We start from the raw sequence: 144,179 nt of genomic DNA on the forward strand, positions 1-144,179 counted from the left end.
ATTCAGCTATCTGTTGTGCCTAGAATTGCAAGTGTTTAATAGTAACAGTATGAATAAATGTAATTTAAAATGACAAGCATCCACCATGCACATAATGCATGTAGAATTATTTCAACAAACTTGAAGGATTACACACAACAAACAACTTCAAAGATAAAAGCAAACATCTGTATTAAAGCTGCACAGATTGCTCCTTGAGCTCTTTAGTTCCTTATAGCTTACACAAGACTTGCTTATTTGTGCTGTAGTGGTTAACATGATTCGCAGTAAGGTTCTGATTGAGTGTTAAATACATCAAATTTAAAACATAACTGCAATCTAACATAATGCTGCTAAAGTGACAGTCTTGCAAAATACAGCTCAAGCATCTGGTGAAACCTTTTCATGCTGCAACTTCTAGTCAAATAAATTAATGCATATGAATGGAATTACCGATGATTTATTATTATTTTAGGGAGTTTTCTGCATACACAGTAATAAAAACTCTATGGAATTCTCAAAGATATGCAGACAAGGTCGTAAGATAATATTCAACTTGGGTGTAATATTTCTAGTTAACATTGGTTCATGCAGATTAGACTGTGTCATCTCACCATGATTACCTTCTGTATATCACATAACAATCTGCTAACACAGGAAAATGTCGCAAATTTATATAAATCAGTGACCAGGACACAAAATCAACCTAAACCCCTGGAGCTGCCAGATAGCAGCACTAACCACTGCACATGTGTGCTGCACAAGAGAAGATTGTGCTGAACCAATGTTAACATTTTTCAAAATTTCCTTTGGTCAGTTTTGGTATATCACATTTCTAGCATACTTTCTAAAATAGAAATTAAAATGGTTAGTCATAAAGCATATTTTATTCTATTAAACTGAGAGTGAAACAGAATAGTAATCTCAGTCCTATCCATGAAGCACAGGGTGCAAGGCAGAAAAGGCACACTCAGACACATACAAAAACATAATTTGGAATTTCCATTTAACTTAACTTGCACATTGTTGGGAAGGTTGAAGAAAAAGTAAAGTACCCAGAGGACAACACACGCAGACCAAAATGTTTCAAGGGATTCAAACCAAAAATGCTGGATCTGTGAAGCAGGAACATGTACATACTGCCCTTAGTATAACAAGTTTGCATCTCACGTCAAGATCAGTCCTCCTGCTTTCTGAGCAGCACTTCCATAAGATTTTGGAACCATGCAGCCTTCTACCTCAATCTGGTGGGCCCATATCAAGTCACTTTGCCACAAATCACATTTTGTAAGTCATAACCATGCTGACCAGATGTGGTTTGTGGTGCAAAACCTGTTTGTATGATGCAAAATCTTTTCATGCTCATACTCTTTCCTTATCTTCATGGTGTTATTCTCCAGATACTCTGATGTTCCTCTCATTTCTTGAAGATGTATGTATTTAATTAATTGCCAATTATTAATTGCAAGAATAAGTTACGTTTGTGCATGAGTGTAATCCAGGGATTGGTTTAGGCTTCAGTGATCCTGAACTGGAATAAAAAGGTTATAACACAGATGGATTTTTTCCTTGTACCTTTGCAGCCACATCATAAAAAATGCCATCTATAAATGAATTCACAACCTTATGTGTACAAGTATCCTACCCTGCCCTGTACATTATACTCATAAATATTGTGCTGAAGTTATCTGTGTTTATTGGCTGCTTCCCTGGCTGCACTGTGTATAATTCTATTTTTGTATTTATACAATCAGTTTGTGTCAATATAATACACACGGTTAGATTTTACTAAGGAAGTGATTTTTACCTTTCTCATGTAATTATATTTCCTTAAAGGGTAACAGTCACATTTTGCTGTCTTTTAAGATAAAAAAGTACTATTTCATGTAAAAGCTCTGAAAAAACTGTAGGTTGACATGATGCCATCATTTTTGTAAAAATCATAAGAAAAGATTAGAACAGTGAAGTCACTGGTCTAGTATTCAGCTGGTGGAAGATCTCACATCCAAAGAATTACCACAGTGGTTTAAGATGATGTGGGTGGCTAGTTTATGTTCTAAACCACCCTTTCAAACTGCCATTCATGCAACTGGCTTTTATTCAATTATTGTTTCTGGAAAACATCTCTGAGTCTAGCAACACATTTATTTACCTTTATAGAGCTATTAGAAGATGAAGGAGACTTGTTTAATTTTAATAATAGCATGATATTCTTGTGAAATCATATGGTAGCATGATCATCAAGGCAATTACTGTAGTATGTGTCAGTATAAAATGCAACTTTCAAGCTAATAAAGTACTAATCCACTGGTTTTGTATTATTATTAAATACATGTGTTAACAAACTGAACAGAAGGAGTGGAAAATTAAATTAAATTAACTTGTGTGAGATCTAATTTTCACCATTTACTTCTCTGGATTAATTTTTTTGTGTCCCTAAACCCATTAAATACATAGGCCCTTGATCATTTCTTACTTGTGATGAGTCCAAAGGGATTTGTGGATTATTTGCATTTTCTGATTGATAAATTTAAATAATTTGTATATTGGTGAATTACTTCTTTTTCACATGCAACAAGATGCAGATTCTCTCATTGAGATTTAATATCAGCAAATTGTTTCCCACACATGGCAATTCGGTAAAATGGGGGGGGAGTCTTCATAAAGATTTTAGAACAAAATACCTGTATCTAGTAATGACTGGGGGGTGAAAATTTTGAAAACAACCGAAATGCACAGATTAAAATATTTTGACTACAGCCTTACCACTTGCATAAAAGTACAGACTGAAAATAACCCGTGGCCATGATACCACTATGGCCTCTTTAAATGTGAACACTCATACTAAAGGAGAAACCACTGAGCACAGACATTTTGTGAGTTGTTCCAGGAACCCTCATAATAAAAGGCAGTTCAAGTAAAACAGGAACAGGCTTACCTTTATTCCACCTGGTTTGCGGTTGTAGTAGAAACCAGAATTCCAAGTGTTTTGAAATTTTGAAGAAATAAGAACATCTATATCAACAAAGAAAATGTGCATGTTGTACTAAGATATGCCATTTTAATGCCACACTTTTTTCTTCTTTGTTTTCTAGTCTACATTCTTCTAATTTGCCCTTTTCTGGCTCTCGTACACGGTTTAACCTAAACATAATTTTCATATCTTTTAAGATTGAAAATAATCACATTGGTGTATTGTTCATTTGCCATCATTTAGTATTGTTTTCATTTTTGGATTTTTTCCTGGACTAATTTAACCACAAGTATGTCATTCATATTTTGATTTTCAGTTCCGGGAACTCAGACAGCAAAGGAAATAATGTATGTTCTAGTAATTCCATTGTTTGTGAAAGAATTGCACTTTTAGTGTTCAAAATGTTCCAGGACATCTCTGCCCTTATAATTCAAAAGTACACAGTGAAAACCCTTAATAAAGACCGCCCCAGATGTATATTAGAATATCCACTGAGGCGCCTCACTATTTTGATCAACTCTAAACTTTGTACTAATTTGCCACAGGTCTCCACAGTCATGTTTCACTCTCTAACTCTAACAAAATGCTCTAGCCACACTACTTGCCATTTGGTAATTTGCCCCAACTTGTTACTATAGACTCTATGTGCTAAAGTCATGGCATGGTCTTCAGATCTGAGGCAGGAGTTACTTCCAAGTAATTTCTGGAACTACTTTTGAGATCCAAAATGCCAGTAAAAATTCACAGGGCCTCTAGTTCCTGACATTCTAGAAAGTTCTGGGTCATCCCTGAGTACCTTGCATTCCTTCCAAATTCAGTAAAATGGCTGCTCCTGGACCTCCCATTCTTCAACATAGATAGCCAGATCCCTATAGTTTCTTCTATATTAGCTATTGAGGGACTTTCGGAGGGATGAAAGTAACTGTTTTTGTTTTGCTCATCCTCCGCATCACTTTTCTTACTAGTGTTCCATTGATCAGTATGAGAATGTTACCTATACTCTTGAAGGAACTTTTCAGTCAACAATATGGAACATTTTCTTTCCAAAACATTCCCTACTGAGCCCATTCACTGGTTTATTAATTACAATTCTGTTCCTGTCTTTCCTGAACAACACATTGAAATTTTCAAATAACATACTTATAGGTTCAGTCAAGTCTTGACTAGCACCTGAAATTATGTTTCTCAGCAGTTAGTGAGGAGGTCAGAATATGGGAGGCACTAAAGAGTAAAATTGGTGCTTCTGATCAAGTTAGCTGTGGCAACTTAGGTCAAGTAGTTAGGATGCTCTCAAGGAATCTTCTATGAAGGATGTACAAAGTTCATCCCACAGGGAGAAGAGAACCACAGTTAGACAAAGGAAATGCTGCAAGGAATTATTTTATCTGAGCTGGGAGCATCTGGAAATTCTTCGGGATGAGCTGAAAGAAGTTGCTGAGCGGCCAGAACCCTCACCAGGATAAGTGGAGTGTCAGTAAAGAAAAGTGAAGTTCATTTTAAAATATGGATACAATTTTAAAGCAACATATTCACCCTTTTAAGCACCTTGTGATGATTAATGGCGTTACTAAAAAAAAAAAAAGAAAATAGATTAAATAAAAGGTTACATATTTGTAGAGAAACTAAATGTTGTTTGTTTGATCTAGTTCACAATTTCTGGTACATAATGCATACCTAACTTCCATATGGCTTTTAACCCGTTTGTGATGAAGGTCAACCATCAGCCTTCTTTTTACAGGAAGCCATAATGGATTTAAAAGAATGTTGCAAAGGGAATAAAATGCATAAACCACCAAACAGCTCCAAATGGTTGTTCTCGTCAGATGAGACAGCCCTGTGGCAGTGACAGATGCTTGAAATGTAGAAATCAAGGTGTCACATAACTCCATATGTGCTGAGAGGGCTCCTAAATCTGGAAGCATATGGCTAACTAAGGTCACTGAGAGTTACAGCCTGACATTTTACCCTCTCGAGAATACCCTTAAGGCACAGGATCTCATTTTTCTGTTCATTGCAATATAACAGTTTTTCCAAGTGGCTGCTTTGTTAGACCAAAGCATGATAGTTTTTATATATATTTTTTTAACAGATAAGCTATTAGAAAGATTAGATTCTTTTTTAGTGATTTTCTTTCCATGTTGTAACTGTTCACACCTTTTCACAAGCTAGCATGTAAACATGCCTTTTGCAATTATCTAGAGAGTGTCAAGTTAACTAAATGCCGAGAACAAGTGATCAAAACCACGCAACAAGACTTAAAGCTGATAATAAGGCTAAGAAGTAAAAAGGAAATGATATGCAAAAATTAACTAGCAGCAATTGATTTGTCAGCTCTGTTCTCTAAATGGATTTTGCAAGTGGCAAGCAGCATCTGTACTGCTGGTCAACTCTGTTACATGACAGAGTGCTTGTCTTGACTGCAGGCTTTTTTATGCCATCCTTTGATTAATAGTTTGAATATTTAGCTCTGTCAGATGCATCCGGCAAGGCTTATGTTACATGCTAAGGACATTTATCTTTAAGCAACTCTGCGTGCTTCCACAACTTAATTTGCACTTTACAATTTCTCTCTGTTTTAATACGCCTTTTCAAAGTATCATTGTCGCATGCTTTATGTAGAGTGGATATTGATTGTGTAAAAAATGCATCTACAGCTTTGCTGGTGCTGTGCAGTAGCTCATTATTTTCCTGATTAAAATATTTCACTTTAAAAAAGTTTCTTATCTGAAAAATTTATACTGTAAACAATATGACTTACTGCTTCATAATTAAACAAAACTCAGTAGCAAGCTTGATTACATTGTATCTTGTGGAACTGTGGTAAATCTATGGTAAATCTGTTCCATAATATAATTAACATACCCATAATTCATCTATTCACTAAACTATATTTCAAATTCAGTTATCCTTTGTAAGAATGTTAGGATACACAATCTAGTCAAGGTAATTGCAAGAAACTCTCTCTCTTGCCCAAATCATAAAGCCTATATTTGGATTTTTAAAAGAAACTTGAGTCTCAAGTGGAAATTCACAGGTGGGAATTAAACAGCAGCTCAAGCGTTTTGAGGTGGCAGCAACACCTGCAGCGGCACTTTGTATCCCTTCAATCAAACGGTTGACCCAGGGACCTGAGTTCATTTCCCAAAAGAAAACTTGGGTTTTCTATAAACTCAGAGTTCAACTCACATTTAAACGACACCTTAGATTGATAGATATTTCTGAATTGGTCCAGCAGGAGTTAGTGTGAGTGTGCGTATGAGTGCTTTTGGCAAAGGACTGGCTTCTGGGAAAGACATTAGTTTGCCTTCAAATGAAAATTCTGAGAAAGAAACAGATTAAATAAATTAAATGAAAAATGCAAGATAGTTAATTTGCATTAAATGACTAATATTTATGTTTTGATAATACACTGCATAGCAAAATTTCTGTTTTCTTTCCAGCAAGATATATTGAAGATCTACTAGACCTTGTGGACAAGATATCCACTATCAGATGCATTGTACTCTACAGCCTCTATATAGAGACTATACCTCAGAATAGCCCCTTTCAACTACATAATGTGTGAAATTATTAGTGTCAATCATCATAGCAATTTAGTGAAATAGGAAAAATTACAAATGATGTGATAATTCCTGAATTTGGAGAATTCATTCATGATAGAATCAGGTAAGGGGAGGTGGGACCTAAATGTGCTTAATAAAACCATAACATTGCAAAAGTTGCTTTAACTTTTGATTGTACCTTATACCTAAATGAAAACAGGCAAACATAAAGCTCTTTGTTTTATTATCAGTGTCTTCCAGACCGCCAGGGCATACATTGATATGAGAGAGCTACACACCACATCATTCCATAAAATAACATAAAATTATTTATACAAATCCTGCGGTGGGTTGGCACCCTGCCCGGGATTGGTTCCTGCCTTGTGCCCTGTGTTGGCTGGGATTGGCTCCAGCAGACCCCCGTGACCCTGTAGTTAGGAATTTAGCGGGTTGGAAAATGGATGGATGAATGGATTTATACAAATCAAGATGAGCCACAGAATGAGCATGCAAGTCAGTATTAAAAGAAAGTAAAATTAAACAAGTTGAGAATCTAAAACCAAATCCACATAAAGTCTTTAACAAAAAGCAAAAACTACAGTGGCAAATTAAAAAAAGAAAACAGTAGTGAAAAATCTATAAACTCTAAGAAAAGGACCATTAAATCAGAAAACAGGTGAACACTAGAAAACACTAAACAAGGGCAGATCTGGTTAGGCTGTTACACAAGTGAGAAACACCATGTTCAAGCAAAGGCATACTACACCTTCCATTAATTTACATCTCCTGCACCACCACATGATTGGTACAGTATGTAATAAGTATCTGTGAAGATGCAACTCCCTTCACAATAGTATAGTTTGCCCTCACCAACTTTTTGCAGGACAGTACAGTGATCCCTCGTTATGTCACGCTTCAACTTTCGTGGCTTCACTCCATTGCGGATTTTAAATGTAAGCATATCTAAATATATATCATGGATTTTATGCTGGTTCGCGGATTTCTGCGGACAATGGGTCTTTTAATTTATGGTACATGCTTCCTCAGTTGGTTTGCCCAGTTGATTTCATACAAGGGACGCTATTGACAGATGGCTGAGAAGCTACCCAACCAGAGCACGTATTACATATTAAATAAAACTCCTCAATGAAATATGATATGCTTCCCACACTGTGCATACTCGAAAGCCCGAACAGCACGTATTGATTTTTGATTGTTTGCTTTTCTCTCTCACTCTCTCTGACATTCTCTGCTCCTGACGCGCACTCCTTTGAAAAGGAAGATATGTTTGCATTCTTTTAATTGTGAGACGGAACTGTCATCTCTGTCTTGTCATGGAGCACAGTTTAAACTTTTGACTAAAGGGTGTTATTTCATGTCTAGAGGGCTCTAATAATGTTAAAAAATGTATTTAGAAGGTTGTAAACAGGTTTTCTATGCTCTAACTGTGAAAATATTCGATTTATAAATAAAGAATCCTACTTCACGGAAATTCATTTATCGCGGTAGAGTCTGGAACGGATTAACCGTGATAAATGAGGGTTTACTATATATAGTTCCTCCTGGAGGTGTCCTTCTGACCATAATTAACTGTGCCCTGTTAGTCCTCAATATTATAAATAAAGATAAGAGAAATGTCATGTACCTACAACCTTTCAGGTGCACGTGAAGGGGTGTAGAATGATGTCAGCAGCAACAGGGTGGCTCATCTTAGGCTGGGGATATACAGTACTTAATGCTACACAACGTGTGAACATGAGGATACTGTTGCTACACAAGCAGTGTACTGACTATACCTGCGTGTGTACTTTAAGTAAATCTGGAAGATTCCACCAGGTAGCAGTGCAAAAAATCATCACATTGAGAAAACAACACCCGGATTCGTTATGTTGTAAATTGAGGGAAGAAAGATGTTAAAAATAAAAATTCTTTGCATTCTGCGTTGGTGCAAAGAAAAAAAAAGATGGCAACAGTGACACAGAAGATGTGAGACCTTTAAATGTTTCGCGTCATTAAGATGGGGAAAATTTGATGCTTGTATTACTTATACGAGAAATGGATGAAGAAAAGCACCATAAAGACATTTGCATGTCATCATTTATGTTTGATGATTTGTTTCACCACATCGACTTATTCTTCAGAAATTAAAGCATGTAGATTGATCCAGTTGGAGCTGCAAGCCTGACGTCACATGTAGATAGTGTGGTGGACAGCCAGCTGCTCAACCCGGCCAGGACACCCATAGAGGAGAAAGATGGGAGAAAGCAGCTACTGAGGGACACTACTTCCCCCTGGGCGACAGATAGAGACGTCCCTGCAGCATAGCGGTACTTCAAATTCTCGCAGGGCACACTGGGATATGGAGTTCGGCTTCATAGCCCTGCTGGGTACCATGGGTACTGCCTGGAGACGCTGTAGGGATACAGGAGGATTTTTCTTCCCGTATAGCCTGGAAGTACTCCCAAGTAATGGGGCTGGAAGCCCTGAAGTACTTCCGGGCTGAAAAAAACTCGAGCTCTCCATTTGACCCGGAAGTGCTGGCAAGTCACGTGAGAGGAAAAATGGAAGCACTTCCAGGTCAAGGACTATATAAAGGACTGTTGGGAACCCAGCAAGCAAGGCGGAGTTGGGAGGGAGTTGACATAGCTTGCTGGGAGGTGTGGAGGAGAGAATAATTATTGTATTTATTATATTACTTGCCTGTGTATTGTGGCTGTGTTGCTTTAAAGGTACTATATACGAAAGAACTAATTAAAAGAATAACTTTTGGTGCTTTTACCTGGTGTCCTGGATGGTTGTCTGTCGGGTTAGAGATGTGTCAGTGCCCTCTAGTGCCACAATAGTAAACAACGATGCTGACGTAACGTACCAAAACTTGAACACAGCACGCATCATGTTAATTTCTGACGATGTGCTGGCAGTCATGATGCGTGTATGTACGCTTTCTGAGTGTGATATATAAACTGGCCCTTAGGAGGATTTGGGATAGCATTGTAGGCACCTCTCCTCAAACAGCCCTCATGGAGTTGTATTGGCCACCACTCGTCCATTTCTTCTGGAGGTGCTTACTTGTTGCCTTGGGTTTGGATGCCGCAAGATTGGAAACTGTGATAAGGTTTTAAGAAGTGCTTTTTTTTTGTGCAACTTTTTTTTCCAGCTAAGGAGACATGTTTGATTGGCAGTGGGCACTTTTTGGAACTAGTTTTAAATATTTATTGAAATAATTTGAACCTTCTTTTCAAATTGCATCTCTGTGTCCACTAGGGATGTGCAAAATGATTATTTTTAGTGATTTGATTAATTTCGTTCAGTTCACCAAAATGTTTTAAATCTTTGAGACACTAATTCAATCACTTCAAAATCAACAACAAGTTATATTCTAATTTAAAGTCTACAAATCTATAACTACTTTCTCCACCAAACAATATATAAATAATATAAAAATCAAACAACAAAATAAATAATTCACATATAATAATAATCAAATAAGTAAACATTTTTATAGCCTATATGTCAAAAGAAACACAACATGTGAGTGCTTACATTTTTTATGGCTAAGTAAAATTTAGGATATAGTGGATTGGATAATGACTGACTAAATAAAAATTATTTCAATTTTGGACTAATCTCTCACAATTTCCTCCTTTTATCTCCCGTCCTTTCTGATGCAATCTCCCATGTACTCCCAATGTACTGTGAGTCTCCTGTCTGCAGTTTGTTCTTCCGTCTAGTACGCAGACTAATTCTTTCGATGAACTAGTTCAGTGTACTGTACTGCTAGTCTCTTGCAATGGTTCTCCAGATCAGTAGAGTCGCACTGGTTCATACAATCAGTCAGTGTACTGAGATGGTCATAATCACTCAGTCAGAGTGAACCAACCAATGGGAGGTGCTTGGTGTCATCTACCAAATCAGTCTTTGGCCAGTTGTCGTGATGACCGTTTTACTGAAACACTTTACAGTTTATAGGCAATTTCCCAAGGACACCAGCTTATTTAAGTGAAGTTAAGTTGATAGCTCCAGACTGTTGCGGAATACAATATAAAATGTAGCATGTTCTGTGCATGCACCAGTATGTTTGTTTAGAGACCAAGACAAGTACAAAAGATCTAGTTCGTTCTTTCATTGCACGTCACTAGTGTCTGCCTCTCTAACTGTTCCACTGGCCTGCCAGATGTATCTGTTTAGGACCCAAGGGCCTGAAAGTATTAAATAGCAGTTGATGGGGGGCCATGGGAAAATAAAATACAGAGGAAAGAGCTAAGGGTGGAACCCTGGTCCATTTTTAACTGAAACATTTTTTTTTTCTTTATCTCCAATAATAAATAATCATTGAAATCATAAACAGTTCCATGAATAGAAAACTAAAAAGTAGCAGAACTTCAGACTATCATGATTTACTGTATAGTATAATGAGCTCCTCACTATGACCACAGATTATGTGTTTGATTCAAAAAGTCTAAGCTAAAGTGATAGGTACTACAGGTGGAATCCCGTTATAGGGAAACTCACGGAATCATAAAAATATTTCATTTTAACGGAAATTTTGTTATAACATATATGGGGAAAATATGTATAGTATTTTGAACGGGGCTGCCGGATATTCGCCATGTCTAACAGCAGTGACACAAGGACAGCTCTGTAGCTGCACTGCTGGTAAACAGTAAACCAAGGGCAAAGCAATTGATTATACTCTGAAGGATCAGGGTTACAACATACTGTGCTTGTCGCACAATGTTTAACATTTAACACCGGGCTTTAATCTGCTCTCCTCACACTCTCCTGATCTGTCTTCTCCAGACTGCGTTTGCCACAGTGGTGATGCTGAGCCATTGGTGTTTTTCTAATCTGAAGATGGGAGCTAAAGCAGGATGATCGCCTGTGCTGTGGCTCCAAACAGCTTCTCTGTACAGCAATAAAATACCTGTATTTTTCTTGAGAACCTGAACTCATCTTCATGTCTCTCATGCAACTCTGTGACCCAAGCTTGACAATATCTGTATAAAAAATAGCATTTCTTAAACAGCAAAAAATATATTATTTGAAAATGAGATGTTAGACGTAACTTTTTTTTATACTGAAGAAATACATGTATGAACACAGAATGAAAACGAGACATTAGTTGTCATTTATTAAAATAGAAGTACAGGTATGAACACAGAAAACAACGTTAGATGTAAATTTTTAAAAACTGAAATACAGGTATGAATAAAGAATGAAAATGAGACGTTAGATTTTTTTTAATAGAAATACAGATAAGAATGAAAACAAGATGTCAGATGAAGATGAAGATGAAGGTGTAATTCCAAAATGTTTTCGCTACATCATTTTTCTTCATTCTGGAATCATCCTTTTCCAGGATTGTTAATTTTTCTTTCAGCATAAATAAAAGTTTGAGAAGCGCTATAAAACTCAAATAGTACAGTATCCGCACACAACACAAATACCCATGTAGATGCTTGATGGAGTACTTACTCAGTGTTCGGCTATGTGTATGATGTCATGTCTACACTCTCACTGAGAATGCCCGAGACTGGAAATTTTGCAACAGAATGTCTCTTTTTTTGAGAAAATCTGATGGAGGGCTCCTAAGACTTGGTGCAGAAAGTTTAGGAGAGGTATTAAGCATTTGTTTGCATAGCATTATTATATTTGGTGGCCATTTTTGGTCGAAAAAATGCTTGTATACTGAGATTTCAATTTTGTTAAAACAAAATGAACATTTGTCCGGGGCCCACAAAAAGTATTCGTTATTCTGAAAATTTTATATCTTCGGTAATCGCTATAACAGGATTTATCCTGTATAATAGTGAAACACAATATGGATATAAAATATTATTTGTAAAACCCCTCATTACAGCATACCCTCCCAAACACACTCCCTCACCTGCACAACAATATATAACACAACTAAAACATAAGACAATCAGTACAGAATTAAAAATGTATATATAAAAGCAAATCTCAATGAAAGTTTAAACTGTCACAAGTCAATTATTCAATGCAGGAAATAGCAGAGGAGGACAGCTAATTACTGAGTAAACCTACTAATGTTTTTAATTCCATTACTCAGTTTTCTTCAGCCTCACCAAGCTCCCTTTTGTTTTATTGAAAAAATAATGAATTGTAAGACAAGGATGAATCTGTTACAAACATGGAAAATAACAGGAACACGAAACAGGAGAATCTTATGGTGAACTGCTACTGATTTACCTCCTTCCTTCAGAAAATCTGGGTTTAAGGCTTACTTCTTGGATTGAATAGGAAGTCCCTTCTCTGCTGATGCCCAGATAGTTCAGATACCTTGTCCAAAAATCCCTTAAAATAGTTTTTGTAAAACATAAACAAATAACACAGGGTGCAGATAAACTATCAGATATTTATAAAGATTTTGGTTCTTTCAGATTCTGCTTTGTAAATTTTTTGTATTTTTATTACTAATTTTCCTTGTACATTTTTATTTTTATAATTATGACAATTCCATTGCAATTTTTTGTGGTTATTTATTGTGGCCATGTCATCATGTGGTTTCTTTAAAAAAGGGCAGTATGGTAACATGTTCGTCCATATATTGATTCTCTCTAAATAAAATGGAACATCTTTGTATTTCATTTAGTGAACATTCTGTCTAGATGAGGAAATGACATTTTTGTTTGCTCTGTTTTAACTTTAACTGTGTATTGAGTTTTAGATGATTGGTACTTTTTACTACTCTTTGGTGTACAGACCCTTGTTTCTGTCCGTGGCCTCATCCTTGCCTTGTCCTGCCATTTGGCATTTACTTTACCATTAGAGAGAACTAAAAGGTGCTTCCAAGATGACCTTAATGATAGGACCCTGTCTTCATTTTTAGCACAACAGTTTTGGTTTGTGTTTCCAAATAGTCATTTATTGTTCTACTATTTCCCAGTATAAGACTGCTGCCTGCCCCTTTTGTTGTGCTAAAGAATAGCTGAAAAGATCTGAAACAAAGACCAGATGGTCAAACGCAAGTCAGTAAACATGCTAAGGTCAAAACCAGAAAAAAATCACACTGTTTCATCAAGTCAAAACTAAACCCTAAATCAAAGTCAAAGAGTGGTAGAAAAATGATCCAGTACCCTAAAAACAATAACTAAATTAACTCCAGATTCTTTCTGGAACTATCCGTAAAACTTGTATAATAAGGAACTGTGCAGAGGGAACTTTATGTTGTTGATCTGTTGATGTCATTCATAGCATTTTGTCTACATTGTTTCCATAGTAATGGTGAAGAAACACTGCTACATAACTGTGACAAATGAAATAAAACAGAGTTATGAAAAGATGTGAAAAATGATCAACTATATCGAAAATCTAAGTAATCAACTTAGACCTCAGCATTAACACTTGCAGTGCACCATCCAATTCATATGTCTCTGTTATGTGCCATTTGGCATGGGACAATGTTAGTGTTTTTGATACACCATCTATTGGAATGACAAATACAATGCATTTTAATACTAGAAATGTTTATGATGCCCAATTAATTGGAATGACAGAGGCATAGCGACCAGACAGATAGACACACAGAAGCCTATCCTTTTATTAGGGTGGATAAATGAATAAAACATTGGAAAAGCTAAATAAATATTAGGGTAAATCATAAACATGATTATGGAAGGTTATGGTCATAGTCTGTAACGTGCAACCAAAAGGGGGTGCCAGAGAGCCCCATACCACAGACACAGTAAAGCACCACATGTTTGTAGAATAAAATAAAGGGTTTTTATTCTCCTCACAAGCACCTTTCCAAATTTCCTCTTTATCCTGTTGCACAAGCACAATGAAAATCCACAATAAGCACACAATTCTTCCTCCTTCCCCACCTACACTGAGTTTTGCCTGCTGCCTCCCGATTCTCTCTCTTCCATGTGTGGCAACGGGCTTCTTTTTATGCCAGACCCTGGAATGCTTCCGGGACCACACCACATTTTTCGGGAAGCCCTTCCAGGCCATAATGAAAGTAGGAATGTCTTTCCCCAACAGTGCCCTCTATTGATCCCAAGGGACTCTCCCAGGGCTGCACTTCCGGACCATTTTCCTAGCACCCATGCTAGGAACCTGACTGGGTTATCATACGAGGACCACTGTCACCTAGCGCATAGGGGATGGAACCCTTCCCAAGTTCCGGCTTCCACTGGTCCATCCATTATTTAATACCAGCTGGGCACAGAATTATCTTTCTGCCCAGCTGGCCAATTCATCCAATGTTCCTCTCGGGCCTCCCATCCAGGTATTAAACCAAGCTACTCCCTGGTTGGGATGACCATTCTTATCCTACACCTGCTAGATTGTTTTGACTTTATTTTATTTTATTACTAGAAATATTTATGAATTTAGGAATGACAGAGACAGATGAACATACAGATACAGACAGAGATACAGAATTTTATTCTATTATTAAGGTGGATTTTTTTATGTACTTTTATTTTTAATGCATGTTTGAATAGGGAATGTGAATTAGGGAGTTGTCCGGCGAGGAGTCTCCCAGAACAGAAGGCCCTGTGTGGCTGTCTGGTTCTCTGTCTTCTTTAAAATGGCTCTTTTTAGCCAGCATGTGTAAAAGAGCTAATTAGTTCATCACCTATGAATGTTGTATTTAGAGAATATTATGTGTGAAAAAAATAAAAATAATTCTTGATTTGAGTGGGCACAACATACATCATAAGGCTAGGATAAAAAAGAACAATAAAAACTACATTAATTATTTCTAAAACTAAAAAATAATTTTTCAGTCTCTGCAAAACACTGTGACTGTTTGACTTGCATTACAGCTGGGATGAAATATAAAATGAAGTACAAAAAATAAATTATAAATGAAAACTTAAATTTGCATTTTAGAGTACTCTTCATATTCTCTAGGTCAGCTCTTTTGAAAATATTACCACAGGCAATGAAAATGTATGTTTTTCTCCCGACTGTATGCTAATATTTGCTAGAATTTAGTACCTTGATAGATTTCAAGTCCTTTAAAGGTTAATGAGAAATGTAATCATTTCAGCTAGCTGAGTTCCACCTGTGGGTTTTACTAAAATAACAGCGCCTGATACCAATACACCCAATACAATGGCAGGTTACCTAGCATTGATTTTAACTTTTCAAAACAATTCTCTGTTAACAAAATACCGGACTCTCCAGCATTTGCCTCAATGCACAAGCTTCATTCAGGCTGAATGAATTAAACAGTTTTCAATTGAAAGTTAATGAAAATCTTCAGTAAAGAGAAATGAGCCGATTGTTTGTTTATTGTTCTTTATCCCTGAAGTGCAATCCTTGTGTCTTGAAATAGTGAGGTCAGCTTCTCTGGAATGTATGAGAAGCATTCGGTAGAAACCACCTCTAAATAACAATAACTGTGGATTTCCTGTTCTTTGAATCTCCTTTCAAGTTCTGGTTCTATGCATGGTGAGCGGGGACCAAGGACAATAAGCTTTTCTGTTTTTTTTTTTTTTTTTTTTTTTTAGCAACTAAAAGAAATTTAATTATTTCAGCCATGAGTACACATCCAGTAGTCCTATTGGAGATTACAGTCCACTTGCAGTTCTCAGGACCCCATCTCTATCTGTTTAAGGACTCGGTTAATCATTCTTTCAGCCATGACAGAAAGTGGGTGGACCCCATTACATGCTGGGCCAATTTGTATTGACGATGTGCCAGCACTGAAGGCCTAAGCAGGACTATATGTCATATCGTCTTTTTTTTAAATAAAAATCCAAAAAAGACTGAATAGCACATTAAAATCTAATAATGTAAGAACATTGAAGCCATAAAGCAGAGTGTTATTTTTCAGTTTTGCTCAAAGCTTTACAATAGCAGGACAGAAAAAACAGCCTGCGATCCTTTAATAGAATACTGATACACTTGCGAGATTTGGCATAATCAGCCATTTAAAGTTTGTTTAGGTGCATTTAAATAAATGTCCATCTACCATTTATCAAAGTCAGGAGGCACAGTGGTTAACACTAATTCAAAACTGCAGAGAACAGGCTTCAACTCTTGTAGTTGTTTATGGCAACATCCACTACAGTTTCCTCCCATATCACAGAGATGCAAATCTTAAGTTAATTAATAACGTGAATGGATGTGTGAATGTGCCCTGCAATAGATATCTCTGCAGTCACCTCTTGCTATTTACCCAGTGCTTACTGAATCCCTGTAATTCTGCAATGCAAAATACAAATTAAGGCAATGGATCAATGGATGGATGGTTGATAAAGAAGTGCATATGTTAAAGTAGTTTACTTATTTCAGTTTATTTAGTGTGCTTGCAATATCTCACATGCACATCACAATATTTATTTGCATTTTCTGTATCATTTAGTTAATTAATAAAAAGATGTCAAAAAATGCAACCACAAAATACAGCATACATGATATATAAAACATAAAAATATACAGTAGCATAAAAGCCAATAGCAAATGCATAACAATGAACTATTAGACGACCGATTTTAATAACTAATCAATTGCCTCACACTTTGGTCTGAATGTCATGAGTATGCCTAGATAGATTTTATTTCCAACTCAAGTCAAGCAAAGTAACCAGTTTTCATCCATCCATCCATTATCCAACCCGCTATATCCTAACTACAGGATCACAGGGGTCTGCTAGAGCCAATCCCAGCCAACACAGGGCACAAGGCAGGAAACAAACCCAGGGTAGAGTGCCAGCCCACCGCAGGGCGCGCCCACACACACACACACACCCACACACCAAGCACACACTAGGGGCAATTTAGGATCGCCAATGCACCTAACCTGCATGTCTTTGGACTGTGTGAGGAAACTGGAACACCCATAGGAAACCCACGCAGACATGGGGAGAACATGCAAACTCCACGCAGGGAGGACCCAGGAAGCAAACTCAAGTCTCCTTGCTGTGAGGCAGCAGCGCTACCACTGCGCCACCGTGCCGCCCATAACCAGTTTTCACCAATAAGCAATTCCCATAGGCGACATGCCTCTTATTTGCATGATCTCACTTGGAGCAGTTGGGCATGAACTCTAGTTATGGGATTCAGATTGGAGAGTACAGAACCTACTAGTCAGTTGAGCTAAACAAGAAGTCTCCCTCGTTTGTTGCCAATCAGGATTCTGACTGTAAGGGTGTCTTCCTTTTACTTCAAGATCTCTCCATTCCAGCCTTGCCACAGGCATCCCTCACTGCCTATGCAAAGGACAAATGAGCCCCCAAATTGTTACTGGCAAGAAGTTTGCTCAGGTATTGCCCTTCTTGGTGCCATGTCCTCACTTGTAGCTCCTGGACTTAAGAGTTGAAAGTGCAGCTCTCTTATTCAGTTTATAGTAGTGCTATGTGATTTAAGAACTTCAACTCCCTACCTAATTGGACATCTGAGGAGAGTGCAGGGGTTGCTAGAGACAAGACCAGCCAATGGAAGCTTTGAAATTGGAAGCTGGCTTGTTGTTTGTGTCTGAGTTCACCCATCTGTCTTGTCAGCATACCGTCACCTGTGTTTTATCGCCTTTACCATTAATCATCATACGTGTATAAATGTATGGACTGTCTTGTGCCTGCCTGTGGTGTCAGTAGTCAGTCGGAAGGCGCACTCCCAAATCTCACCACCCCTTGCTGCATCAGGAACACTCCAGATACATTACTTACAGCAAGCTGCTCCCTGAATCATTTTTTCCTCCTTCATTACACATCATCTGTTGCTGATGTGTTTGGACTGAGTTATGGACTGTGTCTTTAGTGTTTATTGATAAATGTTTATCATGTTTCTTGTTGTTGTCGTTTTTTTTATTTTGAGGTCACTGATTGGTTGCCAGGGATTGATTGTGTTTTTATTTATTGATTAGTTATATGTTACCTTCTATTTTTTGTTTAATATATTGAGTTTGAATGCCAGTTAAGCCTTTTTGTTTCCGTGTCCCAGTGTGTGAGTGGTGCAAGTTAGGCCAAGGCTAGGTGCATTCCTGGGGTTTCCACCGAAAAAATAAATAAATTATCACCCTTGCAGTGGTGTGAATCTTAGCAGTACTCTGCCCACTAAAAGTTGAGCTAAAGGAGAACTCCCTTCTCTTGTTAGCAGTCCCTGTTATTACCTCATCCTGGTTGGGATAAATCAACCAAGAGGAGGCTGTATCTCTTAGGCATGTACTATTCTTTCAATATTTTGAATTAACTTTATTAAAATGTCTCAGGTCAGGAGCTTTTTTTTTTCTTTGGCAAAAACTACACCTGGGAACAACTATGATGCTGGATCAATGAGACTGATTCTGGCTAACACTTGTGCTCCATTGCTGTCCAAAATGTTAGGCATGAAACAAAATAAAAATAACGAAAAAAATCAAACTGCCTTAGAGCAAGCTTACATTTGTTTTCTTTTTGTGATTGGTAAAATAGCAACAGCTTTAGCCCATGGAAGCTTTAGTAATATATCCATCCATTTATTTTTAAAAATGCTTAATTCAGCTCTTGAATTCAACAGAAAACAATCCCAGATGTGGTGCCATTTCTGCACAAGATACACATATTTACACACACACCCACTTATACAGCTGCAGTTTAAAGTTGCTATTTACAGTACCTAATATGAACATGTGGGAGGAAAATCAGAATACCTAGAGGAAAACACAGATATGAGGATTTGATCCTAAGATTCTGCAATTCTGAGATATCATTGCTAACCACAGCAAACCTTACTAATATATCCATCCATCCATCCATCCATCCATTTTCCAACCCGCTGAATCCAAACACAGGGTCACGGTGGTCTGCTGGAGCCAATCCCAGCCAACACAGGGCACAAGGCAGGAACCAATCCCGGGCAGGGTGCCAACCCACCGCAGGACACACACAAACACACCCACACACCAAGCTACACTACGGCCAATTTAGTATCGCCAATCCACCTAACCTGCATATCTTTGGACTGTGGGAGGAAACCGGAGTGCCCGGAGGAAACTCACGCAGACACGGGGAGAACATGCAAACTCCACGCAGGCCACCGTGCCACCCTTACTAATATATCACATCTATTAATTACATTAGCATTGAAATGTTTAATTTCCTGACAAAAAATTATTGTAATGCCAAAGCCTGGACAATGAAGAAGAGTTTGGCCGTAGTTGAACAGATCTGTAATACATAGTGTGATAAATATACTCTCGGATGCAAACTTTAATCTGTTCATGTTTTTTTAGGTTTTCATGATTTAGCTCTGCAAAAAAGAATATCCATTTTGTGAACCTACTTTTTCCCTATAAGGGTTTGAAAGGAACATAGAAGACTTAATTCCCAATGGTAACAACAAAATATTCAGTAGTTGTTTTCCCTCATACTTTTGTTTTCCAGATCCAATATTTACTAGCCAGCAACTAAAAACAATGTCCTTCCTCACATAAAGATGTTATCAAAGCAAAGAAGGTGAAGGTTAAAAATACAAACTAAATTAACATTATATCCTTTGTGAATCCTTGGCTACCTTTTGTTTATTTTTGTGTTGAATGAGCGATTGCTCTCGGAGTCCCGAATGAGGCACATTACCTGTATTGTGAGGTAGCGTCAGTTATGGCACTACAGTCATGTGGCAGGATCCCACAGAGGGTGATCTGGTTCGCAGGATCCCCATTGTTGAGGATTAGCGGCTAGTCCAGGCCAAGGGGACGCCTATGTAACACCTGGCTGCAGCAAATAGAGGGTCATTTCCTGAGGGTGGGACTGGACCACGTGTCTACTTTGGGGGTTGCCAACCAGGATCCAAGCTGTTTTGTTGTGTGGTGGGTGTGGCAACGCACTGTACCAGTGCATGCTCCCCAACCTGACCTGACTTGACCTTTGTTAAGACAGAGAATGATACAATATGTTGTTTGAATTAATCAACTATGATAATTAATATACTTGATAGCTATTATTATTAGATGCTGAGTATATTGGGAGAAGGATGCTAAGGATAGAGCTGCCAGGGAAGAGGAAAAGAGGAAGGCCTAAGAGAAGGTTTATGGATGTGGTGAGAGAGGACATGCAAGTGATGGGTGTAACAGAACAAAATGCAGAAGACAGGAAGATATGGAAGAAGATAATCCGCTGTGGCAACCCGTAACGGGAGCAGCCGAAAGAAGAAGAAGAAGAAGATAGCTATTACCCACTGTGAAGCATTTTGAAATGTTTACCAAGTGCTGCAGCCATGGAGTTTCTAAAGACTAAGTTCAAATGCCATCACAGTGTTTGCCTGCATAATTTTTTGGGGGTAACTTGTTGCATGTTGTTTTAATTGATTACTCTAAATTTGTAATCTTTTTTTTTTTGTATCATTGTTATGTGTTATTGTTTTGTTTGTGACTTCATCATGGTTCCATTGTTTTCCTGTCTTCCTCCCTGTTTATTTTGTTGTTGGCAATGATACTATTACTGGTCTTGTGGCTGACATTGATGTTTGAAACATCATTAGTATAAGGGGCTCCCAAAGTATCACTAGAGTCCAAGATCCTGGATTATAATGACAAATGAAACAAAAAACGTATGATGCTTATTTGTTATTTAGAGATAGTAAGACTGAAATGAAACCTCGAGCAGCTTTTTTTTTTTACTTCAGTTTTGTTTTGTGTCTTGAGCTATGATGACCGGCACTCTATCCTACCGGTTTTGACCTCTGCCTGATTTTTCATCTTTCTCAATATGTGGTTTATTTCGCTGTCCTTTCTCTCTTTCAACTTTTTAAGTTGTTCAGGATAAGCATCTTTAATGCTCACAGCTAAATTGTCCTTACGATTGAATCACAGGCAAATTAACTGACTCCCTAAGGACCACACTATATGTCTTTGGCAAAAACTGAATTGCTGACCTTGGGCTTTAAAGTTTGGTGTTTTAACCCATAGGTCATGCTCTCTGCCAAAGAGTTCAGAAGTCATTCTGGGCAAAAGACAGTTGCCCGAGGGACAGTAGTCCAAATATGAATGGGTGGATGCTGTTTATAGGGGATCCTCTATTAAGGGAAATTCATACAAGGCTCACCATGACCAAGGCTAGATGACAATGACAATGTAGTTATTGTTGCTGCTTCACTGCTCCACATCCTACTGATTGACCATCTCATTCAAGGCTGCTTTATGGTTCATTCTGAATGCTACTAACATAGGCTGCAGCTCCTTGTAGCCATATAAAGGATTAAAACAGATTTACAACATTAAAATCTCTCCTAACTCACCTTTTGTTTAATATTCAAGAAGACATGGACATATTTGCTGGTACCTTTACAGCTCATTGAAAAATTGCTGTAGGCCTCCTGAAAAGTGATTAAATGAAAAGCAGTTGTCCCATGTACAGTATACCTCCATGCCTTTGATAGAAGCAAGTGTGAAAAGAGATAAGGTATTACTTATTCTTCAAAGATATTCTAAAATGGTACTCCGAGAAAAGATCAAAATAATTGGATTAGTTAGTTTTTCAAAATAGTTGTTTCCTTTAATTAATATCACATATGTTCCCAATTGTGCAATTAGTCATTCAGCCTGTTGAAATGGAGAAAAATAGTCATTCTGGTGTTTGGTGTTCTACACTGAACATGGACCAGAGAAAGCAAAGGAGAGAGTTGTCTGAGGAAATCAGAAAGAAATTTATAGGCAAGCATAGTATAGGCAAAGGCTATAAGATCATCTCCAAACAGCTCGGTCAGGAACAGTTTGCTCAGCACCAGTGGGACAAATTACTTGTTGACAGGTGCAGAAGTCTCATTGAGAGCAACAGGAATCATTTGTTTGGACCGATTGCCTCTAAAGGTGTGCAACAAAATATTAGGTTAAGGATCCTACCACTTTTGTCCATACCGTTTTCATCTGTATTATTATTTGAAATATTCTATAAAAGCAAAACTCTAAAGCAAAGTTTGACTTTTGTTAAATACGGAATAAACAATGATGGGTGCCATATACTTTTATCAGTTCCAAGTTATTTCAGAGGCAAGTGTGGGTCCTTCTTTTTTCATGGAGGGATACCAATAAATTTGTCCACATCTGAAGGACAAATCTGAAAAAGAGGAACAGAGCATATAAGGTAAGTTACTGTTTTACAAATCATTTATGTGAAAATTCAGAGTGTGTTGAAATATTTAACAGTGGTCACTGTGTGGCAGTACCAGTTAGTGGGCTCAAAGACAATATACTCTCTGCCTTAAGCAGTGAAAATAAAGGGTCAAATCAGGTTACTTCAATAATCCCTGATCTTAAAAATGAATTGAATGAAATCTCTTTAATAGGATAACATTTGAAGAAACAGAAGGCTGGTAATGGCACGGGTCAAGAGAAGTTCCTGGGAAAACACTGTTTTCACAGAGACAGACATACCTAGATGTATTCAAACTTGCTTTCTGCTGGTGAGATTTTCACTAGAGGAGGTGTCTTCAGAGAACAGATGACTGGGTTTATTGATATTATGCTGCTACCCTGTTACATTCATTGTGTATGTAAAGTGAGCCACACAATTAACAAAACAAGTGTGAAGGATGACTGAAGCTAAATATGTAAAACATAAAGTGACTAGTAGAAAACATACTGTGTGTTTAAAAGAAAAATAAAAGGACAGCAGTTGCAGTATACCTGTGAAACAAGTGAAAATGAACCATTTAACAATGTGTGATTTTAAACAAGACCCCAAACTTACAACAACATAACTGGCAAAAAGAATCAGATGTTTGATGTCTGAATGAAATCTCAAGGGGAGTGAAAACAGGTTGCTTTTGATTGAAGAGTTGTTTTTATCTTAGTTTTTTTTAGATTTGTTCCTGTACTAATATGGTTACAGCAGATCTGTTTTTCTTCTGCTTTTGTGCATCCCCTTTCTATTTTCATTAAGAATCCTAGGGTATTACTTCTTTAAACTTGGCCAGTTTAATTAGTAAATAATTTTGCAATTCAGTTTGGCTTGTTTGTTTCACTGAATATAATTGGTTTAATTGTTTTCTGCCTAGGCCTGAAAGTCACCTCATGCCTGCTAAAGGTAAAGAGAAATTATGAGACATAACTAGAGGCGCTTGATTACTTATTCATCTTAAGGGAATGACAGACACAGATGGAGCCTTATTTTCTAGCATGCAGGTTTAAAAAGCTGCAATGTTTAAAGATGTGAAAGGTTTTCACTCTAAACTGTAAACCTGTGCAAGTGTCAACAATTAATAATTATTTTTATATTTTAAAACATGTAATGCTCATAATATTATATTCTGTGCAACTTGATGCATTATTTTAAGACCTTTGACACTAGGCCACCCTGATTTGCTAAGGACATCAGTTGCAGTCGACTAGGCTGTTTTGGTTGTAAATTCAAGTCAAAGAGAATAAATAGATAAAAAATAAATAAATATCAAAACTGTTTTAAATGCTCCACAAGTAATAGGAATTGCAAAATTATATTTAAGGCAGCAGAAAATTATACAGTATATGCAATGCCAACCTCTGGATTTGACATGTGAAAGGAGATGATTTAGATCTTTGATAAGGATCATGTATCAAACTGTAGACATTAAGGTAATGACATTTCATAAAGCAGTTTCTGATAAATTTGCAATAAACAACAGTAAAGATTATTATTTTTCAGAGGGCACCTGTGTGCAGCTAGCATAAGAATAGGAACTTCTGGAAGTTGATTTTCAACAATCACACAAATCACTTACAAACAATTGCTGCATAAAATAAAGATTAACTGATTAATTGTTGACATACATGGGCAGAATAATAGAGAGAAGCTTCTTGATGAGAAATTCATTTGGCACTGCAGGAGACGCCATAAGTGAGTGCACACAGATTGCTGAATAATGCAAGTGATTAATTGAAATGTCAGCTGGATGTACAGTACAGGAATGCTGCATTTACATCTTTAGGCCTGCTATCTTCCAAGTGGGTTTATTTACTATTATTCCTCTCATAAGTTATCCACGGATTTCATGAGATGTTTCGTCTGTAATGATTTGCACCTACATTCTGCCAGAAAGCTATGCCAACCTGGCAATGAGATAAACTTTTAAGCCTCAAGGTGCACTACACCTTGAAATATTATTTAAAGAGCTCATTCTACTACATGTGCAAGAGAACTTTTTCCCAGTTCTTCATACCATATTTCACTATATAATAGAAAATGTAGTTTTTAGAAAAAAAAAAAAAATGAGTACACTCAAGAATTGATAATCATTTCTACTGGCTAAAAAACTGTAGTCATTTGCTCTAATAAAATTGGAGCCAATGCCTCATTCCACTAACTTAATAAACCATTGAGCACACACAGGGCAAAAAGGAATGACAATACTGATTCCTATCCCATCAGTGCAGGATTATTTGCCTTACATAAAACTGATATGAAGCTGCACCTCTTAGGTACAACCTCTCTTTCATACCTTAGATTCAGGATTTTCTGTCCATAACTTGAGGCCACTCTGCAGTTGTCCCTGTTGTCCTTTCCCATTTTGGCACATCATATGTCTTCTCAGGGCTTTGTCCTAAGAAGAATCACTATATGACATCTTATGGAATATACACTAAGCCTGTGGTGACTACAACAACACTGTTATGATCATAGTTAATATGGATACAGTAGTATAAATGAGGATGTTACGTCTTCCATCACATTGCCTAATCTCAATCAAGTATAAGGTTTTCAAGGGAAAGTACACTGCCAAGTTGGAAGAGGGCCATGGTAAGTCTCACAGGGTTGAGAGAGAACAACACTGTTGACTGAAGATCTAGGGATAGAAACAAAAAGTGCAATAGGTTTTAGAACAGGCACAAGTGAGTGGGATTTTCAGCCTGTGCAGGTAAAACAACAATTTATCCAGGAGCAATAGAGAACAGATAATACAGCAAGTATCAGAGGTACCTGGCCTGTTTAAAGAGAGCTAGAGATGTCAATCCAGAGGCCACAAAACCTTTTAATCTATAGGTGTCAGGATATGACCTTCAGCAGGAGAAGACAACACAAGACTAATCAAGGGTAAGTCCAGGGAGAGCTAGCAAGTTGTTTTTTCTAACCTGTCCATCCACTAACACATGAATGCTTCCAAGTAAAGCGCAAGTGAGTCTGTTGTCCCTCTATAGGAAACAGCAGCTGAGAATTTGCTTTTTAAGCACAATAGAAGCCTCAAGGTTTAGGTACACTGGAAACCCAGTTTAGCCAGAAATCCACCTCAGAATAATGGGCAGACTGAGGGAAATGTAAACTGGACAAATGTAGAGATATGTTCAGGTTAAAAAGCAGCAAGAATGAGAGAGAAACAGAAAGAAGGAATGTGCTGCAGCATTTATGGAGTGGGCAAATAGGCACCAAAACCTGTATAGATAAGCTAATAAAGGCAGCAAGTTGTTGTTTTGCTCTCTGTTAATTGAAAATTGTGTGTTCTTTTGTTAATATACAGTCTGTATATTAATTGCCTCATGGATATCAATCTGGAAACAGAAGAATACCAAGGGGGTCCCTTCCCATCATAATATATTGTTGCTATGAATCAAATATCCTATTGCAATTAAACATTTCTTCTCCCATGTTAAGAAGTATTTTGTCTGGAATTAAACCATTCCTAACTCAATTAAACTATCTCAGCCAGTGTGCATTGTTGACTGCAAGATGAATCGAACCACTCAGTAGTTTAGATACTTTATTCATCCCCTTAGGGAAATTCATGGCAGTAGGAACAAACAATCTTCTAAAGCATTCTATTCTACAGCACAGTGAGAGAAGACAACTGCTATGTTTACTTCTGTGATCTTCCAAAATATTATGGAGTGTGTGACTGCTATTGTCAAGGATGGCTTGAACCTACTTCCCCATACACCTTTTGATCACAATTCCCACTGAGTCCACAGTCCTACCCAGCACCGAGCCAGTCTTCTCAACCAGCTTGTCCAGCATCTTAGTGTTCTTATCTGTCATATTGCCACCCCCAACACACGCCAGCAAAACAGAGGACACTGGCAACAATTGTCTGATAGAACAAAGACATCATTTCACTACATGTGCTGATTGAATGAATGATCGAAGTCTTCTGAAGAAAAACAGCCTGCTATGATCCTTCCTGTAGAGGACATCTGTGTTTACAGATCAGTCCAGTCTATCATCAAGATGGTCACCTAGATATTTATAAGTTTGCAACATCTCAATGTCCTCCCCTTGGATATTAACAGGCAGAAGGAGTAGCTTAGACCTGCGGAAATCCACAATCATCTTGTTCTTCATTGTATTCAGAACCAGTTAGTTCTTATTGCTGTAGTCACTGAAAGCTCCAATCAGATAGTTGTATCATCAGAGTACTTCTAAATGTGGCAGACCTCCAACTTATATTTAAAGTGGTATGGCTACTGAGGCTAAGGATCTGTGCTGGTATCCTGAAGGTTGCCGGTTTGAATCCCCATCACTGCCAAAAGAGAACCTACTCTGCTGGGCCCTTGAGCAAGACCCTTAACCTGAAATTGCTCCAGGGGTGCTGTACAATCGCTGACCCTGCGCTCTGACCCCAAGGGGTATGCGAAAACTAACAAATTCCTAATACAAGAAATTGTATAAGGCAAAATATAGAACAAAAAAAAAAGTCTGCTGTGTATAATGTAAACATTGCTCACTACCATCCCAAAGACATTGTTCCCCAGTTTGACAAGCTGCAGTCATCCAGTCAGGCATTTATGAATCCAGAAAGTTGGAATCCACACCCATCCTCTCCAGTTTATCTTTAAGAATGGAGGGTTGGATGAACTTGAATGCACTTGAAAAATCAAAGAACATAATCCTAATACAGTATATCCACCCCATTCATCCAAAAAGAAGTGGGTCTGGAGTAGCATGTAAGTGACTGCATATTCAACATCAATGTGCTCATGGTATTCAAACTGTAGGGGATCCAGTGCATGCTGGACTTGAGGTCGGAGGCAACACAGATGCAGCTGCTCCAGTGTCTGTATGATGTGTGATGTGAGGGCCACCGGTCTGTAATCATTTATTTCTGTGGGTCGCCCAACTTTGGGACCCGACATAAGATATGATGTTTTCCACAGAGCTGGGATTCCTCCACCTTGAAGATACACATTGTACAATATCTGTAGAGGCTGAGCAAGTTGATCTGCACAGTCCTTAAGCAGTTTTGGAAACACACCATCTGGACCAGCTGCCTTTCCAGGGTGTACCTTCCTCAGCTGCACTCTCACCTCATCTGCTGTGAAGCTCAGGGGAGTGGGAGCTGGTGTAGCAGATTTTGCAGCAACAATGTCTGAGGTGCAGCAATGTTGAGAAGCAAAATCAAACCAACCAGGGTGAATTAACAGATCTCAAGATTGTTCATATTATAAATTGTTTATCCAATCTTCTACTGTCTTACAATGATTGTGTTCCTTAATCCATTGTTATTATCATATATACTCGCAGATAAGTTCTCCTGTGGATAAGTCGGGACTTGATTTTACCGTATAATTTCTGGTATTTTATAATGTCGATGGTATAAGTCGAATGCGGAAAATTCACGCTATTGGTACAAGGGATTATGATATGCAAACGCCAACCTGAGAGAGTATAACCACGGAGCACCCTGCCTTTTTCTTTCTATGTATTGTGCCTACGTGATCACACATTAATACCCAAACTATTCCGAAGTGACGTTTGCACTGTTTTGTGTTTTTTGTATCGCACATGTTCATACACCTTTATCGTAAGAACATCCCTTATCTATGATGGAGTGTTCAATCAGAAGAAAATATGAAGCTTGTTTTATATTAAACGTCATTGAAGTACCAAAAGAAACTGGTAACTGTGCTGCTGCAACAAAATTCGATGCATCTGAGAAAATGATGAGAGATTGGAGGAGGCAAGAAGATGTAAAAAAAAAAATTAAGTGTCGCATTTTTGAATGGGCATATAAGTCAGGGTCTGATTTTATGATCGATTTTTCGGGTTTCAAGACACGACTTATAGGTGAGTATATACGGTATACCTCTTGTTTTTTTTTCCAACAGGAGAAGAACTGGTAATGGCTGCTACACTCTATCCATAAAATTATGCCATTTGTTGCACAAACTTATATCCTTTAAAAGAGCACCAGGGTTATACTCAGATGTTAGTTGACTTACTGTATGTCTGCACCAGTAGAGTAAGCTTCTGTTTATCTATTTTATCAATGGTTTGTTTCAGAGCCCTGGACAACCTGGATGATTCACTTTGTAATGCATTTGTGACACTATTGTTCAAGGACACAACGGCAGAGTTGGTTTTCTTGATTAACATATACTGGTTTATCTAGCAACCAGTTCTGATACTGGCCACATGAGAAGGATTGCCAATTCTCCCCCGACTTGCACACACCAGAGGTGATCAAAAATTTCTGAACCTGAATGTTAAAGGCATATTCTGTGGTGCTGATTTTGATAGTGGTCAAAGATTAGATCCTCTCTAATAAAATATATGAATTGCATGTTCATAGCATTTGTGTTTTAAGGTGTTTGTTTCTTCTTTCGGTGCCAAGTCAAAATGGATGGTCGCATTTTCATCACAGCTTAAAATATTTTGCAGTAACATAGCTACTCCTGACAAGCATATATATATATATATATATATATATATATATATATATATATATATATATATAAATATAAACATGCAATGAATGACCTTGACCAAACTGTGTTTGTTTGTCTGCCCATGTCATCTGAAATGAAGTGAGCCTGGTCCATCACCTTTTCTAGACATTTATCCCCTCTTGGAACCATTTCAGATCCCTAGCTACCAACAAACATCACATTTCTCAGCTCTGCAAAATTACTCTTCCTGCAAAGAGACGCTTTAAGTTTAGAATTAGGTGCAAGTAATGAAACTCTGCCCTTGTGGGCATAGAAAATGATTGATCAATTGAAATCTGGCAGCCTGAGGTGCAACAAGGGTAACTCAGCACTTGAGAAGGAAAGTGTTTGCATGTGTCAAGTTTCTTCATCACTTCTCCTTTTATTTTTTTAACACCATGAGGTTAGTCCAGCGGTCTGGTCCCCAAGGATGATGTCACCTTGTTCCAAATAACGATTTGTTATGATGACTTTGCATTCTGAAACACTGATGCCTTCACTTTGTCAATAAAGGAATGAACTTAAAATAAAATTATGTGGAATTATATGCAGCATGTTGCAGTCCATGATTTGTGCATTAGTGCTGGTTCATAAGCACCTGACTGTTCCACCCTTTTCAAAATGTTGCTGAGTGATGCTAACAAGTGCTACTTGTGTATGACAGGCCACTAATTAACACCTGTCACTGATGCTGATGGATACTAATGAGACAGGTCAGCTGAGACACTTGTTTCTGAAAAAGGCCGCCATTGATTCTTTGCTCTCAAACTTGTGTTTTATGAGACGCTGACAATTTTATACATGTCTGGATTTTGAAATCATTTCAGTACAAAAAAATGTTATTCTGACAAGTAAAAGAGTTCATCCGATTGCTCTAACTGACATCTGTACTACTTTAAATGGTATGGATTAATAACTTCTTTGAAGTTTTATTTTGCCTTTTTTGTGGTATAGAGGAAGGATATTTATAGGTTATTTTAGAACCTAGACCTGCCCATTTGTTTCCATGATTGGAATCACAGAGGATAAGGATAAGTCCTGGTCCCCCTATAAAATCTTGTCCCTGCCTGGCAATGAAATTAAAAAAAAAAAAAAAAAAACTACATTAACATATCCTTTCGTCCATGTTATTACCCATTCTAGGGTGCTGAACACAAAGAAGGAATCAGCTGTAAATGAGATGCCAGTTCATTGTGGGGTCACTGGACCAGTACGTAGTCCATGATTTAATGAATTCATGTTGTAACCACAAAAGGGTGTCACTGAGCCCCAAACCACTGGCACAGAAATGCCCCACACAATTCCAGGTTCAAATAAGGGTTTTTATTTGACAAAACTATCCTTTTCATCAGAATACCAGCAAAATTACACCAACACACGATTCTCCTTCCTCCTCCAAGAGAGCTTTGCCAACTGCCTCCCGACTGTGACTCATCTAAGTGTGGCGGTAGGCTTTCTTTTAAAGTCAACCTGGAAATTGCTTCTGGTCTCCTGCACAGCTAGTCCGGGGCACTTCTGGGTTATGTGGAAACCAGGGCAATCCATCCCTGATAGCATCTTTTGACGTTCCCCAAACCCCCAACAGGGCTGTGTTTCTGGACTCCTGCTCCCATGCTACCCTGTGAGAGTCCGGATCAGGTTTAGCCCTGAGGAACATAGCCACCTATTATTTGGGGGAATGAACTGCTCCCGGCATGTGCATTCACCTAGGGCCTCATGTATAAACGGTGCATATGCTCAAAAATGTTGCATATACCTGTTTCCACTCTCACTTTAAGATGTAGAAAAACTAAACTTGGGATAAACCCATGCACATTTTCATGGTAGGGTTCTGCTAGGTTTTGCAAATTGGCAGTACCCAGCATCAGATCAGTGCTACTGTTTCTGTGGTCTACTTTTCTTTTTTAGATTCACATCTATGAGGTGGGTTTTATCAAATACACTGAAATTAATTGCATATCATTTACAAATTTAATTCACTTGATTATAATCATTCTGTAACAATATAATGGTGCATGGAATGGCCAAACTATTCCAACTACCATGGCTGCTTTAGTGTTATTAGAACACATTTCAAATGGAAAAATTAGAAGAAAGTGCATATTTACAGACGATGATGACTGGCTTCTAAGTCGATTTCGATTCCCAAGAGCTATCCTCTTGGAGTTGTGTGCTGAACTGGCCCCAGCTTTACAAAGGCAGACTTTGAGGAATTGTGCTGTACCTGCTCCTTTGCAAGTCCACTCTCAAGTTTTTAACCACAACAGCTTTTCAAGGTGAACTTGCTGACTGAACGGGTATTTCACAATCATCACTGAGTCATGACATGCCAGCTGTATAGGACGGTATTATCCGCTTGCCAGTCAGATAAATAAGATTTCTTTACACTGTGGTTGAACTGGCAAATATAAAAGCACAAATCACAGCACCGTCCAGTTTTGCAAATGAATCAGCGGGCCAGCTGCATGTATGTTGCTATTGCAATGATGCTGGACAAGTTACATCAGCCAGGGATGAATCACCAAAAGAATGAGCTGCCATTACATCGTATACAGCTGGAAAACCAATAAAAAATGGCAGCTCTGCACAGTCACAGGTGATTTTTTTCAACAAGTGTGGCAAAAGGCAAGCAGTCCTTTTAAGGATAGTGAGTCACCTCAAAGTAAAATGCAGAGAATCTGTCCATTGTGGTGCTTGGTGCCGTCACTACGCTATAAAGGCACCTTCAGAGAATGAATTTACTTATGTAAATAGAAAGCATTTCCACTTTATTAATGTGCTGCTCTATAATTCACAGAAAGTGTGTTGCAGTGTGCAAGCATGTACCTGAACAGATGCGCTATGATGAATCTGACCCTGACCCACCAAATGATCAGCCAAGTCAAACAGCGTTACAACTTCATTTGAATGTAATTAGTAGAATGTAAAAAAGGTAATCAGATGCAGCATTTATTTTTTAACTAACTCATTTAATTTGTGGTCAATATCACATAGTACATCCCTTATATTCCTTAGTTCATTGACTACATCTCTTACAGCATCTACTAATACATTTTGTGACTCCAGAACATTCTGTCAGCACACAACCAGATGGCCTCCCAGTGGTTTCCGAGGAAGAGGTGTGTGTGCAGCCAGCGCCCAAAGATGTACTCGGCACAACAGCATCATCACCACCTGACCATCGCACATGGGTCAGTTTTTGTAATATTGTCTGAAACAGAATAAACAGACAGTGGGCTGCAACTCACTTATTCACTTCAGGTGTATCTGACCACTTCTTTTTTGTTTCTGGCACTGTGCGACTTTCTGACCTTGAACTTTCAAGTGTTTCAGCTACACTTTTGTTTCTTAAACCACTGCATCAGCCAACAAATTGTACATTTTTCCATACCTCCACTTCACATTTGCTGAAATTCTTTTTTCACATGCCTTTTCCATTGTTTTTTAACCAAACACTGAATGGAAGGTGATATTTATTTGGATTTGCATATTAAAATATGCAAAATTCTGGAAGGAGTCAGGGTGGGACTATTGGTGTATGCACATGCATTAATTTTTACGTTCGTTGCAATTTGTAAAGGGTGTGTGGAACTTGGCATACGCACAAATTTATGCATCTGGACTTTTTTGTGCGCACACACATTTCTACTTTTGTCCGTACACCATGCTTTAGTGTGAATTCTATGCACAGTATTATACATGAGGCCCCTGGTCATTCAATTATGGCCTCCTGGTGAGGTTTGAATCCTTCCTTTATCCAAGCCAAGATGTCTGTCCTTCCTCTCTGGCACCTACAATGTGTTCTGGAATTGGGAAGGACTTAATCAAAGTTTCCAGAGAAAACACATAAACAGGCACAACAATGAAATCATTATTATCAAATTATCATATTATCATATCATTATCATATCTCATTCCTTGAAATCTTATTTATTACTCATGCCATAACTGGAACCTGTCCTGCTTACTATAATTCATCACTAAAAGTCCTCAAGAGTCCTACGGGATGTTTTTGAATTCCCATTTCTAGTAATACAGTGATCCCTCGCTATATCGCGCTTCGCCTTTTGCGGCTTCACTCCATCACGGATTTTATATGTAAGCATATTTAAATATATATCGCAGATTTTTTGCTGGTTCGCGGATTTCTGCGGACAATGGGTCTTTTAATTTCTGGTACATGCTTCCTCAGTTGGTTTGCCCAGTTGATTTCATACAAGGGACGCTATTGGCAGATGGCTGAGAAGCTACCCAGCTTACTTTTCTCTCTCTCTTGCGCTGACTTTCTCTGATCCTGACGTAGGGGGATTGAGCAGGGGGGCTGTTCGCACACCTAGACGATACGGACGCTCATCTAAAAATGCTGAAAGATTATCTTCACGTTGCTATCTTTTGTGCAGCTGCTTCCTGAAACGACATGCTGCACGGTGCTTCGCATACTTAAAAGCTCGAAGGGCACGTATTGATTTTTGATCGAAAAACAAACTCTCTCTCTCTATCTCTCTCTCTCTCTGTCTCCCTGCTCCTGACGGAGGGGGTGTGAGCTGCCGCCTTCAACAGCTTTGTGTCGCGGTGCTTCGCATACTTAAAAGCCAAACAGCCCTATTGATTTGTTTGCTTTTCTCTATCTATGTGATATTCTGTGCTCCTGATGCGCACTCCTTTGAAGAGGAAGATATGTTTGCATTCTTTTAATTGTGAGATGGAACTGTCATCTCTGTCTTGTCATGGAGCACAGTTTAAACTTTTGAAAAAGAGACAAATGTTTGTTTGCAGTGTTTGAATAACGTTCCTGTCTCTCTACAACCTCCTGTGTTTCTGCGCAAATCTGTGACCCAAGCATGACAATATAAAAATAACCATATAAACATATGGTTTCTACTTCGCGGATTTTCTTATTTCGCGGGTGGCTCTGGAACGCAACCCCCGCGATGGAGGAGAGATTACTGTATAAGCATGGTCTTCTGTCAGTCAAAGTAACAGTCTCTGACATCTTTAAAGAGAAGGCTGTTATCTCCATTTTATTTCTGTCATCAGTTCATAGCTGAAAAGGACAGCTTGTGGGATCACCTTGGTGTGTAAGAGTTAAAATTATTGTAACAAAAACAACATTTATATTTATATACCACGTTTTCATACAACTGATGTAGATCAAAGTGCTTTACAAGATGAAGAAAGAGAAAAGAAAAATATAAAAATAAGATTAGGTAATACTAAGTAACAAAGAAAAAAGTAAGGTCAGGTAGCCAGGAGGACAGAAAAAATAAACAAAAAACAAAACTCGAGGGGCTGGAGAAAAAAAAAAACTGCAGGGGTTCCAAGGCTGCATAGCCCTCACTGGGCATTCTACCTAACATAAATGATTTAAATCAGTCGACATGGTTAACAGGCTTCACATGGAAGAATTAGATGATGATGGTCATGTGGACATCTGGCTATCTATTCATCCATCCATTTGTTTAACTTGATTAGAGTTGTGCAAAACCAGACATTATGCTGTCAGAGTCTGTCAAAAAGCAAAAGATGTATTTGTACAAGGAACATGTTATTTTCTAACCTGCTTAATCCAGAACAGAGTCGCAGGAGCCTAATCCAGCTAGCGCAGGGCGCAAGGCAGGAACAAAACCTGGCCAGTCCATTTGAGGCCAAACACACACAATAGGTTCCAAGTTTGAATTTCCAATTCATTTATTCTCCATGTTTTTGGACAGTGGGAGCAAATCAGAGCATCCAGGGGAAACCCACACAGACACAGGAAGATCAAGCAAAGTTCACAGAAAGAGGACGCAGGACATGAACCCACCTGAGAGGCAGCAGTGCTACCACTGCACCGTCTCATATTTGTACAAGGAACATATATAACCTATACAGGTATCTAACAAAATAAAGCATAATGCTAAATGCATTACCTTAATAGAATGTTGAAATATTAGGACCTGCCAGTGCCTGGAACTGAATTTGATAGATTATAGTAACTCCATTTTTCAATGAGAAATTCCATCATGTTTTTTTTTTTTTATTGGTAGTGGGAAAAGAACTGCTCCAGGAACTATCATAATCGATCACCTAGAATGGCTATTTAGTTATTAGCGTTTATCTTGCTTTTCAGTAAACTAAAACCATATTAAAAATTTGATTTCTATGATAGTTTCAAATAAAACTTACCAAACTCTGCCTTGAAATTGAATACTAACATTTATACCTGATACCAGTCCTGGAATTAATATTTACATGAACAGGTTTTGTGTATTGATTTATTTATTACTACTGTGGTCATGGGTTAGAATAAGGTCTCCAACTCTGCTGCATGTTATTCTAAAATTCTAATGTGAGAATTCTTCACTAACTGCAATGCAAAAAGTTATGAAATTTACTCAGCCCCTGTTAGATCTGCCTCCCATTTTGCATTACACAGCTTCCTGAAATGTTTATAGTGAACAGCCAAAGGAGCCCACTAGATGTAAATGTTTTAAATATATTTTTAGAAATTATTACAGATTGTGTTAATTCGTCAATATTAATGATGAAGAGGATAAAAATTAAACTTCCATTCAGACTGTGATGTATGCCTTCTGTTGTGGTCAAGATGCCTCATAGATATTCTTCATTATCAGTCTATCAATATTCAAAAAGTTTATAAATAAAAGTTATGTATTGAGTTTCCGGGCAAGAAGGTTCAACTTAATGGTACAACCAATCCCCTCTAACTCAGTCATTTAATTCTATAGCAAAGTTCTCTCAGGCAAGGGTCTGTATAAAGCCGTGTGTAGATTTCACACTCAAACATGGCTTTGAAAAATCTGGAAATGTGCGTATGCACAAAAAATTCAGATGCATAAAACTGTGTGTAAACATAGTTCAACGCACTTTTCCTTTATAAAACCCTATCAACGTGAATTTTAACGCACATGCCTGTGCCCACACCCCCACCCTGACTCCATCCAGAATTCTGCAATTTTGTATATGCAAATCAATATAAATAGCCCCTTCTATTCAGTGTTTTGTTAACAGGCAATTGCAAAGCATGGAAAAAAGAAGAATTTCAGGAAATGTGAAGTGGAGGCAAGGAAAAACATACTATTTGTTGGCTTAAGCAGTAGTATAAGCATCAAAAGGAAATTGATGGAGTGTTGCAGCATGGTGGAGATGTTCAAAAAATCCTTGAAAAAGTAAAGAAGTGGTCAGATATCAAAGTCCACTTAAAAAGGCGAGTTGCAGCTTACCAGCTTTTTATTCTGTTTCAGACAATATTATAAAAACTGACCTCCATGCCAAGGACACGACTCCAGATGGTGATGGTGCTGCTGTGTCCAGCACATCTTTGGGTGCTGTCTGCACACACACCTCTGCCTCGGAAACTGCTGGGTGACCATCTGGCTCTGTGCTGACAGACTGTTCAGGAGTCACAAAATGCAATAGTGGATGCTATGAAAGATGCAGCCAATGAACTAAAGAATATAAGGACTGTACTATGTGATATTGACCACAAATTAAATGAATTGGTTAAAAAATAAATGCATCTGATTACCATTTTTTACATTCTTCTAATTACAATCAAACAATGTTGTAATGCTGTCCAATTTGGCTGATCAGTTGGTGGGTCAGGGATTTTGTCCCACATTATGCAGCACACTACATGCTTGCACAGTGCAACACTTTCAGTGGACTATAGACCAGAACATTAATAAAGTGTAAATCCTTTCTAGTTACATATGCAAATTCATTCTCTGAAGGCACATTTATAGTGTAGGGTCGGCACTGAGTGCACAACAGACAGTTTCTTTGTTCTTTACATGGCTCTTTGAGTTGACTTGCTATCCTTAATAGAACTGCTTGCTTTTTGCCGCACTAGTTGGAAAAAACACTTGTGACTGTGCAGATTTACCATTTTTATAGGCTCTCCGGTAATGCCAGCTCATCCTTTTGGTGATTCATCCCTGTCAGAAGTAACTTGTCCAGTGATGTTGTGATAGCAGTGTACGTGCATTTGACCACTCTGATTACATTTGAAAAACCTGACTTTGTTGCAAATTGAGATTTGATGTTTGCCAGAGCAACCACAGTGTAAGGAAATCTTATTTATCTGGATGACATCTGGCATGGCACAACTGTCCAGCATCATTGTAATAGCAACATACATGCAGCTGGCCCGCTGATTCATTTGCAAAACTGAACGCTGCTGTGAGTTGTGCTTTTATATTTGCCAGTTCAACCACAGTATAAAGAAATCTTATTTATGGCAAGCGGATAATACCATTCTATACAGCTGGCATGTCGTGACTCAGTGATGATTGTGAAATACCCAATTGGTCACCAAATTCATGTTGAAAAGCTCCTGTGGTTAAAAACCAGAGAGTGGACAGAACTTACAAAGGAGCAGGTAGAGCACAATTCATCAAAGTCTGTCTTTGTAAAGCTGGGGCCATTTCAACAAACAGCTCCAAGTATGGAAATGGGTGTACACATGTTTCTGTGTACGTACCATTTATACATGAGGCCCAAGGACAGCAGACAGTGATTTAATCATGTTTTGTTATGAGTCTCTTGTTGCATCATTGGTTTAAATTTGTCTGCTGTTGAGGATGAAAGTTGAAGGGGCTTGAGAGATCATTCATAGAACACACTCCTCACCAGTATAAATTAAAAAAATTCCAAGTTAAAGCAACCCATGCTTGTATGAAGTAATGCTTTCATGGAAAAAATCAACTTTGGATTTCCAATGGACCATGGACCATGAGAAGAAGAGCTAGTAAAAAATTGTTTTTTTACAGGTGAATTAGTACATTGATTATTTAGGCCAAATTCCAGTCCAGAAATGTAATAATTTTAGTTAAGATAAAAATTATATATTTTTTGCCTTGAAAGCTAAAATAAAATTTCAGTGGGATTGGCTCTTGCATAACGTGAGATATTTTCAAACATACTGTTTTCATGTTGTTAATATGGAGAAACTCATGTGCTGGCCCCATAAGTTTTTTAATGGTTTGATATCTTGTATGTTAAACAGAAGCTCCTTTTTGGTAGTTTCTAGTTATTTCCTGTTGCACCGAACCTGATGCTGTTTTGAAGAGTTCCAGCAGTTTCTGAGCAGATTTTACTATATTATGTTGGGGAGATGATTGAAATGAAATTACACTCTGCTGTCCATACAAGACTGTTAACTGAAGAATCACAATCTACTCTTTAATAAAAATGTAATGTCATTGATCTATTTGCATACATTTCAAAGAAGGCATGCCATTCCTTACTCATTTGACTTCACTTATTGGCACTTTTGTCATGTTCAGTATGAACTGCAGAGTCAATGCCTTCCTTTTTATCAAATGCTTCATGCACTTTTCATTTTTAAGGGAATCTACAAATTCCTACTGTATAACATTCAAGAGAATTGATCTCTAGACATACTGTCATGTTACCAAGAGGTTCATTGCTATAGATTTTAAAGGTTCCTCTTGGTGATTTGTCATGTGGAATGTAAGTGCCTTTTTTAACAGAGCAAACAAATTATAACTTGTCATTTGATAGCCCTGATAGGTTTTTCATTGTCTATGATACAATCATATTATAAGATTATATCTAATGAAGTGTGATTTCACAATGTGCTATTATATTTATAATAAATAAATGTTCATTATCTGTTACATTCAAATGTACATATCATATTAAAATCATATATGGTTGTCATTCGATCATATATTACATATTTGTTACGGAGATAACACAGTCTCATGCATCATTGACCAAAACAATTAATCAGCCAATCAAATACAGCAGTGGGCAACCACCACAGATTAAGGCTCCCCTATTCTGGCTGAACAAGAAGTTGTATTAGAATTTATAAGTTTACTAATTAATATCCAATAATAAGTTAAAATGTGATTGTTGATACTCTTTTATAGTATATTAATGGGCCATACACAATAGTAGCAAATATGAAAATATTATAGTCTATCTACTATATAATAAAACACTAAGGTTTGTTTGTCCACACCTTCAGAGTAATCTGCCTTTGCTGTAATTGGTCATTTTGACATTCAAAGGCAGAAATTATAAAACAGAACAAGAGGTAAAGAAAGGTGCCTTGAAAATAATGAAAGAGTCTGAGAAGCAGGCCTTTTGGGAACACAATTGAGAAAGGAAGCACTGGTGAAGAAAGGTTCCGAAACATACAAATACAGAAGAGAAGTGCTGAAGGTACACATAGGGCAAGAGGTAGCAAATATTTTTTAATTATTCAGTTACTTGTCTTCGACAGGTACTATGGCTAGCACTCAATAAATACATAATGTATAAAGCAATATCACAACCAGTAGAACTGCAGTTACTGTAAGTTCCATATGCTATCAGTCCTAATAATGTAAAGCTGCTGAAGTGAGAGGATTAGAACTCTGGAGGAGATCGGAGTCTTCTCAAACTCCTTAAGTCAAACTTTTAGATTGTCTGGAACAAGTGCCGAAGGAAAGCTATTGCCAGCAAGATCTTAATAGTGTTAACTATGAAAGAAAGTTTTCTGGATCAGTTTGGTTTTTAATTACATTGCTTGTTCATTTCTTAAAACAAGATGTATTTCAACTTTCAGTGGAAGGCAGCATTAGGATATGTGCGGCTGGATAAGTGCATAGGAGAAATTATCAGTTGCAAACTCAGTGGTCAGCCAATGCCAAAAGCTTTTAAAAAGTCATTCAAGTAAACTGACAAGTGCAAACTGCAATTTAGCATGTATTGTTTGGGAATGTGACGACATATTAAACACATCCTAAGTTTACAGATGTCGCTTCATGTTGCAACTGTGAATACTCACCACAACACACATCTTATGAATTTCCCAACAAACCTTCACATAATACATTTTAAGTGCCTCCATTGTTTCCACAGCCAGCTGTCAAAATGTAGGTTCAGAGCCATTCATTGGCTGTGGATATTCTGACAAAAGTGTTTTCTTTATAGCTTTGAAATTTACTATATTTTATAGTGGCTTGGTCATTCATCTTCCCCAAATATTCTGTGCCTTTCTCCATTGTGATCTCTGTCACCATAAAACCTAGAATTATCCCTCTTACCACTTGTCCCAATTTCACTCTTCTCTGTTAAGCATGAATACAGTCTTTTCCTTTAATGTATTTTTATGATCTTTTACCTTAATTTCTTAAATTAGTGTAGCATCACTCACTGCACCTCTATTGGTAATTTGGAAATATTTCCTTACAAAGATTTTGATGACTGCATCAATGAAGTGTTTAGACACTGCCAGGGGGGTGTTTTCTTCATTCATATCTGGTGACTCAGCTGGATATCAGATAGGAACACCTACAATTAAAAGGAGAAATGACAGACTATTATGCAGTACGAAGCACTTAAACTAAATGCCACAGGGCAGAAGACTGTTGTGGACCACCAGGGGGCATACAGCTCCACCAACCCCAACACAGACAAGCTGAAACACAAGTTCAACACAGCACATATTTTATTCTTCAGTGGGGAAGTGTTTTCTGTTGCTCCCCACTTCACAGCACAGTACAAAGCAACAAACACAACACAATACAATACAGCCAGTTCTTTCTTTCTTTCTTTCTTTCTTTCTTTCTTTCTTTCTTTCTTTCTTTCTTTCTTTCTTTCTTTCTTTCTTTCTTTCTTTCTTTCTTTGTTTCTTTGTTTCTTTCTTTCTTCTCCACTTCTCCTTGGAAGCTTTGTCCTCCACCTCCCGAATCTGGCTCTTCGTCTAATGGTGAAGAAGCTCCTTTTATATACACCCGGAAGTGCTCCAGGTGTTTCTTGACTTTCTTCCAGCTGCATTTCTGGGTGTGGCAGAAGTGGTGTCACAAAGGGCTCAGCTGAACCTGCAGCACCCCCTGGTGGCACCCACAGAGCTCAACAGGGTTGCTCCAAACTACAATTCCCGACATGCCCTGTGGGGATCTGTGGTGCACCCTCTAGTGTCTCGGGGAAGATAATGCCCCCAATATGGTCTCGGCCAAGTAATGGCCCTGGCCATCTGTCACACTGTACATGGTGTCACTGAACAATTAACTCCCAACAATGCCCAGGCAGGCATTAAATGTGGGAAATGTCAAAACTTTCTGATTGGTAGAGGACATACAACCTGTGGGCACTCAAAACCTCTGCTCCTTTATGGTTTATAGTTAGCCCAGTGGTACAGACACATAGGCACCACGAGAGCTAGGTGCATAGCTCACTCATCATTATTGTGCATATTGTGGGCAACAGAGTAGGTGGTAGGTACTATACTAGTAGAATAGTGTTCAGAATCACAAGAAAAGGGAGAAAAAGGGAAGGCAAAGAGAACTCCATGGTTCTTGAGGCATATTCAAGTATGGACAAGTAGATCAGCCATCCCATAATTCTCTAAAAGGTCATTGTTTGATACTTAGTCTCCTTGGCAAACCATTTTATAAGTTCCCTTTTTTGTTTCCCTACTGTAAGTATGCAACCTATCTAAAAATAGAAGTGTGCATGAATTCTTTCAGATGATGTGGGCCTTATCTCTATCTGCTTTACACAATATGGCAATCAGACTATTCACATCATCAACCATGTTTTACCTCAAAGCTCTACTGCCTTCCATGCAAATGAGAATAGCAGGGCTTTAGCTTCCTCTTTTTGCAGAAGAAGCTTCACTCCTAGCAATGGCAAACATTTAAATGTTCGCTTAAACCCTGCTGTAGCCACCAGGCACTCCTCCTACTCACTTGAACGTTGGCTTCTTTGTTACTGTCTAGTGCTGTCTTTGCTGCTCAAAGAGCATTATGTGCAAAAATATTGCTTCACACTAATTAAGCACAAAATGTATTTTGGTACTGTTTATTCCAAGCATGTGACAGAAGACAGAAAATGTGATATTTGCTGGAAGGGGTAAATGGATAAAGTGTGTCATTCGGCATTACACACTTGCCTTGCATGCATTCTCCTTTGAAATGAGGCGTACCAAAAGGGATATTTTATAGCCTCTTTGAAACCTATAATAGTTAAATATAACTGCATGCTTACTCTGTCAGAACTGGAAAGCCCTATTCAAGTCTACCCATACATTGCTTTGTTTTCTGCGGCAAGAATAATGAACAGCAACAATGTGCTATAAACGATTTTGTGCTTATATGGTATGGCTTTAAATAGTGCTAGAAATGGATTATGTTCAGCAGGGGGATACACTCCTTGAGGCTTCTGCTGATAAGCTTTCATAAGAAAAATTAAAAATGTTGATATTTACCATTTTATAATGTTTTAAAAAGAATCAAATAGCTACATTGTCAAAATTCACTACTTATTTTTCTTTCAGAAATTTAGTTTTTCAGTTTTCATAGGTAGCACTGGTATTTTATTTGATATGTGTGGCCATCTTTCTACTTTTTCTACCACCAATTATTCCGTTATAGGATTGGGGGTTACGGTTGGCATACAGAATCTATTTTAGCAGCTTCAGATGTATCTGAATGTTAATGTGCTCACAATTTTACACACAACTGTACTCACTTATGCCAGGCCAGCTCACACTTGGCAGTAAACCCAACATGAACATCTTTGGGATCTGGATGAAAATCAATTAATTTTAAGACAACCCATATGGACTTAAGGAAACCAATATTGGCAGAGGAAGCTGAAGCATATTGGAAAAAAGAAAAGAAGCAGAACAACACAAAGAGGGCTGGAATAACTGAGGACAACCCTGTTTAATAGAAGGCTGTTCTGCAAAAGAATAAATGCATTGTGTGCCAACATTTGTACATCAGTCTTCAAAATGACAGGAACTTTGTATGACAAAGAAGTGGAAGAGGTGGAGGTCAATGCTATTTACCTGGATTTTTTTCTTCTAGACTCAGGGTAGAAGAAGAAAATGTGTAAGTAGCTAAACCACACCCAAGTCATTTCCCACGGCACCCTTTTAATCTGTCCCCAAAATGGCACACTATGTCTACACATTTCACAATGTGAAAGAAACGATATGGACTTGGGGAGAATATGTACAATAAGAACCAAAACAAATCAAACCATGTATATATATATATATACCATGTATATTGTGAATTTCCCATCGGGATTAATAAAGTATCTATCTATCTATCTATCTATAACATTTATGCATATTCTGTACCTGATTGTTGGAGGTTTTATTTAACATAAATGTCTTACACAAACATTGCCAACATTTAATATACAAAGGTTTTTGAATGTGATAAAAATGCTTACAACAAAGTTCATCTCAGTACTGTAGGGCAATTAAAAAGTCTGTAAACATAACAATTTACTTCATGAGGTTGAAATTCATAATAAATAAGAGTAGTTGTGTCAAATATTTTAAATATAAAAATGTGTTCTCAAATTTAAATGCTAAAGTCTAAATATTCTCAATTTTAACAGAAATAACGTAATTTTTCTAGTAAAGGATCAAAAATGAAAAATAATATCATCTTTGTAATTACTGACCTTGAAATAGTGCTTATCTTTACAGTTTATCATTATTAACCCTCTGGGAATGGCTTTTAGAGGGCTAGGACCATCGGTCCTATTAGTGATCAGCAACCTCGAAATAGCATCAAACAACACTCCAAATGCCTATATTAGCAATTCCTATTTTCTTTAAGTTTTATGTAAAGGAGAAACTGACCCTCTGTATATTTGGGTCAGTTGAAGTGGCATGCCCTTCTGATTATTTTTGCTGTAGACACTTAATAGTTTACTCTTTATTATAAGGGTTTCATTTCCTGCACAAAATACCATACAAAAATGGCCTAAAAATGACAGCCAAAAATAGAGGGGAACCCCAAACAGCATGACAGCTTGCATAATTAGACATCAAGACGCATCAAACAGTACATCATAGGTGGTGCTTTTATTGTGCCAGTGAGTTAGGAAGTGCTGAATAAATACATAAATAAATAAATAAATAAATAAATAAATAAATAAATAAATAAAAAAGGAGTGACTTCAAAGCGTTCCTAAGTAATTGTTAGGAACACAATAATCTTTATATATAATACGCTACTGTGGCTGTCCGTTTGTCTGTCCAGGATTTGAAATCACCTGTAGCTCACAAACCGTTTTTTATTGACCTGAAATTACACATATACTACGTGACATCTACTATCCGCTTTTGGGGTGATAGCTGGCCTCCAAGGTTATCCATCTTTTTGTTTTTATTTTATTTTATTGTAGAATTAACTCTTGGCAGCGGCCAGCACGGCTGGCCGTGTGGTGCATGCGTACAAATGCTGTTCTCATCCCTACTACCTTCACTGTCTCTTCCCCTACCTCTTCATATCTTCATTCATTCTTGAGGCAGATTGAAGACTTGAAAAATTAAGAAAACATACTAAGTAATTGCAACACAAACACTGACTTAATCAGTTTTAACAGGAAAAGATGCCAACAAAAGACGAGAAGAAGCAGGCCACTAGGGTGGAGGAAAGAACAGCTAAGGAAGCAGCAAGCGCATTAACCTCTGAGAAAACGAATGCTAAATGTACAGAGAAAGAGGATGAAAACTATGAATGCTCAAGTCAAGTGTATTCACTGCATATTGTCGTTACTGGTGTTGTATAATTCATTAAAAAAGTAGTCTTAGATGGCGGAAAAATATACAGCTATAACATTAAAATCAAAAGAAGTTCACCATTACCAATAAAATACACTAAAGCAATACGTACTAAAAATATTAGATTTAATACACAAGATGGACAAAAGTACATAATATATAAACAGTCGATACAATGAACGTTTCAGAATTAGAGGTAAAGAAATTCTATAAACAACACGGGTACAACAATTCAACTATCCATCCATCCATCCTCTTCTGCTTATCCGAGGTCGGGTCGCGGGGGCAGCAGCTTCAGCAGAGATGCCCAAACTTCCCTCTCCCCGGCCACTTCTTCTAGCTCTTCCGGGAGAATCCCGAGGCGTTCCCAGGCCAGCCGGGAGACATAGTCCCTCCAGCGTGTCCTGGGTCTTCTCCCGGGGCCTCCTCCCGGTTGGACGTGCCCGGAACACCTCACCAGGGAGGCGTCCAAGAGGCATCCTGATCAGATGCCCGAGCCACCTCATCTGACTCCTCTCGATGCAGAGGAGCAGCAGCTCTACTCTGAGCCCCTCCCGGATGACTGAGCTTCTCACTCTATCTTTAAGGGAGAGCCCAGAAACCCTGCGGAGGAAACTCATTTCAGCCGCTTGTATTCGCGATCTCGTTCTTTCGGTCACTACCCATAGCTCATGACCATAGGTGAGGGTAGGAACATAGATCGACCGGTAAATTGAGAGCTTTGCCTTATGGCTCAGCTCCTTTTTCACCACGACAGACCAATGCAGAGCCCGCATCACTGCGGACACCGCACCAATCCGCCTGTCGATCTCACGCTCCATTCTTCCCTCACTCGTGAACAAGACCCCAAGATACTTGAACTCCTCCACTTGAGGCAGGATCTCGCTCCCAACCCTGAGAGGGCACTCCACCCTTTTCCGGCTGAGGACCATGGTCTCGGATTTGGAGGTGCTGATTCCCATCCCAGCCGCTTCACACTCAGCTGCAAACCGATCCAGAGAGAGCTGAAGATCACGGCCTGATGAAGCAAACAGGACAACATCATCTGCAAAAAGCAGTGACCCAATCCTGAGTCCACCAAACCGGACCCCCTCAACACCCTGGCTGCGCCTAGAAATTCTGTCCATAAAAGTTATGAACAGAATCGGTGACAATGGGCAGCCCTGGCGGAGTCCAACTCTCACTGGAAATGGGTTCGACTTACTACCGGCAATGCGGACCAAGCTCTGACACCGGTTGTACAGGGACCGAACCGCCCTTATCAGGGGGTCCGGTACTCCACACTCCCAGAGCACCCCCCACAGGATTCCCCGAGGGACACGGTCGAAAGCCTTTTCCAAGTCCACAAAACACATGTAAACTGGTTGGGTGAACTCCCATGCACCCTCCAGGACCCTGCTAAGGGTGTAGAGCTGGTTCACTGTTCCACGACCAGGACGAAAACCACACTGTTCCTCCTGAATCCGAGGTTCGACTATCCGACGGACCCTCCTCTCCAGAACCCCCAAATAGACTTTTCCAGGGAGGCTGAGGAGTGTGATCCCTCTGTAGTTGGAACACACCCTCCGGTCCCCCTTCTTAAAGAGGGGGACCACCACCCCGGTCTGCCAATCCAGAGGCACTGTCCCTGATGTCCATGCAATGTTGTAGAGACGTGTCAACCAAGACAGCCCTACAACATCCAGAGCCTTTAGGAACTCCGGGCGTATCTCATCCACCCCCGGGGCCCTGCCACCAAGGAGTTTTTTGACCACCTCGGTGACCTCAGTTCCAGAGATGGGGGAGCCCACCTCCGAGTCCCCAGGCTCTGCTTCCTCATTGGAAGGCATGTTATTGGGATTGAGGAGGTCTTCGAAGTACTCCCCCCACCGACCCACAACGTCCCGAGTCGAGGTCAGCAGTGCACCATCCCCACCATATACAGTGTTGACACTGCACTGCTTCCCCCTCCTGAGACGCCGGACGGTGGACCAAAATCTCCTCGAAGCCGTCCGAAAGTCGTTCTCCATGGCCTCCCCAAACTCCTCCCATGCCTGAGTTTTTGCCTCAGCAACCACCGAAGCTGCATTCCGCTTGGCCTGCCAGTACCTATTAGCTGCCTCCAGAGTCCCACAGGACAAAAGGGACCGGTAGGACTCCTTCTTCAGCTTGACGGCATCCCTCACCGCCGGTGTCCACCAACAGGTTCGGGGATTACCGCCACGACAGGCACCGACCACCTTACGGCCACAGCTCCGGTCAGCCGCTTCAACAATAGAGGCATGGAACATGGCCCATTCGGACTCAATGTTCCCCACCTCCCTCGGGACATGGTCAAAGTTCTGCCGGAGGTGGGAGTTGAAGCTACTTCTGACAGGGGGCTCTGCCAGACGTTCCCAGCAGACCCTCACAACACGTTTGGGCCTACCAGGCCTGACCGGCATCCTCCCCCACCATCGAAGCCAACTCACCACCAGGTGGTGATCAGTTGATAGCTCCGCCCCTCTCTTCGCCCGAGTGTCCAAGACATGTGGCCGCAAGTTCGACGACACGACCGCAAAGTCGATCATCGAACTGAGGCCTAGGGTGTCCTGGTGCCAAGTGCACATATGAACACCCCTATGCTTGAACATGGTGTTCGTTATGGACAATCCGTGACGAGCACAGAAGTCCAATAACAAAACACCACTCGGGTTCAGATCGGGGGGGACATTCCTCCCAATCACGCCCTTCCAGGTCTCACTGTCATTGCCCACGTGAGCATTGAAGTCTCCCAGCAGTACGAGGGAGTCCCCAGATGGTATGCCCTCTAACACACCCTCCAGGGACTCCAAAAAGGGTGGGTACTCCGAACTGTTGTTCGGTGCATACGCACAAACAACAGTTAGGACCCGTCCCCCCACCCGAAGGCGGAGGGAGGCTACCCTCTCGTCTACTGGGGTAAACCCCAATGTACAGGCTCCAAGTCGGGGGGCAATAAGTATACCCACACCCGCTCTGCGCCTCTCACCGGGGGCAACTCCAGAGTGGTAGAGAGTCCAGCCCCTCTCAAGGAGATTGGTTCCAGAGTCCAAGCTGTGCGTCGAGGTGAGCCCGACTATATCTAGCCGGAACCTCTCAACCTCACGCACAAGCTCAGGCTCCTTCCCCTTCAGAGAGGTGACATTCCACGTCCCAAGAGCCAGCTTCTGTAGCCGAGGATCGGACCGCCAAGGTCCCCGCCTTCGGCCACCACCCAACTCACATTGCACCCGACCTCCTTGGCCCCTCCCATAGGTGGTGAGCCCATGGGAAGGGGGACCCACGTTGCCTCTTCGGGCTGTGGCTGGCCAAGCCCCATGGGTGCAGGCCCGGCCACCAGGCGCTCGCCATCGAGCCCCACCTCCAGGCCTGGCTCCAGAGGGGGGCCCCGGTGACCCGCGTCCGGGCAAGGGAAAACGACGTCCAAATTTTTTATTCGTCATAGGAGGTTTGTATAACCGCTCTTTGTCTCATCCCTCACCGAGGACCAGTTTGCCTTGGGTGGCCCTACCAGGGGCATAAAGCCCCGGACAACAGAGCTCCTAGGATCATTGGGACACGCAAACCCCTCCACCACGGTAAGGTGGCGGTTCGAGGAGGGGGAACAACAATTCTAGTTAGTATATATTTTTTATTTTTCATAAATTTTTCTTTTTCTTTAATTTACTGGTTAGTACATTTACCAAAATATTTCCATTCTCACTGCCATCATTAACAACATCATAAGAACAAGAACATTGCTGTTAGTTGCATACCCAACATTCAACAAATGATTCAAATAAGTTCCAGGCCTATTGCTCCTTCACAGCTCATAAGCTCTATTAGCTTAGCTATATTAGCTATATTAGGTATGCACTATATCCGGTATCTCACTGCATCACTTTAAACATGTTATCCTATCAGCATAAACCATGTCACTTTATTTTACTGTTACTTTAATATTATGTCACTTTAGTATCTGTCACTACATTATCATATGTGAATTGTCACTTTGGTAGTAATATTATTTGCACAATTCCTAATGCACTGGCATTATTGTATGCACCATCTATATATTACATGTACTGGACTATAAGATTACAGTCCTTGGCTACTGGTTCTGAAATCTCCCACAGGATCAATACATTGTCTATCTATCTATCTATCTATCTATCTATCTATCTATCTATCTATCTATCTATCTATCTATCTATCTATCTATCTATCTATCTATCTATCTATCTATCTATCTATCTATCTATCTATCTATCTATCTATCTATCTATCTATCTAAGTTACTTGCCTCCTTAACAAATTTAACAGAATTTTCCTTTATCAGAAAATCCTGGAGAGAATAAAGTATAAAAACAAAATTGCTTTCAAGAAATGCTAATTGTATACATTTACTAAAGAGTCTGCATGCTCTTGACATGTCTTTTTGAATTCTTTATGTACATATTGGATTAATCAGTAACTGTAAATTGAATGAGTGTGCACTGCGCTAATCTGCCACTATGTGCACGGTCTTCCTGCTTTGCTCCCGGTGTTTCAGGGATAGAAACTGGTACTCCACAACACTGAACTGGGCGAGTAGATTTCAAATTTTAATGGGCAGTATGTTTAAGTTTTTTTCTGTCTGTGTGTGAAAATTGATTGCAATGATTGGAGTAAATGGATAAATAGTAATTTTTATTAATCTCTACATGGTGTTAAAATGTCTTAGTCACACTGTCATAATGCTTTAACTGTGTGTCACACATAAGGTGATAAAACTAATTTTGAACTTGCCAGTATGAAACTTGATTCTATAGTATCATCTGCCAAACTACTGTGGTAATAATGGTCTTTTAATATGGCATATGTTTTACTTTACAGCCGCTTTTGGTGTAGATTCAATCTCTGGCATGTCATATCTTGTGACTTTCTAAGCAGATGTCACAGTTCACTCGATTACCTTTCTGTCTTGTGTTACTGTGCAACACAGTGATGCTACCAGTCTGAATACTTTTTTATGGGGCAGAAATACAAATTAAAAGAGTATCTGCCTATTCATCACATTTAGGCCTGTAACATAAGCAATCCTGTAACAAGAAATCGGAAGCAAATTAACAATTCCCCTCTCAGTGCTGACTTCTGGGCCCCCTGAAGACCTCAAGGATTCCCTTTGTCTTGGTGACATTTAGGGCTAGTCATTTGTAATGATACTACTGTTTCACATCTGCAACCTTATTTCTGAAGACACATCCATTACGCATGTTTAAGCCATATAACATGGTTAAGTGCTGTAGCAGCAAAAACTGCAGAATCAAAAAATGTACATTTACGCCATAACCTGATCTGCATCTACCTTGAACAAACATGATGGCTGAGGACTGTAGCCATGCCACACAGTTAGTGTGTTTCGCTCTCCCTATGAAGTGTAATAATAATAATAATAATAATAACAGTTCTTTATATTTATATAGCACTTTTCTCACTATTTAAAGTGCTTCATTGAGTGGGGAACCACTTCAACCACCACTAAAATGTAGCAACCACCTGGATGATGCCACAGCAGCTATTTTTGTGCCAGTACACTCACCACACATTGGCTCTTAGGTGGTGAAGTGGTGAGAGAGATAGCAAATTAGAGACAGGGGATGATTAGAGTGGCCAGAATGACCAGGCTGTGGTGGGTAATTTAGCCTAGGCATTGGGATACACACTACTCTTTACGAAGGATGCCAGGGATCTTTTATGACCACAGATTGTCAGGTGGACCTCGGTTTTACGTCTCATCCAAAGGACGGCACTGATTTTATGGCACAGTGGTCCCATCACTGCACTGGGGCATTTAGATCCACAGTCAGACCACAGGGTAAGTTCCCCCTCTAGCAATGCTGTTTATTGTCTGCTTTATAGGCTGCTGCTTCACCACCTGAGGCCACAGGTCCGCCACGCCCTCGACCCTCTGCAGTTCGCATACCAGGAGAAGGTGGGAGCAGAGGATGCCATCATCTTTAGGTTACACCGATCCCTCTTCCACTTGGACAGAGGCAGTGGTGCTGTACGAATTATGTTTCTGGACTTCTCTAGTGCCTTCTACACCATCCAACCTATGCTCCTTAGGGACAAGCTGACAGAGATCTTGGACTATCTTACAGACAGACCTCAGTATGTGCGTCTCGGGAACTGCAGGTCTGACATTGTGTTCAGCAACACAAGAGCACCGCAGGGGACTGTACTTTCTCTGGTCCTGTTCAGCCTATATACTTCGGACTTCCAATACAACTCGGAGTCCTGCCACGTGCAAAAGTTCGCTGACGACACTGCTATCGTGGGCTGCATCAGGAGTGGGCAGGAGGAGGAGTATAGGAACCTAATCAAGGACTTTGTTAAATGGTGCAACTCAAACCACCTACACCTGAACACCAGCAAAACCAAGGAGCTGGTGGTGGATTTTAGGAGACCCAGGCCCCTCATGGACCCCGTGATTATCAGAGGTGACTGTGTGCAGAGGGTGCAGACCTACAGTGCATCCGGAAAGTATTCACAGCGCATCACTTTTCCCACATTTTTTATGTTACAGCCTTATTCCAAAATGGATTAAATTCATTTTTTTCCTCAGAATTCTACACACAACACCCCATAATGACAACGTGAAAAAGGTTTACTTGAGGTTTTTGCAAATTTATTAAAAATAAAAACTGAGAAATCACATGTACAGAAGTATTCACAGCCTTTGCTTAATACTTTGTCGATGCACCTTTGACAGCAATTACAGCCTCAAGTCTTTTTAAATATCATGCCACAAGCTTGACACACCTATCCTTGGCCAGTTTCGCCCATTCCTCTTTGCAGCACCTCTCAAGCTCCATCAGGTTGGATGGGAAGCGTCGGTGCACAGCCATTTTAAGATCTTTCCAGAGATGTTCAATCGGATTCAAGTCTGGGCTCTGGCTGTGCCACTCAAGGACATTCACAGAGTTGTCCTGAAGCCACTCCTTTGATATCTTGGCTGTGTGCTTAGGGTCGTTGTCCTGCTGAAAGATGAACCGTCACCCCAGTCTGAGGTCAAGAGCGCTCTGGAGCAGGTTTTCATCCAGGATGTCTCTGTACATTGCTGCAGTCATCTTTCCCTTTATCCTGACTAGTCCCCCAGTCCCTGCCGCTGAAAAACATCCCCACAGCATGATGCTGCCACCACCATGCTCCACTGTAGGGATGGTATTGGTCTGGTGATGAGCGGTGCCTGGTTTCCTCCAAACGTGACGCCTGGCATTCACACCAAAGAGTTCAATCTTTGTCTCATCAGACCAGAGAATTTTTATTCTCATGGTCTGAGAGTCCTTCAGGTGCCTTTTGGCAAACTCCAGGCAGGCTGCCATGTGTCTTTTACTAAGGAGTGGCTTCTGTCTGGCCACTTTACCATACAGGCCTGATTGGTGGATTGCTGCAGAGATGGTTGTCCTTCTGGAAGGTTCTCCTCTCTCCACAGAGGACCTCTGGAGCTCTGACAGAGTGACCATTGGGTTCTTGGTCACCTCCCTGACTAAGGCCCTTCTCCCCCAATCGCTCAGTTTAAATGGCCAGCCAGCTCTAGGAAGAGTCCTGGTGGTTTCAAACTTCTTCCACTTACGGATGATGGAGGCCACTGTGCTCACTGGGACCTTCAAAGCAGCAGAAATTTTTCTGTAACCTTCCCCAGATTTGTGCCTCGAGACAATCCTGTCTCGGAGGTCTACAGACAATTCCTTTGACTTCATGCTTGGTTTGTGCTCTGATGAACTGTCAAGTGTGTGACCTTATATAGACAGGTGTGTGCCTTTCCAAATCATGTCCAATCAACTGAATTTTCCACAGGTGGACTCCAATTAAGCTGCAGAAACATCTCAAGGATGATCAGGGGAAGCAGGATGCACCTGAGCTCAATTTTGAGCTTCATGACTAAGGCTGTGAATACTTATGTACATGTGCTTTCTCAATTTTTTTATTTTTAATAAATCTGCAAAAACCTCAAGTAAACTTTTTTCATGTTGTCATTATGCGGTGTTGTGTGTAGAATTCTGAGGAAAAAAATGAAATTAAACCATTTTGGAATAAGGCTGTAACATAACAAAATGTGGAAAAAGTGATGCGCTGTGAATGCTTTCTGGATGCACTGTATAAATACCTGGGAGTGCAGCTGGATGACAAATTGGACTGGACTGCCAATACTGATGCTCTGTACTTCCTTAGAAGGCTGGTGTCCTTCCACATCTGCAATAAGATGCTGCAGATGTTCTATCAGACGGTTGTGGCGAGTGCCCTCTTCTACGCAGTGATGTGCTGGGGAGGCAGCATAAAGAAGAAGGACGCCTCCCGCTTGGACAAATTGGTGAGGAAGGCAGGCTCTATTGTAGGCATGGAGCTGGACAGTTTGACATCTGTGGCAGAGCGATGGGCGCTGAGTAGAACTCTGTCAATCATGGAGAATCCACTGCTTCTACTAAACAGTATCGTCTCCAGACAGAGGAGCAGCTTCAGCGACAGATTGCTGTCAATGTCCTGCTCCACTAACAGACTGAGGAGATCGTTCCTCCCCCACACTATGTGACTCTTCAATTCCACCCAGTGGGGTAAACGTTAACATTATACAAAGTTTTTGTCTGTTTTACCTGCATTTTTATCACTCTTTAATTTAATATTGTTTTTTTTATCACTATGCTACTGCTGGAGTATGTGAATTTCCCCTTGGGATTAATAAAGTATCTATCTATCTATCTATCTATCTATCTATCTATCTATCTATCTATCTATCTATCTATCTATCTATCTATCTATCTATCTATCTATCTATCTATCTATCTATCTATCTATCTATCTATCTATCTATCTATCTATCTATCTATCTATTGTGCAGTTGCAACAGTACCGTACTTCAGTGACTCATTACTTTCTCCTCAAGTGTAACCAGGTGGAGGTAGACTTTCTGATTGAAAAGGAGAAAATTTTAAATAAAAAAGAAGAAAAAAGGAGAAGGAATTAGCAAAGACCAAGTATATACATTTCTCTGAATTTTGTTGGCCTAGAAAATGTACAATCATGGAGCTGTAATGTGGCTAGGGAAGTAACATTACAGAAGAACATGTAAGTTTTCCATGGAATTGACAAATTAATCTAATGGACAAAAGAAACTTCTTTATCTGTTTGTGGACTTTCAACAAGACAGTTTGGTCAGTTTGCTTGATCAATATCACACTGGAGACATGGACTTGTTGTTGGACTCTCTTTTTGTGGACTATTTCATGGTGTACTGTGGTGTCTCTGTACCAGGGTATTGTGGTTGCTGTTTAATGTTTTTTGTTTAATACATTATTCTTCATTATTGTGAATTGCAATTGTATTATCCACAATGTTTTCACACTAATTAACACTAGAATCCCTTAAACCTGCAAAATATTCATAATGACGGGACACCTTAAATTCCCTCACACCTCCTCATCAGTGTCTTTGTTTTGCAAATGTCACAATCAACACAAAATTCTCACAGTTGAAATCTGTGTATCTGGGAGTGAGGTGTCTGGAATTGTATAGAGTAAATATGTCATTATTTGGAATACATACATTTCATGTGTGTTCTGTGTCTACAACAATCTGGGTAAATGTAGGATGACAGGAAATGTGAGGCAGGAAATGTTGAACACATAACTAAAACAGAAACATTTTTCATGTTATAGTAACAATGACAAAATGTTGACATGAACTGTATAATGTGTGAAGATTGAAGTCCAAATATCAAATAAACACTTTCACAAAAGGTATAACAAAACAAGTGCACTTTTATTCAAGAATATAACCAAAGAAAAATAAACTATTCAATTTTCATGTTGCTGTCAATGTGTAAAGACTGAAGCCCAAATATTAGTGTGGTTATATACAGTACATTCATTATGGGTTAATTTATATAAGGCAAGTGCTAGCATTAACTGTATACAGTATATTTAATTAGGTGTGCTTAATATATGGCTACAGAAATTGACATTTTCAGATCAGCAGTAGAAGCCCTGAGGACTTGTATCACTGTCTGCGGTTTCCTTATTTGTATCCCTGTCACTGCTCAAAATTTTTGTGACACCCTTTTAGGACATTTTAATACTTTAATTTTTTACTTGCCAACTGATTGGAACAAAAAGTTATAGCCTCAAAAGCAGAAAATTGCAGTCAATCCTGATTGACTGACAATCACTGTGTGACCTATAAAAAGAACCCTATACTATGGCCTGGAAGATCAGCTTGTCAGTAGCTGCTCTCTTTCAAAAACTCAGATACAGTGGACTAGAGAGGGGATTACTCCAAAGACTAAGATATTTAATTCAGAGATTTACGACCTGTTTGTGAAGTGCATGTAAACATATGAATTATAGAAAATGGAAGTGAGGGGTATAGAGATAGTAGATAATTCTGCAGAATGAGTGGTGGAAATGGTGATGAAGTGTTGATTTGTACAGGCTTCTCAAGTAAATCAAACTGGTATAAACTGAGGATAGGCACCAAAATATTCTAGAAGCCAATGCAGAAGAAGGTCCCAAAGCAAAAATAACTGTTGCCAATAGGTTTGAAAGAAAACAAGCAGGGGAAAAAAGAAATATGAGAAGAAACAGAAGGTTTGTTTCTCAGTCTATGGGAACTGAGCCTGATAATTACAGACAGAATCTAGAATATTATTAACAAAATAATTATCCAACCAAAATTAGGGAGCAAATAATGAAAAAAGTTTGAACAAAATGGACCATACACAATTTAGTTTAGGTATCCATTATAAACCAGCTTTTAACATTTTTCACCAGATGGGGTGCTCTGAAGTAGACACTATACACACCTAAAGACAGCAGCACAGTCTAGGAAGGTAATAAGAAGACAATTTCATTAACAAAAATAAGCACACAAGGAAGGGTATAATGGAAGGAATGAACACAATATAAAAAAGAATGGAGAAAATAAACAATAAACACTATGCCCTTCTGGACATGCCAACATTTATACAACTGAAGAGGCAAAGTCCTTTTAAGGCCAGTTTAAAGACAAGTTCCAGTGCCAAGAAGCACTTTTAGGTCACCTCTGTTTCTACAAACACTGCTGCAAATGCTATAGTTCCCAGGGGCCTAAAAAGAGACTTTAGCTTTTGCAGCAGATAAATGTTGCTGCCCACTAGCTGCTTGGGGGTTATTGTTCCTCCAGAGGTGTACCCCAACCAAAAATCTGTTAGCATGAACCCTAGCCAGGTAAGAATATCCTGTTTGCAAGATATACTGCTTTACAGTTCCCTTTTTCTACCTGCTTCGCCTTACACAGTGTATAAACATTTTATTTTCTATACTTTCTAAAAAAATAATAATTTAAAATTATATAACTTTTAATATATTGCATTCATTTTTAATTGTTTTATATCATGTTAAAAAGTATTATAATGTGTTATACAGTATAACATGCAATGTATAACAATAGAGGATTTAAAGTTACTGTATAGCATTTGTCCATATAATGCTAAAATAAACAGAAGGTTGACATCATGTCTCCAAGATAGTTATAAAAATATTCACCAGCCAATTTTATGAATATTCTAAATAAGGACTCACACAGAACAGCAGGATCTGTAAAGTAAGACATACCAAGCAAAGTACACATGCATTGTTCTTGTTGAACACATTAATTGTGCTTAAGAGGTTTTAGTAAATCTCCACTTCATTTACAAAACAATAAAAATCAATATCGATGAGGTTAATGTTAGTGGATTCCAGCGCTGATAGTTTCATTATTATATCTAATTTGTTACACTTATAACATATAAAAAGCATTATCCTACAAAGAATTACTTTCATACATGGAAACATATAAAATGCTGAAAATTCCCCTTAAAGATGAGGCATGCTGTTGCTGTGCTGATGATCAATTGAGCTCTCCCAAACTTGAATTATCTAACAGCTCTTGTATTGTTACAGTATTAAAATCAAATGACTTGGCATTTTAGTACAGCCAGTCCCACTGGAGGAGTTATGTATGGTTCTTTCACTAAATCCATTTAATCCAATTTCAGCATGGAAAGGAGCTGCGGCATCTGGAAACATCAGGCATAAGGCAGGGACCAACTCAAGAGGGGCCACATTCTATTGTAGGGCACATTCACACATACATGTTTCTGTTTAAACTACCATGTTTGAATCTTTCCACTGCAATACAACTTGCTACGTCTCTTCAGTTCTTTGAATTATTAGCAGTGGTAGGAGGTTTGTTCCTATTAATGTGCTCTCAGCATGATTACCCATCTCTGAGATCAAGACAACATTTAATGAATACATATCTAAATATTAAATTAATATGAATTATTTTCAAAACATAATTACTGGTCTAGCTGTAACTAGTTTTTTCCTGACTCCTTATTGAAAACAAATGCCCTTTTAGTGGTGAAATAACAAATATTCATGGTGTTATTTCCTCTGGTAGGAAAAGAAAAATACTGCAAGTAATTTGGTAGCATTTTTAATTAAAATGAGTAAAATCTGCCAACATAATTCAATAAGCCTCGAGTGCATGCTTTATATATACTAACCACAATGAAAATATTGTTGAGAGCTGGTTTAGTGTAAATTTACAGCTAATATAGACAACTAGCATAATAATGAAAGGAAATTCCCTTGACAGGTAGAAAGGGTGACATTTAATATTCTAAAAAGTTGGGCACATATTTAAGAGGACTGCAAAGTTTAGTAGCGTTATTAATGTAAAAATCAGGGAATTAGACACTTCTCTACACTACTAATAAAACCTATTTCTTATTAAGCAATTTAGAAAACATCTGGATGTTAATGATAGAGCTGCCTTTTCAAGAGGGAAAGAGGAAGGCCTAAGAGAAGGTTTATGGATGTGGTGAGAGAGGACAGGCAGGTGATGGGTGTGACAGAGCAAGATGCAGAGGACAGGAAGATATGGATCAAGATAATCCGCTGTGGCAACCCCTAACGGGAGCAGCTGAAAGAAGAACAAGAAAACACCTAAGTGAAACACAATGTGGACAGCTATATCATGAATTCTGATTGATTTTAGGCAAACAGCTCAGCTATCCCTGGGACTTACATAAAATAACATTCTGCAGCCCACTTGATGCAAATCAACAGTGTGGGGGCTGCAGCCTATGCAACCAGCACTGGGTTCAAGGCAAAAAACAACTTTGGAAATGGTGCCAGTCCATCACAGGGCTTGTTCTCTCACACACAATGAAACCGATTTGATATGTAAGAGGGAAACCCACACAGTCATAAGAAAACATGCAAACTCAACAGACTGTTGATACTATACAATATCTACAATATTAAAAAATATTGTTTCTTTAATGGCACTGTATGCTTCCTTACCGAGTTGTGTAGCTCCTTGTTGAACCTTTGCTTGACAAAGAACCATTTCATTTTTTTAAGGATTCTTTGCATATAAAGCTAGTTATTTGTGCTTTGAAAAACTTTATACTATGTAGTAAAAAAGCTGAAAACATTGAATGCATGATAGGCTATGTAGCAGGACAGTAATAGATTAAGAAAACCTGGGCTTAGCCTTTGTAGGGAGCAAGAGAAGAATCCTTTTAAAATCATAAGCCATTGGTATTTCACAAATCTGTTATCAGAAGGGTCACCATGATGGGGATGGGTCTTGAGGAGCCAAAATGGTTCCCATATGGCATCACTCCGGAAAATCACTCTGGCACTTTTATTTTTAAGAGTGTAGGAGTAGGAGTCAAACCAAGGAAACCAGATTCATAAAGCAGCAGTGCTAATACCGTGTATCATTTAAATATAAACTTACACATGGGGCTTAATCAAATGATGGTGAAAGTTATTTAATGCTGAATTGTCATTGGCCAAAATTAAATAAGGAATCACTAGCTTTGAAAGTTATTGCACATATAAGAGCCAGTCTTAGAAAATTAATGTTAAGTTCACATAAGTGTCTGTATAATTTCATTAGAATATCAGTTTCCCATAGTTACTTAGACTATGGTATAGTTTTTTTACTATCTGTAAGATAACTTGAAATAGAGATTTCTTAGCTATATCTGTAACACAGAGTGTTAATTAAGCCAGTTAGGAAATAGTCTCAGTGTCAGCATGGATTTTTAGATAAGTTTATGGATAGGATATTGGCATACAGTTTTTTGAACGTTCTGCAAGTACTATGGCTGTATGACCAAACTTAGAGAGAAATGAAACAAGATAAATAAGCCTTAACACGAGAATTCCTGAAGCCCACGAAAAAACTTGCAATCCTGAGCCACGTTAAATTCCTTCGCACCTCTCCTCATCAGCGTCTTTTGTTGTGTTGATCAGCACAAGCAGTAGGCAGCCAGCTATCCCATCCCCCAATGACGGAGTTGAACTCAGTTGCAAAATTCTTAGAGCTCAAGTGTATTTATCTGGGTGTGAGATGCCTGGAGTTGTATAGGGTAAATAATATATCATTATTTGGAATACATACATTTCATGTGTGTTCCATGTCTACAGCATTTCTTACCTCACATTTCCTTTCATCCTACACTTACCCAGATCGTTGTAGACACGGAACTCACATGAAATGCATGTGTTCCAAATAATGATATACTGTATATTTTACCCTATACAACTCCAGGCACCTCACTGCCAGATAAAGAGACATGAACTAGGAGAACTTTTTACCCAAGTTGAGCTCCATTGGGTTTGTTCAGGGAATGGTATAGCAGGCTGCTTGCTGCCTGTGCTGATCGACACATTTACAAAACAAAAGATGCTGATGGAGAGGTGTGAAGGAATTTAAGGTGAGCCAGAATTACAAGTTTTTTCGTAGGCTTAAGTGATTCTAGTGTTAAATAGAACTTTCTTGAAATAAGAACTTTTCTTTTCTTTGTAGTATCAAATTTGTTTCTATTTGTGTGTGAACTGCTTTGAAATTTACAAAAACTTAAATTTACAAAAGATATTTCCATCCATCCATCCATTTTCCAACCCACTGAATCTGAACACAGGGTCACGGGGGTCTGCTGGAGCCAATCCCAGCCAACACAGGGCACAAGGCAGGAAACAATCCTGGGCAGGGTGCCAACCCACTGCAGGACATACAAAAGATATTTGGATTGTGTAATTATTTGAAAAAGCATCATACTATTGCATGTACTTTGGTAATTTTTTAACAAACACACCTATATTTTTTGTCAGAAATGTCATCGTAGGAGTTTTAACTGGATACTGCCATCTGAGGACTTGTACTCAACAAAAGAAAACTCTGAAAAGAGATCTCTACAGTAGGGGCTCTGTGCTCTTCTCTTTTATTTGTGAATGATTGGAACTGAAAGCTAAAGATGCTGTATCCAAATTTAAATAGACTGTGATATAAAATAAAGGCAGGGCGGCACGGTGGCGCAGTGGGTAGAGCTGCACAGTTAGGAGACCCGGGTTCGCTTCCTGGGTCCTCCCTGCGTGGAGTTTGCATGTTCTCCCTGTGTCTGCGTGGGTTTCCTCCAGGTACTCCGGTTTCCTCCCACCAGTCCAAAGACATGCAGGTTAGGTGCATTGGCGATTCTAAATTGTCCCTAGTGTGTGCTTGGTGTGTGGGTGTGTGTGTGTGTGTGTGCGCCCTGCGGTGGGTGGGTTTGTTCCTGCCTTGCGCCCAGTGTTGGCTGGGATTGGCTCCAGCAGACCCCTGTGACCCTGTAGTTAAGATATAGCGGGTCGGATAATGGATGGATGGATGGATAAAATAAAGGCATCACAGGCAATTGTTTCTGTCAAAGAAGTTTGACCCGCCTTTGTGATGTAGCTGCTGTTGAAGAAGCTGTTACCTAGAAACTTGAAACTTGTGGATAAATTAAATATACTTAATGATGAATGAAATTGAAATAAAAAGCCTTAAAGGCAATCCCACAATTTTTCCTACAATATTCAAGCTGTATGAAACAGGGTGAACTTCAAGAGTTGAATGGAAGGATATTACCCTTACTGACTAAAGATAACACAAAAAAGGACAGCTTACTTCCAAATGTATGATTATCAATGAATTTCATATAAGAACAATGATATGGCTTTATGAAACTAACAAAGTTTGGAGTCCAGTTAAAGATCAGTCATTGAATCAACTTCATAAATTACAACTGCGAGATCAGAATATCATAGAAACCAATATCCTTCAAGCTTCATACATATTTGAAAGTAAAGAACACCTTTGCCATCACAGACAACTGCTGCAGCAGCAGCAGTTCCTCCATCAATATTCATGCTTAAACACTCAGAAATCAGTAGAATCTTTCAATAGGTTCAAGAGCTCGAGCTTAAAATAGACAGGCAGGAGCAACCAACGTTTTAACGCATGTGCAAACACTCAGAATGTCAAACAAGATCTGACTGCCATTCATGTAGTCAGCGTATTGTTGAGCAGACCGTATGACTATGCTTCCGTGACTAAGAACAACGCTCTGTCGTGCGTACCCCATGGTCTTAGAGTTGGCGGGCGGGGCTCTGTTGTGCGTACCCCATGCGCACTGCCTGCTCATGCCTCGAGAGCGAGGGTGGACACAGGAGGAGGGTTAGAGTTGGTGGGTGGGGCTCTGTTGTGCATATCCCATGACGCGGGAGGAGATTCAGAGTTGGCGGGAGGGCCTCTGTCTTGCGTGCGTGCGTATCCCATGGTCAGGCGACTTGGTGGATTATATATAGAAAAGCAGCCGGAACCGAAAAGAACAATGAAAAGTCAACGCGGCTCAGAGGTGCATGTGGACTGTAGCAGAGACTGAGGTGGTGTTTGGTGAGGTGTTGCGTGCTGGCACATGAGCAGGCAGTGTGCATGCCTCGAGAGCGAGGGTGGACTCGGGAGGAGGGTTAGAGTTGGCGGGCGGGGCTCTGTCGTGCGTATCCCATGACGCGGGAGGAGGGTTAGACTTGGTGGGTGGGGCTCTGTCGTGCATATCCCATAGTCTTAGAGTTGGTGGGTGGGGCTCTGTGAGTTGGCGGGCATGACTCTGTCGTGCGTATCCCATGGTCTCTGTCTTGCATGCCATGGTCGGCTGCTTAGTGAATTGTTGGTGGGCGGGGCTCTGTGAGTTGGCAGGCGTGGCTCTGTCTTGCGTGCGTCTTGCTTGCCATGGTCTTAGTGAATTATATATATAGATGCCTTTATAGACCCTAGTAGTAAAGTAATAATTTGCATTGAAAATCTTCAGAGACAGTTAAACCATCATGGAAGAAGAACTCAAGTATTCCTCAAAACTTTGAGTAATTGTGCTACTGATTCAAAATTGCTAACCAAAATTAGTATTTTATGAGATTTGCAAGTCTGTGGTCTCAATGATAATGCATATATTGATTTGCCAAATGTGTATACGCAGGTTGCTATTCCATTGGACAGTGACAACATTACATGACAGGAAGACATTGAAAAGTTAACATATCTTGAGGAGGTATGTTTACCATTTATAGATTCTAAACTTGATCCTTTAATGGGTATCAACAACCCCAAAGTCTTCAAGCTATGGCATATCATACCTAGCACAGGAGATGGACCTCACGCTGTAAAGACTGCACTTGGATTGGTAGGCCATACAAAAAAGTAGATGACCTCACAAAGCACAGTGCTAAGCTGCCTAAATGTTCAGTCAATCATGTGTCAATAAAAGAAATAGAAGAAATATTGTACCAGAAGTATAATACAGACTTTCCAGAGCGCATCTGTGAAGAGAAAGAAGAAATGTCTCAGGAGATCATCAAGTGTGCACAGTCTCAGAGTCTACAAGACTGGCAGGTGGCAACTGTTGTTTACATCTGCCTTTAAAAGATAAAACAATAAAATGCCAAACAATCACTGTTTTTCAGAACAGCGTGGTATTGGAAAAGTGAGCAAAAAGTCTGGTTTCCACAAAGATTATAAAGCCTTCTTGAGAAATATTCTTGAGAATGGTTATGATGTCAAGGTCCCCAAAGTAAGCCTGAATTGTAATGAAGCCATGGTGTGGTACATTCCGCATCATAGTGTGTATCAACCAAAGAAAAATAAGATTCTTGTGTTTTTTTGATTGTACAGCCACCTATCAAGGGACTTCTTGTAACACTAGAATTACCAGAGCCTACGAAAAAACTCATAGATCCGTCCCACCTTAAATCGCTTCTTAAATCCATTTGCAGCTCTCTGCCAGCATCTTTTGTCTTCTAAATGTGCAGATAAAAACAAGCTGCAAGCAGCCGGCTATTCCATCCCCCACCGACTTAGAACGTGCACGAACTTCTCCCAGCTCATGCCTTGATTGATTATCTGGGACTGAAGTGGAGTTTTAGAGTGGAAATAATATATCGTTATTTGGAACACACGCGTTTCATGTGTGTTCCGTTTCTACAGTAATCTGTGTAAACACATTTTTAAAACAGAAACGTTTTTTCATATTCTAGTAGTAAATGACAAAATGTAGGCATAAACTATATAATGTAAGAAGCCTGAAGTCCAAATATCAAAGAAACACTTTCACAAAATGTACAAATATAACAGAACAAGTGTGCTTTTATTCAAAAATATAACTGTAGGAAAAAAAGCCACCTTAGCGTGCGACATTGACCCATATCTATTATGACTGCTGCCATGGCGCAACAGTATCAGTTGCTGACTGGGAATCAAAAGGTCACGAGGTCGATTCTGTACGACTCCCTTTTGAGAAGTGAACTGCTCTTATTCTTACTATTTTAGAATAAAAACATATGTTTGATTTCAGTCTGTAACAGCCGGTGTAATTTATGATACTTGTAAAGGTTAGCTTTGTTTTTTTTTTTTTTTTATTCACTTTTCATTCTCTCAGTCGCATTCAGGATCCTTCCCTACCCAACCCCCATCTGACACTGCTGTTTTCACATAAAGACGCACTATAGGTCTGCAGTGTATCACGATACATACTACCACTGTTTCTTTTGTACTCCAGGACATGCAGACTTCAGCGCTATATGCAATCATCAGACACTCCCCATCTGACACTGCTGTTTTCACATAAAGACACGCTATAATGCAATATTATTTGTTAAACGAACAGCGTCAGATTGGGTGTGAATTTATACTGGAGTCAGATCAGAAGCTGAATAAGCTCCTGTTCTGACTCTAAGTAAAAAGCATGAATTAATCAACAGAAATAACCGCGATCGACATTTTAAACTTAACGATTTACAGTGCATACCAATTTATAAATTTTATGTCCGTATGAGGTTAAAAAGAAAAAAAAATAACACTTTCCCCCCAGCTGGGAATCAAACTCAGGGCGGAGTGGTGGCTCTGAGGCTAAGGATCTGCGCTGGTATCCCGAAGGTTGCCGGTTCAAATCCCCGTCACTGCCAAAAGAGATCCTGCTCTGCTGGGCCCTTGAGCAAGGCCCTTAACCTGTAATTGCTCCAGGGGCGCTGTACAATGGCTGACCCTGCACTCTGACCCCAAGGGGTATGCGAAAACTGCCAAATTCCTAATACAAGAAATTGTATAAGGTGAAATAAAGAACAAAAAAAAAAAAAAAAAAAAAAAAAAACTCAGGTCACTGAGGCACGGTAGGGTTGCTGCGCTCTGAGTCAGCAAATCGTAGCTTTACACCACGGAAGGTGTTGTATCGTTCTTGAACCTTTTCTGAAAGTGTTTACTTGATCTTTGGACTTCAGGCTTCACACATTCTATAGTTTATGCCTACATTTTGTAACATTTATTACTAAAATATGAAAAAGTTTCTGTTTTAACAATGTGTTTACAAAGATTACTGTAGAAACAGTACACACATGAAATGCGTGTGTTCCAAATAACGATCTATTATTTCCACTCTAAAACTCCAGCAGTTCAGTCACTCCCAGATAATCAAACAAGGCATGAGCTGGGAAAACTTAGAGAATGTTCTGCGACGGTGGGGGATGGAATGCTTGCTACTCATCTTAATCAGCACAAAGTTTTTTCGTAGACTCTGGTAATTCTAGTGTTAATGAACAACTACTGAAAGGTGTAAAAGGGATGCTATATAACGCCCAACCTGGCACAGACTCAGACTGAGGCACGTGTAAAACACAAGAGGACTTTTATTTTTCTTCAGCTGGAGGGCCGTGAACCCCCCAGCCACAACACAGTCCCAAAGCACTAAAAACCAACAACACAACACAATCCAATCCTTCTTCTGGCACCACTACTCCTCCCAGGCAACCTCGTCCTCTTCCTCCCAATTCCGGCTCCTGAGTGGTGGATTCTGACCCTTTTTATAGCCCACCCGGAAGTGCTCCAGGTGCTTGATCACCTATTGCTAATTGCACTTCCGGGCGGGGCTGTACAGGTGTCCAGGATGGCTCCGGGATCCATGCAGCACCCCCTGGCGGCCACCCCAGATCCCCACAGGGTTGTGGAGAACTCCATCTCCGATGGAACCCTGCGGGAAACTGAGGCACCATTGTCACCCAGGGAAGCTGCCGCCAAGCGTCCCGGGGGAGGTATTGAGGAGCCTATGGCTGCTCCACCGGAACATATGCAGCAGGGGCATCCCGGCCGGGCATGGGACCCAGCTGCCTGTCACAAAGGTCACAACCTAACTAACACACTCATTGCTGTCCTTACAAGATTTACAGAGGAACCAGTGGCATTAATAACAAACATAAAATCAGTGTTTCACCAGGTTAAAGTCCCTGATAAAGACAGAGATCTCCTTCTGTTTTTGTGGTGGTTTAATTTAATTAAAAACATGGAGGAATTCAAAATGACAGTACATCTTTTTTGGTGCTACTTCTTCATCCAGTTGAGTTTCTTATGTATTGGGTAGAAGAGCTGAAAATGCAAGAGAAAGTTCTTGAGGAAGCCATTAAGACTGTGCTCTACAATTTCTGTGTAGATGACTGGTTAAAGTCAGTGGCAACAGAAGAACATGCTCTGTGCTTCAGAGGGGGGTTTCACCTGACCAAGTGGGTGAGTAACATAAGAACATTTTCATTGTCTATTCCTAAAGAAGACAGAGCTCTTGAACAAAAGGATTTCGACTTGAGCCATGGTTTTCTCCCAACAGAATGTGCCCTGGGAGTCCAGTGGTGTACTGAAACAGACAGTTTCAAATTTCAGATACATTTACAAGACAAGCCTGCCACAAGGCATGGCATTCTATCTGTTGTATATTAACTTGTATCCTATTTTTATATAATGAATTTGGGATTTTTCCTAATAAAGGACCATTCAGCTGAATTTGGGTCAATCACAGATTTATTTATATTTTTTTAGATTTGTTTCAAATAAGTATTTGGCAACAACAAGAATAAAAGTGATTCCCATTTAACAGTTTTATGTACTGTACTGACTGTAAGGTATTAAAACTTTAAACAAATTTAGACTTCTTTTAAACAATAGCTAATAAAATAAAGATTTGGTGAAATTTAAAATGTGAACATAATAACAGTTAATATGCAGCAAGAACCAATCACATACAAATGTTATTCCCACACAGTCTAAAACAAAGACCACCTGTATCTCTTTAAATATATTCATTCAGTAATGATATATAAATTAAAAATGGGACAATGGGGTGAAGGCTATAGAGGTATACTTCAAAAAAAATGAAATGGCAAATTTGTTAAGAAAGTAATCACTAGGTAAGTGTTTATGAATTTTTAATTATATTAAATCCAATAAAACTCAATTAAATGTTTAAAATGTTTAAAATTGATAATTACAAAGCTCATGGCTTATCACTGAAATTAAATAATTGAAAAAGAAATAATGACACCGCATTAATTACAACAGACAGAGTAAACAGGAATGAGTGGGAAATTTAGAAAGAAATGTGTCAAAGGTGCATAAACAAAATAAACAGGGGCTACACTGATCGCATATGGAAAAATGTGCACCATTAAGCAGACAGTAGAACTCTTTCCCTTTTTTGAATTGCAAATTAGGACTTGAAAAATTAATCATATTTTATTCTATGGATCATCATTAACAGAAGGCACCTATACAACCTTATGGAAAAAATCTATAATACATACATTTTCAAATACGCAAAGTAATTAGTAAAATAAAATATTTTCATTCATTTGTTTTCTCAAACTGGTCATTCTAAACAGCATCAGGTTAAAGGCAGAACTCAACCTTGGGTGGGTTGTCATGGCACAACAATTACACATAACCTTTAAAATCTATAAACATCTGAATATACATCACTTTAAGCAGAATGAAAAATTGTATAAGTACAGAAAAGCTTTCTCAAACACTTGGGGAATGCATAAACAAACGGTTACCAAATTGGAATTCTAGTAAAGACAGCTACACTATCTTGCTACCTCTAGAATAAGGAAAAAAGTTAATTTATATATATATATATGTATATATATATACATAAATTAAAACCAACAACATTAGATAGAAAATGAAAACTGACACATGTTAAAAATAAGTATTGAAAGTGTTCCTCCTGTACCAACTGAGTAGGTTAAAATATTTCAGGGCAAGGAAATTAATTGTAAGTCTTAACCAGAAATGAGTGGAAAACCCAGAAGTCAAAGAAGCCATCACTAAACACTAAATGTTAACCAAGAACAAAGTCAAAGAAGAACTACCAATGCTTTTAAGGACCAGAATTAACTATAATAATATACTCATAAATCTTTACTTTTATACAAAATCTTGGATGATTTAACATTTGTGCTATCAGCTTATAAAGCACCTCTCCAATGATGTCACAACGCGCGACTATTGGTTCTGTGTCCCCTAGCAACCTGGAGTGCCATCTTGACAACAGGATTCCCAAACTGGCTGCACCTACACACATAAACAAAATGATACTGTGATGAACAGCAATACCAAAAATAAATTCATTAATAAATTCATAAACATTCTGTATAATTGTTAATGGAATGAGTACAACAAGAATCTATGAAGTTCAACAACATAAAAAACATAATAATAAAAATACTAATAGAAAATGTATCTTTGCATAATATTTTTAATGTTGCTTCAGTCATAACAGAAAGGACCTTTCCAAGTCAAAGAAAGTCAAAATATAATAGAAATCACAAGACACAAATAATTAGTCAGTCATCATCCAACCCGCTATATCCTAACACAAGGTCACCTGGAACACAGGGTGCAAGGCAGGAACAAATCCCGGGCAGGGCACACACACACGCCAAGAACAAATTAGAATCGCCAATGCACCTAACCTGCATGTCTTTGGGAGGAAACCCACACAGACACGGGGAGAACATGCAAACTCCATGCAGGGAGGACCTAGGAAGCGAACCCAGGTCTCCTTACTGCGAGGCAGCAACACTACCACTGCGCCACTCCACAGATAATTAACATTGTAATAATTTAAGTAAACTTGGTTATTTCTGGGTTGAGTTTTCAAATGTAGCAGAACAGGTAAGTAAATGTAGGTTATCACTGTAATCAAACCTACATGATGAATGAAGCCGAAACATGCATGGCAACACACTCATGCAAATTGAATGGACAGCTCTGTTGTCCTCCAGTGTTTAAAATGAGACTATTAGATGTTGTCACACATGTGCGAATAGGAGACAGCTAAAGGATCTGAACAATAGTAATTCCATGCCAGACCAGGGGGTGGCGAGATGCACTAACTGTCTTTCTCAATCCCTTGCAGATGCACCCGGTTCCAGTGCCTCTGATGATGTCACTTCTGGTTCCGCCACTATTGATGAAGCCACTTCTGGTCCCAACGACGTCACTTCTGGTCCCAGCCCCGATGATGTCACTTCCTCCACTGGCCTTTAAAGCCGCCATCTTACCTCCACATCATCATGTAAAGATCTGTGATTTATTTTCAATTTTTTGCAGCCAGGACATAATATATGGGTGGCTGCCCCAAACTTTCTTAATGTCTCTGTGTGATATTTGTGACAATGTGTATTCCCCAAACCTGACAATCTGAGATATACCAGGCAGGAAACAATGGATCCAATTATGGGGGTGCGGTTAAGTTCAAGGGGATTGTGTTCATTGCTAGGGAGGTGATGGTGTTGAATGCCAAGCTAATAAACAATATTTTCACATAACTGTTCCTTCTGTTAAGTGGTCTTGGAGCTGATTGCATGGATGTGGAAACTGAAATCTTCATGAACATATTTGTGCAATAGCAAACTGATACAAGACCATGTGTCTGGTATGCTTCCCTTGATATTTGTCACAGCCAGTCGCCGAGTGCTACAGGACCATAGTCTTCCAGAGAAGTGATTATAAGTGTCTTTGGCACTGGAAGAATGGTAGATGCCTTAAAGTTGGTGGGTAATGTAGTCTGTGTCCGAGAAATACAATATTGAAGCTGTTGCAGAAGATGCTTAATATACTTTTTGCATTCTCCATCTCCCATAATGTTTTTTGTTACAGATGTAACACCATGTTTTAATGCAAATTTCGAGCCAGCAGCATTCCTTCCAGCTTTGCAATAACAATTAAGGTATTGTTGTTGTTGTTGTATCTTGAAATCAAGCACATTTGCTAATTAGGTTCTATATTTAGGAACACTTTAACTCATTGATATACAATCTTAAATATGCTATCACACTGAGAGATTTGATCACAAGATGGTCCTCCTTCAAAAGGGTCATCCACCATGAAAAGTTGGCAGCCGAAATCTGACCATTTGACTATTGTTGGCAGCAACAAATCTGGATTGTGCTGTCACCTGTGGAAATCACTTTTCATGACAATGACAAAAAATGTGTCTACAGTGAGAAAAAAGCAAAATCAATACTGACATAGTACTAAATGGTAGGACCCCATCAGGTCAAGAACATAACCAACATGTTTTGTAGTAAGAGCTGAAGTTCTTATTAGTTTTGATGTTCATCGTGTGAGTGGACTATAGCTTTCTAATGAACCAGTGGTTGATTTTGCCATGCATTAAAAAACAAAGATCAAAGCTTCAGAAACTGGCTTAATATTGGAATGTGAAATACACAAAGCACCATGTAGAGTTAGACATTGCACTTAAAACACAAATGAAGATTATAAAAAAAACTTAAATAGATAGGGGTCAGTGAGGCATTGATTGCTTTTCGTGACATTTCAAGGAAAGTCTTTAAATATGTCCATCATTTAGCCTAGGTTAAAAGTAAAGTTTTTAAGACAGCAGTAAGACCAGCAATGATATGAAACTGAGACGTGAGCAATAAAGGAAGCACAGGAGAAGCATTTAGATGTGGCAGAAATGACAATATTGAGATGGACATGGGGAGTTACGAAAAAAGGACAGAATAATAAATGAGACAATCAGAGGTATAACAAATGTGGGAGATATATCTAAGAAAGTCCAGAAAAGTAGGTTGAAGTCTAATGGACATGTGATGAGGAGAGACAATGAGTATGTCTGCAAAAGAGTGATGGAAATGGAAGTACAGGGAAAGAAAAAGTGAGGGAGGCTAAAGCAGAGGTTTATGAATAAAATAAAAGAAGATCGGAAGGCAAAGGGCTTGACTGGTGAAGAAATGCTGGAATCAGCTTGTTTGGAGAAGGTTGATCAACCACATCAAACCAACATAGAAGAAGAACAGGAAGATTGAGCTTTTGCCTCTACAAGAAGCATGGAAGAAATAGGCAAGGTTTTTTTTTTTTGCATGCACCATATATCTGCCTTCAAAAGAAAGATTTTTTTCCCAGTACAGAAGGCCAAAGGGAATATAAAAATGTGGGCTATGAGAGGTGCCTCTGCCAATAAGATGAGAATGAGGAGTGTTAGAAAAGTGACAATGATAAAACGAAGGTGATGTCTCATGGACCAGCCTTCAACTAAGTGATCTGCATAGGCCCAGGTCTGAATCGTGGAACTGACAGAATGAGCAAAGATTTCCAAAGAGATTGCAGAAAGCAAATATCAACTGAGGACAGAGCAACCTCACAGCCAGAGAAGCCAGCATTCTAAGGCTTCATTTGAGATAAAGAGGCAAGATTTAGCAATAACAACTTGTACTATAACACTTGATTAGACAGTGGGAGATGGCAAGAAATAATTGAAGAGATGGAGTCAACAACATAGGATCAAAGAGATTCCTTATAGTGCATATCCCAGGGCAAGTGGAGGAACATTTGAAGAGTGTTCAGGAGGGCAAATATGACACATGGGGTCATGATCTAGGCTTATGTACTGACATGTTCAAGGGATAAGGTATAATTGAAGTAAAATTTTAAAGAGTGTGTGCTGGTGGTGAGGGTTTTTGAAAGAATTTTTTTTATGTTTGGGATAATGGAGGACCAGCAGGGTAACTGTTTGGAAGATCATAACTTGGTCAGCGGTAACTTGTTTAATGACAGTAGATTTAATCCTAGCCTTAAAGACTGAAGAACAGTCGTAGATTACTAAGCACTGTTGTAAGTCGCTCTGGATAAGAGTGTCTGCTAAATGATGTAAATGTAAATGTAAATCATAAAACCAATTAAAAACAAAAGAATGCAATTTTAATAAGTAATGAATATAATAGGGATATAAGTTTGAAGTTTGAACAGATTGACATGACAAAAGAGAGAAGGGAATTAAGGGGAAAAGAGAAAGTTAATGGGACTCCACATAGCTGAAAGAAAAAGAAGAAGGAATACCCTGTACTTCTCATAGAAAAAGAGAGATGGAATGGCTTCCAATATTAAAAGCAGTGCTGTGAAATAGTGGAGTGAAGAGTTTTCAACTCAGCACCAGACTTGGTTGGTGTAAGTAACAATTGTCCAAACCACAGTAGCAAGTGGTTTTATCTTGTTGGAAAGAAACGAGAATGTGAAAAGAGAACAGGGGGATGTCCATTTAATCGAGATGATCCAACTCCAGATTTGTCTGAGTGAGAATGCCAAGTTCTGAATTAGAGAGCTCTTGATCTTAAGAGAATCAACATAGTGTGTATGAGTCAGGATCATTAACCATTCCATATAATGAGGATTTCAGTGATTTCACCTTATACTAAAACCTGGGTGAGGGAGAAAGGGAAATCATGGAACAAACAAAATTAAATAGGGAAGGATATATAATTGAAAATGTGGCATGAAAGGATAAAAGAAGGTGTTGCCAAAAGGATTTTTTTAACATCCTTCAAGGCATGGTCGTATTTTTGGGCTGATAGGTTCTGGAGAGGGAGATGAGCTGAAGACATCCAAACCCAGGTATTTTAACTCATCTACTCAAAGAATGGAGGGTGACATGACAAAATGATGAGAGTGTGAGTAAGATAAAAGGAGAGGCTTTACAACTGTTAAGAACATTAAAGACAGGCAGCTTGTCAGAAGGAGCATTACCTAAAAACAGCAGTATGTTGTTGGCATACAAAGAAACATTTTTAGGGAATTCATTCATACAAATTAGAGAGATGATTTTGGAGGAGTAAATAGCAGCTGCCAAGTGTTTGAGAGAGAGGTTGAAGAGGAGTTAGGTAAGTTTATGATCAGTTTCTGGAAGGATTTCACAAGAAATGCTAAGAAGATACCTTTCTTGCGACTGTAGATAGGAATGTTAGGATAGAACATTGCTTAATTGAATTAACTACCTTCTCCACAGCAGGGTGATTGGGTTGAACTAAATAACTACAGGGTAGTAAGCTTATCATATATCAAAAGTAAAAAAATGGAAGAAATTATTAAAAAAAGATTGAACAGCACATGCCTAGAACAGGTATATTAACAAATAGTCAACATGGGTTCACAAAGGAAATGAGTTTCACTAGTAGGCTGGAATTCTATAAAGAAGCTACAAAAGCACACAATAATAAAGGTGCTTATCTTGATTTTCAGAAGGTTTTTGATAAGGTACCACGTGAAAGTTAATTGATCAAAGTAAAATAAGTAGGACTGCAGAGTGCATTATGTAGATGGGTACAAAATTGGTTTAAATAGAGGAAGCAAAGGGTTATGATGATAAATGGGAACATTTTATTAGAATTAAGTGAATATTTTCCCTCAGGGATGAGTGATGGGGATGATACATTTTTTAATATACATAAATAATCTGGGCAATAATACAAAAAACAAGCTGGTTAAGTTTGTAGATGATACCATACTTGGTGAAAGGGCAGAAAATGTAGTATCAGCTAAATTGTTACAGAGGAATTTGGAAAGTATACTCGGTTGGGCAGATTTGTGGCAAATAAAATTTAATATAAGTAATACCACATATAATTAAATACATAAAAGCTTATTGGGTTGAATGACCTTTTCTTGTCACAGTTGTTTTAATGTTCTAATGCAAATGACTGTAGTCTTACATAAGATGGCCACCAAAAAACACATGACCACACTCCCGTAGTTATTCATCCAGCAACATATGGTATCATAGCAAGCAAAAAATGCAACATTCCACGCATGTGATGTCATTAGAACAAGTGATGGTGTTAAATGTGAGAAGATCAAAACATTTTTACAGTGGAGGACTTTAAAAAAACTGCTAAAAACATTCTTTAACATGGTTTACTCATAGCTTCATTATAGTGTAATCCTGATATTCTGTATATGCATTTAATTATCTTTTTTATCATGGCTCTGCACCACCACCACCTAATCAAAGCACCATGCTGTCCCTACATTGTTGGATTGAAGGCCAGAGGTCCACATGACCATCATCATCTAATTCTTCCACATGAAGCCTGAAAACCGTGAGGACTGATTGAGATCATTTATGTTAGGTAAAATGCCTAGAAGGGGCTGGGCAGTCTCGTAGCTTCAGAACCCCTGCAAAGTTTGTTTTTTTTTCCAGCCCTCTGGTTTTTTTTTGGTTCGTTTTTTTCTGTCCTTTTCTGTATGAAAATGTTCTATACTAAATGTTGTTGTTATTATCTCTGACCCATCCTAGGTGCATGTTTCAAGTGAATCAAAATCAGAACAACAACGTCATGGTGCTTACAAAGTATGAACTTAAAATATAACTGCTATTTTCATTTATGTAATACATATGATGCACTTACATTTTATGGAAAGGGAATGACAAAAACCACATCCATCCAACAACCATTTTTAATGTTGCTTAAAACAATTCAGTTTTGCCCATCTTGGCATGATTGCGGTACAAGACAGGAGCTACTCTTGTTGGAACATCAATTGTAGGGCCCTTTCATTCACGTTCAGCCAAGCTGGAACTCCAAATTAACCTCACATATGTCTTTGAAATTTCAGAGATTTTCTGAGGAAAACTGGAGATCTTTGAGAAAAATTCACAGACTTGGGGAGAAGGTCTACATATACAATCTCCGTAGAGGCATTTGAACCTAGGACTCGGGACCTGTTAGGCAGTTCTGCTAACCTCCTTTCACTAAGAATGAGTAGAAATGTGGATGGAAATTAAAGACATGGTGAGCAAGAGATATGAAAACAGATTCCAAAAAGCTAAAGAGATAAGGGAAACCATATAAATGTTATGGAAACAGCAGGAAGAAAAAAGGAAAACATAGCTGTTATAAATGAGCAGGGAGTTTCTGAGCATCATCTGAAGGGGCAAAGAGCAATACTATAACAACATCTTCAGGGATTGACAGGATGAAACAGGTGTAGAAGAATAACATATTTTGTAAAAGATTACAAAATCAAGAAAAATCTTATACCTCAAGCTGGTCTGATCAATGACACAGTGAGAGATATAATAAAATATGCTGCTAAGATCAAGCAATGATGGAAAGAGTAAACTGGAGATATGGACAATAACAGCCAAGACAGAATGAGAAATATAATACAAACTACATTCACATGATCAAGAGTTGCAATGTGAGATGTATATTGAAGTCACTATAAAAAGAGAAAGCTACTGAAATAAATGATATCCCAAAAGAAAGCATCTGTCAGCATCAAAAAATAATCTGTAAAATTGCTTACTTAGTTTTGCTGTAAAATCTGTAAAGCTTTATAATAGTCAAAGAAACTGAAAATGTCAGTTCACATTCCAATATCACAGAAAGGGGAAGCAACAAAACATGTAAACTATTCTACAATTTCCCCATCTGACATTCCGTTAAGGTTGTACTGAAGATCATTAAGGATGAAGTGCAGTCCTTTGAGAAAACAGAGATGCTTAATTTTGAAGCTGGAGTCAGGAGTAGCTGACGAACAAGGCACATTTTTGCTAATATTCAATTGATTGTGGAGAAAGATAAACAATATCTGGAAGAAGACAACATGTACAACATGGACTGTGGAAGGCTTTTGATTGCCATTTATCATTCCTAAGGGAACAATATGGAAACGGTTTTGATTCCATTGCTCATCCCTGAGGGAAATGGGCATCCCAGAACATTTAATCATCTTGCTGGAGACAACAGTGAGAAAAAGGGTACAAGGAAGATGTATTCATAGCCATTTAACATTAAAGGTGTTGCTATGCTAATTTATCTTAAAAATTTCAATGGTTTGTTAAATACATCACTGTGTCTATATAGAATGTGGATGAAATCAGAAGGAAAAAAAACTTTAATAACCTTTGATACACTACATATACTACTGTGCTAAATAAAAATGAATGGAATCTAGGAATTTTGTTAGCAAAGGCCAAAGAACAGTTTGGGAGGATGAATGAATCATCTGGTTATTCTCAGTCAAGTTTGTCATGATCCAGACCTCAGTGCCATAAAGAAGGACTAGTTGCATGTATCGATGGCACAGACACATTTTGGTCTCCATTGTTAAGCTAGAATGTCATTTTCTTTCATAGAGCTTCAAGTTTTTGCAATACTTTCAATAACTGGTAGCTTGCCGGCTAGAATATTTGTAGCGTTTCCAGTATTGTGTATCTTACAATGGAGAAAGGTAAATGAGACAAAGTGCTTAGTGGAGTGCACTAGTATCTGTGGTGTCTACCCTGTCGCCTGTATTTTTGTCTGGGACCAGTTGATTTCTAAGCTCAGTGCTTGATGATTTTGTTACCCAATGGCTAACATAAGCAGAAGTAACACCACTAAGGCTGTCACATCGTCTACAAAGTTTTGGTTGGGAAAGATTTTATTCAGAGATGCAGCCCACAATAGGTTGTTCTCTAGAGAAGAAAATCTTAGCTAACTAAATAATACATTCAGAGCTGCCAGTTTTCATCATTTCATTGGTAATGTTGCAAGTGCCTGGAGCTTTGCCACCATTCATTTGTTCAGGCATTTAAAAACCATTAGCTCATTGCAGTCAACATCTGGATCTTCATTTGTAAATTGTGCAGATGTTGTCAACTCCTTAGAGACAGGAGCTCTAGGTTGATTAAAAAGATCTCTGCAATAATCATGCCACTAATTTAACATCAATGTTTTATCATTGATTTAATAGCCACTGGTACTCATAACTTAACTAGAAATGGTTCTTTTGATAGTTGATAAACACCAAAAGTTAGAAAATACATCTCTCAGTTTATTAACTACTACCTGAGCCCCTTCTTCATCTTTCACCATACTACCAGCCCATTATTGCCGATCCAATATAATAATGGGCTTGTATTGCTTGACATTCATTCTTTCTATGGCAGAGTCTTTGCTTGTTTCCTCGACTAGCTTCAGAGTATTTTTGTTGATCAACATCTACCTTTCAGGTGTTTGGCAGCCGCCTCATTCAGTGATTCTTCAAATCTTTTCCATTTCTCTGTGTTCTCAACATTGTTGAGATGATTGATTGGTAATAGTAGACTGGCCTTAGTGTGTGTGTCTGTGTGTTCATCCCGCACAAAAGTGGCATCCTGTGCAAGGATTGTTCCTGCCTTGTGCCTTATGCTTCCTTGGATAGGCACCGGCTTCCCCGTGACCCTGCTCAGTATAAAGTATACAGTGGAACCTCAGTTCACGACCATAATTTGTTCCAAAACTCTGGTCGTAAACCGATTTGATCGTGAACCGAAGCAATTTCCCCCATAGGATTGTATGTACTGTAAAAACAATTAATCTATTCCAGACCATACAAACTGTATGTAAATATATATATATTTTTTTAAGTTTTTAAGCACAAATATAGTTAATTAAACCATAGAATGCACAGCGTAATAGTAAACTAAATGTAAAAACATTGAATAACACTGAGAAAACCTTGAACAACAGAGAAAACTAACACTGCAATAGTTTGTGCTATAGCGCTACCAACCGCTGGCTAAAAACACTTTTTTTTTTAATGAGTTTTAAGCACAGGGAAAAAAATGAACATTTGAAAAAATCCGTAATTTAATAAACCACCAAGAAAAGTAACATTGCAACAATGCATGCTACGAACCAATCGCTGTAAACAGAAGTGAAAACAAAATCAAGCCCATTGCATTCTTTAACTGCATTCCTACCTTATGCGTCCAGCTCTCTCTCTCTCGCGCTGCCTGTGTGTGTGCGTCTGTCTCTCTCTCACGCTGCCTGTGTGTGTGAGCGTCTCTCTCTCTCGCACTGCCTATGTGTGTGCGCGTCTGTCTCTCTCTCAAGCTGCCTGTGTGTGTGTGCGTCTGTCTCTCTCTCACGCTGCCTGTGTATGTGCGTGTGTCTCTCTCTCGCGCTGCCTGTGTGTGCGCATCTCTCTCTCTCACGCTGCCTGTGTGTGTGGGTGCGTGTGTGTGTGTGTCGCGCTCTCTCGCTCTCTCTCTCTTGCTCGTTGCACAGGAAATGCACAGAGAGTGACTGAACATGTACAAACCGAAAGGGAAACTGGCTTGTTCGTATATCGAGTGTGTGGTCGTGAACCGAGGCAAAAGTTTGGCAAACTTTTTGGTCGTAAACCGATTTGTACGTGTACCGAGACATTTGTGAACCGAGGTTCCACTGCATTTAAAAAATGGATGGATGAACTACTCTTGTGAAGGCTCCTCCCCTTACCTGAGTGTGGCTTTCCCATATTATTTAGCTTTTGATTACAGTTATGTTCATTGTTCCAATCTTGTCCAGTCTCATTTTGGTTGTGCTCCTGCTCCTGGTTTAAGGATCTTTTCAGGTTTTGGGTTGGTCCAAGTTTTTTCTTGGCTTTGATCCTGACAGATATCACAAAGCCACACCGAAAACAGAAGTATTGTCAAACATAAGGTCACTGACATATCAAGAATTATCACGACATATTGTGGTTTAGGAGTCTCTAACAGAGTAAAAAGGGGGATAGGGCCTCTAAAATTACCATAAATCAGGTCTGGACTTTTCAATGGCCAGCCCAGAAAAAGTTCACATCAAAGAGAAAGTCCCAGACTGCAGGATACTATCTACCCAGGCCTAACAATGTGGATCTTACTTTTAAATTTTCAAAATTTTATAAACTTTATAAAAATTTCTCTCTAGGGAGAAACAAACCGAAAAACTCTGCCTTGTAAAACAATAACAATGAAGAACCTTTATAAATGAAAATATTTATTACATAAATTAAAAAAACTTAAAGCAACCAATGTATTGCATGAAAGGCAATCTGAAACAAAAAGTCCCAAACGCAAATACAAAAAACAGAGCAAATACATCAGTAAAATCAAGAAAACCAGAGAAATAACAATACTAATGAAAAGAGACTTACAACTTTCATTGATCAACTGCTGAGATTCTCTTACGGGCTCAATAAATAGTGAGAGGGAAGTCCCAGCAGCACTGATGTCAGTGTGGCCCTGCTACCTGGGGCTCCAACCTTATAGTACAGTACGTAGAATAGCAGCACATTTAAAGTAACAATGCACAAGTTCTAAATTTTAGACAAACATATCAGAAATTACATAGAAAATGAAAATAATGATTGAAAAATAACAAAAAAGTACAAGAAAACTTGATAAATACAAGGAGTGAGAAAAAGTCCTTGTTTTAACACAACAGTTATCAATTTGTATGTTCTTGTTTGTTCAGGAGCCACCATTTTGTGTCTCTCTTCCGGAAGGTCCATGATGTTGATTTTAACTTTCTCTGGCTTGTAGACCTGAAGGCTTGCGAGTCTAGTCCAAAACAGCATTTTTAAATCCCATGTGCTTTTACAAAGCATTTGCTTGGTTAGAAATCTTTCGGTGTTAATGTTATAAGGGTTTAGCTTGCTGATGACCATGCCTCTTTATTTCTGGCTGTGCCAAATATATGCACTTCACAACTGATGGTCAGCACTTTGGGTTATGTAGGCTATAGAGTTTTTTACTAAGAAAATGGAAATAACATGCCTGACTATTTGCACAGAAGGTCTCTTTATCCACCATAGACTGAACATCCTATTAATCTCTATGTCAGCAACTTTTTGAGGTTCTCATTGAGCCTGAAGACCTCATGCAGTGCCCCAAGGAATTCTTTAGCCAATGCTTTCATCACTGATGGTATGGCGTCAATGAGCAGTACGCTACTTTGATGCGCATTCCAACACCATGACAAAATGTGAGACCATTTTTGAAGCAAATTGAAAGCTTACTTTAGAAGATTCGATGGTCTTTCCAGATTAATCTACAATAATCAATGTTTTGTATTCCATTTAGTGCCACCAATAAAGATATGAACCTTAAGGAGTCATATAAGTCACCATTACCATATGTTGGTTTCCATTTTATGTGCCTCCTACCATGGAACTTGTCCAGATATATTGACTATGTTAAATGGACTGGATGGAGTACGATGCTTGTGTAATAGGTGTTAAGCTGTAATCAGCTAAATATTGAATATTAGTCCACTTCAGGGTGCAAATACCCATACTCAAGTTATTTTGAGATACCAAACAAATTAATATCATGTTTTTGAACTGCTTTAAACTTTAAGACTCTGATAAATAATTTAAATGGATACTTAAATAATCTATTTAAACTATGAATTCAAAAAGAATGAATATGGGCAATTACAGTTTTAACTGATGCAGTACTTAATCATTAAACTTAAGTATAAATGTAAATATGTAACATTTATCTTAACATATTTCTATAAAGAACTGCGGTATATCTTTATCTTATCTACTCTTCTTTAATAAAAAATATTAAATAAGCATCAGCCTTTTCTTTACAAATTAAGAGTTAAGAACACAAAGTAACTGTCAAAAATGCCACAATTTTTAAACAAAATATGCCAATATTTCATGAGGAATAAATAAATATGGCAGTCTGCTAAAAAATAAAAAAAACTACACGTAATGAGTGTCATTCACGGATACAGTTGCAAAGGCAAATTACTGCTCTTTCAAAACCTTTAAAGCTTGAGAGCTCATCATCAAAGTGAAATCAGATGAAATGATAGTGATCTGAAAAAAGAAATCAAAAGTCAACAACTACAAATGTGTTTAAAACATATCTGTAATACTGGCACAAGAAATTAAAACTTCTCTTAAGTCAAATATTTCATTAATGTCATGTTTAGGTTGCTCATATTTCAGAAAATCCAAACAGGAGTCTCGGTTTCTGCTACTTGACGATGCAGTGAGTAAGTATCACTTGTTCAGGAGAAGCTGTAAATCTAAATTTAAACATATTCTTCCAAAAAGCAAACCTGTAGCCAAAGACAGAAGCAATTCTAGGAACTCTATGGGCCCTAGGTAAAAAACTCCATGGGGCCCTCCAACTCATCCTTCCCTGCATCCCAACATGGTAAAATGTATTACCATTGTTTTAGCACAAAGCCTTAATCAATAAGATCAACAGGCAGAACTCAGTAAACACAAATCTTTTATTTTAATTTTTTGATAAACAGAGTTAATAAAACAACACAATAAATACAACCTTTGTACAGGAAATAGAAACAACAATAGAATACATTTTAAAAATCTAAAAAAGTAAAAAGGTAAATAAAATGCAATATAATTGTGCATGGTAATAAAAACTACTAATGTTACATTGAATAATTTAAAAAATAAATTAGAAAGTGTACATAAAAGAAATTTAAAAAAATAAAAATTATGTAGTAAGGGTATTAGTAAAGCTTCCAAAATCGCTGCTTAGTGGCTTTAACTACAGAAAATGCAGCCACTATGTCCTCCAGGTCTAAACAGCTTCACATATTGTGGTCTACTGACATTACAGCTAGCTAACTAACTAACTAACTTAATAAACTATACTCGGTACAATGTTAACATGGCTGTACTTAATTGAATTAACACTCAGACGCTCTACTGTTTATTGCTCCCAACTTCTTCTTTTCTTCCTGTTCTGTTTTTTTTTTTTTCAGATTTTTGCTTCCAGACATGTAAATCCTCTTCATTATTTAACAAAATGGCGCTGATTATATTTAACTTTGCAGAAAACGTAACACTCATCTCAAATACTCTTGCAATAGAGATTGGGAAGTTTCCAACTGTGTCCTTGTAGTGTATTGATGTTGTTCTTCAAGCTCATGTAAACAGATGGCCTGGGGGTGTTCAGTGTCCCAGGCAATTGTCTGCTTTGCCTTTCCTGTCACTATACCTCTGGCTAAAGGGAAGTGATAGAGGAGCACATCCACGTACATATTATCTTATGTTATAATACTGTTTAAGTCCTCAAAGTAATGTTAGGTTAGAGGGCCTGATGTTTATCCAATGGAAATTAAATGTGGAGACTTATTGTCAGGATGTTGTCTAGTTTGACAGGTTCTTGCGCATTTCTTAGCTTACTTTCACAATTAAACATCCACAAGATGTAAGTTGTTAGACATCACAGAAATCTACAGTAACAAAAAAATTTAAATTTTTAAATATAAAAAAGTTTTTTTTTTTAAATGTATTCTGTTTCATATGTAATTTCTTATAAATGAAGTAATCTTACAACCATTATTAACTAATCAAACACAGCTCACTCAAACAGAATAAACGCTGAGCATTTATTTTTCAATTTCACAGTTTGTCAGACCAGGTCAAGAATAACATTAATTAGATGTACAGTATGCAGTCTCCTTGTCACTCAGTCAGCACTTTATGTGTTTCCATAAGCTACTTAGTGCTGACCAGAAACATGTTAAAGTAAAACATGTAAATTGTGCATATAGTTTTCATCATTTTTGTTTTACTTTGTCTACAATATCTCCTAAAGTGCTATATGTTAAACATTCTCTGCTTGAAGTGCATGAACATCTATGCTTAATTTATTATGATACATTTATTGGAGAGAACAATGTTGTTCTTATTGCTTAATGCTGACGTCAATTGAATGTGCAACATCAAAGACCAAAGTTCATAAAGCTGTCTGATTTCTCATTTAGTTCCTAAGATAGGTTACAATACCACCACTGAATTTAAAGATTTTTTAACGTAGGAAATTCATCTAAGTGGCCCATTGTTACTTGTGAGAAATTGCTGAGGGTTCACTTCTTGCTATTTTACGTCCTCACACTGAAAAGTTAACTGTGAACCTGGTTCTTCTGGGTCAATATGCAGCAACGTCAACCCAACAGGTTTCAAACTGTAATGCTGCCCCTTATGTAGCAACATGCTTTTCTGTATCAGTCTACACAGTGCTTTAGCTTGTAATTGGACCTTCCCTTCTCAGATACTCATCTTTCGTGAGATGGGAACAATGTTGAGGACTTGAACTTGAGACATTTAGATTACACAGCAGCCTTTTTTTATCACTGAGCCAAAGTGTTGTGATATCTACAGCAGAAAATGGTTGAAAAAGTGAACAGGGCTGAAAACAAATGAAAATTCAGACCAGGACATCACTAGTCTACCTAAATACTCACCCCAGGAAGTGTGACCCCAAACTCAAAAGGCAAGCTTCAAGGCCTGCACAAGCCCAAAGGTTTTAGTCAGGTTTAAAACAACCTTTAAGGAAGAGGATATCCAGAAACACAATGTAAAATAGATTTGCCCAAAAATCTAACAAGTCGAATCCATTACCCAATAATCAGAATTTAAAGACAAAGCAAATTCCATCATGACCACAAAAATCAAAATAAGCAGTTACACAAAAATTAAAAACCGGTAACATTCATCTCCTCAACCAGAAGTAGCGCCATTATGGTGGCTTTGCCTCTTATGGCTCCACCCACAAAATGCAAGATATATAGCTGTAAGGTGTAAATACACAATACATAAGTAGCACCACAGATGTGATTTTTGCTCTGAGGGTGTTGATGGAGAAGTATAGAGAAGGTCAGAAGGAGTTGTATTGCATCTTTGTGGACCTGGAGAAAGCATATGACATTGTGCATTGACAGGAGTTATGGTATTGTATGAGGAAGTCGGGAGTGGCTGAGAAGTATGTAAGAGTTGTACAGGATATGTACAAGGGAAGTGTGACAGTGGTGAGGTCTGAGGTAGGATTGACAGATGCATTCAATGTGGAGGTGGGATTACATCAGGGATTGGCTCTGAGCCCTTTCTTATTTGCAATGGTGATGGACAAGTTGACCAACGAGATTAACCAGGAGTCCCCGTGGACTATGATGTTTGCTGATGACACTGTGATCTATAGTAAGAGTAGGGAGCAGGTTGATGAGACACTGGAGAGGTGGGGATATGCTCTAGAGAGGAGAGAAATGAAGATCAGTAGGAACAAGACATAATACATGTGTGTGAATGAGAGGAAGGTCAGTGGAATGGTGACGATGCAGGGAGTAGAGTTGGCAAAGGTGGATAAGTTTAAATACTTGGGATCAACAGTACAGAGTAATGGGGATTGTAGAAGAGAGGTGAAGAAGAGAGTGCAGGCAGAGTGGAATGGGCGGAGAAGAGTGTCAGGATTAATTTGTGACAGATGGGTATCAGCAAGAGTGAAAGGGAAGGTCTACAGGATGGTAGTGAGACCAGCAATGTTATGTGGGTTGGAGACAGTGGCACTGACCAAAAAACAGAAGACAGAGCTGGAGGTGGCATAGTTAGGTGTGACGGGGATGGACAGGATTAGAAATAAGTACATTAGAGGGTCAGCTCAGATTGGACAGTTTGGAGACAAAGCTAGAGAGGGGAGATTGAGTTGGTTTGGACATGTGCAGAGGGGAGGGGAGGATGCTGAGTATATTGGGAAAAGGATGCTAAGAATTGAGCTGCCAGGCAAGAGGAAAGAGGAAGACCTAAGAGAAGGTTTATGGATGTGGTGAGAGAAGACATGACGGTGATGGGTGTAATAGAGCAAGATACAGAGGACAGGTAGATATGGAAAAGATGATCTGCTGTGGCAACCCCTAACGGGAGCAGCAGAAAGAAGGAGAAGAATAGCAACATTTACGTAACAACAAAAACAAAAAAGAATAACTCAAAACCTCAGAAAACAATAAAAAGGGCAAACATACATAAGCCAAGGAACAAACCTTGGCTGAAAGATAGCACCAAGGCAGACAAACCTGCTATAAATTCCAGCAGCACAAGTTTGAACCCCCAGTGTTGCTGTTTCAGGAAGGATAAGTAAATGACATTGTGGCATTGCCCTGAGCAAATAACTGTACAGGGACACCCACTTAAACAGAGATCCATGTGAAATGGTCCTGCTATTGTGAAAAGTAAAATTACCTATGCAATACAATTTAGTTTAATTTTATACCTAAAAAATCATAGAAGGGAGATTATTCTGGTTGAAACACATCATAAAAATCACTATGTTTGGAAACAATTGTTTCATGCTGCTAGTAGCACTGTAATTTTTATCACATATTCCTTAGGATAAAGTTCAGTGTGTACACAAATTTACTGTAACACGCATTAACTTTTTAATGTTTTGAATTATCCAAAAGTCCTCTTAATTAATACCAAGCCTACATGCCTATAATACATACGATTACTAGAAATTTAGATGTGAATTTCATCAGAAAAATTTAATTTACATGTTAATGTAATTGGCTATTTTCGATTGGCCTTGTGTAAATGTGAATGTGGATTTGTCCCAGCATGGACCAACAATCAAACCAGGGTTGACACTTCCAGGATGAGGTATAACCTTCAGAATCCTGAATTTGTTAACGCAGATATATCTAATTTGGTGGAAACTTCAATACAGAAGAAATGAAAATATTGGTCAATTCTCTATGGAAATGGTCACTGCAGGATGGTAAGGTCTAAAAGTCACGGAGAACTGAGAGTAACAGAGAGTGTCACCAGATTATATGAGTAAGGTTAATTGTTTAAGTGAGTTTGGTAATGTTTCGCCCTCTTCTTAAGCATCCTTTAATAAGGTTAATTTATAGTAAGAAGATGCAAATGGAAACCATATGTAAGTTCTACAGTGAGCCTAACTTGCAGAAAAATCCAATATTTTAAGTGACATCACACAAATCTGTTTTTCTAATGGATTATATTTCATGGTTATTGTGCTTTCTGTGTGCAATAAACATAGTGGTCACACAAAATAGTAGGTGGTATAAAAGAAAACATTCCCATATGACTTAAATTTTTTCACATTTACACTTTCCATATGCCATCCATTTCATATGTGAATGTAAATGCTAATATCTTGAAATTTGAGTAAATCTGCAGTATGTGTCATGTATGCATCGAATAGCCATAGATATTTAGTATTTACTCATATTCTTACATTATGGTAACATCAATTTTGACCAGTGGCGGAGAGGTGCATTTCACACCTAGGCCTTCAGTAGTGCTCCGTCTTAATCAACCCGCCCCTCAAAAACTAATTTATGGTTATAAAAACCATCTTAATATGTAGAAATACAGTATACTCCTGTAGCCACAATAAATGCCTTTATTGAATAGACAAACCAGGGGTGAACAAGTTCCTTTCTACTGCAGCTACAGCCCGTGACACACATAAAAAACATCAATAATAACTCATAAACTTGCAATGTTATTTAGGAAAATCGCAACATTTTACTCACTAAAAATTCGGATTATTTGTAAACATAATCCATCCTCCTCTCTTTCCTCAAAAACAGTTCAATTACTCTGTCGTACAGATTATCCGTGCGCTTCAGTTCCATCATGAAGTCCCTTTCTATCGCCATCGAAGCTAATGCTGAAAGTCGAACCTGCCCTGTCGTATTTCTGGCATAAGTTTTAATTCGCTTTAGGGCTGAAAATGTCCGCTCACAGAAGCAGTGAACACGGGAATGGTCACCGCCAAATATACCAATGTGTACAGCTGCCCCATGATACTCTCCTTCAGATTTTTCTATTACACCATCCTATCCAATCAACAGGTCTGAATACGGTGACGTTGCCGTACGCCTGCTAGAGGGCCCTAGTGAAACCAACTCAAAATCTGATTGGTTAAAGCAACAATTTAATCAACATTTATTTTGTGTTAGAGGGCCTGCAGAATGGATTGTGAAGGCCTCCGGGCAGACTTCTTTGACTTTGACCTTGCCTGGCAACAAATGATGGCTGAAATGTGATTGGTTAAATGCTTTAATATGAAAATACATGTCTGGAAGCAGCACAACAATCGGAAAAGCTATGAAAGGAAGCGGACAGACTATTTGGAATTATTTAATAAGTATTCATGGACAAAATATAATTAACATCAGTTTGTGATTCAGATATTTTTTTAGGCCAGCAGAGAAGGCCCTGCAGGCCCTGATGGCCCACCACTGATTTTGACATTATGGTAAGTGTGAACACAGCAACAAAACACAAGGTGGTCATCTTGCATCAGCCAGGTTCTCTCCCAAAGCAGAAATTTCATGGCAAATAGAAGTTTCACGATGCGCTGACCAAGATCTTCCAAAGGACCATGAGAATATGGGCAACATTGAGGACCAGAACCACAGTAGTCTGCCATAAAAATTGAGCAGCAGATGAGAGACACACAATCAAACTGACATTCTTTCAAAGATGTCCAGCACTGCTATCAGCTCTGAACTCTCATAAACCAATAGAACTCAAGTATACTCCACTCTACAGTCTAGGGAGGTCTTTAAAAAAAGCATTTTTACCCTGCCTGACTGCTGTGTCTCTGTATAAGAGAGTGGTAGATCTCGCTACAATAAATAACTATGCTGTTCCTGTTCCAAGTTGAATAAAGCTGGTTTTATTAAATTACTGAGACTAAGCCTTGTGTTTTGGGGTGTAAGACAGGGACTTATAGTGCGCCCACGATCTTTTAGGATTCGCTTCTGTGGCACTTCATTACAGCGCTGTGAGCCTGCTGTTGCCCTGCCCCAGCAATAGACAAACAATCTTCCACAGACACGGCAATCACGCTTTGGGAAGCACTTCAGCGTGACTTTCCTGTTTTTGGGGGGATCCCAAAAGAGTTCAGAAACCTCACAATATGAAGAAGAAGAAAAGAATAATTCGGCTTCTGATTGATAACTGTGCTGCCCACAACATGCTTCAGCATTTAGATAATGTTCACGTTGAATTCCTCCCACTCAGTTGCACAGCAGTGCTTCAGCCATTGGATTTGGGCATCATTCGCACCCTGAAAGTGTATTATCACAAGGAAATGCTGAGAAAAATTCTCGTCAGCATAACGTATAGACAGAAGATTAAAATTAACATGGAAAAAGGTATTGAAATTATTGCAAACGCCTGGACACAAGTTAAAGAAAGCACTATAGCAACAAATACAGAATCTCATTACAACGAAATTTTCATTACAACAAAATATTTTTTAGGTCCGTGGCAGTTCGTTGTAATGGAATTTTACCTGTATATACATAATATATACAACATCAAGGTGTCCATGTCAGAAAAAATGTTCTGTGATATTCCCTTAAAGGACTCTTTAACTTCCAAAATATTTAAGGCCATTAAAGAAAAAAGTGCCGATCAAACTTTTCTGTTCTCATTTATGTATCAATGATGTAATATTTAGGAGTCAAAGTAGCCTACTATATGTATAATATTACAGTAAATATAGTAAACTTTGGACATAAAAATGTTTAATGGGAATATTTTTTAGATATGACAGAAAAGAAAATAGCACCCTATTTGAATTTTTTTTATAAAGTTGAAGTTGTAGGTTATATACTCATAAAAAATAATGTATGCACTGTGCATTTAACAAGTATTTACCCCTTGGAAGTTTTCACATTTTACTGTTATACAACACTTAATCACAGTGGATATAATTTGGCTTTTTAGACACTGATTAACAGAAAAAGGCTTTAAAGTCAAAATAATAATAAATCTCTGCAAAGTTGTCTAAATTAATTACAAATATAAAACAGATAATAATTGATCACATACTGTAAGTATTCACCCCTTTTATTATGACAACCTTAAACCATCATTGGTGTAGCCAGTCTGTAGTCAAGGGGTTTCCACTGATTGTAGTATAAATGCACCTAATCTGAAAGTTTCAGCTTCTGGTGAATCAGAATCATGGCCTAACCTACACTCCAAGCAACACTGAGAAAATATGATTGAAAAGTACTAGTTAGAGGATAGATAACGGAAAATAGTCACTGAAAGTCCATTGGAGTCCAGCTAAATTGATCATTAAAAAATGAAAAGATATGGCAACATGTAAATCTGCCTAGAGCATGTCATCCACAGAAACTGAATGATCATGCAAGAAGAAGACTAGTGATGGAAGCCATCAACAGACCTATGAGAGGTCTGAAGGAGTTACATGCCATAGTGGGTGAGATTGATGAGACAATACAATAAATGTTGTTTTCATGCTTCACTGGTCGGAGCTTTATGGGAGAAGGGCAAAGACAGAAAAAACACAAATAACATCTTAACTAAAGTTTGCCAGAAGGTACAACGGAGAGTGATTGTGATTTCCAAGGGAGTGAATATATATATATATATACATACATATGAATTAAGGTAAAATGCTTAATTCAGATTCAGAATTAGAGTAATTGAGGTTTCCTCTATAAACAAGGATTATTTTAATCACTGAAAAGGCTTTAAGGTAATCCTATTGCATATTCTAATAAGAGCAGATTGTGAAATTTTCTAGTAAGGGTTTTTCTAAAATGATTTTCTTTGATCGTTGCTGTCAGTTTTATATTCTTTATTTAGCCTTTGCAAGCACAAAACCTTAAACAAATTGAACTTTCATGGTATGTGAAAGTTTTCAACATTAAGCACTTAATCACAGCTTCTTCTGTAAAAAAATGGATTATTACTAAGAAAAAGACATATTTACTGAAAAATAGTACGACTCAATTTTCTTACGGTAAGGTATTTGATCACATCTAAAGCATTGTGAATAAATTCAGAGAAACATTTGTAATGGGTTATTTTAGAACTGGAAAAACTAAAAACTTGTCCAAAAAGCATGGTTTTCATGGAGGTCTCAAGGTTCTTGAAAGTCTTCTCTGCTGTTTTTCAGAAAATTCTGCAATTTTGAGAAATGTGTCAGGAGATGCATAAAATCCCATTGACATCAACATTATGATTAGTTGGACCTAACAGCAAGATATACAGAAATAGCTGCAGTCTTTATTAAGCAACACGAAAGCACAAGGCTTAAGAGCAGAAAAGAGCAACTACAGCTGTGTCTGGACTAGTTTTTTGAAACACTTGATTTAGTGGAAAAACAAAAACCAATGTATTGAAAATAGGAGGCACAAACATAGCAGAAAGGGTGAAAGGCCTCCAAAAAGACCAACAAACGAGGGTAGGACTTTCACTCACATTCTTGACGATTGGGCATACCCCAGGCAGCCTGACCCTAAACTCAAAAGATAGGCTTTGATCTGCATAGGCCCAAAATGATATAGGCTTTGATCTGCATAGGCCCAAAATGAGGCACAGGTTTTTAAAGTTCAAAAATTACTTCAATGATTGAAATGCACAAAAATACAACAACCTTTATAAATGAAGTGTTTTACTTATATAAGAAAGCAGGGAAAAACAAAGCAAAAAAAAAAAAAGAAAAGGGATATGCATAAAATGAAGATTCAAGGCAAACAACTACAAAGTGAAATCCAAAAATCAAAATCCAAAAACCAGAAGCAAAATGATCAGAAAGCTGGAAAATCCAAAGAAAAAAAAACTCACAAACAAAAAAGCATGCTAGATCAATCAATAATCAATCAACAAACCTCTGCTGGATCCATCTCCTTAGTCTCAATATAATGGTGAAGGGTGGTCCCAGCTGTCCTGGTTCTATCTGATTGGGTGCTTTGTTCTCCATTTAAGTTTCTTTTGTATATCTTCTTTGTGGTAAATTTAAAGTGTGTTTAATAATTTTACCACTTTTATTTGTGTTTGTAATATTTCATTATTACATAATTTATTTTCTGTTTGTGGTCACATGTTCTGTTATGTCCCTTGTATGTTGTGGGTAGTCCCCTAAGAGGCAAGGCCACCATTCTTTCTTTCTGTAGAACCATCCACAGCCCTATTAAGGATGGGAAGGCACTCTGTTCAAATGTGGTTCATTTATACTTTTGTATTCTTTTGGTGTGGGTGAATTCTATTTGTGTTTCTTTGGGATGTGTTTATTTGATTTTCTGAATTTCTGACCTCTGCTCTGTTTTTGACCACTCTCATCAGATTCTGATTTGGTCCTCTGGTTGCTGTCAGATTGCCTTTGGGCATATCTATTTTGTCTTTTTCCACTCTTTTGAGCTTTCTTGTGTTATTGAGCATTTTCTTGGAAAATAAATATTTTTCATTTATAAAGATTCTTTATCAGCTCTTCTTATACAATTCAAGGTTTACAGTAACTCTCTTTTAGGAGGTATTTGTGACTTTATAGTCTTGTGACCAGTGTAGCATTTCAAGGGCCTGCTCCCTCAGAAACCAGCAGGTGAGATTTGGGATCTGGTTAAAGTTAAATGAGCTTCTCCTGGGTGATGCAGTAAGGATCCTAGCTTGTTCACCAGCTAGTGTGGGTGCCCCTGTGATGATTGTGGTAGAGAACCCCCTGAAGTTAGACACCAACAGCAGTAGGATCAGGGTGGACCCGCATCTTGGGGTTCCACTCTGAGAATAAAAGGTACATAGAAAACAACTTAGATATGCAACACAATAACACCTAAATATTAAACATACATGACAATATTAAACAAAATTTCTTATAAACAAAAACACTTGAAAAAATAACAAAAATAACAATAAAATGGAAAATAAATTTAAACAAGGGAACAATTCCTGGCTATAACATATCACTCTGGAAAAATGCTGCTGAGTAACAAGTAAAAATCTGGATTTGTCTTTTAGGTATACACATGCCATGCAAACGAATTAAGTTCTTGACCTAATAATGATATTAAAAACCCTAAAGTTTCAGGTTTCCTTGAGGAAGTGGGACTTAATAAGTGTAATAAGTGTTTTCAGATAATTCTAATCCACAAACATAACAACTGAAATTGAGAGAGAATCAACAAATCTACAAAAAGAAGTTTGACTTATGCTGTTGAGTTGGTTTATTGAATGGGATATTGTTATCTTTACACTTCTCTTTATTCTATATACAGTTAGGTTCATAAATATTTGGACAGAGACAACTTTTTTCTAATTTTGGTTCTGTACATTACCACAATGAATTTTAAATGAAACAACTCAGATGCAGTTGAAGTGCAGACTTTCAGCTTTAATTCAGTGGGGTGAACAAAACGATTGCATAAAAATGTGAGGCAACTAAAGCATTTTTTAACACAATCCCTTCATTTCAGGGGCTGAAAAGTAATTGGACAAATTAAATAACTGGAAATAAAATGTTCATTTCTAATACTTGGTTGAAAACCCTTTGCTGGCAATGACAGCCTGAAGTCTTGAACTCATGGACATCACCAGATGCTGGGTTTGCTCCTTTTTAATGCTCTGCCGGGCCTTTACTGCAGCGGCTTTCATTTGCTGTTTGTTTGTGGGCCTTTCTGTCCAAAGTTTAGTCTTCAACAAGTGAAATGCATGCTCAATTGGGTTAAGATCAGGTGACTGACTTGGCCATTCAAGAATTTTCCACTTCTTTGCTTTAATAAACTCCTGGGTTGCTTTGGCTGTATGTTTTGGGTCACTGTCCATCTGTATCATGAAATGCCGCCCAATCAATTTGACTGCATTTAGCTGGATTTGAGCAGACAGTATGTCTCTGAACACCTCAGAATTCATTCAGCTGTTTCTGTCCTGTGTCACATCGTCAAAAAACACTAGTGTCCCAGTGCCACTGGCAGCCATACACGCCCAAGCCATCATACTGCCTCCACCGTGTTTTACAGATGATGTGCTATGCTTTGGATAATGAGCTGTTCCATGCCTTCTCCATACTTTTTTCTTGCCATCATTCTTTTAGAGGTTGATCTTGGTTTCATCTGTCCAAAGAATGTTTTTCCAGAACTGTGCTGGCTTTTTTAGATGTTCTTTAGCAAAGTCCAATCTAGCCTTTCTATTCTTGAGGCTTATGAGTGGCTTGCACCTTGCAGTGCACCCTCTGTATTTACTTTCATGCAGTCTTCTCTTTATGGTAGACTTGGATATTGATGCGCCTACCCCCTGGAGAGTGTTGTTCACTTGATTGGCTGTTGTGAAGGAGTTTCTCTTCACCATGGAAATGATTCTGCGATCATCCACCACTGTTGTCTTCCGTGGACGTCCAGGTCTTTTTGCGTTGCTGAGTTCACCAGTGCTTGCTTTCTTTCTCAGGATGTATCAAACTGTAGATTTTGCCACTCGTAATATTGTAGCAATTTCTCGGATGGGTTTTTTCTGTTTTCGCAGCTTAAGGATGGCTTCTTTCACCTGCATGGAGAGCTCCTTTGGACGCATGTTGTCTGTTCACAGCAAAATCTTCCACATGTAAGCACCACACCTCAAATCAACTCAACTCCAGGCCTTTTATCTGCTTAATTGATAATGACATAACGATGGACTTGCCCACACCTGCCCATGAAATAGCCTTTGAGTCAATTGTCCAATTACTTTTAATCCCTGAAATGAAGGGTTTGTGTTAAAAAAATGCTTTAGTTGCCTCACATTTTTATGCAATTGTTTTGTTCATCCCACTGAATTAAAGCTGAAAGTCTGCACTTCAACTGCATCTGAGTTTTTTCATTTAAAATTCATTGTGGTAATGTACAGAACCAAAATTAGAAAAAAGTCACTATCCAAATATTTATGGACCTAACTGTAGGATCTGTTATATTGCCAGTGAAGATACTTCTTTTGTCATATTAGATTTATTTTGTTTTTGCATATACTATATTTATTGCGCGTAAGGTGTGGGAGGTGGTGGTGTTTTAGTATTTTTCTAATGTATCAGTTACCTTTCATGTTTATTTCATTAACTTATGTGTTTTTTTTTCTTTTGACTATATAATTATGTTATAGCAATTATTTTTTACCTTTGGTTTTGGTTTTAAAGGATTTGAATTATCATCTTATTGCAGTATCGTGTTTGTTTCCCATGTGAGTTATCATTTTGTGGTCCATTTGTTTACATTTGCCATTGTGTTGTCATGCAGGGATAACCAGGAGTGCACAATACTGAAATTTATACCATCAGAAAGGTGTGGATAATTTAACAAAACTTTTTCATGTGAGCTTTAGCAAATTCATATCCTGGTTACAGATCTTTCTGCTTTGGCTTCTGCCAATAATATAGCATTGGCGTTTGTCCATTTCTTCACTGCATCCTATCTCCTGCTCTCGTATTGTTCAATCCTGTCACAATTCCCAACTCTAGTAGAATGCTTATTTTGGATACCTTACAATGCTCTGCCATATCCTAAATGATGCTGATTTAAGTCACCACCCTTTAGGTGATGTATTCCAGTTAACCTCAAACTTCCCTCAGACCCCTTCCTGCATTATTGACAGATTGAATAAGAGAATAATTCAGTATAAAGAAAATGACCCAATAAAAATCCAGAGTGGAGAACAAAATGTAATAATAAATTATGTAGAATTTACAAGAAACGAAGACAACAATCTGATATGTAATCCCACACCCCCCAACACATATTTTACATTATATAAAAAATGCATTTGGAAAAATCCTAGACAATAGACAACACATGATGTCCACAACTTTTACGTGGCATGGTAGTCTTTTTTTTCAATCTATAGACATGTTATCCCCAAATGAAAGGATTTTAGGCAGCTCACCCAATCACTTGATCCACCAAACTGTCTTGTTTTTTTTTCCTCTCTGGCCTTAAATAGTCTGTGCCTGTTACATCCACAATAAAATTTTGTTTTGTTTTGCTCCTTCTCTCTCTCGCTTTCTTTTTCAAACTTCTCTGTTAACTGTAGGTTGGTTGCTGTCACCATGACAATCCTGGAAATCATCATATCCGGCCTAACTGCACAAAGGTCCTCATACGTATATGTAGTCTGTCCAAAATGCCTGTTTCATTCTTTCCAACTTTTATACATGCTTGGGTGGAGACCAAGTTCACATTTAGGATTATGCAGAAACACCGTAGACAAACCAGTAAAATACATTGTTTACTTTTATTAACATTTTATTAACATGTTATTAATTTATTAACACTATTTTGTTTTGTCTTTAGGTGCCACTATATTATAGGCTTTGTGTCAGTAATTTCCATGACATTCTGTTCCAGAATGTATTACAACCTACATAACTGGTGTGACTATTTAAAGTTCACCTAGGTTGTTTCAATCTATCTGTGATTTGGATAGTCTTCTATTTTACATTGTTACTTTCTCTGTTTATTTTGGATTCAATCTTTCCAATCTTTGCATGTCTCTTTGACTGAGATTTCTGATCTTGCTCTTGTATTTTGAACATTTAAATTAGTCTCCCAGTTTTGACCTGCACTTTGTTCTTTCTCCTGTCCTCACTTTCTAAATATCTTACTGGCAGACAATACAGCTACAAAACCTGCTTCTGAGTTTCAGTGGCAGTCTTGCTATAGTTTTGGGGATTACTGGAAGTCAGGCCTTTTTTGTATTTTGTTAGGCCTGCATTCACACCACATTGCCTATGGCATCATCACGCCATGTCTTTAAAAGATGGTGGCACACTCTTGAAGGTGTTGAAACCTTAGGCCAAAACAGAGCAATGACAAAGAATAACTGTCGCTTACTTTGGTTGCACCATTGTTTGTATTTTGACTTTGACCTTAGGTTATCACCTTGATTTAGGTTACAAGATCCTACTTTATTCATTGCCTCACCATTTCCCTGTCTTCTGACTTCTCTATCTGAATGCATAATCAGAATTATAATTTCTTCATTGGAAAAACTGCTTTTGAAGTTGGTTAAAAATTGACATTTTTCTCAAATCAGCTTGATGTGAATGTCCCTTGATATATCACTTTATACATTTCTTCATTGTCAGATATGCATTATTTGACTTTTTCAAGAGCAATGCATATTAAAGCACATAAAAAGAAGAGCACAAGTGGCAGATCACAGAAATTTGGCTATTACCTTTCTGTAGAATTCTAATGAAAAGGAAAATTACTGGATACATTGGAAAAAGAAGACCAAGAGATGAAATACCATAATGTAGCCGGCAGAATCAAAGTCTATGAACATGCCAAGATTAGAATGTCAGGGAGTCTAAAAACTAAACCAGTCAATGAAGCCCAAAACAATAAACCCGAAAGTCAGAGTCGCTTTACAGAGAATACATAGTCCCATAGCCCCAGACACTAATGAAAAGTGCTAAGCCATTTTCTTACAGTGGTCAGGAAACTCCAGACTGCCTATACTAATGGTGTGTGTGTCAATGCTCATAATTACTTTATCTATAGTATAACTGATAAACATTTACTAGTACTGCATGTTAGTAGTAAGATTATGAAAAAATACTACATGCACAAATATCTGTAAAATATACTTAGGACTAATGGTAATTGTAAATGTTTTAAAGATTAAAAAAATTATGACAAATATTATGTATTTTAATATATGAAGTCCCAATTTTTGGTTAAACATACAATATTTAATTTAGCTGGTTTAATAATCAAGGCTCTCCACTTCACAGTCACCCATCTATTATCCAACCTGCTATATCCTAACTACAGGGTCACGGGGGTCTGCTGGAGCCAATCCCAGCCAACACAGGGTGCAAGGCAGGAAACAAACCCCGGCAGGGTGCCAGCCCACTGTAGGGCACAGACATACACACAAGGAACAATTTAGAATCGCCAATGCACCTAACCTGCATGTCTGTGGGAGGAAACCGGAGCACCCGGAGGAAACCCACGCAAACAAGGGGAGAACATGCAAACTCCATGCAGGGAGGACCTGGGAAGTGAACCCAAGTCTCCTAACTGCGAGGCAGCAGCGTTACCTACTGCGCCACCCCCTCCACAGTCACCCAATAACCATATACTCTTTCTCTGTTTTTTTAATAACTAAATATAATTTTGTGCTAAATGCTAATTTTTCTAGAGATGAAGCATGACGAAATGCAAGCAACAATTCATAAAGGAATTCTCAACCCCAAAGTAACAATTTTATGTTGCCTGTTTGTAATGATAGTTAATAAAAGAAAATAATGTAATGTTTAAATGGAGAATGGTTTTAACATTTCTGATAAACAATAGGACTACATTGAGGGCCAGTGGGGTCAAACACTATTAACAGTAAAACCACAAAGTCTCCTTTTCCCTCATTCATTAAAAGGGCTGAATCCTCAACTGAAAAACTCAAACTTTCTTGACCACGCTTTATTTTTGTGACCTACTCTCAATTTCGGTAAGTATATATTTAACAATCTTTTAACAGAAAATACACATTTTGGATGTTGTAAACTTATGACTGAATAACTGCCATAATTTATGTATTGTTCTATACAAGTTAGTTTATGAGTTTATAATGAATGTTGTCAGCTGGGCATGGTGCAATATCTGGGGTGCCAACCCAGCCACAGATCTCTACAGTAATTAACAAACTGACAAACAAAAAATGGTTCAGTAGGACATAAAACAAAACAAATAATCTTGTGCTCTCTCAGATAGGCAGGTCACAGAGCTCCATCCCACTGTGCTGCTCAAAAGATGACCTTCATTTCTTAGCTCCCTATTTGTATTGGCCTGCCCCCAGAAGGGGATGGAGCTAGGTGTCATCTCCTGGCAATGGTTCTGTGCTGTAGAGGAAACAAAAAACACTGTCATAGACAGTATCTCTCCTTTCTGATGGTGATATTGCTCGGCTTACTTGAGTCATCTGAGAGGTCCCCAAGAATGTATGTGTGACAATGTGTTAATATTTCAGTCAATATTAAATGACCCTACCTGAACTCCATTGCAGCAGAAAATTATTACCTGCTTTCTCCATGAAAGCATGAGATTACAATTTTTCTCACCTGTTCCTATAACGTGGGTAAGTAACGGATAAGAAAATATTCCTTTAATAATGTCTCAAAGGATTGTTAAACTGTTCTCACTTAAAAGTGCAATATGTTTAATTTTATTCTGCATTTGAAGTATTCCAACTGTTTATATTGCAAGCCAACTAACTTTGCTTCTTAGTGTTAATCATTGGATATAATGAGATCAATGGATTTTAATTATATAGCCCTCAATCTTAAGTGTCTACACTTGCTTCCATGTAAGTTTATAGACATTTACAAACTTTCACGCCTCAAATTTACCCTGTGCTACCTTAAACAATGCAATGATACCTGGTGCATATTTCAAGTCAGTACTAGACCCCAGGGATTCACCTATTAACCTATTATTTAAGGTTCGGTTCACTCCCAAAGTATTATCTTTCAAATTAACCTAGATATTATAAATCAATTTTTCAACTAAAAAGGACACAAGAGTAGAATTATTGCTGTATTTTATGAGTGAGTACCATCTCAATTGTCTGCATTATGTCATGGGCAGGTTGTGCAGGTAATGCAACCTAAGTAACTGCTCATATCAAATATGCAACAGCACAGCATCAATTGTAGTGATTTTAATAGGTAGAACCTTTACTAATGGGTGCCCAAACTGTGAAATCATAATGGATGTCATATTGGTTTCAACATTTCATTTGAAAACCTATTTGCTTTGTGCAGTATCCCCTCGGTGTAGGCGTACATATTGTAAAAACGTCAATCATTAAATGTTTTTGTTCAATGGCTACACACTATGAATTGTTTAAAAAGAAAATTATTTTTTTTTACTTTTAAATTAATTTATCTCTTTTGAACAAAAGGTGAAAATAAAATATAAAATTATAGAAGGTAATGATTGCCAATAATATGGAGAGAACATTTTTTTCAAAAGTTTTTAAATTGAATAATGGCGAACAGGTCTTTGATAGAAAAAAATATTGTGATCATTAATTGCCTCATTTGCAAGGGCATATATAACTATAATTGAAAGATAACCAAAGCTGGGTTTGAACTTGGCATTGTGAGTGTTTTATGGGGACAGATTTAACTGTGCACCAAAGTGAGTGGTGACAGTTTTATAGAGCCTATAATAAATCTTTCCATTCCCTTTCCCAGAAGAGAAGGAAGTCCCACCCAGAAACATCTGACACATCTACTATTTCCTGACTCCACCCCTTCCACCTCAGTTGCCCTAAAAGAAGATTTCCCTAGAAGAATGGCATCATTTTGACCAGTGAAGTGCAAGAGGAGAGCATTACAGAGCAGCTTTTAACCCTTTCTTTTGTGAGAAAGAGACTTACATCTATTCTCACAACACTGCAAATTAAACAGGGCTGTCCCATCAAGAACCCCATTGTCATCAATTGACCATTTATCAGATACTGTCATGTATTAGCCTAGGCATTGCCTTGGGCTTCATTCGGATTTTTTTTTGGGGTCAGTTTTTTTAATTAAACTAACATGGTCTAAACTGATTAATTGCCTTTTATGTGTTATCAGTAAGATCTACCTGAAGACATTCAAGTAGATAAAGGCATACCTGTGCCTTAGGGCGGTTCTTTTGAATTAATACTACTCTTGCTGGCTGCATGGTGGCACTGTAGTAGCACTGTTTCCTTACAAAAAAGAGACCAGGACTTGCGTCCCAGATCCTCCCTGTGTGGAGTGTGCATGTACTCCCGATGTCTGAACTGGTTTCCTTCAGGTGTTCAGGTTTCCTCAAAGTGTTCAAAGACATGTAGGTTAGTTAAACTGGCAATGCTAACTTGGCTCTAGTGTGTGTGTGTTCGCTTTGCAATAGACTGGCACCCTGTCCATTGTTTGCTCCTGCCTTGCGCCTTATGCTAGCTGGGATAGACATCAGTCCCCACCCTTCAACCATGACCTTGGTCTGGGTTAAGCAGGTTAGAAAATGACTTGACATGGTGAGGGCTCATTACAAACATTCAGTTGGCAAAAATAGCCTTTAAAAGGTAAAATGAAATGTTTAACAATACAAATGCATGTTTATGACCTGTTTGAAAAAAGTAGTAATGCCTGAAAAAAGAAACAATAAGTGTAAGGGGTTCTTTTTTGTCTCTATTTTGAAGAACAGCTCTGATCTTTGCAAATTAAATGTAATCACACCCTCATATTTGTTTGAATGGGTGTGATGTTATGTTTTATTAGTTGTCATGTTCACACGCTGCGAATACAGGTTACAGACACCCGACCTATGACTTATGAACAAGGCCGCAGCTGTGACGCATGCGCCTCATTAACTGACGCTCTGTCATCTTTGGCCGGAGGACGCTGCAAGTAGTGGCTGGAGGGGTGCGATTTCGCTGCTCACGCAGTGTAGTGTCCCTGTGTCCCTCGGATGGCTCCCGGCGGCAAACGAGGGGTGACCTGTGGTCCATAGTCTCTGGGGCCACAGCTATCGCTCGTGTGCAGGACGGAGGCTTAATGGGGCTGTTTGCTGACCACCCACTACGCCGCTGCAGCTACTGCTCCTGACTGGATGTAGGCTGGATGGAGCGGTGTAGGGCGTTTCACTGCTCGCCCACTACACACGGCTCACCCTGAATCATTTTCGGTGGGCGGCTGGTAATGCTGCAAGTGGTGACCCGGTTGTGGCTGAACGGAGGCCATTGAGGGTGAACGGGGTGGCAGGGGGTAGCATTGCAGTGTGCTTCGGGTGGCTGCCTGTTGAATGGGGGCGGTGGTGGGCAATTTATTACATGCCTTTGGCCGCACCGTGTTCGTTCTCGGTGGGCGGATGCATGCTGCAGGCTGCATACTGTAGTGGAGGTGACTGTGTGGTGGGTGGGTGGTGAACCGCCCCACGCTACTCCCATTCATTCTCAATAGCAAGCCTGCTTGTTCTGTTACGTACATAGCAGGAAGTTGTCTCTTGTCAGTACACCAGACGTGCTGACGAGGGATGCCTGCCTGCTGTGATAGCTGTACAGTGCTGTGCAGAAGAGCTCATCTTAACCTTTTGTCTTCACCCTTCAAGAATGTCTCTGAAACACAAATCTGATGCAAGTGCTGGTGATACAGTAAAGAAGAGAAAAACCATCAACATTGAAAATAAAGTAGAAATAATAAAAAGGTCAGAGAGAGGTGAAACTCCATCATTCATTGGCACAGCATTTGGTTACAGTCGGTCAACAAAAGCATTTATTAAAATAATGTACCTGTTCCGACTTACATACAAATTCAACTTAAGTACAAACCTACAGTCCCTATCTTGTACGTAACCCGGGGACTGCCTGTAGTTGCATGTGAGTTTTGAGTACCTATATTCATTGAGTATTTCATTTAAGCCTTATTTTAAAAGATGAATTGAAGTAGTGAGTCGTCATTTAATTTTTGATAATCATTAGAGATCTATAATGATTTTTTTAGTACAGTATTATTTGTAGGAAATCACCCAAGAGTGAAGAACAGAATAATTTAAGGAAATATGGAATCCAAAGAATACTGATTCACTTTACAACAAGAATGACTTGAAAAACTTCACTTGGAGTAAATGTCTTGTACAACACAACATGCTTTTCCTATTAAGAAGGAAGTTCAGTGTTTGTGGCCGATAGTGTAACAGTTTTAATAAGTAAAGCAAAGAATGCAAAATGCTTTTCACCTTCTCTCACTAACTGTAGCAATTTGACTGTCTGAGTAATGACACACTCAATGAAAATGGATAAAAGTGTTAGTGTATTATTATATTATGGTGTAGTTTTATTAATTCCTCTGCAAATGTGCAAAAACTTTTTTTATTCTAATATTTTAATCATAACAAACTTAAGGTGATCATATTTAAGAATAAAAAAACTTTTAATGACCAAAGCCTCTTCAGGTCTATAAATACAACTTCTCATTGTTCCTCTTCATCTTTCCCACTACTATGTGAGTTTAATGTTTAATCGGTTTTGGCAAAATATCTTTTTTACATGATGTATCCAAATTTAAGTTAGAAAACTTGAAAGGTCCCAAATGGCTAATTTCAAAAAGAATACTAAGTAACAAACTTTATATATAAAGTGCCTTGAGAAAGCATTTGCTACCTGGCTACTTTTCTGCATTACTGTAAATTTTACACATTGTTTTTCAACCAAAACAAAGAATTAGTAAACCAGACCCTAGGCAAGCTGCACAAAATTTTCTTATTTAATGTTTTTACTAAGGAAAGAAATGTAACCTTTATGAAGAAGTATTTTCCTCTTTGACCTCAGAATATGGTAGACTAATTTTAACAGCAATAACTGCAACCAGTCTTTTCCTGACCTTATTGATCAATCTCTCACATTGCTTCAGAGAATGTCTAGCCAACCACTCGTAGTAAAACTGTTCTGGTTCAATAAAACTTACAGGTTTCTAAGTGTGACCTTCTTATTTTAGTTCCTGGACTTTGGTCTAGACATTACATACTTTAAATGTATTTTTATCCATTATAATACACACTTGTTTTTGCACTTTGGATCATTGCTCCGTTCCATGACCCAGCTACAATTCAGATTCAAATCACAAAATGATTCACTGAAAGACTCCAGAAACCTCATACAAAGCTGAATAATAGCAAGTTTTACAGTTTCTGATATGGTAAAGCACCCCAAAACATAACAATTCTGCCACCGTGTTATACCACTAATGTACATGTTTGCTGTTTTTTAAATTGTTTCTTTTTCTCCAAACATGAAGAGCCATATGTCATCCAAAATTTTCTTCTTTTGACTTATCTGTCATATATTTTTGATTTAAAAAATAAATGAAATAGTTTTAGTTTTTGCCAATTTATATTTAAAAAAGTGACAATAATAATACAATAGGCATTGGTTCATAATAACTAATGATTCTATATAGTCTGAATTTGAATTGCTTTGATATTTAAAGGATATCCATTCTAGATATGCTGTTCCTTATTTATCATGCCAAAACAGAGTCCAATTATGTTTTCAAGCTTAACTATTTAATCAATAAAACTAAAAATTTTAATTTTAATGAGATTAAATGAAGAGTACGTCACTCACTAAGTTACTGGTACAGACTCCATTACTGGAGCATTTGTCCTACCAACTCTTCTGCACTACTTATTGAATGTTTCTGACCATTCTGTCCACTAGTTAATGCTTGTTCTGTCTGATATGTATATTATAGTTCAACATTTAAATTCTTTTTCTTCATCTCTTCTGTGTAATGTTAATGTAAGTCAATATTTAGATAAACTCTTATATATGTATTAATATTTATTGCGATTGCTGTGTTTAGCAATCTGTCTGCTGCACCAAGTTGTTGCACCTTGTATTTTACTGTCACTGCTTGATATTTTTGCATCAGTCTGACTAGCAGCAAATCATTTAGATGTAAGGCATAATGACAATACATTTAAATTCAAATAAACATGAGTTGAATTGAGTTTAATTCAATTAAAATTAATTCACCTTCCTAGAATTGTAACCTTGTTAAGAAGGAAAGAATTGTGTACCTCAATGATCCTTATCATTTCATTCATTTACTTATTTAGCCGACGCCGCCTTTATCCAAGGTGACTTACAACAATTGAGATATGATTAGTAACATATCATTTGTTTTTCTAATTGGAGCAGGCAGATGATGTGATTTGACCATAGTAACACAGTGTCAGTAGTGGGTGTTGAACCCAGAACCTCACGGTTTGAAGTCAGAAGCCTTAACCACTATGCTATACTGCCTTAGAAATATACTGTCTGGAGATATGTGCTCCTGAGTGGTTGCTGAGGGCAAAGTGGTCTAAGGGAAGGTTCCAGACAAAGAACAATTCATGAATGGTCCTTGTGATAATGTAATTTAATTTAAAGAGAACTTAACCAGGAAAATTAATACCAGGCAAGCTGGGGAGTAATGTTTGTAAGCAAGCATTTATAGGTGAGCAGGAGAGTTCAGTCTGAAAAAGACATGAAATCACCATGTGTGCTCACCATGTACAAGGTGAAGAATGAGGGCAGGGCGTGATATCGGTTGAGCAACAAGGAACATTTGACCAATCCAGGCATATTGGAGGTTGATAATGAAAACTGACTCTGGTGCAGAAGGAGTCAGAGTTCATGCAGGTGTTTGAAAATAATCTGCGTGCCTTTCTGCACAGCATGAGCTCTGGAACTAGACATTTTGATCAAGGGTGGTCTCGCTCTTACTATGGAGTGGATTGCTGCACAGCTGAAGTTTGTTTCATGGGAGGTCAGCTCAGTGCAGTTTAGAGTTGCAAAAAGGAAAGCTTTGACTGTTGTTTGCATGTACAGTAGGCACAAAACATAGTTTCAGACTATTTTCAACAACATTGCATTTAGCTCTCAAATGGGTGCCATTATTGAATGCTGCAATCCTCCTGGGAGACTTCAGTTCCTATAAGGGTAGTAACAGAAATATTAGTAGGACATGACTACGTGGAATGGTTGCCAGATCTCGACATGAGTGGGGAGTCATTACTAGTGCTAGTTATAGTTTGTCCATAATGAATTTAATGTTTGAACACAAGGATGCCTATAAGTCTATCTGAAATCAGAGTACATTGGGCCAAAGGTTAATGATCAGCTTTAAAGTTGTGTCATCTGATCTGAAGAGATATTTTCTGAACACTAGGGTAAAGAGAGGTACTGAGCTTTCAGCTGTTCACCACATGGTGGTCAACTTGCTCAGGCAGATGTTGAACCTGTTGGACAGACCTAGAAATCCCAAATGAGTAATGAGGTTTTGCTGGAAATGACAAATGAGTGGCTCTATTCAGGATGAACACAACCCTTTCCTCTGGAATAGATTCTCCTGTATCTCTGGAGACATCAAGGACATAGAGTTTGAAGCAAATAGTGTTACTGAGCATAATAGTGGAGGCATCTGAACGTAGTTATGGCTAAAAGGTTGTTGATGTTTGTCATGGTAGCATCTCTATGGCCCACTTGTAGACACCAGCAGTAAAGAAAAGTTTAAAATTGAAGAAAAAGACCTGCCATCTAATATTATCAGGCAGTTCTACCGGTCTGACTGAGAAGTACTGGCATACCAAAAGCAGCTGTTCTAGCATTAGCTGAAGTACAAGACCTTTGTACGTAGAGTTTGATGATGGCATGCAGAAGGTGTTTCAGGAGGTCTAGAAGAGGTTCTGGCACACACTTTGATGAGAGACAGAGAGAGAGAGAGAGAGGGAGAGTAGCACTTTTTGGAGATTGAATCTAGTGAATATGCTCTTCTTGAGGGAGACTGTACCAGAAGCATTGGTTAGAGTTGAGTTCTTCTCTGAAGCTGTAATTACTGCAATGAAAGATTATTTAGCTGCAAGGTCACAGTGATGGATGAGATCCAATTGTAAATGGTAAAAGGAACAGATATTGTTGATGGTGTTTTGGGTAATGTACCTCCTAAAGGCCACATGAAAGTTAGGATCATTGCATTAAGACTAGGTCAAGATGCAGTATGTTTCTAAAAAGACTGGGAGAGGATGGTATGTTCCAAGTGCCGAGAGGTCACACTCCTCATATTCCTGGATCAATGGAGACTAAGTCCAGTAGCTGAATCTCAGAACTGGAGGGCACAATGTGGATTCTGTCCTGGCCAAGAAATGTTAGATTAACTCTTTACTTTTGCACAATTGTTTGAAGGGTTTGGGAATTTGTTAACAGTGTTTACATCTGCTTTATGGATTTGGAAAAAGCTTATAGACATGTACTCTATGGTTGGTGGAAGGTGCTTTAAGAGTATGGGGTTCTGGACCTGGTACTGTATGCCATTTGGTTCTTGTGTTTTCAAAAGAAGAGTTGTGCTTGCATACTTGCCACCAAGTTGAGTCCATTCATTATGGTGATTCATTTCTCCTTTTCCGTTCACACTTTTCTTGTACAGGATTTCAAGTCATAACTATATATTGCAGATTGCCCAGTTTGCAAACCTAAGGGTTTTATCCCTCTTCTTTGCAGATAACGTTGTCCTCTTGGTCTCATCCCAGTCTGATCTCTGCTGTGCTCTGGAATAGTTCATATTCAAGTGCGATACAGTTGGGACGATAATCTGCACCTCTAAACCTGAGGTCATTATCCCCTTCCAGAAATCAGTGGTCTGTATTCTTCAGGTAGAGTGTGAGACCAGCTTTCCCAAATGGAGGAATTCAAGTACCTTGGTATCTTATTTACAAGTGAAGGAGCAGGTACTTATGAGATTGATCAACAAATCAGTGCAGCAGAAGTAGATGTTTTGTGACACTGTACTGGTGCTGAAGCAAAAGCTAAATAATTTGACAAAACCTTTCATTTACTGGTCTACTTTGCCATCTTCACTTACGGTCAGAAACTCTGGTTGGTGCCCAAAACAAAGAGATCATGAAACAGGAGGCCTCATTCTCTGTGATAGATTAAGGAACTACCAATAATGGATATCCCCTGAGTAGAACCCCCTTCTTCTTCATATCAAAGAGAGCAAATGGAGGTTGTGTGGACGTTTAATTAGTATGGCCATCCTGCATTGAATGTGTGCAGGGCTTTTCCCAATGTGAGAACACCCGGCACAGACTCTGGACATTCTGGGGGTATTACTGTATGTCTCTTAGATGGAACACTAGTGTATTGAATATAGATTCTCAGCTGATCACCAACATCTGAGAATTGTCTATGGGGTGTCAGAGGAAAGTGCTGAGGACATAGTGGAATTGTCATCCAAGTTCAGCATGAGGCTGTTGCAACCCTCTTCAGAAAAAAAAACAGAATGAAAATGATAATGATGAATTTGATTGAATTGAATACCACTTTTCCTTTTCCTTGAATTTTTAAAAAGGGAAGACGAAACAGGCTAAAATTACATTTAAAGAACTCCAGCTTTCTGACCTCAGGAAAAAAGTAAATTTCTGACTCTGTAGTATAAAATATAGCACAATCAATATCTGTTGTTTGTTCAGTCCTTCCAGCTTCCAGGTTATCACACTAATGAGCCAAAAAAGGTTTTATTAATGCATTTGATTCAGTTTGAAACCCTAACAATCTTGACTTTCTTAAATAAAATCAATGCAGTTATTGTTCTGAATTGCTCTAGGAATAAAGATGGCTGTTTATTTGTTTGCATACAAGGACATAGTACTGCATGTATCCAAATCTGATAATTGTCAAAGGTCTTAGACCTTGTGAACATGGAACATATTATAACCTAATGATGAACATTGAGAGTTTTTACTCTCAAAATAGTATGTAAGTGGTAATATGAAAAGAGTATGCTTGATCAACTGTTTTTTAGCCACTGTGATGGGCGGACACGTCCACCACCTGGCCAGGACACCAACGGAATGTAAGGACCAGGGGAGAGAGCATTGGTGAGGCAATACCTCCTCTGGGACAATAGAGGGCAGCCCTCCTGGGTGGCTGTAGCACCACAGATTCCCGCAGGAGCTGGAGTTTGGTGCAGCCCTGTTGGGTTCTGTGGGAGCCACCAGGGAGAGCTGCAGAGCCCTATGTAGGACCTCCAGCACCCCTGATAGTGATTCCAGGTAATACTGATGAGCCACCTGGGACACTCCAGGGACCTGAATAAGAGGAGCCGCCTCACTGCCTTCAATGGCCAGAGTCAGGAGGAAGAAGGCAAGTAATGCCCCTGGATCATATATGCACAAACAAGGCACAATTAGAATTACCAGCTAACCTAACTACCCATCTTTGGGGATGTGGGACGAAAGCCAACGCAGATATGGACAATGTGCAATATCCATACAAAGGCCCTACAAAGGTGTCTGCAAACTTAAAGAAAGACTATAAAAAGAGTCTGTGGAAAGTGTGGAGATGGAGAGAGCACTGACTTACTTGGAGAGAAGCACTTATGAGGCTTTCCTCCACTAAAGTGCATTGGCCTTAGTACATGATACTCAGGATTCACGGTGAGGCTGCTCCATTTTTTCCGGGGAAAATCAAACGACTCATTTTCACTAATTAAGTCAACCGCATTCAGGACAGTTTCTTTATTACCGGACTCACGTTCACATTCATTTCCATATATCATTCAAATTTTGTTATTCGTGTTGTGTGTTTATATGTTACAGGGACAAGGGAGGGTTTTTTGTTGTATTTATATTTGGTGGTGTCTGGTTGTTGCTGGGGTGGAGGGATATTTATATTTATATTTATATGTTTTCTATTTTTTGCATGTCTTGTTGTTTAATACATTTAATCCGTTTAATTTTACATCCTGCTTTTGTGTACTTATATTTTCACCGTCGATTGTGGGGAAAAGTTTAATTGGTTAGAAGTACGGCTTGATAGTTAGGTTATTTCTCAGTAAATCATCCAGGCCACAGGTCTTGGAGGTGTAGCTGCCGGCTGGGTAAAGGGGTCGGCCGTTACAAGTTGACTAGATTACTATAACGCACTCCTCTCAGGACTACCCAAAAAAGACATAAATCATTTGCAACTAGTGCAGAATGCAGCTGCTAGAATCCTAACTAGGAAAAGAAAATCCGAGCACATTTCTCCAGTTTTGATGTCACTACACTGGTTACCTGTGTCATTCAGAATTGACTTTAAAATACTGCTTATGGTTTATAAAGCCTTAAATAATCTTGCTCCATCTTATATTTCTGAATGTCTGACACCCTATATTCCAAATCATAACCTTGGATCCTCAGATGAGTGTCTTCTTCGAATTCCAAGAGCAAAACTTGAAAGAAGTGGTGAGGTGGCCTTCTGCTGTTATGCACCTAAAATCTGGAATAGCCTGCCAATAGGAATTCGCCAGGCTAATACAGTGGAGCACTTTAAAAAACTGTTGAAAACACATTATTTTAACATGGCCTTCTCATAACTTTAATTTAATCCTGATACTCTGTATATTCAATTCATTATAATAACTATTCATGGTGGCTCTAAAATCCATACTAACCCCTACTCTCTCTTCTGTTTCTTTTTCCGGTTTATTGTCGTTGTGACCTGCGCCACCACCATCTACTCAAAGCATCATGATGTTCCAAGATTGATGGATTAAAAGCCAGAAGTCTATATGACCATCATCATCAAGTGCTTCCATGAGAACCCTAAATACAAAGAGGATTGTTTCATTTATGTGAGGTAGAATGCCCAGAGGGGACTGGGCGGTCTTATGGTCTGGAACCCCTGCAGATTTTATTTTTTCTCCAGCTATCTGGAGTTTTTTTTTGTTTTTTCTGTCCTCCCTTGCCATCGGACCTTACTGTTATTGTATGTTAATTAATGTTGTCTTATTTTAATTCTAACTTTGTCTTTTATTTTTCTTTTCTTCATTATGTAAAGCACTTTGAGCTACATTATTTGTATGAACATGTGCTATATAAATAAATGATGTTGTTGTTGTTATCCTCCACTATCGACTTTTCCCACACTCCTAACATGTTAAATCTTACAAAACTCACTGGCAATCTTTATTGTGAGGGTTTACTCAGTTATGGCTACCTCATCTTTGTGTTCACATTTTGAAACTTTTAGTTGACTGAAGCAAGTGTTGGGGTCATTACAGGGCAACATTGTGGTGTTATGGGTCCACAGCTCTTCCAACAAAGGCTGTTTTGTTTTAAATAAATAATCGCTGCGCTTGCGGCTTAGCGAGGGGGCATGGTGACTGTAGCGAGCCGCAGGGCGATCTGCAGTGTGGGCATTTCTCACCTAAGTGCACAGGTGAGAGACTGCCCGCATCCGTGATCGTTCCTGTGGCTAATGGGCTGCAGCTGCCATGTCCTCTCCACATATATAGAGAAGCGTGAGCCGGTTGAAAGGACAAGTAAAAGGGAAAGAAACGGAGGTTACAGGAGACGGCAGGAAGTAGCAGGAGGAGAAAGTCGGTGCGGTAGAGCTTGGGTGTATGGCCGACACCCGAGGAGTAGCAGCAGTGGTCACTCTCGCAGAGTGTTCTGAAGGGCAAGAGTGACTGGAAGGTGGATGACTCTCCGCAGAAGGCAGCGGGAGTTGGGGCTTGGGGTGTGTATTCCCCAGCGTGTGCGCTCTGGTCGCTGTGGAACCCAAGTCGCTGTCTGGAGGAGCCTACCGGAGCCAGAGGTCGGTGAGACGAGCCAAACAGCTGAAGCAGGACAGTGTAGAGAAGGTCAGCTGCATTAAGAGCGTCTCACCTGTTGCAGAGCCCGCATGGGAGAAGCAGGTGAGACGCTGACGCTAACAGAGAAGAAGCACTGGGGATTGTCATCTGTTTTTAAAGACTGCTTCCTGTTGACGTTTTAACCTCGTGTTAAAGGATTGTTGTTTTTGTGTATTTTAAACCTCCACTTCACAACTGTTTTAAGGATTATTTATTTAAAGATTTATTGAATGCACTACTGCACTTTATTAGAACACGGATTGTTTTGATTGTCTTTTAATAAAAGCACTTTGCACTTTTAAACCATCCCCTTGCTCATTGGTTATTGCCTCACTGTCTAGCTCATCGGTGACATTACCGATGGTGTTGGGTTCAAGGGCTCCCTAACAGCCGATGGGAGCGTGGAGCCGAACCTGCATCGTCACAAACATCTCTATTAATCAGACTGACATGTTTGAACTAAGGAAATTTATGCTGCAACAAACTTGGATGCTGAATAACACCATGTAGTCTCAAATTACGGACAGAGATATGTTTAATGAACTCTGAGCAGGGCAAAACAGTAAATGAGGTTAAAGCTTTACAAGGTTCTTCTTTGTGTCATGATAGAGAATTATCCACTCTTAAGAAAGAGTTTCAGGCCTGAAACTAAAAATGGCTGATAAGGAAAATAGGTCTGTGACACTCTTTGGATTCTATGAGAATTTTGTGGAGATAGCAGGTGGGAGTTTCATGGTGTAGAGGGGAGAGAGAGTGGGGGTTTTGTGGCTTGTTGGGTGTTGCTTTTCAAGCCCTGGTTTTCTTAGGTATACAGGCAGGTTAACAGATCCTGCAGGGTTTATATTTTTCTTTTAAGAATTGTGGCCAAGGTTGTTCTTTTTTCTATCTTTTGCTGATGGTCTTCTTTTGTTTTCTCCTTAGACTGGAACATGGCTGAAATGAATATTGTCTCATGGAACATTTGGGTCCTCAATTCACCTGTCTGTTTGATTTTTTTTATCACAATAGAGTTTATGTGGTCCTGCTTCAGGAAACACACTTGTAGCTCGGTGTGATTTCAAACATTATAGGACTATGGCAGAATACTCAGTGCCCTCTAAAAATCATGACTTATTGATTCTAGTTAATTACAAGTTACAATTAAACTGTTTCAGTTCTGGTTGTGATGATTCAGAATTTTACTGTTATTCATTGTGCTACTGGAAGTAAATGGAAATACATTTACTTTGTGTTCAATATATTTGCCTACCCTCTTTAATGTGAAATTCTATCTGGAAACTACAAATAAAGATTCCTGAATTCCATGACTATTGCTTGTTTATTGGTGAGTGGAGTTATTGATCTTTATACGGATTGCTCTCTGTGCTCCACTGCATTCCTTTAATAATTCAGAAATTTTGTTCCTTTTGTTAGCTTTCAACTCCATCACTAAAGTATTGGCTAAGCCAGATGCCCACCCTGACACTACCCCTCTCTATTTATCTTGTTCTTGGGACCAGCACCAAGTTTGTTTAGCCCCCATGTTGCTAGAAATGCTAACACACAGAACATTTAAAAGAAAGTATCAGGAGTATTGTGTGATTGAATAATTAATGTGAAAGTTAAAAGTAAGGTTTTTAAGACAGTGGTAAGACCAAGAATGATGTGTGGAGCAGAGACGTGGGCAGTAAGGGGAACACAGGAGAAGAAGTTGGATGTGGCAGAAATGAGAATGTTGAGATGGATGTGTTAAGTTACAAAAATGGACCAACTAAGAAATGAGACAATCAGAGGTAAAACAAAAGTGTGGAAGAAAGTACAGGAAAGTATGCCGAAGTGGTATGGAAATGTGATGAGACGTTGAATAGGTGGGCAAAAGATTGATGAGAATGGAAGTACAGGGGAAGAGAAAGCAAGGAAGTCCAGAGGAGTTGGTTGTATAAAGTAAAAGAAGATTTGAAGGTAAAGGGTCTGACTGGGGAGGAGGAGCAGGACTGAGCTTGTCTGAAGAAGGTTGATCAAGCACATTGTCCCCACATAGCAGTGGGAAACAATTAAGAAGAAGATAGCGTTTTGCTAGCAGAGTATTGATGTTTTCCTCCATTTTTTAAAATAGTTTCTATTCACATAAATGGTCAGATTTCTTGTATTTCTATTTTTGGTTGAATCCGTAATTGATCACAAATAAAAGAAAGAGGAGAGCAAGGGTCAGGTAGCACATCTGAGGAAGAAGACTTAGGTTCCCCAACTGTGTGATAAACAGTACTTTTAAAAGCCACCAACTGCCAACATTGTTCTAGGTCTAGCCCATTCCTCTGTTCCTGCCTCCTATAGTATACTACAATATGTAGACATTTGGTAGGAAGACAACAGAACCAATTTTATTCAAACCTTAAAACAAATGACATATGGTAATCAAAGGTATAATACTTTCAGTATTATCTAGCAATGTGGCAAAATAATAGACTGCAGAGCAAAAAAGTCTAATATAAATATTTTGCATTATGCATTGAATAGTTTTTTTAAAAATAGTTTTCTAATCTACATTGTGTCTCTTTTAATAATCCAGTTTCAGAATTAATTATGATTCTACAAATGAATTATACATTGTCACACAGGTGCACATGGGATGCGGCTAAAGGGCTCGAAAGAAGTTAATTTCCGGTTGAACCAGGGGGTGGCAGAGTACACTGACCCTTTCTCTTTTTTCCCCACAGACCAAATGTGGGAAATTTCACCTGGGCCTTTTAACGTCACTTCTGGTTTCATCCCTGAAGATGTCACTTCCTCCTTATGGATTTAAAACCCACTCTGTCTGTACCAAACCTCAGTTCTGTTTTGGACTCTTGTCTGTAAAGACCATTTTTTCACAACCTCTTTTTTTAATTTTGCAGCCATTTCCAAGTATACTGGATGTTGCCCCAAACCTCTTTTTATTACCACGCATCTTTTAACTTCACCTGTTTGTTGTCTGGTACAAGTTTTGCAATCGATATTTAACCCTCTTCCTATTGTCCAAATGACTTGAAATTTTGCACACTTGCTCACTTCCAATGACAATACATGAATCAATAATCAGTTTCACTAATAGATCAATTAATCCATGTTAATTAAGAAATGAAATTTTCATATGAAGAATAGTTAAAAATTTCACCAATAGATGGCGGTAGTAACAGCTAGAAATATTAAAGGAAGTGTTAAAATATTGATTACAAAATCATACTAAAACAAACCCAAGACTAAAAAGTTGAAAATAATATACTGTATATATAAAAAATACCTTTTAAAAACCACGCTTATGTTAAGTTAAAAAGTGTACTAAAAAGTAAAAAATAAGTCTCTCATACATCACTCGTAAAATAAAAGCGTGGGTGCTTTTCATCAATCAATAAAATCTTAGCAAAAGTACCCACGTTTTTATTTTACGCGTGATGTATGAGAGACTTATTTTTTACTTTATAGTACACTAACTTAACTTAATATAAGCGTGGTTTTCAGAAAGTATTTTTTTATATGCTGTATATTTGTGTCAAGGCTTGTTTATTTATTACAACATATTCAAAATAATGCAGATGCCATGAGTGTGATCATTCCACTGCTCTCATAGGGACCAAAAGAAGGATATTCCAGAAATCGTGATATCAAAAACCAAAGGTATAACTTGTATGTGTTTCTCCTTCAGTAGCTCATTGGTCATTGACCCACAAGAGGAACTGTGTTCTTAATCTAACTCCACCCTAATATTCATCTATGAAAGGGGTTGTAGCGGGAAATCTTTATGTAGCAACTTTTTTCTATTAAGCTTTTTATTTATATTGTGTTTTGCTATAAGCAGAGTGAGTTCATTTTAATGTGCAGGGCTTCAAGGTTGCTCCAGTCTTACAACAAAGCATTGAGTATCTCAGTGTAACCTAATACGGGATGATCTAATGTCCCATATATGGACCTGTTTGTAATAGATTAACATGTTATCAGCTATATGCTAAATATTCTCTTGTATATTCATACTCTATACTGCCTTTGTCTAACAAAGGATTGTTAGCATAACAAGATTAACCTGCTTGTATTGGATGCTTCAAAGTTATTTTGGCTTATTAAATTCCTTGTACTTATGTATTGCTTGAGTCTAAAGAACTTTTTTATTTAAGTTGAATCTAGATCAAGAGATTTTCCCTATCAGAGTCCATAAATCATTAATGAAACTAATAACATTTGAGCGTTATGATTACTATATTTTAAAAAATTGTTATTAGTGTAATAAATTTGCATCTGCATATGGATTGGTTTTTGCTACCAAGGAACATTTCTGGCCACTCATTTTCTGGAAATAAGGATATTTTATTTTGTTATTACTTTTATATTACTGCAATGTCAATTTGTTTTGTTTTATGGCCCCCACCATGTTGTGAGTACTGACATCAGGACACAACTCCCAGTTGTTGGTGGACATGTTTTTGAATGTTGCTGCTTCTGACATCATTGACATGATGCTTTAAATATTGATCTGGCAGTTTGTTTATCATTTATAATTCACAAAACAAAGTTTTTTTTTTGTTTTTTGTTTTTAATTCTGGTTTCTGAAATCTTTAGCTTTCCCCTTCAACCATGTATTTTGGCAGCAGAATTCACTTCTTTTGGTTTCTGGCCTGTTACTGACTTTTTCACTACAATTTATCTCCTCATCCATTATTTTCATTCTTTCTCTTCTCAGCAGAACAATGAAACAGGTGATGCAGGTTTTTCTGCATAAATACAGATTTTCTTTTTCCATTACAGTACATGGTTATACAAAGCAGGATCCTTTCCTAGTGGCACTGGATTTCAAAAAAGACCTGACCATTGATGGTATGGCATCCTATTACTCTCACACACAGCAAACTGATTTAGCATTGCTAGACAATCTAACCTGCATACCTTTGAAATGTGGGAGGTAACTGGGGTACCTGGAGAATACTCACTTGGGCCAGAACAGGACCCTGGTGCCAAAACTGCGAGCCAGTGGAATTCAAAACAGTCTGACAAATTCCTCATAATCATAAGTGTAAAAGAAGTTTTATAATGAAAAAGATCCATTTAGTTCAATGTGTTTTTTTATTCCTATTGGCCTTGGAATTTCTACAATCATATACAACCAAGAATGAAAGGTTACTGCCATGTTAATTTCAGTATCTTAAATACAATTTCAACTTTTTTTTCTTTACATTTTCCATTTATGTAGCCTGTAAAATTAATTTTCTTCTGCTCTGCTTAAAGCCAATACAGTTAAGTACTGGAATAAATTAATTTTGTTAGCTGTGCTGTGAACTTTCTCTAATGTTTTAATGTTATTTTTCAAATATGGACAATATAACTGTACATTGAATTTCATATGTTCCCTTTCCAAATCCATCACATAGTTCATGTGTAGTCCTCAAAGTCTTGTCATCTACACTCAGATGTGTAAAATTGGGAACCCAATTTGAATTTTTAACTACTTCAGTATAGTGTTTCTAACATGGCAGGGTGGGTCCTTGATATTTTAACTAACAGAACATAAATTGCAAAACTGCTACAGCTTGTCTGAATAGCTGTCTTACTTTACTGGGCTACTCCAGTTACTGCTTGGCTCCTCTTTTCTTTATCTTGTACACAGAAGACTGTCCAATTTCCAATAACAATAGCTAAATTATAGCATTTGTGGATGACTGTATCATTTGAGATCAATGAGAACTATAAATATTTGGGAGCTGTTATTGACAATACTCTGACCTTTGTAAAGAATGTGGATCAAAAGAGTTAGAGAGAAAATAATGACTTTGTAATGAAATAGTCTTGTTTAAAGTGGGTGTGCAACATTTTATGTTTATTTGGGAAACTTATCACACCAACATATATAACAATATTGCTAGTTATGTGGCTTATAGTATATGCATTACATTTTCCTAATTCTGTAATATTGAATGTAATTCATTTGAAACACACATGATCAAATTGGACTTTTCATTATATGTTTTTAAATTTTACCCTAGCCTTGAGTGAAATAATCTATCATCAGCAGGGGCTTTGTAACATCATAGGAAGTGCCACCTCTATCCTGCTGGACACAGTTTCAGATGTTGCATCAGGCTCAAGGGATAGATAGATAGATAGATAGATAGATAGATAGATAGATAGATAGATAGATAGATAGATAGATAGATAGATAGATAGATAGATAGATAGATAGATAGATAGATAGATAGATAGATAGATAGATAGATAGATACTATATTAATCCCAAGGGGAAATTCACATACTCCAGCAGCAGCATACTGATAAAAACATTCTACTCAGTGCTTTTACAATTATTAACTCTAATTCACAAAGTGGGCGTAGATGGGGGTTGGAACCTGTTGGACTCTAAATCAAACACCGTTCTGCTGGAATTCAATATTCTTATCGGCAGAAATCCCAGGTGTGTGATCGTATTACAGCGGTGAATCTCATTTCTTTCTTTCATTCTTCATTTATGTTACAACATATATGGAATAATTTTGTATATTTGCATATAGTATCTTTCCTCTATGGATATCAGATTGTGTCTAGCTACCTACTCCATGCCTACTTTGTAAACAGTGATAGGTTCATGACTCCCAAGTGTTTTTAATACAATGTAAACTCCTCCATCATGTTACTAAATATAATATTTATTCTTCCTACACATAATATTGTAATTTGCATGATTTTTTCACACAACACAACAGTACTAAATTCTTATAAGCTGTAGTAATATAACTTTGCAACATTTTTTTTTTAAATTACTGCAATCTCCTGTTGATTTGTAAATGTATTCCTTTAGGCTTGACAACTATTCTTTACAAGGACCCCCCCCCCCCCCCCCCCCCCAAGAACTTTCCCTTTCAATATAATGTGAACCAGTGAAGATCCAGGCCTTCCTGAGTGCAGCTGTTAATAATAATAATTCTTTGCATTTATATAGCACTTTTCTCTATACTCAAAGTGCTCAGCAATTGCAGGTTAAAGGCCTTGCTCAAGGGCTCAACAGAGCAGAGTCCCTATTGGCATTTACGGGATTCGAACCGGCAACCTTCCAATTGCCAGTGCAGATCCCTAGCCTCAGAGCCACCACTACTCCGTTGGAGGCCTCACACCATTTTGTCTTTGTGGAAACTCCAGTTCTTGAAAATGACTTGCTACTTATATCTGATATTGGTCTGCCAGGTAAACATATCTATAACAGGGGCGACTCCTGAGTGCTGGCCACACGCTCCTTTCTAGGGCTCCACTCCCATTCGCCTGCTTCGTCTCACTACAACTACTCACTCTCTCACGCTCCTGCCTGTCTTCTTCTTTTCATTTCGTCTTTCCCTTTTTTTCCCTCTCACACTTGCGCTTTCTTTCTTAAAATTAATATGGCAGAACTGCGGCAATCAGCAGCATTAATTAGGGTCACAGGCGATCCTGCACCTGTGCACTAAGTGCAGGGCTGTCCACTCCCACATCTCACATGGGAACTGCTCTTGCCATGCTACCATGTCCACCCCCACAGAGACACGAGTACACTAATTATTTATTTAAAAGATGCAAATCACCCGCAGACCTCACTTTACCACAGCATCTTGCAAAACAGTTTCATAGGGATATCCCCTGGCTTTGACTGACAGTTTGTTATATACTCAAACAAAATTCAAGTCCTTAGAGAAAATACTGGCACATGTAACAGTTAAACTTGTATTAATCCTGTGAGAGCATACCATACATACCTACCTTTGTAATCTGTAAAGAAAACCTGATTTTCTCATTTTTGAAAATATTTTATTCAAGGTACAGAACACAGAGGCCCTAATAGTGCATCCATAAAAAAATACAGTTTTTGATTTCTTCAAAATCAGGAAAAAAGCACCAGTGTGATACTTAATTGGTTATGAGGTACTGTACTTTGTCATAATTCTTGAAAATGCACCAATTTTTGTAACCCTCTAATTTTTGTTGTCAATCACAGGATCACAAAACCTCTCCCGGTAAAGTTAGATTCAGGGCTGTGACAGAGCCCTAGGTGGGAAATCTGTCCACACTCATAAACAAAGCCCCACTTATTCACACCAGGTCAGTTTAGGGTGTCTGGAATGTAGAAGAAGAGTCATGTAGAAAAGACCTCCACACAGACAGTGAATCAACAGGGGTTCAAATTCCATCTCTTAGACATGCAACCAAGTAATCTCCAGCACCTTGTCTCTGTGCTGCCGAAAGTAAGCCTTCAAATTAACCTGTGGAAGAAACCATATAATCATACTTGACTTTTACAGGAACTTAGATTTTACTCCATAGGTCTCCACCCTGCTCAGCCAGACCTATGTCAGATACATCAAATAATCACATGTGGACATGTATATTATTAATAGTTTAAAAAAAGTGGTCCTCAAAAAAAAAAATAAAAAAAAAATAAAAAATAAATAAATAAATAAATAATATATATATATATATATATATATATATATATATATATATATATATATATATATATATATAATGGCCAATGTTCCTGACAATTAGCTGACCACAACAGTGCCAACCATTGCTCATAGGCAGATCTGTAGTTCCCCTGCTTCATTTTCCTACCACATGGCTGCACACTCATACCCTTAACTGCTAGCTGTCTCATTGTTAAACAGTAAATCTATGGAAAAGAAACACCGCTGCCTTTCAGAAACTCCTTCTTAACACTAGAATTACCAAAGCCTACGAAAAAACTTGTAAACCCGGCCCACTTTAAATCCATTCACACCGCTCCATCAGCGTCTTTTGTTTTGTAAATGTGGTGATAAGCACAAGCACCAAGCAGCCTACTATACCATCCTCCCACTGCCGCAGAAATGGCAAAAAGCTCTCCCAGCTCAAGTCTTGTTTATCTGGGAGTGAGGTACCAGGAGCTGTATATTGTAAATAATATATTGTTATTTGGAACACATGCATTTCAAGTGTATTCTGTGTCTACAAAGATCTATGTAAGTGTAGCATGACAGAAATGTTGAACACATACCTAAAAGACAAACTTTTTTCATGTTTTAGTACTAACGACAAAATTCTGACATGAAGTGTATAATGTGTGACATGAAGACTGAAGTCCAAATATCAAATAAGCACTTTTACAAAAGGTACAAGTACAACAAAACAAGTGTGCTTTTATTCAAGACTATAACTGAAGAAAAAGAAATCGGGTTAGTGTACTTTGGTGTCATGACTGCTTTGGTAGTACAGTGGTAAGAACTGCTAACTCATAATCATTAGGTTATGGGTTCGAGCCTTCCCGCGTCACAAACTAAACTTTTGAGTAGTGAGCTGCTCTTATTGTTACTATTATACAACAAAAACATACATTTGATTTGAGTTTAAATAGCCGGTGTAAATGTATGGTGCTTGTAAAGGTTAGCGTTTTTTTTTTTTTATTCAGTTTTAGTCTCTCACTTGTGTTCATGCTCTCCCCGATCTGACACTGCTATTTTCAAATAAAGACGTGCTATAACAGAGGTGAACTCAGATGAGGATGACTGTTATACATCAGAGAAAGAGAACAGAAGCCCTCCCCGCAAGAAACGTCCACATACAAGAACAACGCAGCTGCATCAGGAGTAAAGGCGAAAGATGGCACCGTTTGGATGCAGCAAGAGGTCTGGCGTCATCCTGACAGTCATTCTGCCCCACACCTGTCCTTCAAAGAAAAAGCACAGCTTACAGAACTCACCAAGGTATCGTGTAAAGCCCAGTTTGTGATTATGTTTTGTGATGGTCTTTATATAAAAACATGTATATGTTACTTATATAAAAGCCAGATCGAATGTTATTTACCTTGATTTATTTACATATCTTCCTACATTGTAAAGTCACAAGTAAACTGCAGAGCTTCCTGTGTTTGATCGACAAGGGCATGCTGACAAACTACAAAAAAGACAAAAGTTTGTCTTTTAGGTATGTGTTCAACATTTCTATCATGCTACACTTACATAGATCTTTGTAGACACAGAACACAGATGAAATGCATGCGTTCCAAATAACAATATATTATTTACTCTATACAGTACCTTATTCCCAGATATCCAGGCTTGAGCTGGGAGAGCTTTTTGCCGTTTCTACGGTGGTGGGAGGATGGGATAGTAGGCTGCTTGCGCATATTGACACAGTTGTAAAACAAAAGACGCTGACAGAGAGGTGCGAACAAATTTAAGGTGGGCCAGGTTTTACAAGATTTTTCATAGGCGTTGTTAATTCTAGTGTTGAAAAGTGTTCCAATGAGAAACAAACACACTCTTACCTGTCCTTTGCAGGATCAGCTGCAGGCTTGTAGGCTTACCACGCATCATGCTTCCTGGTCCCTTTTTCCAGTCTCCATTGCAACTCTATGACCCAAGTTTGACAATATATATACTGTATATATACATATATACAATTAGGTCCATATGTATATAGACAGTGACATAGTTTTCAAATTTTGGCTCTGTATGCCACTACAATGGATTTGAAGTTAAGCAATCATTATATAATTGAAGTGTAGAATTTTAGCTTTAATTAAGGGGTTTATCAAAAATATTGCATGAGCCGTTTAGGAATGACAACCATTTTTCTGCATATGAAAATTCTTTATATATATATTAAAATCTTATTACATTGTTTTAATATACCAGTAAATTTGTGACGTTTGAGAATCTTGTATTACAATATACTATACTATACTTTCAGGAGCTGTGGTAATTTCCTTGGACAAGTTTACATCAAGCTTACACCCAAATGGTACAATGTTCCCCCCAAATGTCGAATAAGATAGAAAGCAAACCCTTGTTTGTTATAGCAAACATTCAGACTCTGGCAGGGAGAAATAAGTGGCAGTTGTGTGTATTACTTCTCAAGTGGTTGGATGTTACTTCTCTACTGTGGAGTCACACTGACTTTTTTCAGGCTGAAACCTAAAGCTATTATTTTTCATTTCCACACATAACACCCCACCCATTCACTCTTTTCACTCACCTTTAGGTTGGCAAATGTCTCAAATCAATCGAGATTTCAAAAAAGTGCTCAACCATAATCTGTAAGATGCATAAATCTAATGTTTTGAGCTTAATAATCATCCACAATAATGTTTTCAATATGCCTACATGTGTTTTTATGTTAAATTGATTGAGGACTGTTGAGTATAATGTATGTTTGAACAAATTTTTTATCCGTAAGCACATCACTAAATAAAATTATATTACTATACCATTGTTATATCCATAAATTATTTCCTTACTTTATAGTCTACTGTAGCTGTAAAGTAGCAGTGCTAACCACTCCACAACTCCAGTCTAATTTGCAAACTCACACATTTTTCCTGAAGTCCTTTAATATGACATGCACTATGTTTGTTTCTCGCTTTTGCCTATCCATTTTCTTACCTGTGCAATCAAAATTAGAGTGGCAAAAACCCAGAGCAGTACTAGACACAAAGCGGGAACCAAACCCTCTTTGTGACATAGTAGCACATTGTGAAGAACTCGGTAGGACGTATTACTTATTTATTTAATTTACATTTCTAGAGTTGGAAGGTCATAGTGCACAACATCAATACTCCACAGTTATTAAAGAAAGTTAGGCACACAAACTCATGTCCAAATTTTGTTTAAAAGCAAAATTAATTCTTGCAATTTGTCCAGTAGACGAGCACTTGTAAAAACAAAGAATAATGTTTGGTCTCAGCTTTGGAAAGAATTATAACTGCTGATTTTGGGTTGTGTTTTGATTTTTGGTGTTTAGTTCTCTTCAGTTTTCATTATTGCCTGTGAACTGACCACTGTTCAGTCTTGCCTCTTTAAAATCTTCATTTTCCCATCAGCATTATTCCCACAAATCCATTAGGACAACTTATTCATACCAGGCCAACTAAAAGTCATCTAACATATATGTAAGATACAGAAGTAAAACCAAAGGGTCCTGAGGAAAACCAATAAAAACATAGACATAAAGTAAAATTACTAAACAGACAGTGATCAAATACAGATTCAGGCCCAAATGACTGGAGCTGTGCAGCAGCACTAACCCTCAGCCACAATCAATTTGTAAGCCAAAAAATTGGTCAAATGAATTTCTTTGAGGGTGTTAACACCCTCTTCATTTATGTCTTAGCCAATCGATCATTTCTACATAACTTCAGTCATCTACAATATCACATGGCAGAACAATGAAGCAAATAATCATTTTTATTCAAAATGAATCAGTTTCCTCATCTTGTTTGTCTGAATTTTCCCTTGGTGATTTGACTTCATGTAAAACTTATAATAATTACTGATCTAAAATTGCTCCTAAAAGATTTTATTAACATGTTTATATACAGAAGTTTAGTCCTTAAGAACAACATATACTGTACATTAGAAAGGTAAGGTGGGGCATAATTTAATATACAGGAGAAGATCAATGAAATATATTTTATTGAGCTATATATACAGTCAAATAGGCCAACAATTTTTTTCCAACATGGTCGGGTTGAGGCATCTCCATCATAGGAGATATTTTTGACTATAATGGTCTCCACGTATTTCACTTCCTGAGCTCAGCTACTGTATGTTATTCTTCCTTCTTCTATCTTTTCATTAAAACCAATAATATCCAGTTATTATAAATGCTTGTTTTGTAACGGCCGACCCCTTACCCAGCTGGCAGCTTCACCTTCAAGACCTGTGGCCTGGATAATTTACTGAGTATGAATCTAACTATCAAGCCGTACCTCTAACAAATTACACTTTCCCCCACAATCGACGGTGTAAATATAAACACACAAAAGCAGGTATGTAAAATTATAATGATTAAATGTATTAAATAAAATAACAAGACAAATGCAAAAATAGAAAGATAAACATATATAAATATAAATATCCCACCACCACATCAACAATGAGACACCATCATATATAAACACAACAAAACCCTCCCTTGCCCCTGTAACATATAACAAACAACACGAATGACAAAAAATGAATGATATACGGAATGATCGTGAACTTGAGTCCGGTTATAAAAACTGTCCTGAATATGGTTGACTGAACTAGGATAAATGAGTCGTTTGATTTTCCCGGAACAAAATGGAGCAGCCTCACTGTGAATCCTCGGCGCGTGGTGGATGACGTTCCTACCCCGGGGTCCCTGCAGATGAGGGATGGAAGACAGTCCGGCAAAATGAAAAACAAACTGATGCGAAGCGCGATGTGAATAAACAGCAGGTAAGTTGAATCTGTGGTTGAAAAAATGGTCTCCTCTCTCCTCCTTCCCCCCCTCCTTTCTCTTCTCTGATTACTTAAATAGTCCTGTGACGGCTGTAATTGATTAATAGTGAACAGGTGTTTTCCAGGTTTAAGGCTGTGGTCTTCTTCCATCATCCGTTCATGGCATTCACTGATACACACAGACAGCAAACGGGACAATGGAAACGAGACGCAGTCAGTACTAACATTTGACAACACTAACTATGTAGCCCCGCTACAGTTTGATATCTTTTTGACAGTATCAACACTTAAATGTAGTATTGTGTGGTTTCTCACAGGCCTCTGCCTATTTAATCTACTTGGCAAAGTGATATCACTACAATCCCTTTGCTTTCATGGCCTTTCCATTTTCAAATATATTGTCATTTCTGGCAGGAACTCCAACCCTCAAAATATTCATTTCAGAGTAGTTCATACATCATATTTGACCTCTCATAGATGATTTGCTATGGAGCTGACCTCACACCCTTTCTGCTTTCTTTATAAAATCTGGACACTGGGTTCCTTCCTTCATATGTTTTGAGAATGCCCCACTGTTCCTGTTGCTGCTTTTTGTTCTTGTATTGCTACATTTATGTCTTCTATTTTTTATTTCAACATACTTCAGGTCTTTCTGTTGGTGAACTTTATCTCTCTCAACTATAAACAACAAAGACTATTTTCCTGTGGAGAAAATACTGTCAAATAGGCTATGCCCTCAGGTTAGAAATCATCGGATGATCTATGTCTAAAATCTTGGAAAACATCTCTTTGTAATCCAACCCTACTTGAGATTTCAGTGGCTAGAATTAAGTGGAAGCCCAGGACAAATATTGTCAAGTAGAACCAAGTGGTGGATGCCATACGGCACCAGATATCTGTTTGGCCAACCTGATGCCAGGTGTGATGTGCAATGAGGTGTGGGACCTACTTGGTTGGTGACACCTCCTTCCTCTCCTTAGTTGGCTGGGCAATCTTGGGTCATTCATGATAAACACACATCTTAAAGGACTACGGTGAGGGCTGGTGGGAGGAGGTCTGAGGAGGAGATTTTTCTTTTTAAATAATTTCATAAATACTGCTTAATTTAGGGCAATTGTTATAGTGTATCTACACGTGGTTGTTTTCCCAATAAATTGAATCACATTGTGCATTGCACCAAACAGGTGACTCAGAGGAACTCCTCCCCACCATATCCTAATGGAACTACAAGTTTACTAGGCCTAAGACTGTTATTGCTTACAATGGCTTTGCAACTTGGCTTACCATGTGCCTCACAGGACAATCACCAAGGTCATCAGATGGACATCCTACTCTTAATTGGTGTTTCTTTAGATTTAAGGCCCAAGACACAGAGAGGGTTTTAACACTGTATGTGTCATGCATTACACACACACCCCTCCTTTAAGAGGACCAGCCAATTCTAATTCAAATCTTCATTTGTTTTAGTTTTACTAAAATAATCTGAAACCCATATAATAGAATAATATAATAATAAAACCAACCCACTTATTTCCTGTATAGGAGCCTGTTCTGCAGACCTCAAAGGTAAACTCCAATTGGAGTCACACAAAACAGGCTGGTACTACAAGCTTGTCTTGACAACCTTTGAGGTTGTGAATTTAGTCTGGACCCAGACAGACACAGGACACACAGAAGTCCCAAAACCACACAGGATTTATTTCTTTTTCAGCACACAGTGCACAAATCAGCCACAATTAAGCTCAATCCCTTCTTTCTTCTTCTCTCTTTTTCTTTCTCTTCTCTGTCACCTCCACTCCTCTCCCACAAGCTCTATCCTCTGCCTCCCAACTTCGGCTCTTCGAATGGTGAGGCGGCCTTTTTTATACCACATGACAGACTGCTCTCAATTATGGTGGAAGTGCTGCGTGGGAATCCAGATCCTCTTCTGGCAGCACTTCCGGGTGTGGCAGAAGTGCTGCATTCCAAGGGTCCAGAGCTGTCCAGGCTCCTCCTGTCAGAGGCTATAGGCCCCAGCAGGGTTGAGCTTCCAAGCTCCAAGCCTGTGGCCCTGATTCCATGCAGGGGGGATACTGCTGATGACTTGTCCTCTTCCCTGGTCCTCTCATCAGAAGGGCGTCCCAATTGGGCAAGGCTCCCGGCCATCTGCCACAAGATGAATTCAGATGAGAGACGTGCCAGACTCCCTCGTATTATTTCTAAAATTGTTTTACTACTATCAAATAAGTTAAAACCCTACAATAAATAGAATCCTAAATGTACATCGTGCAACATGAATTCCCCACTTACCTTAAAAACCATACCTAATTATCACTATCTTAACATCCTGTTAAAACTGTAACATATCCATGAAATCCTAAAACATACGTACTATTAAAAAAAAAAAACTCTAAAGCAACCATACAATTCTAAAACGTACATCATGTGACATGCATTCCACACATATCTTATAAAACCCATAGCTATTTAGTTGTACTCTTAAAATATAGTAAAAACGCACCTTTAATTAAAATCTAATTTTAAAAGAGTCTGTTCTCCACTCCGTATTATGCCACCTTAGCCATATCCAGTGGTTCGCTTCTTCAACTACATTTCTCAGTTTCTTCATCTCTTTCTTAAGTTGACTTGATGAAAAGCTGAAAATTTTTTCATTATTAATGTCAATCATCTTGCCTTGAAGCTGTGGAAACTTATCTTGGATGCTTGCACGTGCACAACCCAACCTTTCAATTTGGCTTCAGCTGCCAAACCTGCATACTTCAATTTCTTTTTTTCATGAGCTTCTTCTAGAAATAAACTATTCGTTTACTTTCTGACCACATTAATATATCTGGCTGCAAGTTACTCAGAGCTATTTCTTTTGGGGTTGTTAGTCTTTCATTGAGGTCTGCAATCTGCTTCCAGGCATTTGCCGTTGTTTTCTATCATTTCCTGTCACTTTCCAGTCTTTCATTGAGGTCTGTAATCAGCTTCCAGTCATTTGCTGCCTCTAATTGGCCCCCATTTTGTTTAGTCCCTCCTGTCAAGGCATAACTGTCTGCCTTCCTTAAAAAATGCTTGCTTAACAACACTTGCCTTCTTCAATGAATTTGCTCCTTTCCTGTTCTCGTCCACTGCAGTAGCAACACAAGCCTGTACTTTGTTATGCCTCCGTGAGTATCTGCCCTGGCTCAAGCAGACTTAACAGGCTGAACAAATATACTGTAATGAAAAGACCCCTGTACATAGTGCACACTTTGGGTCTGCCTTGGTCTACACCATCATGTTTCTTGGGGATGGAAGTACATCATAAATTGCTCCAATAAGGAACTGCACCCTACTACACTCCATCTCTCACAGATTCCTCCAACTCAACCTTTTTTCTAGGCTTTCCCAGTTGAGCCATTGACCCTGATTTCTCTGGGATGCCATCACAGTGCATCTACCTACCTCTTCCTGATGCCTAATTTTGTGCCAACTAATAATACTAAATAAAAGATGTTGATATTAAGTAATCTTGTATGTCCCAATGGGCGGCACGGTGGCGCAGTGGGTAGTGCTGCTGCCTTGCAGTTGGGGGACCTGGGTTCGCTTCCCGGGTCCTCCCTGCGTGGAGTTTGCATGTTCTCCCCGTGTCTGCATGGGTTTCCTCCGGGTGCTCTGGTTTCCTCTCACATTCCAAAGACATGCAGATTAGGTGGATTGGTGATTCTGAATTGGTCCTAGTTTGTGTGTGTCCTGCGGTGGGTTGGCACCCTGCCCGGGATTGGTTCCTGCCCTGTGTTGGCTGGGATTGGCTCCAGCAGACCCCTGTGTTCGGATTCAGCGGGTTGGAAAATGGATGGATGTATGTCCCAATGTGTCTATATTAAGATATACTTTAAATAACAATGGAAGTGCAGTTGGTTGGATTTAGCTTTTTCAACAGCAGCATCACTGTGGCTCATCTTCAATGAATCACAAATTTTAGGAAGCAGATGCACTGGAGCCAAAATAGCATCTGTCTGTGTACCCAAGCAAGACCAACAGCCCCTAGTTGGCTAATTTATTAGTTGTCCCTCTATGAAGGACTTGCATTGTGGTGTTTCTGATTACCAGCATAATGACCGAGTATTGCAATGGTAATTATTTCACATTCATTTCTGATGGCTTTATTAAATTCCAAAATTAAAAATAAGACTGGAAGCTTGATTGCTACAAATTTCAATTATTCGCTTGTATTAAATTTGCATGCTGCTCTGGCGGGTTAACATCTGAAATTAATTTTTGCTGTCTCCGATTGTCCTCTTCACATATGCTTATTCTTGTTCACAACTTTGTGCAGCCTGCTCAACTAATCAAACAGAGATATTACAAACTGCTTGTTAAATTTAGTAACAGCCTGCCTCCACCCCCACCTCCTGGTTACCTTTACCCCTTTATAGTGCTTTAATAAACCATGCAGCCGTTCTTTTAAATGAGTTACTGTCACTTGAGCAGTCATCTTTCTTCTATTTCTCTTCTTTTTCCAAGAATGCATTTCTTAATTAGATGGTTGGTAGTAAAAGCACACATCTAGGCAGATGTTTTGTAAAACTGCATTGTTCGTTGACTTTAGTTTTCTTTAACAAGTTTCAGTCGAGGATTGTCATTCATTTAAGAGAGTGCTACATGCTCTGTTTTAGCCTCCACTGTTCACAAGGGAAAAGCTATTTGAGGGGTTATGGCTGATGTAATGTTATTGCCCTTTAAAGCTTGCTGCGCTACATTTACTGTACTGTGCCCTGCAGGCGGCTAGAATCAGAGTTCAAGCAAATTCAGTTACAAATTTAATTTAAACATCAAAAAGTGAAACACATAAAAAATTGCAGATCAATTATGGAACCTCAGGGACTTTGTAAATTGAGTTCTACAGTACCAAAGAACTGTACCTGAGGGTAACTGCAACCAAAGTGGAACGATTGACCAATGTTATATGTCAAGACTTTCCTGCCAGACATAAACCACAACATATATTCTGAGCTGAGGTTTATTTTTTGTCCCATTCAGCTAAAACTGTAACATCTGACAAATTCAGCAATTTATCTTTTAACCTAAAAAAGGTAAAGTCTCCAGTCTTTTTTCTTCCTTTTTTTGCACCTATTCTGAAGATATTTTTGAACTCAAATCAGCAGAGGCACTTTTCAGTATGACATTTACAGCAACTATAGCACATTTCTCTTTGTGTGTGCAGCTCAGTATATACAAATTTGCATCCAGGTGTAATTTAAAAAAAAAAAAAACTCACCTGGCTAATATTCATTACCAACCAGCTTGCATAAAGAATATAAAAAGTTTTATTTTTAGATCTACTGATAGGGGCCTGATTACTTAATTCTATAAAAAGATGATAAATTATATACCCCTAGAATTATTTCTGCAGTTATATGCAATATGCGCCCATCTATTTATGGATGCCACCTAATTGAGAATCAGAATTTCTTCATTCACCAAATTTTCCCATGGTATATAGGAATATAATGTGGGGGAGTCACACAAGAACATACAAATAAAGAACAAAAAATGTGCAAACATTCAGACATAGAAACTTACCAGTTAATAAACTGTGCTCCTTTACCTATATTCATAGACAACAGTAACAATAACAACAATGCTACATAATAAGTAAGGAATGTAGGTCATTTGTGAATTTGATGCCAGTGTGTGACAATCCTGGTTTCCTCCATGGTCCTGGGCAGCTTGAACCCAGAACCATGATAACATGTCCGAGGATAAACTGAGCAAATTAGGACACACACAGTCAGCAAAGTGGTGGTGCAAAGTACTTCAATGCAGTATTCATATACAATTCCCAGGCAAAATCAGCAGAGGCAAGGTCCCAGCGACAGCAGCCCACAAATAACTCTCCTCTTGATTCCTGTTGGCATTTGCATGGCCTCTCATAGCTCTCCACAGTTCGGCAGGAGTGATCTGGTCTACTCTGGAGCACCTTGCATTTATTTCCTTTAGGGGGCTTCCCCTAACTGCTTTACTGCCTTTTTACCACACTGGATCTTGACTGGTTCTTCACTCACCACCTTGATCTTACGCCCTCCATTTCTTATCTTGCTCTGTCATCCTTTCCTTTCTTCTCAGGCTTCTCTTATACTTCTCGGGATGCAGGTGCACTGGTGCTAATTACAGACCCCAGAGTGCTAATGAGACAATTGCCTGAACCATGTGTGTCTGCACATGAATGAACGCTTAGCTGATCACCCCAGTTCACACTCTGGAGTCGTTCCACCAAGCTATCACACACACACACCTACACCCCAGATAAGCCTGAGTGCTCCGTTATTTATTTATTTGATTAAAATACCCAATGCCACAGACTCCTCTCAAGACAAAGTGACTTGTTAAGAAGTGTGACGGCTGCTGGGAAAAAAATATTAAGATGTTATGTTGTTTATGTTCTGATGGAATAGTACGGTTTACCAGAAGAGAGATTTGAAACGGGTTACTGCCTGGATGTGTGGGGTGATTTTTCTCCACTCATTTTAAAGCCCTAATATTCTGTACTCTTGGAATGAGTGCTGCTGCTAGCCGGTAAGTCTGTCTGCTGTGTGAACTATACCTTGTATTCTGGTCTTTGTGTGGGCAGAGGGTGTGCTAAACCACACAGTTACTGAGGAAGACAGAATGCTCTCAATCGTAGATCTGTAGAAATGGGTCAGAACTATTCAAAGAAGAAAGGTGTGTTTGTCTCCTATTTGAGATTTATTGAAACAATTGTGCCAATATATTGGAAAGATTGCATCTCACTCAAAACTGTGTTGGTGATTTCCATGGGGCAATGGAAGGGTCAATTTAAGGAAGTCTATTATCCTCTCACTGCTTTTTGTGCAAATTACTTTCAGCACACTATATTGCCAGAACTCTCTCCTGTAGGCAAAATTTTCATCATTGCTAATGAGGTATACAAAGGTTGTTTCATCTGCAAATTCTATTGTTTTGATGGAATAGTCATTGGAGGTACAGTCATTGGTGTACAAAGAGTAGAGAAAAGTTAAGTGAAAACCACCTTGAGGCACCCCTGTGCTAGTGGTTAGGGGGTATGAAAGGTTAGAAGCTAGCCACACTAACTTGCTTCTTGTCTAACAAATAATCAAGAATCCCCTGGCTGATGGAAGGGTCCATACTCAGTTGTAGCAGTTTGCCATGGAACTGTTACTTCAAGTTTTTGGTTGTAAATAAAACAAAGCCAAGTTGGGGCAATGTCAACCATAAAGAAGGACTTATCCCTGGATTCAAAAGCAGTTTATATTAGGAGCAAAATAAAGCCCATGCATGCTGACACTTGCTCATTTCAAACAAACTAACAACGGAAGTCAGGTCTTTCGGATAAAAAAAATTCTGGGATTACCCAGGTGTGCCAATTTCTTTTCATAGCTTCCAAGAGCATCTCAAATCACATATTCTTCAGCATCCCTCTGAGTCTCATCCCCTCCATCTCTATCTTGGTGCACCACTTCAAACCATCATCCTCTGCCTTTTTGCTCCACATGCTCAAGCCACCTTAGTATGTTTCCTCACTTATCACCTCCACTCCAAGTCTTTCTCTTAAGTCAGGATTCATCTTCCTGTCACTCCATGATACAGCCGCTCTCTGTTCTCTCCAGGTTTGTATCATGTTCCACCATCATTAGCCACTTCTCATTCCCATAGGGCATACTAATACTCAAAAAACCTTCATAAACTTTCCCTTCAATGCCAGAGATACTCCTTTAGTAGTCAGAATAGGTGATGGCTTCATTTTCTTCCCTGCACCTCTCACCCTCACTATTACTGCTTTGCCTACACCACCTTCAGCACTGAACATTGTCTTTTAAGTAGCAGAACTTCTCTCCCTTTTCCAAAACAATTACACTGCAGACAAATTAAATTAAAACTTGTTACATCATTCTCCACCCCTTTCAAACACATTCTACTTCTTTTGCAATCTGGATGGACTTCAGTATCTGGAGAACAAACACACAAGTACAGACAATGGGCAAACTTCACATGCACAATATGTGAACTCACGGACATGGAACAGTGTGATAACGACACTAACCACTGTGCTATGTATTTAAGGATGAACATTTACATTTAATCATATTAATACATTTAGTCCACTATCTTTCCATGCATTCATTTTTTACCAATTTTTTGAGCTTTCAGTGAAATGGACTCTATCCTAAGCCACCCTTGAATGGGACATCACTTCTAAAATCAAACCCACTCTCATCAAATCCCCAATTTATCATTCATGTGTTTCAGATGCAAATAGAAGATGAAAAAGCCAGAAGAAATTGAAAACAACTCATAGACAGTGTGGAAGAAAACAAGGAAACAATATAAAGGTTTGGAGATTCTTCCTTTTATACTTGTGAAACAAGAAAAGAGGTTTGATGAATATTTCTTTACAGACTCAAGTTCACAAAAGAACTAACGAGAGGTGTAAAATGGCCAGCAGATATGTGCAACAGACAGGAAGAGACAGGATTTAGGGATGTGATGAAAGTTGAAGGCACAATCCTGGGGAGCAGAAGAGGAAGTGATGTCATCTGAAGGCACGTTCTGGATGGTAAGAAGAGAAAGTGTTGTCTGAATCCTGAGGACCGGAAGAGTGGTTAGTATGTGGAATCTTCTGCAGTTCTGCAGCAGAAAAGGAGAAGAGTTAGAGGGTAGCACCAATCCCTGGTCTGGGTGAAAAACACATTTATTTGAGCCCTTAAGTTGTCTCTCATGCACATGTGTGGGACTGTAGTAGCTGACAGACTAACAAATGAAGTTCTGGGAATATTATATATAACTTAAGTAAGTCCAATAATATTTTATAATGGTTACAATGCAATTGAACAGTGTGGCCTGGCAGCTGAAGTGTTACACTCTAACCTTACAATTACTGTTTTGATCTCCATTTGCTACTTGTCGTGTTTTTCAGGAGAATTCTCTTCGCCTGCCTAAGCTAATGTCTAACATACTCAAAACAATGTTTAATATCTTTGTACTTCATTTGTTCCTTGGAGTAGCATTCACTATAACAATGCTTTGTAAAGGTAAGATGCTCACTTGGATTAAAAAGGTTTTAAAATGGATGGATGAATGAATTAACAAAAAATAGTGTCTTCTGTTTGTTACTTGATAAACAACAAGAGAGAGTAATAAAACTGATATATTAACACAAATACCTTAACCTGATTTATAAATTAAAAATATCTAACACATCTCAATGACCGTAATAATAAACAGATGTGGCCTAGAAACACTGTGACCAGCTTTTTAAATAAATCTGCCTCTTGGACTGTAATATAATTTTAGAGTTTCACACTTTAGTAATCAAACACTATTTCACATTCTCTGTCATCCTTAGATGTCAAGGTGACCGTTGTTCTAGTACTTCACTATTATTTTTGCTTTGTTTCACTTATCCTTTCTGTGATGCTACTGAACTCATTTTACTGATTCTTAGACACTGCTCTGTCCAACTGAATATTTTCTCTTTTCCTTTATTCAAAATACATGTCTAACTGACTGCTAACCCTGCCTTTTCCTCTGTCTTCCATCCCCCTAGTGTGCCGTCCTCTTTTCACTGCCCATATTCAGTGTCACATCCCTTATGCTGTCTGATAGTACAGACAATGGGTTGGATGCATGCTGGCAGTGTGCTGCCAGAGCATGCTTTGGAGGTTTGTCAGGGAGAAAAGTGGCTTCTGAATGATCCAGAATTGGGGAAAAGAGAGAAATACTGACAATCTCTGTGCAATTCAGGAAAATATGTCGCCCCTAGGGAGTGGCAGGCCGTGTAGGTAAAGTGAGTGTTGCTGACGATCATTTGAAGGTGCTGCAGTGATTATAAGGTGAAGGATGTTGGGCAAGAAGCCCAGATTATTTATTATGTACTCTTTATTTAATTATGGCTTCATTCCTTGTGTTCAGTGGGTCCTATCCCAAGAGGTGGGGTCGCCCTAACGTCACTGCTGATGAGATCTCCCTAGTGTTATATACTGAGTTAGGGAAGTGGTGCTTTAAGGCTGTAGTGGAGTTCAAGTAAGTATTGTTTTTCTTTGAATTAACTGGTTCTTGGATTCTTGCTTCTGTTTTTTGTGTCTCCGATTGATAGATTTGTGTTTCAAAACTTGTTTGTTGTGAATTGCCTTTTTAGGCAAATCCTTTGTCTCTTTTTGTTCTTTTGAACTCTTACTTTAAAACAATTTGTGTTGCTGTTTTGTCTTTAAACAGAAGGTTTATGGGTACCCTCTCTCTTGTAGGACATTTTGATATATTTTTGTGACGGTCCTTGCTATTTTTTAATATCTAAATTCTAGCTCCCCTATTTGTATCCTTAAAGATTGTAAGACAACAGGTCATAATTGTGCAATTAGCTGGATTGGTGTGAGCCTTTTCTAAGCTGGGCAGTGAGGGTCCTGTCCTACTTTGTGGCAGTTTCTGAAGGCCTCATTACCCTTCTACCATGTTTGGGATTCTGCATCACAGCATATTGTTTATAGTTTCTGTTTTCATATCTCTTTGCACCAGTTTGCCTTGTTCGCTAACCTATATCGCTTCCCTTTTTCGTGCCTGCTTTACTTTTTGAATAAATATATTGTATTTGGTTAATGAAAAATTAAGCATTAAAGGAACTTGGTTTCGTTTTCTTGGCCTGGATTTTTTTTCTCCTTTTTCCTCTCTCTCCCTTTGATATTTGTAACATTCCAGCTTTTGTCTCACTTTTGGGTTTGTGCAGGCTATAAGCCTACCTCTTGAGTTTGGCACCAGGTTGTCTGAAGTGGTGAGGCATACTCTTTTGTTGTAGACCTATAGTGGAGTGGAAGTCTGGCTTGTGTTTTTTGAGGAATGCTCCATTTTGTTGGGCTTTGCAGCAGTCAGTATCAAAATAGATTATGCAAAAATCAAAAAATCATGTTTTCAAATTTCTAATTTTCATTTTCTTATTTTTTTATTTCTTGGCATTTACAGTAAATGTTATCTAACGATGAAAAAATAGTGCCGGCATCTTGCGACTTGGTTGTTAGGAGGCAGGGCTACTCTTGTCAACTTTATTTTCAAAGGAAATACCTTATACTAGTATAGAATGACTGATTTATCTGAAGTTTACTTTTGGCAGTGTTTTGATACAGCTTCAAGTTCATTTTGTCGTTTTGTTTTGGGTGCTGATTTCCAAACAGTAGTATGTTAAACCTAACCTTATTGTGATAACTCTTCATGTTTTGTGTTCTCACTCATTTCTGTGGTTTATCTGAAATTTTAAATGTACCTTTGATACATTCTGGGTCCTTCATTGTTTTAGGCATGGAAATGTGCAATTAGAATTGTGTCCTTTAAAGTTAGCCTAGTACATGTAACTGGGCGGCACGGTGGCGCAGTGGTAGCGCTGCTGCCTCGCAGTTAGGAGACCCGGGTTCGCTTCCCGGGCCCTCCCTGCGTGGAGTTTTCATGTTCTCCCCGTGTCTGCGTGGGTTTCCTCCGGGCGCTCCGGTTTCCTCCCACAGTCCAAAGACATGCAGGTTAGGTGGATTGGCGATTCTAAATTGGCCCTAGTGTGTGCTTGGTGTGTGGGTGTGTTTGTGTGTGTACTGCGGTGGGTTGGCACCCTGCCCAGGATTGGTTCCCTGCCTTGTGCCCAGTGTTGGCTGGGATTGGCTCCAGCAGACCCCCGTGACCCTGTGTTTGGATTCAGCGGGTTGGAAAATGGATGGATAGTACATGTAACTGCTATTTGCAAAACACCAGACCTATGCCGCAACAGTGGGGTGGCATGAACTGTTATTGCATTATTTGTTGAGCAATACCAGGTTTATTCGAAATGTCTGTGATTGATTGATGAATTTCAATATGTTAACAGTTACTTCTGTATATAGAAGCTTAGAAAGTTTATTATTTATCACACATTTTAATGTTTCCTTAATTTACCTTGTTCTGTTCTTCTCTCAATGCATTTTAAGAAGAGTTAATTTCAAAAGGAAAAAAAAATCACATCATTGTAGCACTACCACATAGTGTTTTTTTCTGTCACCAGTGCCGTCATTTTGTTTCTTTGTTCCAATATGGGAAATTGTGGCAGCGCTAAACACCAGCACTTACTGTGATTGTTCCACTGCAGGAGCTAAGGTTTGCCATGGTCACATGCTTTGAACCCTTTAAAAAAACTGCAGTACAAGAAGAAGGAAGAAAACGGCAAAAAAGACTTGTTTTTGAAAAGCATGTTCACTTTAAAACAAAGATTTTGGCAGGTATATTAGTGGAAACTTCCGTAGGACAGCCTGAATATTTTAGGGAGAAATAGAAAATTTGACATCCAGACGCTGCGTGTTCAGGTTACATTTAGAGCAGCTGGAGAAGCACCCTTTTAGGACAGCAGCAAATGCGAGCACCCTAGCATTAAACACATTTAGGAAATACCATTTTTTTTATTGGGGATAATGGCAGGTACAGCCTCTTTCACCTGCTTTGCCAGCTTTTCAAGATTCCACATTCACTACTATCAATTGCTAAATTATGCATTTTTTTTTTTTTGCTTTGACCGAACTGTCTGTAAAAATGCATCAAGCGATGGACATTCAGTCATTTGGTATTAATGGTTTTGTGGGGTATCTAGGAATCATTTTGTTGGGTTTATATTTTGTGTTATTTGTTTTAATCTATATTTTATTACAATGGCTGAATTTTAATTAGTCTTAGTGTTTTATTTTTCATAATACCAATTTGTTTTTTATGCATGGGTTTGAAGGACTAAGTAAAGTGAGGGTATTTGCCTTTTTCGATCCTGTTTCCTCAACCTTAGCAAGCAGAGAAGTGTAACAGGTTTTAGTATAAATTAATTTGTTACTGCAAATCCTGTGCACTAGTTCATCTATTAAGTGAACCAGATCTATTATGCTCTGACCTAATTGCTGATTTGGCTGCTTGAAAGCTTTATTCTTCTTTGTATAAAAGAAAATTCATGAGCTGGGTGCATCACTTTAAAAGAAGTTACATGCAAAGTCACATCGTGGCTTTCCCTTCTGAACTTCTTTGAATAAGAAAATATTGGTCTCTTGCTTACTATGATTTTAATTTCTGTAGTTACTTTGAAATAAATAGTTTCCAGTAAGTATACTGATCTTGCACCTGAAAAACAGGTCAGATCAGGTTGGGGAGCATGCACCGGTACAGCACATTGCTGCACCCACGACAAAACAGCTTGGGATCCTTGTTGGCAAAGTCCCACCCTCCGGAAATGACCATCTATCTGCCACAGCCAGGTGTTAAGTGGGTGTCCCCTTGGCCTGGTCCAGCTGCTCGGGTCCTGAGCAATGAGGATCCTGTGAGCCGGATTACCCTTGGGGAATCGCACTACATGGCCGTAGTGCTGTAACTGACACTCCCTCACAATGCAGGTAATGTGCCTCATTCTGCACTAGCAAGCATTGAACAGAGTAGTAGTGTAGCGGCTTTAAAATGGTTGCTGATGCTTTAAAGGAAGACAGACACACCAATATCCAGATTCTGCCATTTATTCTATAAGACAAGCAGTAAGGGGCACAGTCAACACACGCAGTGACAGGCTCTTTCTCAGTCTCCTGCAACAGCGTCTTCCAGCTTTTTTTTATATATATATATATTAATGCAATGAAAACAAATTTACACAAAATAAATAATGAAATTAACAAAAAATGAAACAAATACATTTCAACAGAAATGGTCAAACAAGTGCAGAATATCTCCTTCTAAACAAAATATGTGTTCCATAAAAATAAATACTTTTTGTTATGCAAATTAACCTTTTCAAAACCATACAAATGTAACAAATGCATATGAGCAATAACAATGAAGGACAAAGTATAATTAACGTTGTAACATACCTATAAGACAAGTAGTAAGGGGCACAGTCAACACACGCAGCGACAGGCTCTCTCTGTCTTCTTTAGCAAGCCAAACAATATGCTAATGAGGCTGGATCTCCGTCAAATTAAACACTTTTAAAATCCATTTCTGCTGACCAAAAGTGATGACAGAACCTCAAGGTGCATCAATAACAACATGACGTGATGTTTCTATGCAGTTTGAGACAGAATACACTATTTCAAAACTTGTTAGCTTACATGAGCGACAGAGAGCATAGAGAAGCGTCTTACCTGCAACAGCATCATCCAGCTTTTGCCGGGAGTCTGCTGTTACGCTATATGTGCTTCCTATGGGTATTTCATTAATTAAAGTCACCCCTGCTACAACAGGTAAACAAGAACTATAATACAGAAGATACGCTGATTGCATTCAAATTAAACAAAATTCACAACATATAAAACAGAAGCATTTCAGTATTAAAAAGTGCATAGTTTTGAGAATGTTCACTAAAATAAAATATAATAAACTGACTCAGCCACAGTAGCAAGAACACACCCCTGATGAACCCCGGAATAAACTGGGAAAAACACATAAATAAGTACTGCCTCCATTCTGCACAGCACTCACAGTACCAGTGTACAGGCCAGCCATGATATTCAGCAACTTTGAGGGGATCCCGTGAAGTCTCAGGATGTCCCACAGGGCAGCTTGATCAACTGAGTTGAATGCTTTAAGAAAATTAACAAAGTCTGCAAAGAAATTCTGCCGATATTCACATTTGTACTTCATGAGAACCCTCAGTGCCAGGATGCAGTCAATGATAGACTTCTTAGGCGTAAAACCAGACTGCTCCAGTTGGTGGTATGTGAGCAAGTGATCACGGATCCTATTGAGGATGACCCAGCAAGGACCTTACCTGGCACAGAGAGCAGTGTTATCCCCCTGTAATTGCCTCAATCCAGGCAATCATCCTTCCCTTTCCAGATTGGGACGACAAGTCCTGTTTTCCAGTTAGTTGGGATGACACCCGTCTCCCAAATGGAAGCAAAGATGGCTTGCAATGCCAAAAGGACAGCCTCACCACCAGCCTGGAGAAGTTCACCCCTGATGCCAGAGATTCATGTAGCCTTCCCTACCCTCAGTTGGTGCACCACCTGTGTGATCCGGAGGATCAGCTTCAAACAGCTGCTCAAAGTAGCCAGCCCAGCGGGTCACAACTGCAGTGTCATCCATAAAGACCATACCGTCAGCCACCCTGACTGTGACTTAGATTTGGATGTGCATAATGCTTCAATTCCTCTGAAATCAGGATGATTTGTCACTAGACCAGAGATAGTGTGTCACTTGCCCACAGATTCCTCTAACGAATGCCTCCTTATCTGGCCTCAGAGCACGTTGCAGGTGCCCTTCTTACTTCTCAGTACAGACCGGAGTTGCCATCAAGCTGTGCACTGTGACTCCTCTAGATGATATTTTGGGTGCCTTTTGAGATAAAACACCTCCTTCTGGGAACACCGGCAACACCAACAAAGCCCTCAGCAACCTTCAGGGTCTTGTCACGGAGGGTCTCCCACATCACATTAGGATCAGCAGTTCCACCCAAGTCTGCAAGTTCCTCACACAATCTGCATGCAAACTCGTTAGAAAAAGCTTGATCTTGGAGTTTGGCTTGGTCCAGCCTCATTTTCCTCATACTGTAGGTGGTAGCCTATTGGACCTAACCTGGATCTTCAAGGTACAAACAACAAGTCTGTGGTCAAATTCACACAAAAAAAAGCGCATAAACTTCTGTAGACCCTGCAGTTTTGTAAAAACCTCCAACATCTGCCTATGAGGATGTGATCGATCTCTTTCATTGCACCACCAGTATTGGAGTACCAAGTTCAATGATGCGGCTCAGGGCACTGGAACCAGGATCCAGCAATCTGCAGCCCTTGACCATTTGCAAAGTTAAGGAACATGGAGCCACTGTCACCACAGTCACCAGACCCATGGGGACCAACACTGTTCTGCCCCACATGTTATTAGCTGTTAGCTGTTATTTGTTGAGCTGTTCTCCCCCTTCATCTTGTCATTTATTAACACATCTGTTGTCATGTCTCACACTTACAGTGGTGTTATAAATGTCTATGAAACTCACGTAAAGCATGTAGGTCCCATAATAAACATTTGAATACAATACACCCCATGTGTCTCACATAGGCACCCCTTTATCTCTTGTTTCAGTCAAATCTGAAGCGTATTTTTAAAGTTGTCACGCACGCGCGCTTGGGGAGCCGCAGACCAACTCAGGGAGTAGCGGAAACCCGAAAGCCATAAGGGACTGGCGGGCAACTAACCATTCTCTCCTTATTTTCCCTAGAAAGAAGGAAACGCCGACACCCTGAGCAAGCTCCCGTTCATCCACTTCCTCATACTGCTCCTCCTCTCTGATGACATCATGATTACTGGATGCACCTGCAACTCATTACCCACACTCCCTCTGCTTATTCCGGCCCGCCCTATAAAGGTTCCCCCATCACACCAGCATGTGTTCAGTGATACTCTGTTGTAATACTCTGGACTGTTGTAACAAATTTGCATACTGTACAGTATATGGGGCCGGAAAACCCCAAACCTTTCTGTGCTGTATTCTCTTTATTTTTACAGTGGCGTAGTCGGCAGGATCGAGAAAGCAACGTCCGATGATGAGCGAAGGACAGGACCTGAATGCCGTATTGACGACTCTGGCTACCCAACTCCAGAAGCTCCAGATAGAGCATGCCGCGACGCAGCGGAAGCTGGAGGAGACCACGGCCCGGCTAGACTCCCCTGACGTGGTAAGACCGGAGCCAGCACGGCCTCCGCCTATTGTGCCGTTGTTGGAGGCGGACGACATTGAGTCATATTTGGGCATATTCGAGAGGACTGCCTCTCGAAACCAGTGGCCGCGAGTGGAGTGGGCGGCCATCCTGGCGCCATATCTGAAGGGAGCCGCGCAGCGGGCTTATTACGACCTCCCCGAGGAGGAGGCAGCGAGCTATGACAATTTGAAAACGGAGATCCTTAGTCGCTACGGCGTTACACCGGACCAGCAGGCGAGTGAGTGGCGGCTGTGGCGCTTTGATCCAGAAGCCCCAGCCCGAGCGCAAGCGTTCGAGTTTTGGGGCAAAATGGGCCGATGGCTACGGCCAGAAGGCCCCCATGCACGGAAAGTCGTGGAGCAGGTGGCCTGTGAAGGCCTCATAAACGCCATGCCAGAGTACCTCGCCCAGCAGGTCCGGCGGCACCCATACAAGGATATGAAGGGCCTCCTGGAGGTCTTGGAGCGTCAGCTCGCTGTTCACCGATCCGGGGGGTCAGAACGGCCGGCTAGCGGAGCCCGACAGGGAAGCACCAGCAAAGCCCCGAGAAAGGCCAGCCCAGCCGCGCTGTTTCAAGTGCGGTGAGCTCGGCCACATCCTACCAGCCTGTCCGCTGCACGTAGAGGCCATGGATTGGATCACTAGCTGAGAGGTATGGTGCTTTGTCAAATCCCTTGGCTGTTCCAAATGTGGGAGTGGTGTTGGTGAATGGGCACTCGGTGATGGCATTATTCGACTCCGGGAGTAACATATACATTGTTGCTCACCGTTTTGTTTTACCGCGACAGTGGACAAGTCAGCGCAAAACAGTTACATGTGTGCATGGAGAGACCAGGGCGTATAGAGCTGCCAATTGCTTTATTACATGGAAGGGAGACGTGATACAACTCTCGGTCGCTGTTCTTCCTGAGCCTCCCTTCCCAGTGATATTAGGGCATGACTGGTCAAACATGAAAAGCGGTAACACAAAAACCACTCCTTACCTTAACCTGGGTCCAGCCGTGAGTAAACAGGAGGCACTCGCTGCGGCTCCCACGCCGTGCCATGCGGCAAGCAATGATGACGTAAGTCGCCGGGGGGAAGATTCCCAGGCGCCGGACCCTGTCCCGGAACCACCTGGTGAGGGCCCGAGCCAGGGCGTCGACCCCTATACGGTGATGGACGATCCCTTAGGCCGGGTGGAATGCCAATACAGGGCTACCCCGGCCTCCTTTAAGCGAGAACAGTGGAATGACGATTCCCTGAAGTTTGCTAGGAATGCTGTTGTTGCAGTAAATGGCCATATGTCAAACGATCCCAGACCAGCAGAGCCCTACTTTGTACTTGACAACGATCTGTTGTACCGAGTCGCGACTCACGAAGGCGAGATACGGAAGTTGTTGTTAGTCCCGCGGACCTACTGGCGGGAGGTCTGCGAGCTAGCGCATGCCCATCTCCTAGGCGCCCATCTCGGGGCCGAGAAAACGTTGGAGAGGATAAAGCTCCGGTTCTATTGGCCCGGTATTAACGAGGAGGTCCGGCGTTTCTGCCAGTCCTGTCCAGACTGTCAGATTCGCCAGATCCCTAGGAGGGCACGAGCTCCTCTCATGCCAATCCCACTAGTCGATATTCCCTTCGAACGACTCGGAGTCGACATTGTGGGGCCCCTAGAACCTTCGAGCCGAGGCCACAAATATATAATGGTCACGGTAGATTACGCGACTCGATACCCGGAGGCGGTTCCGTTGTGCTCCGCTAACACCAAAACCATCGCACGGGAACTTGTAAACCTTTTTTCAAGAGTGGGAATACCCAAAGAAGTCCTCACAGACCAGGGTACTCCCTTTACATCGGATACGTTCAGGGAGGTGGCCAAGTTACTCCGTATAAAGCATCTGAAGACGTCTGTCTATCATCCGCAAACGGACGGGCTGGTCGAGCGATTTAACCAGACGCTTAAACAGATGCTGCGCAAAGTAGTCAGCGCGGACGGTAGGAATTGGGATCAACTACTGCCCCTCGTGCTTTTTGCATACCGGGAGGTACCCCAAGCTTCCACTGGCTTTTCCCCTTTTGAATTGTTATATGGGCGCCAGCCCCGGGGGCTTTTGGATATAGTCAAAGAAGGGTGGGAGGAGGAAGCCCTCCCCTCTACCAATGTCGTAGAGTATATCGCGCAACTGCGGGATAGACTGTCACACATCAGGCCACTTCTCAAAGACCACCTGATGCGTGCTCAAGCAGCGCAGGCGCGGTGTTACAATAAAAACACCACCCTCAGGGAATTCCAGCCTGGGGACCAAGTGATGGTGTTGGTGCCCTCCTCTCACTCCAAATTACTGGCCCATTGGCTGGGGCCCTACGAGGTTATTGAGAGAAAGGGGCTGGTCGACTATTTGGTCCGACAGCCGAATTGCCGTCCACGCGAAAGGGTGTACCATGTGAACTTGCTAAAGCCGTGGAGAGTTCGGGATGAAGCCCCGATCTCCGGTGCATCCCTCTCCCTTTTCTCAAACAAAATACAGCTTAACCTCGGTCCGGACTTGTCACCTTCCCAACGGCAGGAACTGGAACAAACCGTCCTAGCCGTCCCCGAGGTGGTGAGCGAGACACCTCGCCGCACCTCGCTGATTGAGCATGACATCAGCACGGACCCCGGGGTGGTAGTCAGGGAAAGAGCCTACCGCCTCCCGGAGGCAAAACGCGCGGAGGTTGAACTTGAGATCCAACGGATGTTGGACTTGGACGTTATCGAGGAAAGTCACAGCCCGTGGTCCAGTCCTATCGTCCTCGTTTCTAAGCCTGACGGCTCGTGGAGATTCTGCAATGACTTCCGACGTCTGAATCAGGTCTCCAAGTTTGATGCCTACCCTATGCTCAGGATAGACGACCTCATTGAACGGCTAGGGAAGGCCCACTATTTGACTACTCTTGACATGACCAAAGGGTACTGGCAAATTCCCTTAACGGAATCCGCAAAAGAGAAAACTGCCTTCAGTACCCCTAGTGGGCATTGGCACTATAAGGTCCTCCCATTTGGGCTGCACGGGGCACCAGCAACCTTCCAACGTCTGGTAGATAGAGTGCTACGGCCCCACCAGTCCTATTGTGCCGCCTACCTGGATGACGTAGTCATCCATTCCGGCACCTGGGAGGAACATATTGTGCAGGTGTATGCTGTCCTGGCCACCCTGGCAAAGGCCGGCCTCCGTATAAACCCCCGTAAATGTTTTTTCGGGTTAAAAGAGGCCAAATATTTGGACTACCTGGTCGGGCAGGGGCAGGTGAAGCCTCAATGCTCTAAGATTAAAGACATCCTGGAATGGCCCCGTCCGAGTACCAAGAGACAGGTGCAGGCTTTCTTGGGGTTGGCAGGGTACTACCGCCGGTTCGTACCTCGCTTCTCCGAAAGGGCAGCACCCTTGACAAACTTGACAAGGAAAGGTGCTCTGTTGTGTGTGGTTTGGGATCCTACTGCAGAACAGGCATTCAGTGACCTAAAGGCGGCCCTAACCTCGGCACCAATATTAAAAACACCTGACTTTTCTCTCCCGTTTATTCTCCAGACAGACGCTTTGGACACGGGCCTAGGGGCAGTGCTGAGCCAAAGCGTCGACGGTGTCGAACACCCCATCTTTTACCTGAGCCGGAAACTGCTGGATCGGGAGACCAGGTATGCGGCAGTGGAGAGGGAAGCCTTGGCCATCAAGTGGGCGGTGACACACCTGAGGTACTACCTGCTGGGCCGGGAGTTCACCCTGGTGACGGACCATGCCGCCCTGCAGTGGATGGCGTTGCACAGGGAATCGAACCCTTGGGTCACCAGGTGGTTTTTGGACCTTCAGCCGTACAAGTTTACCGTCACTTATCGCCGGGGTAACCTTCAGGCCAATGCCGACGCCCTCTCCCGGGTTCACGACCTCTCGGTCCGGTACGCCCGCCCCGGTGGGACTGGGCTGAGGGGGGGGGCCATGTCACGCACGCGCGCTTGGGGAGCCGCAGACCGACTCAGGGAGTAGCGGAAACCCGAAAGCCATAAGGGATTGATGGGCAACTAACCATTCTCTCCTTATTTTCCCTAGAAAGAAGGAAACGCCGACACCCTGAGCAAGCTCCCGTTCATCCACTTCCTCATACTCCTCCTCCTCTCTGATGACATCATGATTACTGGATGCATCTGCAACTCATTACTCACACTCCCTCTGCTTATTCCGGCCCGCTTTATAAAGGTTCCCCCATCACACCACCATGTGTTCAGTGATACTCTGTTGTAATACTCTGGACTGTTGTAACAAATTTGCATACTGTACAGTATACGGGGCCGGAAAACCCCAAACCTTTCTGTGCTGTATTCTCTTTATTTTTACAAAGTATATAAACCCCTGAGTCTGGTTAGTTGTGGTATTCAGCAATTTGAACCTCTGTCTACACGCTGCTCTTTGTCTCGATCCAACCGTGGAAATCAGTCACCTTTGTAAGTGTCTATTAAAGCTTTATTGTTTAATGTACACTGTCTTCTATGTATTGCTTTGTAAATCATTCTTTATTGTCTTTGTTTGTACACCTGTATATACCTGTATGTTTCTTTTGTATATATTTCAGTTTACAATGAGGTACGTCCAGTAAAAAGCTTCAAGAAAGCTCACCCCTTGTCATTTTTATGTGGATGTACCGAGTTGTTTAAGCTCTCTACGGCTGCATTGCACGGACAGCGCGAAGTGAAGCAGACAAGACACAATACTCATAGCCAGCCGTGTCTTTGCCAGTGGTCGCCTTGAAGTCACCCATGACCAGAGAAGTGTCACCTCGCAGACATCCATTAACTACAGAGCGAAGTTGCAAATAAAATGTCTCCCTCAACAAGACATTACTCACCACAGACAGAGCATACACTGAGACAACAGACAAGGCACCCAGAGAGTGCCTTAATCTGAATCTCATAATATGCTAGTTGAAAAGAGAATATCAGACACCATTGGAAGGAGCCGATCCTCCACAGCAACAGCTACTCCCTGAGTATGACAGCCATCAGAGTGACCAGACCAATAAAAGTTTTACCACCTACAGAGATATGGCCAGTCCCAGGTCTGAAATGCAGAGTTTACAAAGCTCCTCCGACAGCAAAGGAAGATGATCATCATTCCGGAGAGACAAGAAGTTCCATGTGCCTAATGTGATGCGTCGCCTCAAATTGGGACCTGAGTGCTGCTGTGCAGTGGGCAATACCTCAGCACCACACCAGTTCCGATCCCCACAAGGCTTGACCCCATTGGCTCTCTGACGGTTTTGTATCTTCTGGGGATGAGACTCCCAAGGCCTTTCCCTGTCCTCTTCATAACACAAGTAGCCTTATTATGATTGGCTGCAGCAAAGCTAAACCCGCAGAGAGTAGAAAAGAGTTCTGAGTACTTTGTTTCTAACAACCACTCTTAATCAACTTGTCTCACTGGGGCAAAAACTGAAGCAGAGAACTCTTTTATAACATCAAAAAAACTATTCTCATTGGAATGCATTTTACGGAGAGCTCAAATTGAATATACCTAGTGAAAATAAGACTTTTATCATTATCTTTCATTCATTAAGTGGTGTCCCATTTGGACCCTGCTACCCAGCAGTCAATGCTGTTGTTATAAGTCCTGCGTAGCCAGACACCATGTAATGGAAAAGCAGATTACATTTATGAGAATATGCACAGACAAACCTCTTCATAAAGCATCCTGGAGCTGATTAGATTTTCTGACCCATCTGGTTTACTCCTGGATGTCTACAGC

Source organism: Erpetoichthys calabaricus, chromosome 6 (assembly GCF_900747795.2).
Source record: "Erpetoichthys calabaricus chromosome 6, fErpCal1.3, whole genome shotgun sequence".
NCBI classification, from domain to species: Eukaryota; Metazoa; Chordata; class Cladistia; order Polypteriformes; family Polypteridae; genus Erpetoichthys; species Erpetoichthys calabaricus.